At 35.4% G+C, this 144,179-nt stretch overlaps 1 protein-coding gene and 1 long non-coding RNA gene across 2 annotated transcripts; one reads left to right on the forward strand and one right to left on the reverse strand.

Annotated features, from left to right (window-relative positions):
- The first annotated feature begins 4,779 nt into the window (after positions 1-4,779).
- LOC149570668 (uncharacterized) lies at positions 4,780-15,697 on the forward strand. The gene is made up of 2 exons (XR_016362993.1): positions 4,780-4,899; positions 15,339-15,697. It is a non-coding gene; the product is annotated as an uncharacterized LOC149570668 (long non-coding RNA).
- LOC149570669 (adenine phosphoribosyltransferase 1-like) lies at positions 4,886-103,289 on the reverse strand. The gene is made up of 6 exons (XM_089823213.1): positions 102,562-103,289; positions 100,059-100,169; positions 79,508-79,600; positions 16,057-16,206; positions 6,838-6,896; positions 4,886-5,461 (listed from the first exon to the last, which is right to left on the reverse strand). The coding sequence occupies exons 1-6, from the start codon at positions 102,641-102,643 to the stop codon at positions 5,408-5,410; spliced, it is 549 nt and encodes a 182-aa protein (XP_089679339.1). The 5' UTR covers positions 102,644-103,289; the 3' UTR covers positions 4,886-5,407.
- Between the last annotated feature and the right edge of the window lie 40,890 nt (positions 103,290-144,179).

The raw sequence follows: 144,179 nt of genomic DNA on the forward strand, positions 1-144,179 counted from the left end.
ACTTCATATGGCTTCTTGTTGTTACTGGACTCTTCTTGTACATAATTGACCCTTTTTACACTCCCTTGGGAAGTAGAACCTTTCTCAGGGCACCTATATGCATGGTGACCCATCTGGTTGCAATGATAGCATTTCATAGTTTGCAAAGTAGGATCCTCTACCTTGGCTATTGCTTCTTCCTCTTCCACTATTGTTAGTGCTTCTTCCTCTTCCACTATTGTTAGTGCTTCTTCCCCTACTGAAACTCCCTCTATTTGAGTTCCCTTCTTATTGTTCAGCCACCTTGGTTTCCCCTTGGGTCCTTGAATCTGAATTTCTACCACCATAACCTATTTGATTCCTACCATCTCTGCCTCTACCTCTACCTCTAAAGTTGGTGTCTGATTTTTTTTTTATTCCTCTCTTCCACTTTTAGTGCCAATTGGAAACACTTATGGATTGTTGTAGGCGTCTATAAACTGATTTCTTCTTGTATGTTCCACTTCAACCCACCTAGATACCTAGCCACCTTAAGAGGCTCTTTTTCTTGGATCCCTGATCTCAAACACAACTTTTGAAATTCTTTAGTATAGGTTGCCACATCCATATCTTTTTATTTTAAGCTTTGCCTCCTCTTGTGCAATTGAGTTTCATATTCTTCAAGTCAGTATCGTTTCCTTACCTTGGCCACCATGGCCTTCCAATTTGTAATGAGTTTATTTCCCACCTTCTCCCTCTCTTCTTGGAGGTACTTCCACCATGTTAGTGTTGATCCTCTTAGCCTAGATTTGGCTACCTTAACCTTTTGTGCTTCAGTAACACCTTCACACTCAAAAGTGGTTCAATATCCCCTCAATTCATTCCATCACAAGTTCAGTGTCCATCTTTCCACTAAACAAAGGGATTCCTTCTAAGACTTTCCCACCCAATGCCTTCATGGCTTTTAGGAATGACTCCTCAGTAAATGGAGGATCTAGTTCATGAATGATGTCTTCCTCATCAACCTTTCCTTTACTTCTATCACTATTTTCTCCATCTTGACCTTTCTTCTTAGCTGCCTCAACAACTTTCTCCAATTTTGTTTTCATCTCCTTTAATGCTTTCTCTAGGAGCCTATTCCTCTCCTTTTGCTCCTTCATCTCCTTGGCAAGTTATGCATTTGTCACCATGTTGCCCTACCCTATTGACTCTTCAATATATAAAGACATGCTACCAACCCCCAAATCTTTGGCAGCTCTGATACCAATCTGATGTAACTGAATTGCTTCAAGCCTTTTTTTTTCACTAAGGACTCACCTAGGCTTCTCTCCTAACCTATTAAGGTTCCCCTTTGTCACCCTAGCCTCAAGAGGATTGCTATCTTATCCTCCACCCTTCACTATTCAGCTACACCAACGTTTCCAAAACTTGTATCTGTCCTACAATCATTTCATCTTGTCCTCCAAACTCTCAATTCCATCTAACAAGGTCATTCTACCTTCGACATGGAGTGAGGGATTCAACTTGAGGGATGTTGGACTTCTACTATACTTCAAGTCTCAAAATCCATAGTGTCTCTATCGATTCCTTCAAATGTGGCAAAATTGCACCAATTAGGCCCTAGTAGAATTAGGCCTCCAAACTTCGTTTTTGGACTATAGCTCCAAATTTCCCTTAATAGTATGGCAAGCTAATTACCAATATGAATACCCTTTTGGAAGTACTTCAAGATTCCATAGTTCTTTGGTTCTCAACTTGTTCATACACCACTTTTCTATAATTATTCCTATAAGTAAGGGCTTCAAGAATTTCATATCAGCACTTACTAGGGTCTAATGAAATTCTTAGCAAATCTTATCTTGGGAACTTCCCCTCACACACAACTCCCTCATACACACCTCCTCCTTTTGCAACTCTTAGATTGAACTTTCTAGCACATTAAATCTATCAAAACAACATGCTAGCATTGTGATCCACTAGCCATACATCAAAAGCTTGCCTAAGGCATCACTTGAAAATTAGGAAATAAGCTAGTTGAGACTTCTCCTTTTCTATGAACACCGTACAAGGACTCCACTTTCACATCCCTCAAGGCCATGATGATTCCATAGTGAGGGTTCATGGGGGGGTGCATATTTCACAAAACTGTCAAACCAAGAACAACAAATTGTCTATTTACCAATGATTTCTAAACCATAAACAAATGAACTCCTATCAACTTGCAATCTAAACAAAAATGTACTCTAATAACGTTAACGATAAGGATCCAACACAAACAAGACTCCTTCAATCCATTAAAGCATTCATGCAATAAAAAACACAAAAACTGTCAATTTTGGAACAACAAATCGCAACTTTCAATTTGCAAATTCCACTTATTACATCCAACCCTTGAAATGGGTCTCCTTCATGGCTTTATAGGTTTCTCCAATGGTTTCAGACAATTATTGTAACTATCAACCCCATTCTTCATGATATGCAACTTTCTTGTCAAATATTGTCATGCAACTTTTCAATGTTGCTGACAACATTTTGCATTTCCTAGCAACTTTGACATTTATCACTTGGAAACTTCCAAATAGGCCAACTATGGTCTATTTATGATGTCTAAGCATGATTTAGCCTTCAAAGCATCAACTCACATGATTTGGACCAATTTGACCTAATTGACAACTTTTGCAACAAATTGACATCTTTCCCAATATTTCATTAAATTACAACATGTGACCTCCAACCTATGCAAAAAATGTAAAAACACCATAGAAGACAAAGTAAACTCAAATCCCAACATTTCCCAAACTTCTAAGGTATAAGACCCATATCCCTACTCTTGCTTCCTAAACCCTAAACAAAAGGCAAGCAAAAACATCTAGAATGGATTAAGCCTAGCCAAATCCATCTAGGAGCAAACTCACATGACCTTCTAAGGTCCAAACACACCCAATTGACTTGGCTAATGTCAGTACAGGCCAAAAAATCAAAAATGTGGAACTAGGACTAGGAGTTAGCCTAGGTGCTCCTACACCATATGGGTATGTTTTTAGCTATGGAATGTCATTTGCACTCTAGGTTGCTCATAGTTTTGCAAAAAATTGTACATTTAGCTTGACTATAAACTTAAAATTTTCAGCTCTCTTCATTTCTAAACAATCACTTTTTTTTCTACTTTTTGAATTATTAGGTACCTATTAGAGTGGGGTTCTCATTGCACCAAAAGATCAATATGTCAATGCTCAATACAACCACTCAACTAATCACTTTTTTCCTACTTTTTTGAATTATTAGATACCTACATATATTTCTATTCTATGTGCTCTTTTTGTCATATCAAAACTATTGCAAACACAATTAAAAAACTGAAAAAAGGCAAACAAGGTTGCATACACAATCCCTAAAAGAATTTGCTTAATTGTTTTGTTTGTGTCCTCCACTTATCTAATAGATCAAAGGTAGTAAACATTATAATAGGTATTGTTAGATCCTTAATCTATCAAGCAATTTCTTCTCCTTGTGTTTGAAAAAATCATTGAATTAATAAATTTAAAATGTCTAAAATAGTGACAAATTTTAAGCAGACATCAACCTCTTTAGTGCAGTTAGCAATAGTGATAATGAAAGAAAGCTCCTTAGATTAATTGGCTGAATAGCACTAGATTAGTTGGGGAAATTTATGAGATACCATGTTATTGGCGAATGACAAACTCTTATTCAAATCATGAGAATACACTCCACAATTTGTTAATAGTAATATAGATGAAGTTCTTGACTTGAGAACACGCATTAAAATGACCAATACATGTACAAACATTGACCTCTTGTAAGGGAATGGATCTTGAGCTAAACAATGAAGTAAGATACCATTGTAGCCATGGTAATACAAAGCACTAGTAAGAACATACTTAGACACTTACTATTAATTTTTACATTTTACAAATTTAATATTAGTAACAAATTAATGCATTCATATACACATACATAAGATGAATATTTTATATTAAACTTGACTAAAAATACACTTATATTTTACTTTTTTTTAAATTTGATTTTTAAATTGATATCTGCCTTGCATTCTATCATCATTTCTTACTTACATCCAACTAATTTTATAAAACACATTTAACTAAATTTATAATACATAGTAATTTTATTTATTTGTAATATATTTGATTAGCTACACTTAAATGTTGTGGTGTCTTCATATTATTTATCCTCAGTTTATCTTTTTTACTTGAACTTTTCTCATATTTCACATTGAAAGTAGGTTGATAAATTATAGACTGTAAAAAATCACATTTAAATGTAACTTCCACCACCATAAAATCTAATGAATGAATGCATCATTCTTGAAAATTGATCCTTCATTACTTCTGCTTCTGATTCTTGCACATGTTAATATAATTTTCAAGAAGGTTTCTATCCCTGAATTTATTTATTTTATGAATAGTCCCTTCTCTTTTAAATATAAATGTTAAAGTTACATATTCGCAAAAAAGGGCTGGGAATACGTGGGGGATACAAGATGACCAAGCGAGAATTCATACAGCCCAGAGCTGAAAAGCAAATCAACTATTCAGTAAAAGAAAACATGCAATCACAGATTGGGTAATCAAAATATAAGGGCCAAAATGAACTCAACAAATCTTAAATATTCTAGAATAATTCTTGAAAGAAAAAAACCTACGCTCACTAATTAAATTTCCTACAATTCTGTTTGCTTCCGCTTACTAAATTTATTTAGAACTTGAAGCATGTAGTTTTTTATAGGTAAACATTTTGAGATTTAAATATCAACATTGTGGCAACGTACTGCTTACCAAAAGGGCTTTTCAGAAAAAGTTTGTATAGTCCAAACATGTATTTTTGAAAGATGCTGCTGGAGTAAATGCATAATATATCAGAGTTTCCCAACGAATACAGCAAAGTCAAATTGTGATCAGAAAGGTAATATGTCGGAAGCCCAACTCTTTTATTTTCTTAGCTGCTATCGATAATACCATGCAAACGTATGTCAACCATTGAAGCATATGTCTATCATCCAATTGCTTTTAATTACGCTAGAAGCCAATGCTGTGATATATCCAAACAACGTGAGGAAGAAATGATTCTTTACAGTATTCCGAGTAAGCAAACTTATTAGACTAAGACCGGACGCAAAACTTCAGTTAATTTTGCACAACTGCAAGGGTGTAAAGTTCTTTAAGAGTCTAAAAGGGCTCTTAATATGTATCTAATGTGACCTGGAAACTAAGAAATACTCAATTTAAATTTTGAAATCGATAAACAAAAGGTTTACCAAATTGTCAATTAATATTTCCAAATCACAATCTGAACTCAGCTACTAGGTCTACTTCACCATATAACTCATGCAGTACGATTAATGATGTTACCATTGTAATCCCTTAATCTGCAAATGCACACGTTCAATGGTATCCACAATTGCTCCAAGATATTAAGCAGATTCTACTAGGATGTAAAGTGGTTTTCCACCTAACCTTTCTCGGCCCTGGACAAATAAAAATTGGATCAATAAATAAAAAATCAAATTAAGCTTCCCCTGAAGAAAGCTGTTGAATTCACAACACTTGGTGCAATTATTGACAACAATTATAGAATGGAAATTGTGATAATGCGAAATATGATAAACTATTGATCAAGACAATTGAATAGCTAAAATTCAGATTCTCTATTAAGATTCGAGAAAATGAACAGCTAATGCACCTCTAACAACACAACTTCTGCTGAACAACTGTGAGCTCAAGGATGAATCGTAAAATTGTAAGGGAAAACCCATTGTATGTAAGCCCAGTTACTACATAAGATCTAGTTAATAAGATAGGTCTAATATATATCCCAAGGATTGTTGTGTACTGATAAAGTAGAATATTCATAAAGATAGTTACTCAAGTTCAAATCCCTACATCAATGATAACGGAAAAAGGAATCAGAACTCAGTAGACATGCATATGTAATAGCATGTCCAAGACTAGAGCCTGGTCTATCACTGAAAATGTTCTGAACTGATGTTCACAGCAACACAGACTTATGGGACTAGAACAGATTTACAAGTTTTCTTGCATACAAAGAAGCATGTCTCAATTTCCTAAATCCAATTATCCAATGTTGCGAATCAATCTTGCCTTCAAATTTTGGGATATCTAGATTGACTAGTACTATGCAAGGGGCTGTGTCACATAGGAACATGTTGTTTGTTGCATTGTGGCATCAAGTCAAATCGACACATAAGCTCATGGACTGACACAGAATTTCCATCATTGCACCTCAAGAGTTTCTTGAATCATCTATTGAACATTTGGTTAAATCTTGGGTGTGCACTCATTTGCTATGTTTCTCTCACTACAAGTATTATTTGGACACCCAAAAGTCAAATTGAGCATGGGTATCTAGTTTTATATGACTTGGTGATGTTTACAGCAACCCAAACTGATGGAATTGACTATAACATTCATGCAGTCTTCACTTAGCATGGGCATCTAGTTCTATATCACACAGAGACCTTCATTCAAGGCTACCCCACTTACTAGAAAGAATAGTTCATAGTTCAACATCATAGCATATAGATGGAAATTTAACGATTGCATAATATGAAGGTATGGAAACAAGAACATGATACATTTGAGAGCTGAAAGAGTGCATCAATGACAAAAAAAATCAAATCCCAGCTACAAAAAAGAGGCAGATACAAAGAATCAGAAGTGAAAAGCTATGAAGGTCAACAGACAAAAATGTGATCGATGTCTCGACTCTTTACTACTATCATCTGGAATAGTGTCTACAGATGTTAATTTCTTTCAACTGATAATAAATCTTATGTAACATGAATGTAGTACAAATTAAGTCCAAATGGATCGATCAACTAACCTTCAACTCGGGAAGCCCAATGACACATGCGCATTCAACAACATCAGCATGAACACGCTCTGTGAAGAAAGATGTGATTTAGATAGATTCACCATATGTTTAATAATTAAATAGAAGTTTGTGAGGCAGACAGAAGTCCTTTCTTTGAGGACAGTATCTAGCAAATCATTAAAAAATCATATAGGGTTTAAATTACTTTCAGAAGAAAGACTAGAAACCAACCTCGACAGATATAATATTGACGGATATATTCATGATATTAAGAATAATTCCATAAACTACAACCTGAAATTAGAAAGTAATATATGAAGACTATCGATGAAAGCCAAACAGTTGGAAGCTTTTTATAGTCCAAACTCTGCTCTTCAGGAGACAACACTAGCCATGAACTGAATATTTTACAAACAAAATTTGAAAATTACCAAAATGAAAATTGACAAACTGAAATGTCTTCAACGAGTCACTATTGCAAAAAAGAGAGTTTATGAAAAGGGCAATATTTGAGGGAAAGATGTATTTGTTGAACTCTAGGCTCTTTGTTTAGAAATACTTATTTTATAATTTACTGTTTTAATGAAAAAACAATAGTTGCTAAAATTATTAAATGTATGGTTCTCCTTGAAAACTGAAAAGCCATTCCTCACAGGAGTAACATGAGTCCTTTAAAGTTGAAATTAATTGTTTGAAGGATAATGTTCTGACAGTGACACATGTTGGGGTAGTAACTCCTTGATCATAACTCAAATTCAAACATTGGATAGCCATTGGAAAGCTTGTTAGATATATTATAAATGAAATGGAGCATATTACTCAGCATTGGTTTTATGTTTGTTACTCAAGCCTTAAATAGCATCCAAAATTAGCATGTTGATACCCATTTCTTGAGATTTCATATTTATTTGCTTGCATAGGTTGTTTCACAAATAATTAACTTGGTTTCCCTTCATAAGCTCTTTAATAAGGCACAATTACAATGAGAGTGTGCTACTTGTTTGACGCTTTGCAATACTGAGTTTTTCTCTCCTATTGCATTAATAAAGGTCATGTCCTGAACTGGTTTAGAAGCCACAAAAGGCAACTCCAATGTTATTTAGGGGCATCTAGGAAAGAATTCCAACAGCAAATTCTTCTGTAAAGGGCGTTGCAAATATAAAATAAAGTAGGACATAGAAACAACCCAGATTCAGGAGCTTTCAGAATTTTACCAGAAGTGTCAGCTTCATGACCCAAACTATTTCCCAAACAATGCTTACTTCCTTAAAAAGAAATGTGTCTCATCGCTTCCAGTTGTTTTACTCTATGGGAATTATTTTCTTAATTTAGCAAATTAGCTCCTAGATGATATTTCCCGATGAATAATTAATTGTCTTTTGCTAACCATCCACAAGGTTATAATATAGCAGTGTTTCATTTCTTTAACCTCTATATCAAAAATCAACTTAGTAGTCACCAGTGTCACACAATCAATGTTTGACTTTATGCTTCTGCAACTGCTTACCAACATCTGATCTGTGATAGAGTAATGGACAGTGGGAAAAGCAGTTCTACATTTGACACAGGGAAAAGTATATAATACTATTCTCCGACCCTTGCTGTCCCTGAATATTGGGAGCAAAATTTGCTTCACAAAAGCAGATATTCATCCTAGAAACTCATAAAAGCATATTAAATTATCAATATTGCTAGATGAATAAAAAGAATTAATGCATAAAAATCATAGATGTACATCAAGTCCCCCTTGGCAAGTAAGTGTGTGTGTGTGTGTGTGTGTGTGTGTGTGTGTGTATACATGGCAAAGAGGCAAACCCCATAATATATTAATACATAATAGAGTTATAGTAGTGACTTTACAGAAAAAGTCAACTTAGATCAGTAAGGTCAAAAGCACAATCAACTATATCTACTACATATGGACATGGCAAAAAACCACAATAAGCTGAGCATTCCTGTTCCCCCTGACAGAAGGCCAAGTGGGGGCAAAAAATACTCAAGTGTTAACCACCTCAAATGTGATTAAATATGAGTCTCATACTTCAAGAATCACCATGCATGATCCAACAAGGACAAGCAGATATCTATTTCTTGTAGCCCTGTTTCCTTACAATTCAGAGCAGCCTGCTTAAGACTGAACACCCACTTCTTCCCAAGAACTTGACCCACTCAGATGAAGCATTGGATATCTCTGATAAATGGTGCTGAAATTGTTGTGCTGTTTGCGAATTAATTGTGGTGGTGGTTCTGCAATGCATCTACAATAAGCAACCAAATAGGGCACTTCAATGGACAATGTCGAACAGCAATCCTGACCAGATGATTGTTGATCCCTTGGCATAGGTTTTTATCTTTTCAAAGATTATTGATTGGGTACTAGATGATTTTGATATTGGACTGCTAAAATCAGATCAAATCCCTTATTTTATAAGAGGATTTTTATGTAATCCAGCAGCAAGAGGTATCCCCAACAAGTGGGCAGTCATTTTCAGCAACAAGAGCCTGTCGTGAATATCACTATCCACAGTGGATTTCAGCTTTGAGGTAAATCGATGGATTCGCCACACGGTAAGCAATACATTGCTCATTACGGCAACCAAAATCAACAATGACATGTTAAATCAATTACCACTATGAAGGAAGAATATATAACATTGGTTTCCCTGGCTTCCCTGGCATACACTCCAACACTGATCATGTCTTTGGCTTTGCTGTGTCTATGGTATACATCACAACGTGGACTTGCTAAAGAAACTAGAGCAGCTGTACAAGAAACTAGGAGGCCCAGTTACAACCTTACAAAACCAAGAGGTAGGGATAATCTAATGTCATTTTGTCTCCTCAAAAATCTGATAATCTCCATGTATCCTCAAATAGGGGTAGTTTACTGTTTTATTTTAATGGATAGGTGACCTCCTCGTTGGTCTGATTACCTTTCTTTCATATCTTCCAGTGAGTACTACTGCAGTTCTGGAACATTTTGCTCTTTTTGGTCTTGCAATCAGTGACTTGCTCTCAACCACTATGCCATACTCGAACTTGATTCTTTTTAGAGCATCTTCCTAAATCATGAATGCTGCCTATTCCATCACAAGTCTTCTCAAGAAGCAAACTATCTTCCTAACTCTTCCTTGAAGCATTTACTACTTCCAAATCCTCATCTTATTTGGAAACATCTAACTCTCCCCAAGCTACTGTTTGAACGCGTTTTTGATGTAGTAACTGTATATCAGGAACTGTCTGGAAGCATTATTTTGTAGTAACTGTATATCTGTATCGGTTTGGATGAATCTCATTTTACTTGTCATTCTGAAGGACCAAGAGAGCTCCATGGGCTTCAGAAGTTTTTGTACCCCATCTGTCTCACTACCATTATGTCAATAGACAATCCCACTCTGAATAATTAATATTGTTTCTAATCGCTTGATTTGCCAAGCTATCGGTAGAGCCATTAGCTTCTCGAAAGCAATCTGCCATGTCATATTGATCAAAACATTCTATTGATATAAGGGCCTGTTCAATTGACAGTTGTTGATAGATAGCTGAGATGAGCCCTAACGGCCGCCATACGGTCTCCTTCACTGCTTAAATTGTTCACTCAGAATTTGATGGCTAGTAAAAGACCCGTGATGAGAGCTGAGAATTTTTACATGGGGGATACTCCTATAGGTTGCTTTAATGACATTACCCCTATGATCTCTGAGCTCTTGTCTTTGATATTCCTGGGTTGCCCTTAGAGTCACCATACAATTTTATCCAATTTGAATCTGTCAACTTTTGGAGAAGTGGAAAACAAGCTTTGGGCCGCAGAGGACCTAGGAAGAGGCCATGATTTGAGGATAAGATGATCCCAAGAGGAGAAGACTCTGTGAGAGTTCGAAACTTTATCAAAAGAATCATTGTTGCTTTTGAGATTGCTTGTTCAATTTTGAAAAGAAACTGAAGAATCTCTTGTTTCTTGTCCGTGAAAATTATATTATTTCTTTCCAGTCATGTTCCAAACTATGATGGATGGGGAAATCTTACAAAGAGAGGAAAAGGTGGAAGAGGAATGAAGAAAAGACCAGTTGTGAAAATGATTTAGAAGCTTATTAAGAGGGTCCCTCCCAAAATAATTTCTTTTGCAACCAATTCTAAATTTCTTGTACTTAGTTACATTGTAACAGTAGCCGATCAGATGATTCATATGCTTCACATAACACAGTTAAACAGCGGGGTAACATCTATCCTCTTCAGTCCCATACCTATTAGGATTCTGTCTCTAATTGTCAACCAAGCAAAGGTTCCTGCTTTTGGAAGGCACTCAGGGTCCCAGCATAAATGACTACACCATTTGGAAGACAACTGAGGCTGAAGTTACAATGATTTATAGCATTCCTTCACTGAGTAGGAGCCCCTCTTTGATTTATAGACCAAATTATATAGTCATAGAAAATTTACCTCTTTTGTATTTCAGATTTTAGGGATTCCTTTAATTCATTCGGAAGGGAGAGATAATAAAATAGCATCAATGAAGCTTTATAGGGGAGAGTGGGGTAATCAATAAATAATCTTTAGCTTTCCCAACCCTGACCCTCTTTTAAAAATCAATTCCAGAGGTTTCTACTCCCCTAATCAATTCAAAAGAGAGTGACCATTCCAAGTATCCTCCTAGAATTTTACTTTTTCTCCATTATTAATGACCCAAGAAAAGTTTTATAGGATGATATTTTTGCAAGAAGAGATTAAGTTCCAAAGGGCTGATCCTTTTGGCAAATCTCTCTGACTGAATATTCGTGCTTTATCCATTGAATCTAAATACTCGTATTCGAAAATTTTGCACCATTTTGAATGTGTATATTTTCCAAAACATTTTCGCCCCTGGAGTAATATTTTGTGATTTCATCTTCCTAATTCCCAAGCCCCCAGATTCTCTTGACAGGCACACCTTCTCCAAAGCAAGTAGCGGAATCCTTTTCTTATTTGACATATTGTCATTCCAAAGAAAGTTTTAGGAGAGGTATTGAATTTAGTCCAACACAACATTTGATATGTTGAGAACTGACATCATATAAATGGGTATAGCATTTATGTAAGCCTCGATCAGCTTGATTTTTCCTGGGAGAGTGATCCATTTGGTCTTCCATGATGATACCCTGTTTTTTATTGATTAATGTAGATCTTTCAATAAATATTTTCCCAAATTTACCACAAAAAAATGGGATACCCAATATTTGCAAAATAACACTTGAAGCTTGAAGTTCCAAAATATTTGCAATCTGTTCTGTGTAAAGGAGTATGGATCAGTGATAGAGAAAATAGCAGTCTTTTATTTCAGAGTATATCAGATGAGACCTTGAACTTTTATCAAAGAATTGCATACTCTTTCTTGAAGAATATTGATTATTATTATTGTTCAATGATCTCAGTTGAAAATACAATAATGATGAACGTGAATATATTCTGAACTGAGTATTATATATTCTCACTTGCTGATGAATATGACTGTAGTTGACTGATTATTGAATGCTTGTAATTTCAATATTATTGTCATGGTTATTTATATGTCACTCTAATGATTTCCAACTTCAATGTATTCACCGCTACTGCAGATAGTAATATTACCACTGTTATTGATATGCTTACTGCAGTGGATGGTGATTGTTGCCAATATATTTACAGCCACAAAGAGGCATGGTCACGTAGAGTCATGACCTCTACGTGGCTCATGCTACATAGGGTCATGACCCTACGTGATCATGTCTACTCAGTTACCACAGGTTTGTTTAACAATAATAATACCACCAATAACACTATCATGGTTTATCATGATTGTCGTGCTTTTATATATTGATAGTATACGGAAGTCTCAACCTTTCAATATTCACATACATTAAAGATATATTGTATGCTCATAAATCTGCTTTTGTTATCATAATAACCGGCACAATCCGGGAAAACTTAATGATGTCATATGATAACAGGTCGATGTACTGTGGAGGTCGTCGCCTTACTATAGAGACCATACACCCAAAAGAAATATCGTCATCTTTCATTAAACAATACACGTGCACAAGAGTAATCACAACAAATATATATATATATATAGCAAAACTAAGTTTTAATCTCAAGAGTTACATTTACATCGAAAACATACCAAATTTACCTTTGAAATATTACACTCTTAATTCACAAGAGGTTTGGTAAATAAGTTGGCAGTCTGCTCTTCAGTGTTGATATATGCCAACTTGATAACATTTATGTCTACCATATCCCTTATGTAGTGATAGGGAATCTCCATGTGCTTGGACTTGTTATGGAAGACTGGATTTATGGAGAGTTTAATGCAGCTTTGATTGTCACAATGGATAATTGTGGAATTTAGGGGTTCTCCAAATAGTCCGACCAATATCTTTCGTAACCACACTACTTCTTGAGCTCCCATAAATGCCACTATTTATTATGCTTCAGCAGAACTCTGAGCAACTGCAGATTGCTTCCTGCTAAACCAAGATACCATTGCAGATCCAAGACTAAAACATCTTGTAGTGCTCTTTCAATCTATAGAACTGTCGGCCCAGTCAGAATCTAAATATCCAAGCTGGAGCTCAACATGGTCATATTTTAGACCAAGTCCAATAGTACCTCGTATCTCAAAATGTGCTTGGCTGTCATGAGATGAATCTTCTTAAGTTCACACATAAATTGACTTAATGTATTTGTAGCATAGCAAATATCAGAGTGAGTATTCACCTAGTACATTAGAGATCCAATAATTTGTCTATAGTATGTGGAATCAGTAGCTTCAGATTCAGACACTTCACTTTTGGGTTTAAGAAGATTTGTCTCCATTGGTGTGGATAATGGTTTGCAATCCATCATGCCAAATTTGTTTAATCTATCAATAGTAGTCTTCCTTTTGCCATACTTCTAACCCCAAAAAAGTAGTATAGAGAACTTAAATCTTTCATTTCAAATTTAGATGTAAAATCTTGTTTACACTTTGCGATAAGGTTATCTTCACCTATTATTAGAAATCATCAACATAAAGAACAAGTATTATCATATCACCCTTTGATCATTTTAAGTATATATTAGGGTCAGCTTCATTTCTTGAGTATCCCACTTTAATAAGATAATTGTCAATTCTCTCATGCCATGCCCTGGGGGCCTGTTTAAGACCATAAAGAGCTTTCTTTAGTTTGCATACATGCGTGTTCTTGTCATAAATAACAAACCCTTCTAGTTGTTCCAAATATACTTCCTCTTCAATGACATTCAAATCACTTTTCAATATGATGACTTCTTCCTTTAATTTGGCATAATTTGCTTCTTTTGAATTAAACTTCCTCATCATATCATTCTAAACTCGTTTGGCTTCTTCAAGTTTCCTTCGGAGATTCGATTACTTTGCTTGATTCATTTTGGGATTCATATAATTCTAAAATTTGTGTTTTCAATTTTGCATTCTTCTTAAGCTTTCCATTTTTTGTGTAAGCATAATGAAGTTCTTCCATGATATCGACATCCTCTTCCTCGTTGTAGGCCTCTTCTTAATCTTCAGTATATATATAGTGGATTCTTCTTTGAGATTTCCATCATCTGAGACCTCTTTTGTATTTGATTCATTAATTCCATTAACTATCACCTCTTTTCCATTATTCACAGGGTCCTCCTGATTCATCACATCATCGTTTTCTGTCGCTATGTGTATTCCAAGTGTGACTTCATCATATGTTTTACCTTCCATATTATCACAAGCATTTGATTCTATAATATCAATACAATTATCACTACATATAGAGTCAGCTCCATTCTCAAACGATTTATTATCCATCACTTCATCTCTTTTACTCGATGCATTGTTATTAATATTCTTTTTTGCATTTTTTTCTCTTATTTCCTTTCCTTTTTCCCATGTGTGCTCAATAGATCTACCTTCAACCAGTTAGGCTATATAGAAGGAACCGGCTCTGATATCAATTGAAGAGCCATACCAATATTGAGAAAACTTAGTGTCAAGAATTTAATATGAGGAACTTGGCTTAGTAAGCTCATAGTTAAGAGGCACATTGTTTATAGAAGACCAGTTAGTCGATTTGTGCAAGCTTGATTATATTAAAGCAAGCACATGAGTAGTTGTTAAGGTTGGCTTGTGTAACCTTTGACATGTTGGCTGAAATTGGATTGAGCATATATTGTTGCTTATATGTCCAAGGATAGATTGGGATGTGTTGATAGATGGTTCTCATTTGCTTGTTCACATGGTAGAATGCATCTAGGGTGTTCAATATTTTAAAAGCCTTAAATGGAAACTTTGCGAGTGTATTGCAATCTCATTCTTGAGATAACAAAACTGAGTTATATGGGCACTTTTGGAAGCTTGTTTTTCACTTAAGAGGGTTTTCCCAAGGTACATATAGTGTTATCTTTTGGTATGTTTTTTACTCTTTTGCATTGTGGAATTTGAATACTTGTTTGCATGTTTTTCTCTAATAAGAGTTAAATGGAAATAATATGTGTTCCAGCAGGTTTCCTTTCACAATCTATATTTGGATTTAATTGCCCAGAATGTGGATCCCATGTATTCTACATGAGAGATTTCTAATTTTATAAAGGAAATGGAAAAATAAGTTGGGGAAGCAGAAGTGCAGATGAAAACCAAAGAGGAAATATTAGGAGAGACTTAATTGGATAATGATTATGATATTGCTCTAAGAAGCAACCATTACTGTTGAGGGTACCACCACCAAGGTACTTTCATTGGAGAAAAAAATTATAAAATACATGTATATGGATTTGTGATATCTATTCACTATGATGAACATTGTACTACTTTTCTGATCTAAACTAGTAATAGAAACTAATTATGGTTTCTCTATTTTCTTTTTTTTCTTTTTTTTTTTGCATTTATTCAATATGCTGATCTTTCAACAAGATCAAGTTTTTTAATTATGATTATTCCTATCTCTGATATTGCAGAAAACATTCATATTTATATTTTTCATTATTCTTTCATGTATCACTCAATTTTTGTTCTGAAATTTTGACTTGGACAAATTTGGATGTTCGTAATTGAAAGTTGAATGTTCAAGATGTTAATACTACTTGAATTTCAGATCTTCAAAATGTTGAATGATTTTTCACTGCTTTACTGCACAATTGAAAAGCTGTAAAATATGTTTTATTAATTTTCTTGTATTATATATTATTATTTTCAAGATCACTTCATGAATCAAAGTTTTTTACCTAGTAAACTCATGGCTGCACATAAAGTTCCCCCTGTGGCAATGACATCATCAACAATAAGAGTGCGGTCACCTGGCTGTGTAGCACCAACATGCATCTCCATAATGTCTGTTCCATACTCCAATGCATACTTAACAGAAATAACCTCACCTAAAAACAAGACATATGTGTTAAAGAGTATTTCAAAAGCAGAGATATAACTTAACACCAACAGATAATAAATTGTGAAGCAATCAGAAGAAAAGAATAAGGGCTGTCTCTCATTTTAATAAACCATACCTGAAAATAGTGTATGTATCAATGACTCTAAACAAATCAAAGGTAAGATTCTAATTTGACAATACCTACCAATTGAAAACAATAACAGGAGGGTCATCTCTCACAAGTGAATTTGTCTAAACATCCACCAATGTCAATTTGCAGCCTTCATAATAGTTAAGACACACTTGTACCTTTGTTAGAACACATGCTTGTCCCTAAAGCTCTTCAAATTTAATTGAATAATAAGATTCAAGTCAAACACTAGCTATTTACTTTACAAAGTACCTTCCCAATGCATACACATTAAAGAGAAACAAGGAGAATAGAAATACACACATAGAATGATAATTATTCAACATTGCTAGTTGTAGGTGCCTTGCGAGAATTTCTTCGTTATGAAACCTATCATAGATAGGTGACCTTTGCCATTTATTTCCAATGCTCCAAAAATTATATGGCTCAGAAAGTTACACAACAATGTGCAAAATTCAATTAGAATAAGAAATTACAATTCTTGATTAAGATAAAAGCACGTTTTGAAGGGGCCCCATAACCTGTAATGAGCCTAGCCTGAGCTGACTCAAAAACTCCTCTTTGTTCCCTTGAAATTTTGTCAAACAAATTGAATGCAACTTCCCAACTTGCTGGTCTGAGTTATCAGTCTGGTATAAATACTTGAAGATGATATCAAAGTACTCTAAACGATTAAAATTCAATACTACAATCCATAAATTCACATCCAAAGGCATGAATGAATTCTCTTAACAATCTATAATGCATATCAATGACTTCTAAGTAAAAGCACTTGCACCTACAGCCAACTGATATTTTGTCAAACAATTGTTATGCATCCTCATACAAAGATCAAATTAATATAATGATTTAGAACAACTACTTATTCCTCCTTCATTGCAAATGCACTTCCAATACAATGCTGATTTCAATTAGCCAAGACTCTTGACAAATTACAATGATATATAAATATGATATTTGCTGAGATGAATGCAACCTACAACTGAAAACTTATAACTCCTATAATGCCAAATTTTGATCTGCAATAAACACCTACAGCTGATTACAAATTATTATCTTATGCAATGCTATCAAGTCCAAAAGCAAAAGAACCTGATTGGAATGATGATGCCCTGGCTGATAGGTTTCTAGATGACTGTTATTTCCTGGTAAAACTTACATCAAACCTGCAATCTGCCCTCCAAATGATCTGATAATAGGAAGTAATTGTTGTCAATGAATGATTAATAATCCTCAATGCAAAGCACCTCTAACACCAAAAACATGCACACTAATTTTTCCAAATGAATGCTCCGAATCTGCACTAATGAATGCCTAACACTGTTCACGAGTTACTGTAGCGTCTACTGTAGCAGCAAATGTCTCATGAAATGATTGCTTCAGTTCTAATTTTAAATGGCTGCCAAATGAAACTATAGGTCTGCAAATTGATATATCTTCGAAAATCTTCAAACCCTAGATGTCTTTCCTTCTCTTTACAGCCCAAATAGAACTCCCGAATGTAGCCCTCTTGTTGCCACAATTCGGTAGATATTTCACTACCTCAAACCAGCTCCCAATGAAGAGTTTGCGTTCTTCAATGGCTAACTGAATCAGAAACCCTTGGCCTCACAAGCTATCTGGAAGAGTAGATGGCAACATATTCAATGCTCAACAATGAGGCTGCCCTCCCTATTTATTCTTTTCCTCCAATAAATGGACCTCCTTCTAGAAGTAATAAAATAATATTTAATTCCTCCTTCTAGAAGATTCTTTTAATTTATTTAATCACTTTAGTTACTTTTAATTAAATTAATTAAATATAAAGTCACCTTTTAATTTTAATTTATTTAATGACTTTATTAAAAAATAATTTAATCAATTTCTCCTTATTTCTCCACTTAGCCTTCAAAGAATGTAAAGGCTAACAACTCCACTAAAAGGCTAAAAAGATGGGGACATTACAGTCCGCCCCTCTTGAAATTGCTTGTTCCCAAGCAATCTCAACTCTGGATGCTGCAAAATTTCTTCACTCTCCCAAGTGGCATCCTCTACTGGTGGGTCCTTCCACTTCACCAAGTACTCCCTAATAGTACGTCTCCTCAAATTCCTCTCCCTGAACTCAATGATAGCCTCTGCAACTAAAACCAATTTCCCCTCATTGTCCAAGGGTGTAAGCATTGTAGAAGGAACAATCTGGTGTCCTAATGCCTTTTTGAGACGTGACAAATGAAAAACATTATGGACTCTGCTCTTTGCCGGCAAATCCAACTCATAAGCCACCTCTCCAACTCTCCTGATCACCCTAAAAGGCCTGTAATAATGTGGCTTAAGTTTTTTGGCACCACTCTTCTTGAGAGTGAACCGACAGTAGGGTTGCAGCATCAAATATATCATATCACCTACCTCAAAAGCCCACTCAGTCCTCTTCTGATCAGCATACTGCTTCTATTGATTCTGTGCCTTAGTGATATTATCCTTAAGAGCTTTCACAATGTCCTGGCTCTCTTGTAATAAGTCTCCAGCACTGGGCACTCTACTATCTGATAGCAACAAATCCATGAAATTGGGTGTCTCATATCCATATAATGCCATGAATGGTGACATCTGGATAGACATGTGATAAGTGGAATTATAACAATATTCACATAGACATATCCACTTAACCCAAGCCTTCGGTTGCCCTACTATGTAATTCCTAAGGTATCCCCCCACCCATTTCTTCACTATCTCTATCTGACCATCTATTTGGGGGTGGTAGCTAGTACTCAGAGTGAGCTCTGTCCCACACAATCTAAACGACTCCTACTAGAAGTGACTCATAAACCTAGTATCCCTATCACTAACAATGCTTCGAGGTAAACCATGCAACCTAAATACCTCTTTCAAGAATAAATCTGCCACCTATGTAGCAGTGTATGTAGTGTTGATTGGGAAGAAGTGGGCAAACTTTGTAAGCCAATCAACAACAACGCATATACAGTCTTTACCTTGGGCTCTTGGCAGTCCTATGATGAAGTCCATGGATAAACACTCCCACTTCCTGTCAGGAATCGGAAGTGGCTTAAGTAAGCCGACTAGGTAAGATTGTTCCTGTTTATTTTGCTAGCATGTAAGACACTCTCTAACATATTGCAACACCTCATCTTTGAGCCCTTTCTAAGAAAAATGCTCACAAATCTGCCGGTAGGTCTTGTAAAAACCTGGACGTCCTGCCATAGGTGAGTCATGATAAACTCTCAAAACCATCCTCTTCACCTCCGACCCTGGCACCAAATAAATGCACCCTTTGTAAATGATGATCTCATTTACAAGGGTGAAATCACTATTTTGGATCGATCCATCTATGAATCCTGATGCCCATGTATCCTTTGCATATTCTGCAAGGATCAAATGTCTCCAATCCTCTGATATATCGGTCATCAAGCTCAAGTGAGGTCTTCGTGACAAGGCATCTGCTACTACATTTTGTGTCCCCTTGAAATAGGTAATATCAAAATCATATGCCTGTAGTTTACTTACCCATTTCTGTTGCCTGTCATTAAGATCTCGCTGCCCCAATAAATGTTTTGGGCTATTGTGGTCGGTTTTAATACTGAATTTGCCACCCACTAAATATTGCCTGAATTTGGCCAAAGCATACATTATGGCCAACATTTCCTTATCATAAATGTTGAAGCTCCTCTCAAGCCCCCTGAGTTTCCTACTCTCATAAGCAAGTGGGTGCTTGTCTCGCATAAGCACCACTCCAACGCCTTCGCTAGATGCATCACAGTGCAACGCAAAAGGTTTGCTAAAATCTGGTAATGCTAGCTAGCACTAGACAAGAAGTCATCAACTCCTTGAATTTGTCAAAACACTCCTGTTCCTCAAGAGTCCATAAGAAAGCCCCCTTTTCTCATAAGTCTGTCAAGAGTGTTGCATGCTTGGAATATCCACTAACAAACCTCTTGTAGAATCCACACAACCCCAAAAATCCTCTCAACTGTGTCAGGTTCACTAGAGTAGGCCACTCAATAATAGCACAAATCTTTTCAGGATCCATGCGTACTCCCTAAGCATTGATAATGTGACCCAAATATAATAACTTTGATAATCCCAAATCACATTTGGACTCCTTTGCATACAAGGACTCCCTACTCAGAATGCTCAGCACAGTGTCTAAGTGTTGCACATGCTCATCCCATGTCCTACTATACACCAGGATGTTATCAAAGAAGACTAACACAAATTTCCTCAACTAGTGCTGAAAAACTCTGTTCATGGTGGACTAAAAAGTAGCTAGAGCATTTGTTAGCCCAAATGGCATAACTACGAACTCAAAATGGCCACAATGACACTTGATTGTCGTCTTCTCTATATCCTACTCTCTGACTCGGATCTAATGATAGCCTAATCTCAAATCAATTTTGGAAAAGAAACATGCTCCATGTAGCTCCTCTAATAATTCATCAATCTGTGGGATGGGATACCTGTTTTCGATAGTCTTCTTGTTCAAGGCCCTGTAATCTATGCACATCCTAAGAGTACCATCCTTCTTCTTCACCAAAACCACAGAAGAAGCGAAAGGAGACTTACTTGGTCTAATGTGCCCCATAGCAAGTAGTTCCTTGATGGTTTTCTCAATCTCATCCTTCAATCTCTTTGGATGCCTGCAGGGTCTGATCATGATGGGTTTAGCACCCTCCTCTAACTCAATAATATGCTCAATACCTCTATCTGGAGGTTTACCTGGTGGTATTTCACTGAAAACCTTGTAGTGTTTGATTCTCAGTTCATGTATGTCTAGGTAATATTCTGATTTTTGCTGCCCCTATGATGGCATTAAAGTGCAACGGGCTGCCCACTCAACCTGGTCATGTCTCAACAAGCTCTCCATGCATCTGCAAGACATTATCCTAAACCCACTGTCACGAATGGCCTTAAGTATATGGGCCTTCCCTTCTGACTGAAACCTCATCTCCATATCTCTCAAATTGAGAGTGAACTCCCCTATATCATGTAACCAAGTCATGCCAAGAACTAAATCTGTATCACCCATGTTAACCACATAAAAATCTGCTTTGAAATCAAAGTTGTAGGGGCATACCTATAATCTTCCTGTCACATTTGAGGATGTAGCCATCAGCTACCCTTACTCTCAAACCCTCAAACTGTTATCTCTATACCCCACGCCTCTCAATCAATCTGGAATCAATAAAATTGTGAGTAGCTCCTGTATCAAGCAAAGTAATAACCCGCTGACCAGCCAATACCCCTCTCATCCTGAACGATCCCTCCTGTTGTACACTAGTGAGACATGCCACCTTAAGTCTACCCTCAGTCTTCTCATCACCTATATCATCTGTGTCTTCCTTTTCTTCAATTGATTCCTCATTTTCAGATTACTAATCTAAATTTTCAGAATCAGAATCCTCATAATAAGCCCACATAACCCTATTTGCTTTCCCCTTTGGCCTTAAAGGACAGTCATGGCTCGTGTCATAAGGTCCTTTACAATAAAAGCAGAGTTTTTTCTTCCTTAAATCATTCAATGTCTCTCTATCCAAAGGAGCAAATGATTTATCTTTATTTTCAGCCTCGGTTTCATTCCTCTCAGGTTTCTTGAAGAATGGTTTGTCTTTGCTAGATGATGCACCCTTTGACTGAAATTTATTTACTGGGGCTGCTTGTTCCATACTTCTAGCCTTCTTAATCACTTCTTGCAAATTGAATGGATCAAAGGCTTTCACCCAACCCTTCAGTGGTTCGGATAATCCCTTCGTGAACAAAACAACCAATCCCCTATCTGATATATCTGGCACCATAACAAAAAGTCACTAATGAAATACTCCAATTCGCCTATCTATTTCAATTGTGCCAACTCCCTGAAGTAGACTTCTGGATCCTTCTTATCAAACCTCTCTACTAACCTGTCCACAAAGTCCTAATATGAAGTCACTTGGTTGTGTTGAAGGGTAACCATCCCATGGCACCAACAATCATGTGCTACTCCCTCCAAATGTAAAGTGGCGTATTTGATAGCTTCAATCTCTGTCATTGGCCTCAATGCCAAGAATGTGTCAAGCTTATGAATCCAAGCTTGAGCTGTCATCTTACCACTTCCATCAAATGTAGGTATAGTAAGCTTGCTTGTAGCCCTCTTCAGCTCACTATTTTGACCCCTAGGCCTCCTATCCTGTCAGAGTGACCTGTAATGTTCTCTCCTCTGATTTACAAAGTGTTCAAAGGTCATTCTTTCCCAAACTTGAGGAATTAATAATTCTCATTCATCATTTGCAGCCATAAGGGTATCTGCAAATGTCTCATCCTCAACTTCCTCCATTGGTTCCTGTACGGGTTCCTCTCTAACAAAGGTAGGACGTGTGGGCATGTCTGCTGTTCTGGAAAGAGTTCTATGAACTCCAAGTGATCCCACTGCACTCCTGTTATCCCCTTGCTCCTAATTTCGTTTGTCCTGTGGGTTCATGCGCTCAACCATGGTGGTGAGTGTCTGCAAGGCCTGAGCCATCCACTCTTGTCCTGTAACCATTGCTCTAAAAAGTTCCCTTGTTTCTTGATCCTCATTCCTATTGTCTCTTGGTGAGCTATGCTCTTGCCTGTCACCAATGGTGTCTGGCTGCCTGTCAAAAACTTGTTCCCTGTCAAACAAAGCTCGCCTACGAGTGTAAAATCTGTGAGAGCCAACCCTAGGTGGTTGCATGTGATTGCTAAGCCCTCAAGATGGCAGGATTTAGCTCTGATACCAATGTAATGAGCGTAGCCTAAGCTGACTCAAAAACTCCTCTTTGTTCCCTTGAAATTTTGTCAAACAAATTGAATGCAACTTCCCAACTTGCTAGTCTGAGTTATCAATCTAGTATAAATACTTGAAGATGATATCAAAGTACTCTAAACAATTAAAATTCAATACTACAATTCATAAATTCACATCCAAAGGCATGAATGAATTCTCTTAATCATCTATAATGCATATCAATGACTTCTAAGTAAAAGAACTTGCACCTACAGCCAATTGGTATTTTGTCAAACAATTGTCATGCATCCTCGTACAAAGATCAAATTAATACAATGATTTAGAACTACTACTTATTCCTCCTTCATTGCAAATGCCCTTCCAATACAATGCTGATTTGAATTAGCTAAGACTCTTGACAAATTACAATGATATATAAATATGATATTTGCTGAGATGAATGCAACCTACGGCTGAGAACTTATAACTGCTATAATGCCAAATTTTGATCTGCAATAAACACCTACAGCTGATTACAAATTATTATCTTATGCAATGCTATCAAGCCCAAAAGACAAAAGAATCTGATTGGAATGATGACACCCTAGCTGATAGGTTTCTAGATGACTGTTATTTCCTGGTAAAATTTATATCAGACCTGCAATCTACCCTCCAAATGATCTGATAATATGAAGCAATTGTTGTCAATGAATGATATAATAATCCTCAATGCAAAGCACCTCTAACTCCAAAAACATGCACACTAATTTTTCCAAACGAATGCTCCAAATCCGCACTAATGAATGCCCAGCACTGTAGCGCAGCACTGTTCACGAGTTACTGTAGCGTGGGTACTGTAGTGTCTACTGTAGCGCAAGTACTGTAGCATCTACTGTAGCACGGTTACTATAGCAGCAAATGTCTCATGAAATGATTGCTTCAGTTCTGATTTTTAATGGCTGCCAAATGAAACTGTAGGTCTGCAAATTGATATATCTTGGAAAATCTTCAAACCCTAGATGTCTTTCCTTCTCTTTAAAGCCCAAATAGAACTCCCAAATGGAGCCCTCTTGTTGCAACAATTCGGTAGATATTTCACTACCTCAAAGCAGCTCCCAATGAAGAGTTTGCGTTCTTCAATGACTAAGTGAAATCAAAAACCCTTGGCTCCACAAGCTATCTAGAAGAGTAGATGGCAACATATTCGATGCTCAACAATGAGGCTGCCCTCCCTATTTATTCTTTTCCTCCAATAGATGGACCTCCTTCTAAAAGAAATAAAATAATATTTAATTCCTCCTCCTAGAAGATTCTTTTAATATATTTAATCACTTTAGTTACTTTTAATTAAATTAATTAAATATAAAGTCACATTTTAATTTTAATTTATTTAATGACTTTATAAGAAATTAATTTAATCAATTTCTTCTTATTTCTCCACTTAGCCTTCGAAGAATGTAAAGGCTAACAACTCCACTAAAAGGCTAAAATGATGGGGACATTAGAAGAATAGTTGCAAAAGGTTTAACATACAGAGCAACAGCCCAAAACCAGAAACCAAACAATAGCTCAAAAAAAATCTCATACAAAGATTTGTTATCAGCAAAGTATAACATAGCCAATGGGATTAGTTAGTATCCGAAAGGTTGCATGACGGTTGAGTCACTCCTTCAGGGTATATATGTATATCGTCCGATTGAATTATGGATCATCATCATTGCTCTAGTGATTGTATCTTCAGCTTATATGAATAAAGTACTATCATATTCTATGTCACATTTTGGTTTTTGAATGCAATAACTATGCATTTACCCTGTATGGTAAACATTTGGCGCCATTCCCTGTCGAAACTGGTATCAAAGATGTGTTTTGAAGAGTGATGCCAAATTTACTTAATAAAGATCAAAATAAAAGAAAAGAAAATGATGATGTACACACAACACATGAAGCAGTAATTTGCACACAACAAGTAGAATGAAGGTATAGACTTCAACAACTTGCTGACGGGTACCAAGGGGGTGTCACTGAAGGTGATGAAGGTGTCACTGACCAACGGAGTGCATTCGCCTAACCGTCCACAAGAGGACTTGATAGAAGAGACAAGGGAAGAGTTTCAAAGACTCAGGTTGATCGAAGAATCAAGGGAGGAATTGTATATGTTCAGTTGTTAGAATAACTCATCACATCAAACAATGCGAGTACGTACAACAACATGAGTGCGCAAAACAATGCAAGTACACAACAAGCACAGAAGTCAAATGAAACCAAACAAAAGCTAATAATGGCAAGGCCGAAGGAGAAACTACCTAAATTTACTGGTGACGGGACGATCAACCTAGTTCGCCATTGTAAAATGCGTGAAATAATATGGATGGCGAATGGAGTAGTGAACGAAGATGACTAGATCCATCAATTTCCAACTACCTTAAGAGGCGTAGCAATCATTTGGTTTTCAGACATCAACCAAAAGAAGCTAGCCATATGGGTGGAACTCCAAAAAGAATTTACAACAGAATTTCGACAACTAAGAGATGACAATGAAATTGTAGCGGAAATCTATAGTACAAAGCAGGGGAAGAATGAGATAGCTTGCGAGTATGCAAGGAGACTGAAGGAGCTGGTGGGAAAGATGGAAAGTTCACTAGCTAACAAGTTGAAGAAACGATGGTTTGTCAAAGGGCTACAACCAAAACTGCAGAAAAGATGGAAATAGTACCTCTGGCATTGTATATTGATGAATATAACCAGGCAATAGACTTAGAGAGCAAACACAAAATCGGGGAAAAGAAGAAAGACAATTCTTTGGAGTCGGAAGACTCATCCTCCAAAAGCAGTAATGAAGAGTTAAATAAAAAGGTTCAAGCATTACAAAAAGATATGTTGCATATGATGAAAGAATTTAAAAACATGAAGAACCCTAGCCAAAATAGAGAAGGGGAACTACGGTGTACGAACTGCAAGGAGGAAGGCCACACAAACGTATCTTGCCCAAAGAACCAATTTTGCGATATCTACCAAATTGTCAGACAATCCTCCAAAGAATGCATGTTCAATATGAAAACAAAAAGTCACCAGCAAGTGCTACTAACGCAAGAAGTGTCCACCTCAGGAGCTACGAGAACAAATACAAACAATGTCACAACCACTTTAGGAGAATGCCACAACTACTTTAGGAGGGTATCAAAACAACTGACGCGAAAGAGTCAACAACAGTAACAACAACAATAATAGTAGGGGTCACAGCTGGATACAATATAATCCAACCGAACGGCCAATGCTACAATGTCGCACGTGCAACCTATGGGACTACTTCGCTAGAGATTGTACCATTAAAGGGAACACTACAACTATTGTGCAGATGGTGTAGTCCTGGAGACCACGATGACTCGAAATGCCCCAAGCTCAGGGTGAACCTATTGACTATAGAAAGATGCAAGGAAGAAATATTGGTAGTCACTCGTGCACAAGCGAAAAAGGCGACATACCTAGATCCTGAAGAGGAGAAGAAAAGGATGCAACAGGCAAGAGCAGAAATAGAAAAGGAGATGGTGGCCGAAAGAACACAAAAAAGGACATTGCAGGTACCTCAAGCAGGAACCAAACAAGACAGAACATTATACGACAAGTAATGCAAGCTGAAGTTTCTATGAAATTAAACGACCTTCTTGCAATGCCTCAGTTACAAACAACAATCTTAAACATGACACCATCCCCAAAGACAGTGGACGAGTCAAGGAAGAACACTCACAGTGAAAGCAAAGCTGCCACGACAAACCCAATGCTACTCACACTAAACACAGGGAGACACCTTGAGGTAGTGGATATTGGTATCCTCGAAGCCATCATAACGAACACCATTGTAGACAGAGGATCAAGCGTAAATGTATTACCCAAGGAAACGTGGAAGAAGTTGAGACAACCAACTCTATGGCCGCCTACATTCCAACTGCTTATCGCCGACCATCACAGAAACAAACCCCTCGAGACTTTAATGGCGCAGACTGTAACAATCGAGACACAACCCTTCTTACTCAACTTTGTGGTCATTCCACTAAAAAGGAAAGGTTACAACGACATCCTCAAAAGGCGTTGGCTAGTATAGGCAAAGGCGAAACATGATTAGAAAAGGAACACTCTTTCGCTGGAAAGAGGGGGTCGCAGGTTCATAATTGACCTACACACCCAAATGGTGGGAGAAGACATAGCGTCCTTGTTAGACTTCGAAGGCGAAGGATACGACGAAGGAAAGAAAAGGATGGAACCTAACAAAGAAGGAATTCTAAAACTAGGAGGATCCGACGATGACGACTTGGACTTATTGAATGGCGTACTCCATTGGCAAATGGAGGACTATAAACTCTTCACAAGTTGTCACATGTTAGGGGTGGAAGAAGGAAGTAAGGAAGATGAAAAGAACAAATTTCCGTCAGAATACAAAGAATTCAAGGAAGGAGGCACACGAATAGATGAAACACCTGCGCAATCATTCAACAAAGAGAAACCTATTAGATATGAAGAACCTAGAGCAAGGACTATGAACTTAGGGGACAATAACAACCCCAGAGACATTTTTCTAGGTGATGACTGGAATCTTGTACTAATAACAACAACATCCAAAATATTCATGGAGTACAAGGATGTTTTTGCATGGATGTACAAAGACCTAAAGGGAGTGCCACCAGAATTATGTGTCCACTGGATCCCACTGATACAAGGAGCAGTGCCCATATGAAAGCAATTGTACCGAATTAATAAAAACTATGTTGCACGGGTTAATGATGAGATTAACCAAATGCTCAAAGCAAGCATTTTCTTTTGAGTACAGACAAGTGAATGGGTGTCTCTAATCGCAATCTCACTAAAACAGTATACAACTCCAATAAGAATATGAAATATCCCAAATGGATATTGACCCAATTTTTATCTCAAGATAATTCTCAAAACATAAACATATGAAGACGCATTATAAATCAACAATATAAACTAGTAGATCCTCATAAAATACCTTAAAATATGTTATTGCATTATACATCAGCAATACAATAACTAGCATTCAAGAGTTTAATCTTAAACACAGTTTTACAGTCAGAGTAGATACTAAGAAAAGAACCTGTAAGCACACATGAGACACCTAATGTGACGTCTCCACGGACAATGGGTTTGCGTCCGCTATCTACTGACACGAGGGTTTACGTCCTCATGTTGGATGAAAGTTGAAGCTTTCTGCATAACTCTTGCAAGAGAGACTGAAATCTGAATCATAAACCAAGTATGATCCAAATGAATGAGTCTCTCTCCTTTTAATCCTAAAAGTTTTAACTCTGCGACTCCCTTCCTATCTTTTCATCTGATCCCTTCTTGTCACTTTCAGCCCACTTTATAATATTAAATTGACCTTTTATAATTTTAATTCATGCTCTCGTGGTCAATTTTAATATTATATGAATATGTCTTTAAATTTCCTAGTGTCCCAAAAAGGGGACAGTACAAATCTTCCCTCCTCAAGATTGCTTGTCTTCAAGCAATCAGTACTAGGATCCCATATGAATCTACAAGTAGGTCTGTAGCCCAATTTGAAAACAAATCCTGCCACACTGCGAAGCAAGGTGTCAAAATTCAACCCTTCCATCAACCAGATCCTTGGATCCCATGTTAATCTATTAAGTATCATTGCATCTGCAGGCCGTACAACTCTGATCATCACTGCATCCAATCTCAAACTATGCAGAACTCAAAACCACTAGAATAGTAGGGGCCACCCAACAACAACATCTACCTCAACTGCCCCTGGCACCCCAATTGGGCCTCTACATCGACCCCCATGGCAATCACCCTGCATAACGAATTCAAACTATAGGAAACTACCCCCTACTATTCTAATGGGCAAATAGTAGGGCTAGGGTGGGCCCCTACTATTCTATGCTATGCTAGAGGATATAGTTGCTTCATAATGTGCTCTGGCAAATAGACCATAGAATAGTAGGGGCCCTCTGCATGCATTCACCACAATATACTATCCCTCCCTGCAGGCAATCGCAATAAAATAATAGGCAATAATAGAAGAATAGTCCCTAGGGTGGAGGAATCTGGCTATAGAATAGTAGGGCTCAATTCTAGGTTATCCCAACTCCATTCTTGCGCCTTAGAATAGTAGGGACCCATGATGAGTGAACTGCCTAGAGATTTTGAAGGGCTACCTGAAATGACGAATAAATGTTCAATGAAGTTCAATCAATATCAGTCATTAGTCCCAGATCCTATTTGCTCTTAAATTAAGGTAGGGTTGGCCCAACAATAGAAGGAAGGGCTATAGTTGAAAGAAAGTTCAATGAGGTAGTTGCCCTATTATTATATTATTAGGGAATCCCTACTATTCTAAAGGCGATCAGTGGAATGAACGATGGGCCTATGATTGATTGATGGCGATCTCGACCCCTTTTGTTTCTATAGGCAACTGCCTATTCAACTTTTGGAGGCCCTACTCTATAATGGCACTACTCTTGATCGCCTACTCTATAATGGCGAAGCAAGGAATCCTCTCCCTACTATTCAATAAGGCAGGTGGGCATGTTAGTATAGGGCAATAGGATCGAGAGGTGGATAAGAGAAGGATCTAGGATCTAGGTGAGGGTAGGCCCTATCTACTAATCTCCATCCCGTTGCTCCCCTTCTCTATTGGGGGCATTCCCCCTGTCATGCTGTTTGGTCAGTTTTCCCTCCCCTAACCCCCCTTTCGACAACTATAAATAGGATCATGTTACCCTTTCTAATAGTAATCAAGCCCGACTAACAATGATGTTATTAGGTACCCATCGAAGCCAGAAGCGAAGGCATCAGTAGAACCTATGGATCAAGTGGACCAAGCATCTTAGTGAAATCTACTAGCCAGCCAGCAGAATGCCTCATATAGAAAGGCATTGGGTAGATAGTAGAGGCACAGGCGCCTACTATTCTAAAGGAGAGCCCACTGCATTAGCATAAGCTACAGAGTACAAGTCCCCAGTGGTAGAGATGCACAGTTGCATTTGATCAGCATGTAGAGTGCACCAGAATCATCAGTAGCAGATTCGGTTGAAGCGGTTGAACCACCACTAGCAACAGAGATGGAAGCGAGCACCACGCCTATTGACATCCTAGCTACTAGCGGACCTGCACTAGAATCAGTAGTTGGCGCGCATAGCTTAAGGGGGTGGGTAGTTCTATAGGTGCCTATAGAACTATAATCCGACTGAGAATCTCACTCCAATTGAGATCACAAGCACCACTGTGGTCAAATAATTGAGGGAACTCAACTGTGTGCCAACAAACTCCTGGAAATAGTATGAACCATGGGAATCTTCCTCCTAGATCCCACAAACAAAAGAGACATCCATCTTCCCAACTATATGTACTATATTGTTGCTTTGTGCTCATAGTCGATGGAGTAGTCCAGCTACTCAACTGCCACAACACAACCACTCTCACTATATGCACTCTAGCTATACTGCTCGCCACATCTCTATCCCAGGCTGATTTGTAATCAGCATTACGTCCCTCTGTCAAGGAAGCAACCTCTTGGTTGCAACAATTGTCTATCTGGAACTCCTAAACAAAATCAATGAGTGTGCCATCATCGGACTCGAATAGCAAGTTCTCCATTATCCAATCAGCATCTACTTCAAACAAAAGATTGTCTACAAGCTCAATGTGATCTGAAGTTTTGATACTTGGTCTTTTGGGACAACTATCCAAGTCATAAGTTTGTTGAATGCTATCAAGTTCATTAATTACTTCTTGGAAAAACCCCTGCCTCTCTTTACTCTTACGCTCTTGAGAATGATTTGTGATCCTAAACTAATTTTCTACTTTCTAAAAAGCAATTTGTGTATCATCCAATGCCTTATGAGCATACGTAAGCTTCCTGTTGAGCTTCATAATGTAGTGCCTACCCTCGTTCACATCTTTTTCTTGACATAATGTTGCTATTATCAGACTATGTTAGACTAGTTTTATGTTGATGGATTAGTGGTATTGTTTTGAGACTATCAGACATTATGTTATGGATTCAGTGGTTACATGATGAGATCATTTAGACTTTACATTTCATGTATGCATGATGATCATTACTTTGCTTTGTTTTCAGTTATTGTTGATGATTCGTTAGATGGTTTATTATCTCATATGTTTTATTATGCATACTTACCCCATACTTGCATGTGTATGGTGTGCGTGTTTTCATATTGTATGGCGTTTCTAATGTGGTTAAGGAAGGGAGTCGTAGTCACCTGCTTAGTCGAGATCTACACGATGCACCACTTCCTGCCATTATCTGTTTAACTTAGCATTATATATATTGTATGTACATGCATAGTTTTTCTGCAGGTTGCAAGTACTGGGTATCGACTTCCCTGAATTGCCAAGATGAGCGTACCCTATTATACTATCCCAATGATAAGAGAAGAGAGATAAATTCTCAAGTCCAAATCCCAAACCCTTAAACCATTTGTCCTAGTGAGATAGGACAAGTATCTGGTTATTTTCCCCACCGAATGTGTCAGATGACATAATTCGTGACTTTTAACCTTTTAGATTGATTTTGTGTGAATTGCTCTATGATGGGTTTTCATATTTTATCTTGGAGGTCTATGGTGAATTTTCTATTAATTAAGTCTTAATAAATAAATTTAATTAATTAATTAATTATTTGAGAAAATAAATATAAAATATCATAATCTTTGATATTTTGATTATAATTAATTAAATGTGAATTAATTGAGGAAAAAGAATTAAATAAAAGAAAATTAGAAATTAAAATTAATAATAATAATAAAATAATAATAAAGTAATAAATAAATAATAATAATAATAGTAATAAAAATTAAAATGAAAGTTATAAATATTTAAATAGAAATTATATAAAAAGTAAAATGGAGTTATAAGCTTGCATGGGAGTTAACGCACCTTTTCGTTTCGTATATGTCAACAACACGGGGGTTAGTGCATCAATTAAGCACATGGTGTCTACAACCTTATGATTCATCTAGAAGGTTGGAAAAGACCCATACTTAGTTGGTGACACCTTCTAGCTGTTTCTAGAAGCATTCTAGATGTTTCCTGAGAGCTCTTTATATTCAGGCATTCCTAAAAGCTTAGACATAGCGTTTGGAGAGCGATTGGAGCATTGGAGGACTCGAGAACTTTGAAGAAAGGAGTTTGCTCTGCGGGTTTTCTGAAGAAGAGCGAATTAGCATCAAAGTCCGGGTAGATTCTTGTGATTTTACTTATGCTATTTCCGCATCTTGCATTCCCTGTCTTCTTCGTGTCTTCCATATGTCTTCTGAGAATTTTTCCTATTTTTATTGTATGCATTCTCAATATAGGTAGTTAATTTATTTGAGAATTTTATATGCATAGATCTGAAAAAAAAACACGGGGCTAGGGTTTAGATTCATAGGCAAACCCATTAGATCAATTATTGGAAAAATTTTGAGATCAAAGGTTTATAGGAAAATTCTGAGGATTGGAATATATATATATCTTGTGTATATATATGTTTATATTTTTAATTTGCATACACATATACATATATATATATATATGCAATTATATATATGTATACATGTTTATATGCTGTGATGTTTTTAATTCTGCATGTATACACACACACACACACACATATATACATATGTATATATAATATATACCGAATATTATACCATTAATCGAAAACGTTTTGAAAAACGTTAAACTTTATTAAGAACCAAATCGCATACCTGAATGGAAATTCGCATAAGCGATTTTAAAGAAAGTAATATGCATAAGTGGGGGGGGCGAGACCCGCGCCCCCGTGCCACTGCGGTCGCAGTGTACCGGCCGTAGCAAGTACTGCGACGGCAAGGGTACACAGTATCCGCTGACGTCGCAGGCCCTGCGACCGCAGGGTCCTGCGTACCGCCGGCGGTTTATATGTTATATGTATGTTTATAACACTTGCCACATATGAAGTCGTTTTTTTTATTGTTATTAATATGTTAAATGGTATTAATCGAATTTATTAATTCGATTTTGTAAAATGTAATAATAATTTATATATTTATATATGTATGTATATATATATGTGTGTGTGTGTGTGTATATATAATATGTAAATATGTTAATAATAATTTGAATTATAATTATATAATTGATAAATGATTTATACCAAAGGTTCATTTCTTTTATAATGGTGAACTCTTGTTTAATTTTTAAGATTTAATTAATTGTTTTATAAAGTATATGAAATTTAATTGTTAGTTTGGTAGGGGACGTTTTCAAACAAAGATTATAACTGGAAGATGGAATTTAAGAAAAAACTTTTATTCATCCAAACGTACAAAATGTTCCTCCAATTCATTCTCTAAACTTGGAAACATAAACCGAGATCTCTACATGTAAATTCAAGTTTGTAAATTTAGCAAAACCAAAACATGTGTTTGCATTGTGTATTCTCTATGCTATTGTTTTGGGTTTTGGGTTGACTAGTATTGACCAGTTATAGGACGTCTACCAGAGGCTTGGGGGTTATGTGATTGTGATGCCATGATGATGTTTTAATCTCAATCTTTATAAACCCAACCATGGTTATGTGATGGAATGCTCTATGTATTGGTTGTAATTACTGATTGTTATAGTTGAGATTCTTATGTATGAGACACTTGACTTAACCATTTTTGGTCATCGATCAGTTATCCTTGGTTATTTTCTAGTCGCCATGATGGGACTGTAATGTGGATTTATTCTTGATGATGTCATGTTGTGACATGCTTGACTCAACCATTTTTGGAGTCTTCGATCAGTATGATTGAGATATATTTTGGTTATTGAGAACCACTGGATACTTTTGATTATCAGTGATACTTCAGTTGCCAATTGAGAGCTGTTGTGGTCATGATTTTCTATGGATGCTTGCTCATGGAGATTTGATGCTTTTATGCATATTTGATGATTTTATTATGGATTATCTTTTGTGATTTTGAGATTTATGATTCCATGAGCTTAGGGTAGGTTATCTGCATGTAGTGTCGGGAAGTGGCTTGCAATGGGGGCCGAGGCCCTAAGAGGCTGTCAGGGTAACTCATTGTAAGTTGGATTAATAAGTGATAACATTCACACCCAATACTAACTGAATGAACCTAAAAAGATAAGTGTTTTGGCTCTCGCCCATGCCTTGAGTGCTTGTACAGGCTAGGATGGGAGTAGTGAGAACGCATGGTTGCGATCTTGCATTCCATAGTATGCCTCATCAGTATGAGAGGATACTAGTGGCCGCATGAGATCAGTATGGACCCGTGGAGTTTAGCTAACTGCCAGGGTAACTTGTACGTGATAAATGCGATGACACTTTCCCGCTTGCAGAGTAGGTTTCCTACATGTCATTGTGTGCCTCTGGGGATTAGATGTCGATTTTGTGTTTGGAACCTTTGAGTTAGTATACTTTTAGGATTCTTGGACTTGCAGAGATTTATGTTATGTGTTTTGGATAGCCTGTTTGGGACTTGAGATTATCTCCTCAGCACGGTGGGAGTGGACCACTTAGGTACCACGCGGTCGGGTGGTAGTGTATTTTCACTCTTATCATTTGAGATTCATTGAGACATCGTGACTGATGCGTCCTTCGTGATGGTGGATATGTATCCTTTCATTGATGATTAGCATATGTTAGATGATGTTATTTTATGCTTATATTTGCATGTTAGATTACTTTTTGCATATGATATAGTATATGTTAGGAGTGACATTCCTACTATGTTAATACCAATGATCTCTTCGGTGATTTGGGAATGTTACGCACAGAGGGATGGCTAGGATCCACGATGGTCTAATGATGCTATTAACGGTTGGGAGGAACCGTGCACTTAGTTTATTATGTTTGATCTTCTATGAGGATGTGTCATGTATAACATGTGATTATCTTTACTTTGATGTATCATGGATTAAAATAGGATGATGTACCATTATTCTACATATGTATATTCTTTTGAGCTTTTTATACCCTGTGACATGTACAGTGGATGATTGAGCATTTGGAAATGTAATGTATAAACATTGGACTTATCATTATTATTTCATGTGGATGTTGTACTAGATGGATTCATTAATGTTAAGTGTTTTAGATGTAACTCAGCGTTAAGGGATCTTTAAAGAATGTAACCAGTTGTGTATGTTATGATTACTTTTAGATGGACATTGCTATAGCTTCCGTTATTGTGCATAAGTTATATGTGGTATTTACTTTCATGTTAGAAAAAAAAAAATGCTACCAAACTTAGTGAAATTCTAGGTTAATTCTTTGGATCCCTTGGTGGGGCATTACACATAATCTCATTCTTTCCTTTACTCAACTGATCAACATATATTCTAACAAACTTAAGAATATAATCCCTATCAGAAAGCAAACATAAATAATCTGATTTCATAGATTCAAGGGCTATTTTGACTACCTGCAAATCAGCAACAAGCCAATCTCCTTCCACTCCCTTTTGAGCCTTCCTATAGAGATCCTCAACCATCCTATGAGTGTTGTCATAACATACCAAAGATGCCACAACCATGTCTTCACTAACCTCCAGCTGGTTCTTTAAGGCATGCATCTCATTATTGTCATGTTGAAGCAACTCATCGTCTTGTAGTGTCATCTTGGATTGTTCCTCTAAATTTATATAATGTGTATAAGAAACATATGGTTCATCACACCTCTCAAAATCATAGGCCTTTGTTCCCTTGTTCCTTGGATTTGCATGTAAAGGCAAAAGTGTTGCTATGTTATTATTTGTACATAAAGGCTCATCATACAAAGACTCCAACATGCTATTACTTTGAGTACAACCAGTCTCATCAACATGTTTGTCAAAGCTAACCTCCAAATCACCAATGTAAAAACTCGTACCCTATGTAACATCTTCTACATGATCATGAGAAGGTTGCAAATCAATGGTAGTTGACTGCTATTCTTTTTCAAGATCATCTATTAGATGATTTTGGCTTGCAGAAAACTCCTCATACAAATTTTTGCACTTGTCTTTTGCAAGGAGATCCTGGACCAATTCAAAATACTTCATTTTTTCCATATCGATCTTGTTTTGAAGTTTTGGATGGAAATCCATGTAATCAATTAAGTGTAATTATTTTTGAATGTTTGAAAGAAGTTTGTTATACTCCTCAAACATATCAAGCACCTCTGCACTTACACCAAGTTGTAAGTCTCGAACTAAGTGTTGCTGAAATTTAATAAGATCTTTTCTGACTCCTTCGAAGCCACATGTTTTCCCAAGGTAATACACTCTTTCTTTCAAGGAATCTATTAAATAATTTTCTGATCAAAGTGTTCTTTCTGAAATCTTTGGATAATGGTATTAACTGCAACAGAAATATTAATCTCCAAACTCAGAAGCATTTTACATATAACTACTATGTCCTTAATGGTGTGATACCAATTAATAATGTTATTAAAAATAAATCTCAATTCAGTAACCCCACTATCGCCAACGTTATTTTGGTTTCAAATTGAATCTTAGATTTTAATAGTGAGGTGACTATGTTGTTACCAGTTTGAACTATAACATGTAGACGAAACAGCTCATACCGTTTACAATCCACAGTACATTATGTATGTAGAAAATTTGCTGAGGCCACTCACAAATATGAATATGAATTAGACAATCAATTAATTGGAATTCAAACAGCAACGCCCCTTCATAGTTTACTCCACCACAAGTTTGAGGCGATAGCTTTCTTCAAATAATGGTTAGTTTTCCACCCACAACTTCCACCTGAGTGTGTGATCTAGCATGTCTGTCACCATGGAGGGAAACCCGACTCGCAACTTCAGTAGATAGGAGCACATCAACTTCTCTATTTACTTTTCCCACCCCTTACTACAACGTCCTTTACTTTTTCCCGATTGAGGCCTCACTGTGTATGTTCAACTGGATATATCTTCACTAGTTTAACTCTCCAACGTATCTATCTATACTTTCGATCACTTAGCACATCATTTCCAGCATCACATCATTCCCTCAAACCTCCAATTCCTTTGAGTACATTACAAGCTTGCCACTTCACTTACGCAAAATTCTTCTATATTTTGCTAAATGACGTCTTCCAGACAATGACAACATACCGTTCCCAAGAGTAGACAGTTATAGCTCTATAACTTCCAATGTCCACCATGCTACATTCCACGCAATGACTCCATTTCCTTCCAAAACAAGACTCAACCATTCATGATCTACATAGGATGCTTTTACAACATGAGTCGATTGTTTCAATTCTCCTGACTTCTGTATGAATAGAAATGACATGTGCCACGAATTGATTCCAATTTCGCTGCAAGTGCAGGATATCAACCTCTCATGACCTGATTAAAAACAACATGAATAGACACCTACAGGAATGCTCCACAATTACAGATGTTGTCGCACAGTTCTTGAGGCTATTTCCAACACGCAAGCACAATATTGTTAGGAATATGAAAAGTGAAGATTATCTCATAGGCGTCCACGGAAGAGTCGTTAACTCCTTCCAAGTATATTCTTCTTCCTCAGGAATGGTGCACATCAATAACTATCCTTAATGTAACCGACCAATAAAGTATGTCATCTTCAACAAATACACTAATCGCTCAACTCACAGCTCACAAGGTAAGGAGTCAACAATTGTCGTTTCAAAGTCTTTCAAGTTACGGTTACAAGATAATCTCAATTTACACATGAAAACATTTTTTGTTTCCAAACCTCCAAAGATGTTGGGCAAGAAGACGTTATTGTTCCAATCACCCAACCTCTTGCACCAAAGGAACACCTGCTACAACATTCAGAAGCTTCTTCCACCAAATAAGATTGTCCCGATGCCTTTGTAGTAATATTGAATCGTTTCACCCGAATGTAATAAGCTCATTGATGTCTGAATCAAGCCAAGTGTATTATTTCTCCTTCGTGAAATTAGAATTGTCGTTGGTGACCAAGATTTCAAACAATAACATCCTTTGTGTGGTGTTGGTTCTATTATTAAAAAAAATCATTCTCGTCCCCTTCACTGGTCATCAGTTGGCCTAGTCAATGCCTGAGACTGTAGATATTCCTCCCTAGCGCTCACACTTCATTACACTCCTTCATACTCTTGCCCCCCAACCACAACTTCCTACCGTGAATTCCTACTAAGACGAGGCTCCCTATGTCATCTCTATCATTTTTTTTCATCTTGGGTGATACACTCCACAAATTCCCCTGTACACTAGGACGGCCCAATTTCACTTAACGGTGAGATGTGATGTGTCCTCCCTGCTAGCAACTATCGTGGTGTATTGGCATTCAACATTCAAAGCAATGGTATCCATAATCACATCATTTGATAACAAACAACCTTAGAACGATAACCAGTAGCCTTTATGAAATATTTTGCCCAAGTTGTATACTTCAAAGTAGTATGGTGTTTAAAGGAAGCTGCAATAATCTTTGCAAAATTGCTCAGTTACTTGCTACGGAAGCCCTAAATATAATTGCTTCCAAATTGGAAGATGCTCAAAATATAGTTGGCCCAATACTTACTTCTCATGCGCACAATGATATTTTAGTCTGGTGAGAATATATATTTCTATGGAGCTTGAACTATTCCAAAAAAATTCCTCACTTTATTTCTCACATAGAGTTACTCTTCTAAACTACCAATAAAATACAATTTTTTAATGAAATCTCTAATAAAAACTCCTGATAAACAAATTCTAGCAACCTCATAGGCTGGCAAGACACATAACTCAAAAAACACTGAAATATCCCAAATGGATATTAAGTTGATTTTTGTCTAAAGATAATTCGCAAAACATAAACATATGAAGATGCATTATAAAGCAACAATATAAACCAGTAGATCCTCATAAAATACCTTAAAATATGTTATTGCATTATACATCAGCAATACAATAACTAGCATTCAAAAGTCCAATCTTAAACACAATTTTATAGTCAAATTAGATACTAAAAAAAGAACTTGTAAGCACACACGAGACACCTAATGTGACGTCTCCACAAACAATGGGTTTGTGTCCACTATCTACCAGCACAAGGGTTTACGTCCTCACACTAGATGAAAGCTAAAGCTTTCCAAATAATTGTCGCAAGAGAGAAACTGAAATCTGAATCATAAACCAAGCATGATCTAAATGAATGAGTCTCTCTCCTTTTAATCCTCAAAGTTGTGACTCTTCGATTCCCTTCTTGCCTTTTCGTCTGATCCCTCCTTGTCATTTTAGGCCCACTTTATAATATTAAATTGACCTTTTATAATTTTAATTCACACTCTCATAGTCAATTTTAATATTATATGAATGTCTTTAAATTTCTAAATGTCCCAAAAGGGGGGCATTACAGAATATGCGTGGATTTCCGTTGTCTGAACGTAGTAACAATTAAGGATCCATTCCCGTTTTGGAGGAAGTTGTCGAGCATGAAATATAGTCATTCACAAATGGATTCTCTAGCTGCAATCAGATATCCATTGCCGAGAACACACTGAAAGCAACCTTTGTAGTGGAAGATGGAGTTTACACCTATAACTGGATGTCATTCAATCTGTGCAATGCCTTGACAACGTTTCAAAGGATCATCCTACACAGATTTGACAAGATGTTAGTAAGTAACTTCAAGGCTTTCTTGGATGATTTGTCAATTTTCAGCGCAAAGGACAAACACCGGACCGCACTCAAGCGATGTATGGAGAAATGCAAACACGTACAACTAGCAATAAATCCTAAGAAGTGCAAATTCATGGTGCCTCAAGGAAAACTGTTGGGACACATCATGTGTAAGGCAAGCTTGAAGACAAACCTGGACAAGGTCCAAGTGATAATGGAAATATCACTGTCGACGGACGTGACTGAAGTAAAATCACTCCTAGGGCACATCAAGTACTACAAGAGGTTCGTTAAAAAAATTGCCAAGGTGTCTTACCCGCTCGACAGACTAACATGCAAGGGGGAACCATACAAGTGGGAAGCGGAACAAGATGAAGCCTTCCAAGAGTTGAAATTAAGACTAGTTGCAACACCTATTTTGGCTTACCCAAACTGGGGCAAGGCGTTCCACATACATGTTGATGCATCAGATTTCATAATTGAAGCAACACTCGCACAGACAGGTGATCATGGATTAGACCACCCAGTGTACTTTGCAAGTAGACTCTCGTCGAAAACAGAAAAGAACTACAACACAACCAAGAGGGAAGCTCTCGAAATGGTGTATGTTGTACAAAAGTTTAGGCACTACTTACTAACAACCTTGTTTAGGTTCTATGTAGACCATCAAGCTTTGCTATACTTGGTGAATAAACCAATCATTTAGGGATGGATAAGTAGATGGTTACTTCTCTTACAGGAATTCACGTTTAAGATTGTAGTACGTCTCAGGAAAAGCCATGTGAGCGCAAATCGCCTCTCTAGAATCAAGTTAGGGGAACCACCTGAGGGAGTCAATGATAACTTTCTAAACGCACAATTGTTCCAGATCATCGTACTTCCATCTTGGTACGCAAGTATCGAAGAGTATCTTTCAACCGGTCAAGTTCTTAGAGAAAAAAACCAAACGTGAGAAGGAAACTCGTACAAGGAAGTTGAACATTTTAGTTGATCAACGGGCTACTATACAAGATGGGACCTGACCAAATCCTACGGTGATGTGTTCTTTAAGAAGAAATACCTAGAGTATTAAAAGAGGCACATGAAGGGCCAACAAGTGGACATATGGGGCTAGACTCAACTGTGTGCAAGATACTTCTCGTAGGGTTATGGTGACCCACAGTGCACAATGACGCCAAAGAGTGAGTCATTGAATGTGATACATGTTAAAAAGCCAAGAAGCCATTAAAGAGGGATTATATGCCCCTGAGCCCTTCACAAGCACAAGAACTTTTTGAACAGTGGGGACTAGACTTTGTCAAGCCACTGAAGGTAAGCAAAACCCGCAGATGTCAATACATCATTGTAGCAACGAAGTACCTCACAAAGTGGGTAGAGGCACGAGCCTTACCAGACAACTCTGCACTAAGTACAACAAACTGCATTTCTGAACAGATCATTATAAGGTACGACAATCCAATTCAGCTGACAAGCGACCACGGAGGGCAATTTATCAACCATGTCATCAAACTACTTACGGCAAAATTTAAAATCTACCATTTCGTTTCGAGCCCGTACTACCCGAGAGTGAATGGGCAAGCTAAATCAACAAACAAAATCTTGGTTTCAATGACTCATAAACCTTATGACATTGAAGGCGAAGATTGGGAAGAGAAGTTGTCATCAACATTATGGGTATACTGTGTAATGTCCCTATTGTTGGCAGCCCTATGCAAGTGATAGAGTTAGCTCATCATAACGACCCTCGTGAGCTAACAAGGTGTTTTGGGGATCCCAGCTGTAGATTTACTATTTTTGGTAGGTCTATTTTTGGCAATTGTTATTTTTGGCAGTGCAGTGGGTGGCTTCGACAGTTGGTCGTCACCTGCGGTAAATAAAGTTAATAATTGCTTGAGCTCTTATTTGTTCATTAATTATTAAGTTGCATTATTATAATAATGTTTATATTGTATTCTTTTTAACTTTTTTTTGGATCAATAAGAAACCGAAGCCAAGATTCATAAGCGTTATTATGTGTTGTGATTAATTATTATTATTTATTATCCTCGAGTAGATTCTAACCCAAGACCTCCCAGAAAAGAGGCTCACAATTTACCATTGTGTTGTAGGCTCTTGCCTATAATGTTTATATTATTATAATAATGACATTAAGTGATATTTCTAAAAAGTGTGTTGGAAAGTTTCTAGTGTTCGAATTCTTTTGGAAAATTTCCACAATTTCAGAAGTGGAGTTTTTAAGGAAAATTTGGCCAACGAAGGATTATAAATGAGAGCTCATTTCATTGGGAAAAGCACGCTTGAAGATATATTTGTTTTTGTCACCTTTGTGGATTTTTCCTGAGTTTTGAATTGTGAGCCCTTGCTGATGTATAAAGGTTTCTGAATTTTGTGAAGATTGTTTAAAGTCACTACTGATGTATAGTGATTTCATTAGCTAAATCTCCTATCTGTGATTTTCTATGTCTGCGAGATTGGATTTGTAATTCTGAGAATTCTGAGTTGGTCTATGCAAATTATGCGGAGGTAAATAATTTGCCCTTTCCTATTCTACTGTGATACCTGTGTCTAAGAAGAGCTTCAAATCTGGAGTTCTGAGAAATGCTTTGAACCACTGCTAAGGGAATTGGTAATTCAATCCTTTGTTTTCGTCTACAATTATCTAAGTTTTGGCATACCCAAATAAGGGAATTTATATCTCTGTGGATTATTGTCACTAAATCTGTGATCTACCATATTGACGTTGAGGGTTTATGGCATTTGTACGCCCAGTTTTGGGTCTGCTGTAGCATGAGATATTCTTTGTACTTTCTTTGCCGACTTGGACCTGATTTATGGGGCAGCGTGGCTGATAAGGGTGTCTTTTACTGCACTTCGGGCCTTATTTGACCGGAACGGTAGCCTACTTAGTGTCAGCTGTTGCACGTGGTTCTTGGACTGAGTGTGAAGGCTGGATATTGCCAGCGTCCATACTGTTTGCAGCTACAGTCAGAGTTTGTTATGAATTAAGGGCTGTGTTTGGGAATTGCAGCACTAATAACAGATTCCTATCTATTTAATTTTTGCACAATAAATTCAACTTGGTTTGTAATGTGAGCATGGACATTTAAATTCTGATTGGTGTAATTTAGTTATTAACCATTTCAGTATTTAGTGAACAGGGTATTCTTATTAAATAACAAGTCCGCTTATTTTGGATAATCTACAAAATCGTTCTTGCAGTGTGATAATTGCCTTAATCTTTTGAACACTTAAACATGGCATTTTAGTAATTGGTAAATTTGCAATTAGTAAACATCTGGGGTTTCATTTTACCTAGTATTGTTAAGGTGTGATCCAGCTGTGGTTTTTTCTTATGGTATTAGAGCGGTTTCCTCCCAGCCTGCAGGAATTGGGCTCACTTATTATTTTGTTTGTTGTTGACTTTGAAAATTTTCAGATTGATTTTGTGATTTGATTACCGGCATTATGGATTGTGATAGAAGATTCATTCCAAGTAGATATTATACTCGCAAAGGGCATACTCCTTCACCTAGGGATGCAATGGTAATGGGGGTAAGTGTGTGCGATGATATATCTACAGCTACTTCTATGATAAATGAACCATCTAGTGAGGCACTTAGCAGTAGTACCTTAGATGTTCAAGTGTGTGTTGTTGATAATACACATGTTACTGATTTGAGGTTCACGATGATCACTCACCTAAGTGGAGCTGGGCTCAATTTACACCATCTGCAGATACAATTCAATTTCCTATAGTGGCAATTGGTGGTGTTTCTATATTTGCCGATTCTGATGAGGACGTGGGCATTGTAGATACAATGGAGGTGAGTGCATTTGTTGAGAGCAACAGTGAACCACATACTGCACCCTAGTTCTCCAATGGCTTCATCTTTTACAAGGGTTACTAGAGATGATTAGGATACTAGTGAGGAATGTAGTGAGGTATATTTTATGGGGAGTCCATACTGCGTCAGATTTGTACAAGATTCATATGTTGTACAAAGATTGTCTGTACCTAAGTCTGATGATTGGCAAAATGATTGGGTTAGTGCAGAGGACATACTGGGACCTTCTATGGATCTGCCTACAGGTGACACTTTGGCACAAGTGTTCAGCATTATATTGCAGGTCATGTTATTGGTTCTATTGATGGTATTGGCATTTTGTTGGTTCAGTGAGGATAGGGACATCAGTTGCTTCTTATGGAATCCCGATGGAGGCTTTTGTATGATGTCAGATTGCTTAAGGACAAAAAATCTTGGGGAGGGAGGACTGTAATGTCCCTATTTTTGGCAGGTATGTAGTTGATGGAATAAGCTCATCATAGCAACCCTCGTGCGCTGACAGGGTGTTTTGGGGGTCCCAGCTGTAGATTTACTAGTTTTAGTAGGTCTTTTTCACAGTTGCTATTTTTGGCAATGTAGTGGGTGGCTTCGATAGTTGGTCGTCACCTATAGTAAATAAAGTTAATAATTGCTTGAGCTCTTATTTGTTCATTAATTATTAAGTTGCATTATTATAATAATGTTTATATTATTATAATAATGACATTAAGTGATATTTCTAAAAAGTGTGTTGGAAAGTTTCTAGCGTTGAGTTCTTTTGGAAAACTTCGACAATTTCTGAAATGAAGTTTTTTAGGAAGCTTTGGCCAACGAAGGATTATAAATGAGAGCTTATTTCATTGGGAAAAGCACGCTTCAAGATATATTTGCTTTCATCGCCTTTGTGGCTTTTTCCTAATTCTGAATTGTGAGCCCTTGCCAATGTATAAGGGTTTTTGAGTTTTCAAAAGATTGTTCGACTTTGAACTCACTGCTGATGTATAGTGGTTTCATTAGTTAAATCTCCTATCTGTGATTTTCTATGTCTGGGAGATTGGATTTGTAATTCTAAGAATTTTGAGTTGGTGTATGCAACTTATGCTGAGGTAAATAATTTGCCCTTTCCTCTTCTACTATGATACCTGTGTCTAAGAAGAGCTGCAAATCTGGAGTTCTAAGAAGTGCTTTGAACCACTGCTGAGGGAATTGGTAATTCAATCCTTTGTTTTCCTCCACAATTATCTAAGTTTTGGCATAACCGGATAAGGGAATTATATCCCTGTGGATTATTGTCATTGAATCTGCGATCTACCATATTGGCATTGAGGGTTTATGGTATTTGTATGCCCAATTTTGGGTCTGCTGTAGCATGAGGTATTCTCTACACTTTCTTTGCCAACTTGGACCTGATTTTAGGGGCAACGTGGCTGATGATTGTCTTTTACTGAACAGAAGCCTACATAGTGTCAGTTGTTGCATGTGGTTCTTGGACTGAGTGTGAAGGTTGGATATTGACAGCACCCATATTGTTTGCAGCTACAGTCGGAGTTTGTTATGAATTAAGGGCTGCATTTGGGAATTGCAGCACTAATAACAGGTTCCTATCTATTTAATTTATGCACAATAAATTCCACTCGATTTTTAATCTGAGCATGGACTTCTAAATTCTGATTGGTGTAATTAGTTATTCACCATTTCAGTATTGAGTGAACAGGGTATTCTGATTAAATAACAAGTCCGCTTATTTTGTATAATCTACAAAAACTTTCTTACAATTTGATAATTGCCTCGATCTTTTGAACACTTAAGCGTGGCATTTCAGTAATTCATAAATTTGCAATTAGTAAACATCTGGGGTTTCATTTTACCTAGTATTGTTAAAGTGTGAGCCAGTTGTGGTTTTTCACATACCATACCTCCTACAAGGTCACCACGGGAGACACCCCATTCCAGTTAATGTATGGTCAGGAGGCCATAGTATCAACAGAATTTATGGTACCAAGCTTATAAATGGCAATCGAGACCAAGTTGGGAGATATGGAAAGTCTCGGGGAGAGATTATACAATATGAATAAGCTCGATGAACAGAAACTACAAGCACAATGGGCTACATAGATTTCACAGCTTAGGCACAAGGTGTGGCACGACAAACATCTAAAATGAAACAAACTCACACTAGGTCGAAATATAATTGGTGTAATGAGATTAAACAAAGCAAATTCAATGTGAAGTGGGTCAGGCCCTATAAGATCCATGAAGTTGGTGATAACGGAGTGATCAAGCTTTGGATGCTCGATGGGAAGGAAGTGGCCGACCCAATAAATGGTCCAAAGTTAAAAATTTACCATCACAAGAATGACGCTCGAGGATATGATGACACCCAGATGAAAATGTGAATATTAATGAAAATAAAAATTACAGAAAAAAAAGAGAGAATTATAGGTAGCCAGCATATGAATAGAAGAGAATGAGGAAAAGATGGAAGGACAAAGGAGAGTAATAAAGATTCAAATTATTTTTATTTTAGGAATAAAATTAAGTAGGCGACGTACGACTCATACAAAAGACAACCCTTGCAACTCTAAGCACAAGTTGTACGCTACCAAGAGGACTTAAGAGTGTACCATACGATCAAGACAAGAGAGAAAATTGAGAAGCATCTTGCACCACACCGTACGGTTGAAGGGTATGCTAAATGATACACCGTGCGACATGTTATAAGGCACATTACGCGAATAGAAGATAACCATACAGGCAGAGGAATCAAGAAACCGAACAGTGGCAACAAAATAGATACTGTACGGTTTTGGGGGTGATACCATGCAGCTAGAGAGACATATACTGTACAGTCATACGACCATAAACTGTTAATTTCTTCAATCTCTGCAAATGTAATAATATTGTTGTTATAATTGATATATTTCAAATGCAAATCACAAACTCTTATAAATATAAGAGTAGGAGACATGTCTCATGAAGAGACATGTCTTTATGATTAATCATTATTAGTTAATATATATCACACTATAACATATGACTTATATATATGTATATGTAAAATATATATATGTATAATATAATATAAAATATGTATAATATAATATAATATATTTATAATATATATATATGTATGTATGTATCAACATTGCATCTTAAGATTAAATCAATCTAATTGTAGCTATAATCTTAACACTCCCTCTTAGCTAGGGAGGATTTGTTATAGAACACAATATGCTCTCAAGCATATGGAGATATATCATCTCATTGTGATATTTACGGATATCAACAAAAATCCATCAACTCACACATATATTAACATATATTACATATGGAATTTGCTTTAGTTCACTATAAGGCTAAATTTGTCAACACTCCCTCTTTAACAAAGAGAGAATTAGAGCAATTTGATTACAAGATTTGAACACCACCTTAAATGTGATCTATGATAGTTTAAGCTATGGTATTTGGCAAGATCCAGCCAGAAGAACCATAACATTTTTCATGATGTTCAGCAAAATCCAACCCGAAGAACCATGATAAGTTGGTAATCAAGGTGTCCAGAAAAATCCGGCTATGATAACACTTGCTCTAACACATTTTGGTGTTAGGATATAGGTCTACTATTGATAAGATCGTCACCTTTCAATAGCTCCCCTCTAAATATATACATTAATGAAAATCATCACCTTTCATGACATAATCACAATAGCATCATGTAGTAACTCACATGATGTCAGAGGGTGGACCCACCATAGCTGCTACTAGAGGGTGGAACAAGGGTTTTTACCTCAGACTTCTCTCTCATAGAGGAGAGCGCATTACAAAGAATTTTTCTTAGAACTTCTCCTCATAACAAAGATATCATCCACAAAGGATTGCATCTCAAAATTTCTCCCTCTGAACATCGATCCTGAGAAGTCAGGTCCTCTAGTTACTTCCTCAGAAACTCTCTTCACTCAAGGATGCCTATCGAACTCACTCTGAATCGGATATCTAATTTTTTGGTGATAAGTCATCGCTTCCTCATGATATACATAGCAGTGGGCCTATAAAAATCATCCAATTACACACATGTATTTCTAGACTCCCTCTAAGTATCAATCTTTTACGCTCTTGCGTTGCCTTAGAAGAAGTGTCATACTGTCTCTTAATGTAGAAGAATCTCATAATTTCAATCATCAAAGATGTTTGCTTCAAGAGCCTCACTTTATCCATCTTGATCATCGGGGTCTTTGGAGCTACTATCATTGAATTGAGTCTGCACAATATTTGGTAGCATATGTAAAGTACCAACCTTCTTTTCCTATAAGAATATCCTCAAACATAAAGGAAAAGATCAAGGCAAATAAGCCTTATAGTATGTATAGAAAAATAAGAGAGACAACAAAGAGTAGATAAATGTAAAAGATAAAAATACTTATCTGCACATGAAGATTCAAAAATTGTCTTTTTTAGATTATTTCAAAATGGAACATCTCCCCTCTAAATAAGGTTCATGTGGGAATGGAACATTGACTATTATCCCCCCCACAATGTAAAATTTTCCCTCATTCTTATATTTTTGAACAATTTTGTATCAAATATGACAACTCCTTTCTAAGTTCCAACTTACTCTTTTCATCCACTAAAGGCCCAAACATTCATTTTAGCTTAACAGTAGAATCGAACATGTCCTTCCATTTTCACAAACTTGTCCACAATATACTAATATCTTGATTGAGTATGATTGTGCTACATGAATGAATCTATAACTCATACATTGAGTTTCATTCATCAAAGAGAGACTCATAGATGGTTCAAATAAATTCTTAAAGGCTTCATCAATGTCTCACAACAACTCAATTTTTCTTTGTTCATGCAAAGGTATTTGTTTGATATTTAACCAACTTTGACTATTAAATCATTTCATACTTTATCATGGATATTGCATTTCTTTCTAATTCTCCATAGCCCATACTCCTTATCAACATAGCTTCATATATCTTGGCTATTATGTATATTTCTTATTGTATCTCATTTTATCACGTCTTATATATATATATCATTGTTGTTCAATGGCCTAAATTTGTGATCTTTCCTCAAGTGTTGTGGATACTTAAAACTGATGTTCTTGTCTATAGATGTTGACGCAATGTTGTATTATAGAGAATGTTGAGGGTATTCTAATTCCTTGGATGCTTCACCATACTACATATTGTTGTGCCAATCTGTATCATTATTGTCAATTCCTTCTAGTATCAACGACTCGTCCTATCCTAGTAAGTATGGGTAGACAATAAATAAGACGTCTTTCAATACTTATTCGTCTTTCCTGAACTACACAGCTTAAGGATATCACTCGTATGATATCATTGGCTATCTTAGACTGCAACAGATAGTATTTATTTACTATGTAGCTGGCTGTGTATGTTGTGCATCCCTCCATAAGAACGTTTTGCAGCTTATTATGCTGCTATTGAACTCATTTCTTCTTGCCCCCAAGCAGTTTGAATATCCTCTAGTATGTTCATCTCTCAATTGATGGTTCTGACCAACCATATTTATTCAGCCCGTTATGTATTTGGGATCTTATTCTTATTTCTTGTTCAATGATTGTAGATTGATAGCCAAGGATATCATTGTATCTTGCCGATATCAACATATGGGTTTCCAGTCCTTATTGCCATAGAGTCGTACTCCTTCATGGCTGTTAGATATACTTCCTTATTCGATGCCTCTTTCACACTATGCTGAGTTGGCATAATAATATGTCTTCTCCCAAATATGCTATAGTGTTCTGGATTACCTATGTATATTGAAATCGTTGCTATGATTGATTCTCCTGTTACTGGTTTAATCCATGTCCATGTTACTCCGCTATCACTGGTTATATTTCTGCCTGTAATATATATTCTGATATGAGTCTACCAATGCCAGTCTTTGCTGGATCTTCCCTTTCATATGGTGCTCTTTGTTCAAGTACCTATTGTATTAGCTCTTCAACACTAACTGAAATTCTCTCATTTCCTCTGACCTTCACTGAATTGGATTTTCCTTAAATATTTGTTTTCGTTTTTCCCCTACATCGCTTGCTGACTGTATTAATTTATTACTTTCCTGAATGGTATTCTCTCAGAGTTCTTGTAGGTGCTATCCTTATGTATTCACTATCACATGCAGATGTCTCCCGGTAACATTTTTTCTGCTTACTATCTGTGCTGAATGTGTAAAATAATCCTCCTTAATACATATGCGCATCATTCTCCACGAATATCCTCCGCTATTCTTTCCTAGTTTGCTGACTGCAAAGGATTGAGTTTGTCTCTATTATTATTCTTCTGATCCTTTCATAGTTTTCCCAGTTATAATTTCTCATATTATTATTTTTCGTGGTATCCATGTGTCGCAGAGATGTTTGCCCAACCTTTTTATATATTAATCTCATCTTTATCTCTAATAGATCTATTGACGATCAATATACATCTCCCTGACAAATTTTGTTGTGATGTATATATAAGATTTGATTCCATCAAAATTACAATCCTTGTTATCCTCTAGGTGTATATATATGTTGTTTGATTCGTCCTCTACGCATCTTTGTGGAAGGTAATATATTAATTTGCATCTTACTTCACTATCTTTCTTTACATCTGCAGCTTGGCTCTGATACCATGTTAATTTCTTGCATCCCTACAAATGTAATAATATTGCCATTATAATTGATATATTTCAAATGCAGATCCCAAACTCTTATAAATATAGGAGTAGGAGACATGTCTCATGGAGAGACATGTCTTTATGATTAACCATTTTTAGTTAATATATATCACACTATAACATGTGATATATATATATATATAGTATATTTTATATGTGTATGTGTGTGTGTGTGTGTATCAACATTGCATCTTATGATTAAATCAATCTGACTGTAGCTATGATCTTAACAATCCCTCTTAACTGGGGAGGATTTGTTATGGAAAACAATATGCTCTCAAGCATATGGAGAGAAAACAATATGCTCTCAAGCATATGGAGATATATCATCTCAATGTGATATTTACGAATATCAACAAAAATCCATCAACTCACACATATATTAACATATATTACATATGGAATTTGCTTCAATTCACTATGAGGCTAAATTTCTCAACATAAACAAGTAGCAAGGGATTGTCATACAGTATAAGCACATGCCAACGCATGTCACAAGGGAATACACCATACAGATGACATGAAGGCATGAATACAGACGATACAGAAGACACCTATGGCCAAGGAAGTCATGTGTAGCAAGAGGATCAGTCCATATGGCCGTACGAAACACAATGCCATAAAGGTTAAGAAGCTAATACAAATGCCAAAATAGTACTTATAAGAAGCTATTACGCCTTTGAATTGTACCATACCAACTTGCTGGGAAGGACTACATAATAAAGGAGTTGTACGGAAGAGCTATTATGAAGCAAAAGGCCTAACTGTTTTCTTGCAAATAAAAAGAGAAAAGCAAAGACAATTATGGAATCGGCTAGGAAGAGAGCCTGGAAAAAGTTGGAAAAAAATTTGGCTACCAGTAAGAGGATGTGTAAGAATGTGAAGACATTGTCCTCAGGTGTCCACGTTGAAGGAGGCACAAGCACGAGCAAAAAGAAGGGCAAATCGCAAGCACATGTGGCTGCAACAATGCATCTCACGCTTCAAAACATACCTTTTGAAGGTCTAGATGGGTTGGATTGTAGGAAATGGTGGCAAGATACCCCCAATAATCACGTAGTAAAGAACAACATAAGAAAAGAACAGGTGGAATGTGCAATCCGAATGTCAATCTTCTACATTTGAGAGTATGAGGGCTTTCTATGCACGATGATAGACACTTATGATAGGTTCTCCAAAACCAACTCATTCTCCTACCTAGGGTGAGACAATGTGATTTCTTTCAAGGCAGTAGACTTCACTAAGGTATTTGGCATACCCGGCCATGCTCAGGGAGGCAAAAAGATTTATGGAAAACCTAAGAAATTGAGTCAGGAGGCAAAGGCATACCTGATAGAGCTAGTGTGCAACAAGCTATCTCAGTCAAAAAAAAGTAGCGTTGATGGACAATTCTAAAGGCAAAGGATTAAAAAAACCCAACATTCAAGAGGGAGACTGGCGTTGCCCAATGGACTTGGTTAAGAGCAGGACGGGTTCAAGTTGTACGTCTAATATTTCCTTTCCGCAGGTAGTGATGATGAATGGAATCATGAATGGGAAGATGTATGATTGGGCAACAATACTTGCAGAACACATGTATGAATTCATGATGTTGTAGCACAAGACATTTTATATGCCCCATTATGCCATTGGATTGTTCCTCGATGCTACGGCATGGATGATCCCCATTGACAGGTTGGAGGTCAAGCCTAGCCCACTCGCTTTAGGTGAGCGCCCCATTATGCAGTGTAAGCATTTAGACACAACAGGCAGGCAAAAGGCCATGGTCGGGCAGAAGAGACTCAGGAAAGAGTTAGACACAAGCTCGGAACACAGGAATACATATAGTAGCCGACAGGAGACATCATCCAACAATACCAGTGAGACAAACGAAGAGGATATAGAGGATGACGAGGAGGTTGGAGCCTACAGCCATTCTGGACGCAGTGATTACATTTCAAACAAAGTCTCACCCATCACCACCTAGAGCCTTAGTAGACAAAGTGATGGAGATACCAATGTAGGAGGTACCTAAAAGTTTGAGGGCACCTCAAGTTCGATTAGACAGTTGAGATATTGCTATCAAGATTTCACTGTGATTTTGAGTCAAACTCATTGACCCATGCTTCACAAGTAATGATTCAACATGAATCCATCTCTCGTGAGAATAAATGGAACACTCAACACTCATTCAATCTAGTTGATGCTAACAAAGGTGAAGCATCGGGACTTACCGGGAGGTCACCCATCCCAGTACTACTCCAACTTGAGCGCGCTTAACTACGGAGTTTCCTCCATGGCTAAACCCACTTTGTTGGCAACCCCACTTGCAAAACCTTCACCAAGTGTTGTGCCTTATGAACCATTCATTAGAGAGCCCTTAAGCTCATCAATTGATAAGTAGGAGATAATTTCCATAGCAAGTCAAATTGTGATATTGCTATCTGGATTTAACTGTGATTTTGAGTCAAACTCATTGACCCATGCTTCATGTTGAATCACTGCTCATGAAGCATGGGTCAATGAGTTTGAGTCAAAATCATAGTTAAATCCTGATGGCAATATCACAATTTGACTTCTTGTGAAAATTATCTCCTACTTATCAATAGACATAGTTGGTTCGATATTGTGGTCACTATAGATGTTGCATTATTGGCCACCACTGAGGGCACTAGTAGGGCGAGTACAGCACAGGACTTGAGTGCATATCTGAATCGGAGGTTTAACATCAGACCAATAGCATGGGCATCCAGTATTCTCTCGCCTATGAGAGAAGTGCCCCAGGAGGTGGATCCTATAGCTTCCCAGGAGGAGAGTCACCCCGTTGGTACAGCTGAGCTACAACCTCCACCCCTGACGGATAGCACTAGAAGTAGTTTAGATAGCGATGGGCACACAGGAGCAGCCCACATCAGGCCCATCGATAGCCATGGGGGAGGATGTAGAGGCATACTTGGCTAACATGGTGACTTGAGGTCGCCAAATGGTGATCTATGTGTAGGCACGTGCACTAGAGATAGTGATGTAGGAGTTGGACCAGGTTTTATCCTTTATGTGAGTCAATTGCCCGACTACCTTTACAGTATACTTTGAGGCACGAGGGTGGCCTAACACAAATACTCCAAACATGAGGTAGGAGTGGACCACTAGAGAGCTGAGTGGAGAACTTTACTTGGGAGATAGTACAAGTGTATCAAGATGCCTACTATGCTCTATGGAAGAGTCAGGCAAATCAGGTAGCAGCAAAGAGGGCAAAGCCTTACATCACATAACAAGTCCCACAAACAAAGAGATCCATAGGGTTCTCCCCAAACCCTAACATTTGGTTTTGACATGGCTCCCAACATCAACATTACCTACCACATCACTAGATTGATCATAAAAAAGCCAGTTGAAAGAAAGGAGTTTTGAAAGGCTACTGAAACCTTCATAGTTGTATAGGACATGAAAACATCCATTCTTTCAGCTCTCAAATAGCTTTCATTGGATTCCACACCAACATCTATAGCCAACTCAATAGAAGATAGCTCCACCTCAATAGTAGTAGTTATCAAAAATCCAAGAAGCAAAATCTTCACCTACAGAGGACAAGGAATTCTAAATTGAGAGAGGAAATGAAAGGGATTGAAATCATCAATGTATCCTTGAGAAAATCAGCACCCTCAAACTTCCCTACCTCAAGCAAGAAAGGACCCCATAGGAGACAAGGAAAAGAAAAGAACTTGAAATCATCAAGGCACTCCCATTTTTAGAAAGCACAAATCAGCCAACTTCCCCATCTCAGTTTATAAAAATCCAAATACCCACAAAAGAGATCAACCCAAATTGTTGCACCAAGCACCATCACCATGAGAAGACACCTCCAGTAAAAGAGAAACCATGAAAAAAAGAAGTCAGAAGGACTAGGATCATCAAAGCCCCCTCCCTTAAGAAAATCAACACCTGTCGATTTCCAAGCTTCCATTGCCATGACACCAACTTCCCAAAACGAGAAGCCTATCAAAGAACAAACCCCAACACACACAGAGAACAAATCCAATGGAGAAGAGGCCCTGAAACAAAACATGAAATTTAAAGGGCTGAAAAGATCAAATCTCCCCACCTCAAGAAAACCAGCACCAACAAGCTTCCTCACCTCAACGAGTAGGATACCATCTTCCCACGAGGAGAAGCCTCCCAAAAACCAAGTAGCATGGGGATCCACCTCTAGCAGAAAGAGACACCTAAAGAGATAGAGAACCAAAAGGCCTAAAATCATCAAGGCTTATAAAAATAGAGCCAAGACAACTTCCCCATCTCAACTAATAGGAACCCAAAAGTCCACAGGGAGGGTTTACCCCAACTATTGTATCAACCATCACTATGAGAAAGAACAACCAGAAAAAGAGTAGCTTATAAAAATAGAGCCAAGACAACTTCCCCATCTCAACTAACTTAGAGCAAGGCTAAGAAAAGGGACGCAAAACCTTAAAGACCACATCGTTGTGCTCAGACTAAAGCAAGCCCAAAACCTATGAATCCTCCAAAAAATCCAAACGAAGCCTCCAAAAAAAAAATAGAGACAAAAGTTAGTGCAATACACAAATCCAAAGCTAAACCCAGCAAACAACAAGCCAACAGTCCACCTTGATGCCCCAACCCCCACAACCAATGGCAATACCACCCAAATGCCAATGCAAGAAAACAAAATAAAGACCGAGATCTCCAATGCAAGAGAGGAAGGGAGGCCCCATAAACCTTACCAAGGAAAGACAGAACATCCTGCAAAAATACCTCTGAAGAATCAACAGATCTCAAGGATGTCGCATATCAATCGCCATCATCAGAAAGAGCAAGAAAGTACATTTTGGAACAAGAATTTGGAACAAGGTGAGTCAAATTGAATCCTTCGGATCAATCCCTCTCAATGTAGGAAGGCAATCTTAGAACATAAACAAAAAGGAACAAGTTAAGAGCTATATAATGGATCCTCCATCACATGCAAAAATGAAATCCTCAATGGGTATATAAGACACTACTAGATTAGGCAATAAAAAATCTCTTCTATATCAGTTATATAGATATTTCCAATCAATGTATACATTAGAAATCCATATCCAAACACAGAGAATAAGGACATTTCAAAATAGACCTTCTTAGATTGAGTAAAACTGAAGTGCCTACCCGTAGTTTACTTTTGATGTTATATTGTTGAATTCTTTTAGGTCAACTTTATGGTTATGTTTTATGATTAGTGGTACTTGGTTACCTAATTTGATTGGATGTTATTTCGTACTCAGTTATATATTTGATGAGCTACTTGATACTCAGCTATTTCATGTGGTTATATTTATTCCTTCGATGATGATGATTCATTTGTTCATATGGTGATTTCAGTGGTTTCATGATGATAGTTAGATGTATGATTTATATATAGTTCTCTATGGTTACTTACCCCATAGTTGCATGTGTATGGTGTACATGTATGTTTTACTTTATGTTTTTGATATGGTTGGAGGGAGTCATAGTCACCTGCTAGTCGGGATGTACACGAGGCACCACTCCCAACCATTGCCTGTTTAGTTTAGATTTATATGTATATGTACATGCTCTTTTTTATGCAAATTGCAGGTACTAGGCATCGACTTCCCTAAATTGCCAAAATGAGAGTGCCCTATCACAATATCTCAATGGTAAAAGAGGGGAGATAGTCTTGAGTCCAGATCCTAACCCTAAGCCAATTGCTCTAGAAAGTAGGACAAGTATCTGAGCTATTTACCCTTCCAAATTCATCAAGTGACATGAATTCAAGAATTTGACCCTTGAGTTTGATTTAGTACTTTCTCTTTAAAATGAGTTTTCTAATTTAAATTTGTGAGTCTGTTGTGATTTTCAGTTATAATTAAATCAATTTAAGAGAATAATAGAATATTAAATGATTTAATTTAACAAAGATTTTATAAAGAAAAATCAATTTTTAATTATATTTAATTAATTGAGAAATTAATTACATAGAAGAACTAAATTTAAAAGATTTAATTAAAGTTCTAATTTTGGCGTAATTATATTTATTTAATTTAATAAAAATTAATTTAGGAGTTCCATTTTCATAAAAAACTCTAATTATTAATTATTAGTTAAATTAATAAATATACTATTAAAGACATCTTATGATTCAATAAAAGAGAGAATAAATTTAATAAGTTTATTTTAATTAAAAATCAAAAAGTTTGCACATGAAATTAAAATAATAAAGAAAAGGGTTTGCGTGATTGTAAAACTGAAACCCTAAAGGGAGAAAGCTCCTTAAGAAATTAAAACTCATTTCTCCACACAAAGGTTTGGAGGAGCAAATTTTGAGAAATAGGGTTTTCGAGAAGACGGCAATTCTTGCAAGTTTCGAGCATTCGTCTGGTTAGCATTAGATCAAGGTAGGGTCTTGTTGAGATTCGCACAGTAATTTCTCTTCTAATTTCCTCTATCTTCTCCTTGTTTGTTATGGATCTGTTTTCAAAAATAATTCTAGGTGAAACCCTTGTTAAAATTTATTGTTCTTCATTTTTTTGAAAACGTCTATGAATAAAATCAAATTGGAAACCCTTGTTTGAGGAATCTTGTTATTCGTAACTAAATTGGTTTAGAAAAATTATGAAATAGGGATTGGGGTTTGGAAAAGAAATCCAACTATAAATTATTATTTTTGATTGTTTAATTTTGGTTGCTATATCAGATCTATCATAGATATATTTAAATTTAAAAAAATACATTTACCACAGCAATTGAAAATTATTGTGGTAACTGCAATTTTTCAATAATTTCGTTTTTGATATGGGGAGGGCCTATTTTCCATTTCTTTTTTGTGTTAGAAAAACAAAATATTGAAAAAAAAAATTAATTTAAAAAAATTAGGAATCCTGGTCATCACCTCCCCATCCTCGGGCTGCATTGCAGCTTGGCTGAGATGGTAGCCAAGTCTATCGATGGCAGTCATAACTGCTACGACAGCCGAGGCTGCCTAAGTAGCCAAGGCTAGTAATCGCAATGCCCTACGAGCCTTAAAAGAGTATGCGAATGGTATTTTTTAATAAAAAAATTTATTATTAAATAAAATTTTAATATAGTTATATATAATAATTATATATTATTATTAATATTAATTATTTAATTATTTAATTTTATATTTTTTATTATTTAAAATTTAATATATATTATTTTATTATTAAATAATTAAAATATTAATATTATTAATTATTTTATTATTTTATTTTATATTTATTATTATTAATAATTATATATATATATATATATATATATATATATATATATATATATAAGTTAATAGATATTATCTTCTTTTTTTTAAATCGGTAAGAGGCTAAAGCCAAGATTAATTATTGGGTTGTAATTAATTATTATTATTATTTACTTAAGTGTGAGTACAAGTAGATTTGAACCCAAGACCTCTTCGATAAGAGGCTCACAATTTACCATTGTGTTGTAGGCTCTCGCCTTGAGTTAACAGATATTATCATTAATAAGTATTATTAAATTATGATAATAATATTTAATTACCTAAATTGTTTAATAACATGTTATTTATTTATTTATTTTAAATAAATAAATAAATAGATGAACTACAATATAACTAAGAATTAAAAAAAATTATGTAGAATGTTATTCTAGAAATGGTTCAATTCTTATGAAATATTTGTATACTAAGAAATCTTATTATATTTGTGAACTCGAAAAAACTTTGTCACATAGGACACTTGAAGAAACGAAAACTTGAACCCTGTTTGTAAATCGAACTTTTGTGATTTCAAAACCAAATGAACTATAAATCTACATGTAGTGTGATGTATGGTTTACTTTGAGTTGGGGTTGGGTTTGACTTAGTATGTTAAGCAGTTTTGGATGTTTACCAAAGGCCTGGGAGTTATTGTTTTATGATGTTATATGAGATGTCATGACTGTACGTTTTGATTCATGAGTTATGGATCAGTGATCATATTGTGATTTTCTTGGTGACATGTATGAGTTTTTTATCAGTTATCGTTTGGTGCTTTCTAGTTGCTTGTTTAGAACTGATGTGGTTAGTATGACCTTATGAGATTTCTGCTATGATTGAGCTTAGGGTAGGTTGGCTTTATGTATGTTCAGAAGTGGCGTGCTAGGGAGCTTGGAGCCCTAAAGAGGTTGCCCGAGTAACCCATTGAGGTTGTTTTTATAAGTAATAACATTTCATTAAATGGGTTTTAAAATGAATTGCCCATGCCTCGAGTGCTAGTACAGGCTAGGATGGGAGTAGAGAGGATACTTGGTTGCGACCTTGCCTCGTTAGTATGCCTTATCCATACAAAAGGACACTAATGCCGCATAGATTCACTAGGGGGCAAAAGTCTAGAGAGGTTGCTAAGGTAACCTAAGAGTTGACTCATGAGATGACACTTGCCCACTTACATAGTAGATTTCCCATGTGTATTTGTTGCCTCTGGGTTTAGATGTCATTTGTGTCTTGGTACCCTTTGAGATAGATTGCTCTCAGGGGTTTCCTTGACCTTGATGTTGGTTATGACTTTTGGGATTGACATTCGTAAGGGACTTGAGATTATCTCCTTAGGAGGATGGGAGTGAGCCATTTAGGTTCCACGAGGTCGGGTGGTAGTGTTTCTTATACCATTGAGCTCCAATAGCTGAATGTCAATTCTGGATGTACTTGTGCAATTGTTCCTTTCATTCTAATCTTGTATTTTCTGTCGGATGGTTATATTTTGTTGTACTCTACTTGATTATCTAGAGATCTTATGAGATGATATATTTATTCATGATGTATATCCTTTGAGCTTTTCATACCCTGTGACTTGTACAGTGGATGATTATGTCATGTGCCATCTTATGTAATTGTATAATATTTGATCAGATTCGTACTTCTAGTTATTCTATGATGTGTATTTTTTATGTATCAAATTTAGTATTAATAAAATTTATGAATGTGATTCAACGTCATGGAACCCTTAATAGATATAATCTATTTATGGATTGTTTGTATGTATGTGAGTTATTGCTTCCGCTATTTTATCTCTTGTTGTTATAATCTTACAAGAAAAAATGTTTGGCAAACTTAGTGAAGCTTTAGGTTAATTTCTTTTGGGTTACCTGGCAAAGCGTTACAAAAACAATTAATCTCTCGAGGGGGTGAGGAACATCTTCCTATGCCGCATAGGAGCTTCTAACCCATTCCCCATGATCTTTTACATTATTAGTTGATCCACATTTAGACTTGCTAAAGAAGCCACCATCTTTCTTGCATGTTTTCTCCCTTGTGTACCAAAGTTGGGTGAACTAATACAACTACTACATTCCAATGCTTTCTCTGCGCTCTCATCCGCATGCACACCCTCTACACATCCACCTCCAACATACCTAACACCTCAGGTACTTCAAGCCTATGATTCATTCTTGTACTCCCCCAATTTGGGGGTCTTCAATTTGAACCCTCCAATTCTAGGTCACCTTGAGATAGATAGATTCTCAATGCAATGGAATAGATCTGTCAATTCAATGTCTTTTGTACACCTCATCTAACGTTAACTGTAGGGATAGGGATCTCTTTCTCTTTAATCCATAAATGGTATGTGTTTGGTATTATCCTCCACTCACTCCACATGCAATTTGTACCTTCCTTGTCAAGCAATTTCCTTTTCTCCCAGCTACGAGTTTGGCTCGGGCTTTGGCTTTTACTTCATTCTCTTGAAGATCTCCGACTTCATCCAATTAGATTTTCCGAACTGTTTATTGTAATCTTTTTCATTGGCCCCTTTGTCTTGATCACCTTGTGGTCTCTTCTTGCCTATATTGGGATGCAAGGGCATGAATCACGCAATGCTAACTTAATTTCTTTTAAGGCGACGACATCGAATATTTATTTCTATACTAGTAAATTACATACATGAAATAGTAATAAAGACGATAGTACAGACCATATACAAGATTAAAATATATCTATATTTGCTCATACATTTATTACAAAGGAAAAGACTAGAGATGGTCAGCCAAGGATTACAATTCATCCAACAATGCCATACTACCTTCCTTGGTGGTACACAAAGTATTTTAAGGACTGGATTATTGCCAAGAGGGACACAAATGTCAATTGACACTAGCAACTACCTAAGAGTGACAAAATACTTAATACAAACAATTAATACATTGACAGATAACCAATATTATCAAGCATAACATTATGCATTCTATGCTGACTCCACACACCAATGAAAAACACATTGTGTTTTCTTTTAAAAATATATATTAAATGAAGAGCACACAATTATGTTGAGAGGGGGGTGAATCAGTATAATAAAACTTTGCCAATTTGAAACTTTTTATCCCAACAATTGCCTTAAAAACTTTAAATGTTGAAATCAATAATTATGCATATGAACACAATAACACAAGATTTACGTGGAAACCCGATGCGGAAGAAAACCACAAAAAGTAAATGCTTTTATATAAACTTGATATTTTACAATATTTTGTAGGCTCCAACCTACTAGAGGATCCAACCCCTATGTTTATGAGCATTGGCTCACTAGAAGCTCCAACTTCCACACTTCACAAGCATCGACCAACTGGAAGCTCCAACCCCCATTGCTGTCTTCATGAGCACCAACCCACTACACTCAAATTGTTCTTCCACCTTAATTATGGTGCTTACTCAACTAACAATGGACATTTTTGTCGTACAATTATCTCTTTTTATATATGTATAAATTTGTAATCAGCCTTTACTAAAAGATCCTTATCTTTATTTATTTACAACACATACTCTAATACATATGTATATATTTAAATCGTATTTTCATTCTGATAATATATTTTCTTTCTATCCCTTTTATACTCTTCTATTTCTGAATTCTAATCCTTTATTTATTTTTCTCACAGTCTCCTACATATCTCACTGCTGAAATCTGCTTACTTTCTTATTCTTTACTTATTCATTTTACAATACAATCTGCTCTATACTGGATCCTTCCTCACTTTCATTTTTTGAGCTTCTATTTAATTCTTTTCATTTCATTCCTTCTATTATTATCGATGCTGTTTATATCCTGATTTTTTTATCACAGCAAACACTATTTGTCTTTATCTGATTTTTGTCTTGATTTGTGTTTGTCTTCATCTGATTTTTGTCTCATTATATCTAATATTTTTTATCTTGTGACCTTCAATGACATGGAATGGTTCTTTAGTTGGTCTGATTTTTCTGTTACTTCTTTCTTAAGATATAATCACTTCACTTTCCACGTGTAACCCCTTTATTATCCTCCTATTTTCACACTGAATTGGCAGGCTTATGATGTTTGATCTCAGTATAATTATTTTATTGCATAACATATATGTTGGGTTATCAAATTACACAATACTTCAGTCATGGCTTCCACATCCAGTCACAACACAGTCTGGCATTAGGCTCATATGAATTTCCTTATTCATATTATGAAATGCTCTTAATATATCTGCATAATACACTTGCTGATGCCGAGTCTCTGTCACTTTAGAGCTTGTTTGGTACTTGCTAGATGACTTTCTATAGTCCATTAAGTAGTCAATCATACACTCTGACACATTGTACAATATGCTTTGACATCAATGAAAAGGTTCAATAATCTCTTCGGTGCCTTGGACATCAATGACAATATTTCCATCAATCTCCCCCTTGTCATTGATGGCAATACTTCCTCATTTCTTTTGAATCTCCTCTTTCTATATCTCTCCCCCTTTGACATCAATGGAAAAGGGACGGCCATCAAGCCTCTATTTGTAAGCAAGTCATCAAATGCTCCCCCTATAAAAGTTCTTTCGTACTCCCCCTAAGAAGAATTATTTTCATGTGTGCTTTATTGCTGCCATTACTGCATCTTCCTCTTTGACAATTCTTCTTTCAAGCTTTGACATCAATGCAATCAATCTCCTTAATGTAATTAAAACATCAATTTATCTTGACCATCTCACTCTTTTCTTCAAGGGACCCAATGAAAACTCTCATATGTACCCCCCCCTGAGTTCACGCATCTCCTCTCAAACTAGGAGGTATATGAATTGCAAGTTGCACTTGCAACATTTTTTATTTGTCCTTTAGTTATCTTCTTTCTCCGTGCTTTTGTAGTTCTTCCCTTGTGATTGTTTTGCCTCAATGTCCATAAGGATTCATTCTCTTCTTTGTCTTTGTCCAATTTCTTCCCCCTTTGACATCAATGAGAAAGGGACGGCCATCAAGCCTCTATTTGTAAACTAGTCATCAAATGCTTCCCCTGTAAATGTTCTTTCGTACTCCACCTAAGAAGAGTTTTTTCATGTGTGCTTTATTGCTGCCATTACCGCATCTTCCTGTTTGACAATTCTTCTTTCAAGCTTTGACATCAATGCAATCAATCTCCTGAATGTAATATGTAAAACATCAATTTATCTTGACCATCTCACTCTTTTCTCCAAGGGACCCAATGAATACTTTCATATGTATCCCCCCCTGAGTTCGTGCATCTCCTCTCAAACTAGGAGGTATATGAATTGCAAGTTGCACTTGCAACAATTTTTTCTTGTCCTTTAGTTATCTTCTTTCTCCATGCTTTTGTAGTTCTTCCCTTATTATTAATTTGCCTCAACGTCCATAAGGATTCATTCTCTTCTTTGTCTTTGTCAAGTTTCTTTCTCCATACAAACATATGTCCTTTTTGTTTGATATCGAACCCATATCTGCAATGCTTCTCTAAGAATCCATAATGATTTTTATTTCTCCATCCATTCTGTGTTCTGCAGTCTCTAGCTCTATGACCAAAAAAATTGCACAGGAGACATTATCCATAGAATTTATGTTGCAGTTCACATATATGCCTTTGTCTTGGATGAAATGATTTTCTGATTCTATCCTTTGAAGATGTGCTTGGCTTTTGTTGAACTTGGTCCTTTCTCTCTTCACCTGTAGTAGGATATATCAACACTTAAAGGTATCTTTCAAGTTCTTCCTCGTTATTAGATGAATCTGCCATACTACTGCCTTCTTTGATAATGCCTTTGAATGTACAATCATTATTCTTAGAACCTCTTTCATATCCTATCCGTCTTGATGGAAGATGGCCCTTGGCTGTCAATGATATTAGTTAGAATTTCAGAGCTCTTTTCAAACTTGAGACTAGTATTCAGTTTGACAGTGGTTTTCTCTAAATCAATTTTCAAGGCGGTGACTTCTTCCTCTAATTTGGCATAATTTGCTTCTTTTGCATTTAATTTTCTCATCATCTCATCCCAAACTTTTTTGGCTTCTTCTAGTTTTTCTTTCAAACTTTCAATTACTTTGCTTGATCTTTTTTGGGCTTCATATAATTCTTGTATTTGTGATTTTTGTTTTGTATTCTTCTTCTTAAGCTTTCCATTTTGATTGTAAGCATAATGAAGTTCTTCCATGATATCAATGACAATAATTCCATCATTAAATACGATAAACCTAAATTCCATTGCCTGGTAATAGAAAGGAGGGCAATTTCTATTAATTTTTAAACTAATGTATAAGCACAAGCTTGAAAAAAGGTACACATCACTACAAAGTAGATGCACTCAAATGATCTAGTGGTCAAGCACACCTAAAACTTGAGACATGCTTCAACAAGGTAAGTTTCGCAAATGTGTTGATTTCAATGTAAGCTACTCAAATGTATAAACAAATCTAGAAACGTACACCTACAAAAGGATTCAAATTTTTTTAGAAGGTGAGCCATGATGAAGTGAAAAGTTATCAAAATTATCAGTCATGTAGAACCACTTATTTATAAGTCTATTTTGAACTATCGCAATTTTCAAAGAGAAGAACAAATTCTAGAATTTTCAGAGAATGCTATTTTTAGTCATCTCTAGTTTTAGTTGAGGAGCCCAAGCAATTTTTAGCACTCTTCATAACTTAGAGTCAGCTATTTTTTGAATCATCCATCCGATCATGAGAGATGTGAGCCCTTAAGGAATAATTGTGATATGTTTAATCATCAATTTAACTAGCATTCACATGATTTAGTATTGGTATCAATGGATGAGATAATTTATAAAAACATTTTCGGGTCAAGCAAGCGATTGCAATTAGGGCATAGGTTCAACTAATCAATTGTATTTATTTTCAGGAATTGTATGTAAACAGTATAAACAAGCATATGTTTGCCTTAGTTGGAATAAAAAGGTTACTAATTCTCATGCCTCTGTAATGCTGAAATTGTTAATTTGAGTATTGAATGTTATTGTAATTCTATTACTCTTCAATAGAATGTATTATGCCTATTTCATCTCTATGTATCTATTAAAATGTTTTGTTGTGTGTAGAGGTATATTAAATAGCTTCTACTAAACTTGCAAGATTTGTATTTTAGGTCTTTTTGAAGTTGGATATTGTGGCTTTGTACCTTGTCTTTTATACCTTGTCTTTAATTTACACAACAAAAGCCATCATGTTTTTATGTATTCACCATAGTAACACATAGATGCGCCCACCCTCCCTTGCCCCACGTCTCGGAGTTAGGGACACACCGAAGACTTAAGGACTTTGTCCCCTTGTCCCCACCAATGCCACTAGATTCCGTCACTCCATTGAGGATGGGGAGACGTCTCGATGTTGACTATTTGCTGATTCAACGATTAATATTTGATATTCCAATTCAATGCAATGTTCAAGTATTTACTCTTTTACATCTTTATATATTATATTGTAATACATCTTTTCATAACTAGCATTTTAAGTACCATATGTATAGTATATACAACCTCCCTGTCCCCCACCACTATCCTTCTGCCATCCCCAAATTGAGGCCCCTCTATCCCCCCATCCCGAAAACTCATCCCCTCATTCCGTCGTCCCCTTGTCCCCTAGGGCAGTGTAACTATGTATTAACCTATTCAATCCATGTGCCCTCACCTTGCTCAATCTTTGTTAACCTAAACAGTGCAAGCATAAAGTCCTTTGCTTTGTGTTGAACGAGTATTTCAGCCTTTAACACAAGGCAAACATTTAAATATTATTCAATTCAAACATGAAACTCCTTTCAAAACACTGTAAGGTTTATAAATTGAAGGTATAAATTGTTCATAGTGGGTTATGTTTTACTGCATCTTTGTTCTGTTTTTTGTCCAATCAAAAGGTGTAAATTTAGAAACTAACAAGAAAGAATTGGAGAGGATTCCAAATTTATTCTCTCAAGTTCATCAACAAAGAGATCTTCCAATACTAATGAAGGAGAAAGTAAGACACCCTTTCCACAATGAAAGTCATCATCTGATGCTTCAAGGCACTGACTTGGGATAATAAAAAATGTACGGTATTGAAGCTCTTCATGAATTTCATTTTACATATCACTGGTTATTTGCTGATTTTTTGAAGCTTCTAAATCTTCAGAATTCCTCTACATAGCTTCTACAAGAAAGACAAACTCAGTATTTACTTAGAGTTGCTAGTCCATTGACTATGATTTGCAGCTTAAGCATATATTCTGAGCATAGGACAGGTTCCTGTTCATCCTCATAAGTTAAGAATGTTTTATTTAATAGAAAAAGACAAGCCAAAATTTTAGGTTTTTCATTAATGAAGTGACATGCAAATTCCTATGTGCATTCCTTGATCTCCAAAATGTATATATGATGTTCAATATAATCTTTTACTTTTTGTTCGACTATTGGTCCCTCTAATTCTTCATCTTCTTGATAGAATATTGTCATTGATGTCAAAGATGGACAATATACTTAACATTATCAATGTCAAAAGGATGAAAAACAATAAGGCAACAAAGTGTGCTTCTCAAAGAATGATGGAATTCATACAACAGTAATAAATGGTGCAGATAATTTGGCTATATGACGATCTAGCATATCAGATACAGTACTAATATAGGTGCAAGTTAATATTATTCTAAAGAAGAGAAATGGTATACAATGATATATATATATATATATATATATAGAGAGAGAGAGAGAGAGGAATCTCTAGCAAGGGACGATATGTAAGCTGCAAATATCTTTTTAAAGATAAAAGTTTTCCAGCATATGAACACTAGGTTGAGCGAAACAAGTAAGATAGAACATACGGACAATATCTCAAATGAATATTCAAAACATTTCTATGACTATAGTTGGCCAATGACAAGGAATGATAAATGAAGATCAAATGTCAAGTAGACATCCTTCAAATACGATGCCACCAGGACCGTGAACCAATAAAAATAATAGAAGAACCAACTTGCTGTCAAAGGAATCAAAGTCTGAGCACTCTCGCATTTTATAAAGGTTGTAAATACCACAAAATATATAGGTTGAAATCATGTAACATGCAGGAATTCGGATCTGGAGTCAAAAGAAAGAGAAGACAAAAGTAAGACATGAGTAATTCAAAGAAGGTAACATAAAGTAGAATCACATAAAACGAAGGCACAATATTTCCTTACCATGTGCTGCTTGAAACAAACCAAGTCAGGATTGCGATTGATGTTGAAGATAAAACTGCAGACGGTAAGTAATGCAATAACATTGACCAGAAATGATGAAAGTGATACCTCCAAATGATAGCAGCAGAAGAGGGAATAAAGAACAATGACCAGTTGGTATAAAAGATTCAAGATAAAGAAACAGGACACGATATATTCAAAATACATTGACACCCAACAGAGTATGCAATGAAAATGAAAATATGTACATTCAAGAGTGATATAAATTATCTCTACAGAGGTGTAAAGACAAATGTTTGACCAGGTATGAAGAAAGTAAATGTATCCACACCAGCATATTCAACAGCAGCATGCTTTCAATCAGGGAAAGCAGACACAAATTTATAAGCAGCAACTATTGGCAAGATTAATAACTGATACGAAGGCTGAGACAATGAGGATAAAGACAAAAATCAGAAAAAGACAAAATGAGCAGCGATGTGTTTGAGGAAACTATGAAATAAGACATCGGAAGCAGCTTGGAACTGTGGTATATGGAAATGATAAAAGATGGAAGAAACAGACAAATTACTGCTGGCATAAAATGCCACATAATCAGAGACAGGTCTGCACTTAAAATAAATATCATATTGTGGTTATAAATGAACATCTCCAGCACACAAATATTCCAACTCAGTATAGAATTATACATCTGAAAAAGGACAAGGAAGTCACGACATCTGTCAACAACAATAACTAGCAATCGCACTTTACTGTGCAATGGGTACACCTTAGAGTTATGGAAGGCCATTTAAGTATTTTTGGTCATTTAAGTATTTTCATTTGCGCTCTCTCTCTCTCTCTCTCTCTCTCTCTCTCTCGATCCCTATGTATGTCCCTCCTCTCCATCCTCGGGCCCCACTCTCTAACCCCCAAGAAGATAATTTAACTCCCATCGCCAATAAGCTCATGTTATATGTGTGAGAGAGAATTTTTTTTTTGTCAAATTACATATCTAAATTTTCATATTTTAAAATAAATTATAATAGAAAACCTTTACTTAAAGATAACAAAAAAAATTTAATGAAAAAGAATTTTTTTAGATAATAGCAACTTACTTAAATATTTAATTTTTTATATAAATTTTTAAAAATAAGCTTCCCTATCACAACAAACTCATTCCCAAGAAATAAATTTATAAATCAAATTAAACATCTTTCCGAACACAAAAGAACTCTATTGATGAAAATTACTTTTTAAATATAAATTTTATATTTTTTCAATACTAAATTATCTAAATATCCATTAATATCTCTTGCATCAAGAAAACTGCTACTTTGACATTGTAAATGCATAAATTCATTATTAAAGAAAATTCTAAAAGAAAAAGATATTATTCAAGAAAATTTAATTTAGATGAATGTTTATATATTTTTAAATGTTTTATCTTTGATGCATATCTATATCAAAGCTCTTTGGTGTACGAAAAGAGGATATTGGTGATGGTTGGAGAGACTAGCTTCACACCTGCCAATTGTCATTGCTTTAACATTTGTACGGCCTAGTCAACAACATTTTGTGCATAAATTGCATTTCCCCAATCAAACAAAACCAATAAAAAATTGAAGTTTTATTTATTTATTTATTCTAAACCTACCTGTTAAATGAGTGTGTAAGGAATGAAGATTAAATACACGCTGTAGGAAGATGGAGAGAAAATCGCAATCAACAACAGCATATGAAGAAACTGCAAGCTTATTGCTGCCCTTGATATCAATTTTGTGAGTTTTTGATTAGATAAACAGGTTTTACAGGGAACCTGAAACCCAAAAGTTAGTACATAAGAAGGCTAATAATAAGCGTGACAGCCCAGCCAAAAAAGTAAAAGTTCAAAGGCTGATAATAAACATTAAGCCCAGCCAAAAGAAAGAGTACTGAGAAAAGACCAGGAAAAGGAAACAAACAAAGCCACGGCCAAAAGCCAGAACAAAAAGCCAAAAGACAGCGATAAACAAAAGAACAGGGAAGAGTTATTCCTCATTCTTTCGCTCCATATCATGCATCACTTGAGCAGCCTCTAAGGCCTGTTGATTCTCCTCCGCTTCCATCTATTGCGCCCTTTGATTCACCTAGTCCTGAGCAGGAGTGGAGTTGTCCTTTTCAGGGTCATCCTCCTTTCTGGTCTCGTCCCTGTCATTTTCGTCCTTATCATCGTGCATTTCTCTGTCTTTGATCCAGCCCATGAGAGAGATGATGTTGTTATTGATGGAACTTAATAAGAAAAACATCTAGTTCGCAAGGTTGTGATTGTAGTTTTCCACATTGTGTATCCTCTGTTCCGCCAGAGTGACCCTCTCAGCCGCATCCGTCTTCCTGTTGGCATCCATTCCTTTCCTTGTCGCCTCAATGTGTTTCACCTGGTCTTTAACCTCCTCAGGCTCGTGGAAAAGCCATTTGATTGATCTAAAATTATCAATCACGCTGTTGCGAGCATTATTTAAAAGGTTCATCCTTGTCTCCCTGGCTCTGTCCGAAATAGCCACAATCACCGAATCAATTAATTCTTCCAGCCACTGCTCTTCTTGATTATCCACGAGGATTTGGGGATTCATAGCCTCCCTAAAGATTCCCATTTTGGCTGTTTTGACATTGAAGTTGATCAACGCTTTCCTCCTGTTATTGGTCTACACTTCCCCTTCCGCATACCCATCTTTCTCCTCTTTCTGCTCCTCAGGGTGGAGATGGACAGGAGAAAGAGGCAACACAGACGCCTCCTCATATTGAGTGCGCACATCCTCCAAACTCTCCCTCTTGCGCTTCTTCCTTCTAGTGTCCTCCTTTGTTCCCTCCTGCGTCTCCTTCACGACCTCCTCAGACTCTGGATCCTCCTCTTCTTTGTTGCTTCCCTCCTCAGCCTTCTCAACCTGCTTCTGCCCTAGATCCCTAGGGCTTTTTCTACTTGCGGTAATGGGGGGGGGGGGGGGATTTTTTGACATGATAAGTCTCTGCTTTCCCTGAAGAGGAAATCCCTCCTTTCTCAGAACTGAGGCTCTGAATATCATTCGAGTCAGAGGAGTAACTAGAACTTCCAGACTCCACTATCTCTATCTGAGGGGGGGCATTGCTAATAGTCTGAGCTTTGAAGTGCTCATGGATAAGTAGCAGTAGTCCCTCATGCAGAGCCGAGTTAGCAATGGGCTTCTTTTTGAAGCTATCCATTGCCTTACTCATAGAGGTTAGCAGATAAAAAGGGAAAGAAATTCTAGCTTTCTTCCGGAAATGATTTAAAATAACAAAGTGGTGGGTTCGAGCTCTATCAAACCTTGGGTCCAGAGTGATATACTCAATAACAGCTTTCAGAACATACCTCCACCGCTTCTTCATGGAGTGGGGGACATAGTAGGTGTCAATTTTTTTCAACGCCTTCAATTCCTTCTCACTCTCCACAAAATCCTTAACCGCATTGGCTGAGAGCTTCTTGTCCCTAAAGAATTTGAAACCCTTGATAGGGATCTCGGTGACAGCCACAATCACCTCCTCCGTAATCCAGAAATTGATGCCATTCACCTTAACCCTACCATCTTTCCAAGACCCCACCATATTGTTGGTCACCTCCTGATCAAAACCGTGCAGCTTCATGAGATACTTGGTAACCCCACCCTCATCCAACTTTTCCCAAACTTTTGGCCTGCTTCTCCATTTCTCAAAGTCCCCCACCGGCTCCTTTCTGCATCTCTCGCCCACCATCTCCGCACACTACACACCCGCTTTACTCAAGCTCTTCACTGTGAGACTGGAATGGACCACCGAGATTAAGCAAAGAGCAGAGAAAATTAACTCTGTTGTTGCCCCTGAAACGAATGCAATAAACAACCCACATAGCACGGCAAATAATCAATGAAGGATATCTGCATTTACGAATTCCCACTCTTCTATTATGAAAAGTACCCATATATCTTAACCCTTTCATATTCATAATTACAACTTGATATCCTCTGTACTTCCTTGGATTTTATCCAAGTCGATCTGACACTTGACATTCGCCAGCAAAGAAGTTCCGGGAAGCCAAGTCAATTTTTGGTCTGTGCCGACCCCTATATTAGCCAACCTGTCAACAACCGGGTTTGCTTCCCGGAAAGTATGGGTGAAGTGGAATTTTTTGAATTTGGCAAGGGTCTCTCTAGTCTCATTGATAAGATTTGCAATCGTCCAAGATGGAAGCGAATTGCCATTGATGTACTTAATAATGTTATTCGAGTCCCCTTCCAACCATAAATTGGTGACCCCAATTTCAAAAGCCATTTTAACAACATTGCACGCGGCATTGGCTTCCGCAAAATGATTTGTTTGGAAACCTAACGGGAGAGCAAAAGCTGCAATACTATCTCCATTTTCATTTCTAACCACACCTCCACTACCCGAGGCTCCGGGGTTGCCCTTGGAGGCTCTGTCGAAGTTGGCTTTGTGCCAGCCTTCAGGGGGGAGGAGCCACTTGGCTTCCTGTCTTTTTCTCATTTTGTCTTTTACCTTCTCCTTATTCCTACCTCCTGTCTCAAAAGCTCCCCCCTTCCTCACGGAAAAATTTTCCTTTATGTTACTGAAGATCTTCCTTCCAACAACCAAAGTCGGCTCCTCTCTGTCTCTGAAAATCCGGTTGTTTCTCTCCTTCCATATGCTCCAACAAAAATGGGGCAAGAGCCAAGAGCTGATTTCCTTCAAGGCCGACCCATTGAACATACCATGCCATTGGCAGTAAAAGTCTAGGAGGTTGGAAGGAAAGCACCAGCTGTGGTCAAGGTCCTAGGTGAGGAAGTCCCAGACTGTCCTGGAGTAAGAGCAATGAACGAACAAGTGATTACCAATCTCTGACTCATCTTTGCATAAAACACATCTACTAGGCATGATATGACCTCTTTTAATGAGATTTTCCTAGGTGAGATTTTTGTCCTGAAGTGCCAACCAAAAAAACATGTTGACTTTTGGCGTTAGGCCTGGGAGCCAGGCCCTCGACCAAGGGGGGGACTCATCTGTGCTCCATAAAGCAGAGTACCCAGAGGCGACCGAATAGAACCCATTGGCATTATCCCTCCAAACCAGTTCATCCTTGTTGGTACTGAGGGATAAGGAATTGAGCATAATCATAATTGGTTTAAGGTCCTCTGAGATAATAGAGAGGTCCTTCCATCCCTGTTCAGTCATGTAGTTACTGACTTTGTGCCCAAAAAGGTTGATGCAATCATTAGCCCAAACGCCATAGCTAGGGTTATTAATGAGGGGACCCTGAGGAAGCCAACAGTCCGTCCAGAAAAGAATGTTCTCCCCATTTCCCAACTTCCAGGAGACCTTAGAATTGGCCAAATTCGTGGCTTTTAAGAAGTCGTTCCAAACAACTAAGCCCTTGGGGATATCCTCACTGAAAAGAGTGAACTGAAAAGAGGGCCTTTTTATATACTTGTTTACCACAGTGTCTCTCCATTCCCCCGCGCTACTAAAGATGCGCCATATTTGCTTTGCTAGGAGGGCCTTGTTGATATGAGTGAGTTTCCTGATTCCTAGACCACCATTCTTTTTAGGGAGACAAACTTTGTCCCAAGCAACAAGGGGGTACCTTTTAATCCTTTTAGTTCCCGTCCATAAAAAATCCCTTTGGACTTTCTCCATCCTCTCGGCGTATTTACCGGGTATGGTAAAAAGGCTCAAGGCATATATTGGTAGGTTTTGAAGGATGGATTTAACTAGTTGACATTTTCCAGCTTGGCTGAGAGAGGCTCCTTTCCAACCAGCCAACTTCTTACTGAACCTATCCAAGATGCCGTTACAGAAGGATTCAGAGGGGGACCTGCCCAAGGGGAGACCCAGGTAGGTAGAAGGAAGCTTCCCCACCTGACATCCCAGGATTCTGGAGATTCTCTGTTGTCTTCCCTCCGGAGTGTTGATAAAGAAAACAGAGCTTTTGTCCCAATTGATGCGCTGCCCTGACCCTCTCGAATAAGTGTTCAAAGTGTCTTTCAAAGCCTTGGCCTCCCTGACCGAAGCCTCTCCTCCCATAATGGTATCATCAACGAATTGCTGATGTGTGAAGGGGGTGCATTTGGAAGAAGGTTTAAAGCCTTTGATCCTTCCTTCTTTCTTTTTCTTCTCCATGAGTCTGCCAATACATTCCGCCATGATGATGAAGAGAATCGGTGATAGAGGATCCCCCTGACGAAGGCCTCTAGAAGGTTTGAAGAAATCAGAGGGGGATCCATTCACTAAGACAGCTAGCGAGGGGTGGTGACCAGCTGGGAAATTAGCTTGCAGGATTTAACATCAAAGCCAAAAGCCTTCAACACCAACTCCAAAAAGGACCAATCCACCTGATCGTAAGCTTTAGACATGTCAAGTTTGAGTAACATCCCTTCTCTTTTACCAGCTTCCATAGAGTGAATCACTTCATGCACCATGATAATCGAATCTAAAATCTGTCTACCCGAGACAAAGCCTGATTGTTGTTGAGAGATAATCTGGGGGAGAAGCTTAAGTAGCCTCAAAGTGAGCACCTTCGAGATGATCTTATAAAACGAGTTGCATAAGCTGATGGGTCTGAACTTATCCAGAGTGTCAGCCCTTGGCACTTTGGGAATAAGAACTAAGAATGTGGAGTTGATTTCCTTCATAATGCTTTTGGCTCCAAAGAACTCCTGAACCGCCTTAACAACATCCTTCATAATGACAGGCCAGTACATTTGGAAAAAGAAGGTAGGAAAACCATCAAGTCCGGGCGACTTGTCCGCCGAAAGAGAAAAAAGAGCTTCTCTCACTTCAAAATCCGAAGGAATGGCCCGAATCAAATTATTATGGTGCGGTTGGAGGATCTGAGGGATATAAGAGACAATGTCTTCCTAGTCCACTTTAGAGAGAAAAGGGTCCCAAGAAAGAAGGGAGGAGAAGAAAGAGACTGCTTCAAGTGAAATATCATCTTCCTTAGTCAGCACACCCTGATCTTTCTTCAAGCCAAAAATCCTGTTGTTAGCTCTATTGTTTAAGAGTGGATAAATGGAAGAACTTTGTGTTCTGATCTCCTTCCTTGAGCCAATTGATTCTAGATCTTTGCCTCCAGAACTTTTCCTCCTTACTAATGATGTCATGTAAATCAGACAGGATGGACAGTTCTTCATCTCTTCTCGAGGCACCATACCCATTTTGCCTGAATGGAGTCTTGGATGGAAGCGAGATTAGAAGAAAGATCCTCTTTCATTGAGAATAAATGACCAAAATCCGACTTATTCCAAGCTTTTATCATCCTTTTAACATTACTGAGTTTTCTAGCTACCCTGAACATAGCAATGCCTTCCACATCTATACTCCACCAACCCTTAATTCTGTCAAGAAGGTCGGGGTGGGAGGTCCACATTTTCTCGAAACGGAAGGAAGGAGGTCTACAGGGGTCAAAAGGAACAATCAAGAAGGAGATAGGGGAGTGGTCGAGCCCAATTCTAGGCAAAAGAGCTAATTTGCAAGAAGAGGACTGCAGCCAATCAGGAGAAATGAGGGCTCTATCCAGTCTAACCTGAATACACTCCTTGCCTAAGCATTTATTGGACCGAGTAAAATCACCACCCATAAGGTCCAGATCCAGAAAAGCCAAATCATTGATGAAGTTAGAAAGATCATGCTTGCTATCCCAGTCCTGAGGCAAACAACCCTTCTTTTCCTTATCCAGAAGAGGGGTATTGAAGTCTCCCATAATGATGCCTTTTTTCAGGTTACTATTCTGAACCAGCCCTTCAGTTCTCGACCAATAGGATTTTCTTTCTCTCTTGTTATTGGGGGCATAAATGTTGAGCAAGAACCAAAATTCATTGGAATGAATATTGAACACTTTACAAAACAGAAAGTTACCTGCACTGGAAATCGATTCCACCCTGAAAAGATTTGACTTGTATAAAGTTAGTAGGCCCCCCGAGGCTCCGTCAGAGTCCAAAGCCTCACCGCTCATCATGTTACTGAACTCTATGTTTCTCAAAGAATCCTTTTTCATTTTAGTTTCTTGGATCATCAAAATATCTGGTCTCTGGTCTCTAATCAAATTCCTAATGATTTCCTGTTTATGGGCGCCATTTAGGCCCCTAATATTCCATGAGATGATCTTCATTTTTTACACTTGGAAAAGTCCTTCAGGGTGCTTTGGCACCCGTTCACCAAACACCTTCTGGTCTCCTCTTCTTTGGACTCCCTTTCTGATTTCCTACCTGCTTTGGTTGTAGAGCCCACATCTGGTTTGCAACTGCTCTTGGTCGCCGTCAGAGAAGCCTTGGACGGATCTTTGATTTGGTTCTTCCTAAGTATCTCTCCCTTCTTTTCGAACTTCAAGGATCTAGAAGCCTTATTAGCATTCCTTGGGGTGCTGTGAAGATCAACCCTTTGGTCCTGATCTTTCACCAAGTCCTCCTTATTTCCAGTTCTAGTCGCTACATCTCTGGTGGAGACCAAGTTTTCCTTTGGGTTCTGAAAGACGATAATTTCCTTATTTTCTCTTTCCTTGATCTCTTCCGTGGAGCCCAGAACCGTTTGTTCCTCAGTGGGGAGATGGTCCAAACCAGCCTCCTGAAGACCTTTCTACAAGAAATCCTTAACTCCCTCTTCTCCAGGCTTGAGGGTCCTTTCCTTGACCTGATCATCCCCTAACAGCTGGGGTTCGGTTGAAGGTAGAGAGGAATTGGGTCCAAACTTGAGTAGTTCTCCTTCTTTACTTGTCTTTCCCTGAAGTTCTAGGTTTGTCCTCTTTGGGGATTCTACTGCATGCTCGGTCTCCGAAGATAGGTCCTTCTGGCCTAGTGCAGAGGTCTTCTTTTTCCAAACCTTCTTCATCCTCAGTTGAGAAGAAGGGGGATTCTTCTTTCTAGTCAACTTAGATTTTGAGCATTGAAATGCCTTGTGACCGGTTTTTAGACAGTGAAAGCACCCAAAAGGAACACTTTCAAAGTCCAGCTGCTAGATATGGGTGCCAAGTTTGGACTGAAAACAAACCACTTCGGGCATATCCTCCGCTGGCCACTCCCTTGAAGACATCCTCATTCCTGAACTCCAAAGGTAGCTCTAGGAGTTTGACCCAAACCGGAACTTGCTGGAGGAAAGATTCGTTTAAGTCCAATTGGGACGACCATCTCTGAAGCATGAGGGTGGCCCTACCAAAGCTCCAAGGACTTTCACACAAGATGTCAACCATGTCCTCTTGACAGGTGAACTCAAAAGAGAGAAAACCTTTAGCCATTGCTGTGACACTGACCTGACCTTTCAAGCTCCATTTTTTTTTAGTGTAGGCCCGGATCACATCAATGTTTGGTCTTGGGCCAATAAACTTTCCGACGAGCGTTGAGGACATGGAGGCAATGCTATGATCAACAATCTCGTCTAGAATAGCGATAGTGCAAGATCCGATCCCTTTTCTAGACCTGACACAACCTTAACCAGAGGGAAAGAGGATTTACCTGATGGCTTGAATCCAAAGAGTGAGGCCCAACGCTTTGGGAGATTCCCTGGTATGTCCTCACGTGGGTGGGTCCCCATCTCTTGACTCCTCCCCGATGCCTGATATCAATTTTGTGAGTTGTTCAGTCATAATTGGGTGTAAAACTATAAGATTTAAATGAGAATCGTAGAAAGTGACTTCAGAAGAGCACAACCGATTCTATGCAATTTCTTTCTCTCATTTAAATATTACTTAGTATACACAAATATATCTGCAACTTTTTTTTTATTCCTAGTGTGGGCGTACTTCTTCGGGTGCTCATTTCTGCAATCAAATCACTTTTTTGGAAATAAATTGAGGATTAAAATTATTTAGGTTGCAAGTGACAAAAGACATGGTTATCCTATCCTAATTTGGTATCCACTTCTTTTAAAAAGTTTGGGAGATGCATCGATACTTTGGTTCATGCAATTAATCTGACCGGTGATCAATTGTAAAATCTACCTGCAAGCATAGATGTAGAACACTAACAAAAATGAATATAAACATATTTGCTAAATTTAAATACTCGTCCAACCGGTTCTCCTGTAAATTCAGGCTTCCTGGGACCAAGAGGACCCTCATCTGTCAGCAACTCCCTCGCAGCCTCTTCTTATGCCATCAAGCTTCTAATAAATGGGGAAGTCCATCCAGCTATTGGTTAGTGGCAGTTACCCTGGTGTTAAAGAGGCAATGTGAGCTGTTTGAGAATCAATAATTTTCACGTTTGTTGTATAGTTATCTTCTCCAGTTTAGTTTCTTTCAAAGTTCCCAAAAGCATATCATATTCCCAGTTAGTATTTGAATCGTCATTACACTTGCTGACCTCAGCAATGACAAACCACATCCCATCCTGGACGGTCGAATTCACCAAGTTAGAGATTAATCGCATCACCAAAACAATACTTTATTGTAATGATTCTAAATTCATATTTGGTACGAGTGAGTTTATTAATTGGTCAACAGAGATGGCAAAGCTGATCTCCCCCCTTTTCAACAGTGACGCCTTCAATGCAGAGTGCATTTATTTCTCTCAGCTGTGTAAACAAGTTGGTTGCAATGAACGGTAATGATTTTTCTGATGGTAGTCATTTTCATTTCTGGCTCTTACAACCGTAGTTCGACATATTTAGCCTGGCTTCTTCCATATGGAGAATGCCTACAGCGTAAATATCATGGCACACTTAGGGAGAACTTATATGGAGATTTGTTCCTATGATTATCACGACAAATAGTGATGAAGAAACAAATGATTTTAATAATATTTTATTTAATATAAAATAAAGGCCGTAAATATCGATTCTTGAAGATAGATAGTTATCAACGAAAAGATGAAAAGGTGTGATCTAAATAAAATCCGATATAAGGACTGAAGATCTACTTAAGTTGGCTAATGAAATAACAAATCATTATAAAAAGCGTCTTCCTTATGTTTGTGCAAATACAAAAAGGAAAAGTATAATTCTGAAGGGGCATGACTGTTTGTATTTGAAAAGGAAAGCCTTATAGTGGTAAGATATAAATAAGAAGAACCTTCATAAGAAAATATTTGAGATTAAAAAAGGGGAATGAAGAAGTAAAGTGTGCGGTGTAAGACAAGAATATGTAAGTGAAGAGTAATATAAAGGAATATATAATCAGACTTTTTATCTGATTTATATATTTATTTGAGAGAAAGAAAGTGTGAGTTATAAGAGCAGAGTATATACATTTAGCAGAGTATTTAAGTAGACAAGAGAATATATATTCAGGTTTTTATCTGATATACATTTTTGTAAAGAAAGAGTGAAAAGAAAAGTTGAGTATTATTGGCTAATTTCAAGAAGAGAGAAAAGTGTATAAACTTATATGAAGATAACAGGAGAATAGAGTGCAATAAAAATATCCATCGTCAGTTGATTAAGCGACATTGACAAGATGGAAAAGCAGTTTGTGTGTAGTGAGTTGGTGTTCACGATGACAGCAGTGGGAGTTGGAGCTTCCTGTAGGTCAGAGCCTACAAAGTGTGGGAGTTGGAGCTTCCAGTGAGTAGGTGCTCACAAACTTAGGGGTTGGAGCATCTAGTAGGTCGTAGCCTACAAATCGTTATAAGAGAACAAGTTCATATATATAAAGAAATTATTTGTCATGGTTTTCTCCCACATTGGGTTTCCACGTAAAATCTGTGTTATTGTGTTCATGTGCAAAATTGTTCATTTTAGCATTTGAAGTTAATTATTTGGATAAAAGTTTAAATTGGCAAATTTGTTAATATACTGATTCACCCCCACCCCCTTCTCAGTATATTCATGTGCTCTTCACTTTTCTTTCCATAATGTGCATTTCATTTAACAAACGAGCACATACTGAAGCTTGGATAAAGGTATTTTAAAAGAACAGAAAAAAATAGGTTCATTTCTAATTTCTTCTCGTAGAGCTTTGCATTCATCATCCTTTTTGAGCACCCTCAAACATTTCATATTAAAGATGTATGTTTGTCAGTGGAAGATTTTTTTGTTGAAATTTGATTTATCTATATATGCTTCAGCTAACAAAGGATATGTCTGCAAATTCTAACAATCAGCTCTAACATAATCTTCAATCTTTATTTCATCACATCGCTTACTAAGTGTACTTCAAAAAACCCAAAAGTAAATATTTCAACTTTGGGGAAAAGAAGAATACAAATGGCGAATCAATCCTACTTTCTTCCTTGCAAGTTATGATGTTATAATCTCCAGATGTTGCGACTACAGAAGGAAACGTGTTGGATTCTGTAATTGGATTTAGTAATGATAACTATTTGCACAGGGATTTGAAGAAATGTTATCCTCATCATCACTGAGGAAGGTTTATGATGAACCATTGCTGTCTAAACAATGCACACGATATACTTAAAGAGCGTTTTTTGATCAAGAAGCTAACCAACAGTTCTAAAAACTAAGAAATTTGAAATAGCTGTCAAGAGTGGGCAGATGTCTTCTTTCTCTTACAACATAATTCCCATCAAATAAGTCCACAGAGAGGTGAAAACACAAATATGGGACAATTGTTTATTGATCTGAGAATATTTCTTTGGAACTTAGAGAAGATGTAATTTTTTGTAAGTTCTAAATTCAATCCAAAGCAATTAAACCAAGTGATCCACCAAACAGAATAGATAAACAAAATACTTGATGAAATATTAATTTCCAAAAGTGGATTTTGAGATACATAGATCCTACGGCGACAACTTCCTAAAGCATTGGTTGGTGAACATATCCTAATGCATTTTATAAATTCAAGTATTACTTTTATGATGATAAATCTTGCATAGAAGTGAAGTAATCAAATCATATAAATGCAATAGCAATGACAACAGCTCCCTGCTTTGGTATTTTAAGAAAAAAGAACTAGAATTACCTGGCAACCTATTTGATTTTCTCATAGGCACAAATTTGGCTCCAATACCCAATGCAATAGGTGGGCCAAATATAAATCCTCTAGCTTCTATTCCTGCAATGTTTTACAAAAGCATTCTGTTTATACCACCACTGATGTCAAAAGTGGCCAAGAAAATTAAAACAAGACTGACAAGAGAAAACACCAATATTTTTTCCATATAATTATTCTTTGAAGACATTGAAAATTAGGCTTTCAAGAAGACAAATTGGGTCATCAATAAACATTAGTTATAGACGACAACAAACAATTATTTTTTATTCATCAGATTTCATCAGCATCCAAATTAATAGATTACAATTATTCTCTGTTCCACAGGACATGTACCCCAGGAATTTCCATTTATTCCTACACCAAAGACATTTTGAGGATGTGAGGGCAAGTAGCAAATATCCTGGGGTTCATCCCCAACAAAAAATGAAAATAAGCATTTCAAGTGCAGTGAAAAAAATGATGGCAAGAAACAGCAGGGAGCAGCTAGCCATCCCTAGGATGCCAAGGGAGGCATAGACGTCTCACAAAGAATGGCTAACTGTCCCCTTTGGCTAGGACTAATAAAGTTGGTCCTTCTAACACGGTTCTTGTAAAAAAGAGGGACAGCAGCCCACAAGGTCCCCCACACCCCTTTATGAAAAACCTGAACCTAATACAAAGACACCAACAATTAAAAACAACACACTCCCTCATTTCATATTTTGTGGTACGTAAACAAATAAAAAGAGTAATAGTTAGAAGAAAACAAAACAGCATCAAAAGTGTACCATTTGAGGTAAGTTTGCTATCAATAGTTTTCAGTTAAAATCAACAGCCAAGCAAGGGGGCTTTTAGTTTTTAGTTGTTGGTGGCTTTTGGTGCTATATTTTTTATAATGATGTCTTCTGTGGATTTCAGTTCTGAGTAATTATTTCTTTTTGCCTTTTTGTTTGGACCACTTTTGCCTCTATGGATAGTGATGTTGTGTTTTTTGGTGGCCAGTTGTCTACTGATAGTTTTTAAGGGTGCATCCTGTTGTTTTTGGTTAAGGATTGGTGCTGACTTTGGGGCTACACACATTTTGATTGCTTTCTCCTCCTTCACTGTTCCTATGGGGGTGAAAGAACCCCCTATTGAGGTGGATACCTTGTGAAAGAGGTTGCTTGTAACTTTATGTGGTCTTCTCTTAGTGGCTACTTGAACAAGGGTTGGAATTGTGTTAGGCACTTCCTTCGTTTGGTCTCTCCCTTTTTTGTTCCTATTGAGGTGGGCTTCTTTTTTAACTGAGGTGGAAAGGAGTATCATATAGGGGGAGTAGATTTTCTGTGTGCATGATTCTGTTTTTTATTGGATGGATTTGGGTGCCATTCTTTTATCCAATGTGAATGCTTTGTGAGCCTTTCAAAATTCAAGGTGTTGGTTGTTGCATGTCAAGGCCACAAAGGGCAAACAATCAATAGAAATACTAGACTTCCTTGAGAAGGCCGCTTAGAGAGCAAGAGGCCATGGAATCAACAACACAAAAACAAAGGTGTTGGTTGTTGCATGTCAAGGCCACAAAGGGTAAACAATCAATAGAAATACTAGACTTCCTTGAGAAGGCAGCTTAGAGAGCAAGAGGCCATGATTGGCCACTTTTAGTACAGAGGCCAAAGGGCCATTGGCAGCAGCACATAGCCAACAGCCCATAATGTAGGGCATACGAACGAGGGAACTTCGAAAGGCTCACCAATCATTCACATTGGATAAAAGAATGGTACCCAAATCCATCCAATAAGAACAGAATCACGCACACAGCAAATCTACTCCCCCTCTATGATACTCCTTTCCACCTCAGTTAAAAAAGAAGCCCACCTCAATATGAACAAAAAAGGAAGAGACCAAACGAAGGAAGTGCCTAACACAATTCCAGCCCTTGTTCAAGAAGCCACTAAGAGAAGACCACACAAAGTTACAAGCAACCTCTTTCACAAAGTCTCCACCTCAATGGGGTTTCTTTCACCCCCATAGGAACCATGAAAGAGGAGAAAGCAACCAAAATGTGTGTAGCCCACTAAAGCCATCAAAACACACACCAACTCAAGAGAGATGAGAATGGCCCAAATCCAGCACTAATCCTTAACTAAAAACAACAGGATGCACCCTTAAAAACTATCAGTAGATAACTGGCCACCAAAAAAATCAACATCACTATCCATAGAGGCAAAAGAGGTCCAAACAAAAAGGCAAAAAGAAATAAATACTCAGAACTGAAATCCACAGAAGACATCATTATAAAAATTCATAGCACCAAAAGCCACTAACAAGACCCAATAGATCCTATGTAGAGCACACCACCCCTGCTGTAATGTCCCCAATTTAGCAGGGCCCAGAAGCATGGTATGTCAGTTCATCATTGTGACCATCGTGAGATAACACTTAGATTTGAGGGTCTCAATTTGTGTGACTTTCCATTTATAGGAAGTCGGGTGATAGGGTTTCCATTTTTGGCAGTGCAGTTGTGTCACCCTGAATCCAAACTCTGTCAATATTTTATTGGACTTTAATAATGAGTTGCATATTGAAAGTTATTCATTAAGTCCAACTTAATAAATGACTTTATAAGCTTAATGTTCTAATTTGATGGTGTGTTGAAGAAGCCTCTTTAGTGAAAAGTGTGCACAAGAAGACTCTAGCCATTGAATTATAAAGGACTTGTTGTATTTAAAAGTTGAATATGCTTCCAAATGCAAAATCATAATTTAAGTGAAAAGTGTGAGCATGAATCCTTTCGATTGAAAGGTGTGAAGGAGAAGCTTTTTGGATTGAAATGTTATAAAAGCAATGATTTGTTAGAAAGCAATTCATTCCTTGATTGCTTTTTATTTTGTTTGAGTTTCTCTCCAACGGTTTGGATGCGGGGTTTGAGGAAATCTGAATTCCTCCTTTGCACTTTGCGCTAGTAAATGATCCAATGAATTGTAATTACCGCTGAAAGGTGTATTCGATCGATTGGTGCTAGGTATACCAATCTATTAATTCTGGTCTGCAATTTACATTCTGAATTTGAAGGTACTTACTAAGTTTACTTATTCGAGATTGTTGCAATTAGAAGCTGTCTGTGATGGCTCTTGTATGGGAGTATTATTTGCAAATTCTGACTGAAAATGTCACTAAGAAATGTCTATGTACGCCGCGGTTCCCTGTGTTGAAGCAGCATTTGATTTGGTACAGCTGCATTTGAAAATACAAGGGCATTTTATGACTTATCTGCTAGCTGCATCATACTACTAGCAGCATTTGCTGAAAGGGAGAAGTACTTGCTATTCAGTGGCATGGATTCATATAAATTGCTACAATAAATTCCAACGCCAACTATATCCAAGTTCATTTAGATTCTAAATTGCTCATCTAGAGTGTTTGTAATAATTGCAAAACTTATAATTGCAATTCATTATTATTGTGCTGGCATTCATAGTGATTTAATTTTCATGCCAATTGTATAAGCATTTCTTAAATTTAAAAAAGAAAGGCATATATACATTCAAAACCAAAAAAAATTGCAAAATCTTCTAAAACAAAATTCTTCAGCACTATTCTTGAGCGAGCCACTAGGGTTCTTACACCCACGGCCCACCAGGCCTTTTAGCACAAACCCATTTGGCCTTCCAAAAAAATAGATCCATTGAGAGCTCCAACAACCAAAAAAAAAGAGTTACCAATGACCACAAAGAAACCATAGTCAACCCTCCCAAAAAGAGCAGATCACAAGGTCTATCAAGATCATGTTGAGCATCATCCACCAAGAAGAAACCAAAAGCACTAAGGGCCTTCCTCCACAATCCTTCTTGCCTCTTCATCATGCATAGATACCAAACCAAAAGCATTTCCACAAGGAAGCAAAAAGAAAACAAGAGGGTCCACATAAAGAAGCTAAGAGCGCCGACATTAACAACTAAAGGCTCCACAAAGAAGTCCAAGCTAGGGTTGAATATCAAGAAAAGCCACAACCCCCACTCCCAACTTTTGCAGGAAAGGGGAACTCCACACACAAAACTACTAGAAACACTCTCCTAACTGCCTAATAACAACCAAGGGGGCAAAAGGCCAAGACAGAGGAATTGCCAAAAAAGGTCAACTATAAGAAAACGAATAAAGAGTAGAAAAAGACAACAACACTCCTTCCCACCATGACATTTCCAAGAATAGAGGCCACTCCAAAGATCCTCCAAAAGGATGCCAATACTGCAGAAAACACTACAAAAAACCCACGACCACCAGGCCACACCCAAAAGCAGCAACTCCAACTACCATAACTTTGAAAGCATCAAAAACACCTCTTCCACAAACATTGAAAACGTGTAAAATAGGGAACCAAATGTCATGTAGCCACCAATGGCTCTCGACCAAAGCCTTAGTCAAAGGAGATCAGAAAGATACAACTCCTCCCAATCCACCCACTAAGATCAGAAGGCATCATTGATATAAATGAGTGGCCAACGCAAAGCTTTAAACAAGGTCAAGGTCTCAAAGAAACCCACCAAAATAAATGTCACCACAAACCAAACACCAAATCAGGTTGCAACAAGGCTAGAAGTGCATAATGCATCAACTGCACAAAAATTGTGACAACCTTCTCCAAAGAACACAACTAGAGAAACTTTGGTAAAAATGCCCAACACAAGCCCACGGTGAGGGCATGAATGCACACAAAACAAGGAGGGGCAACAAAAATGCATTTGGTCCAACCTCAGCATCCATCACAACACAAGAAAGACTCTCCAAATAGCACAAGGAAAAATTGGAGCATAAACCTCCAAACACATGGTTGGGAGTAGCACCTGCGTCAACTGCTTTCACAACAATAATCATAATAGGAAAATCCAATGGGGTCATAGAAACCACATCAACATGACAAAGACACACAACCAAACCACATCAACATGATAAAGACACACAACCAAATCTAGAAGAAATTGAAACATAAGCAAAGACTAGAAGCACCCACAAACTATCAATGGTTATATACACAAATGATTTTGACTTTTTTTAATTTCTTTCAAGCTTTAATCACTTATGAGTATTTTTTGGTTGTTTTCTTCATGTTTATGCTTTCACCCATGTTTTTTAAACAATATGAACAACAATGAGGGCTGTGAAGATGAAAGATTGAGACTCGTCAAAAAACAAAAAGCCATAAAGGTATTACAGTTTTACAGTTTTATTAACGTGTGAGAGTGACGTAGGTACTTTGGGTTCACATACTCCATTTGAATATCCTTCTAATCTTCTAAAACGTTATGCAAAGGACTCATTCTATTAACACCTAACTTAGTTTAACCTAAATACACTTTATTCCACCATATTCAAGCCATTAATCAATAGTCATTATTTGTTTAGTTAATTTATCCCTTACCTTATTTCCCCACCTTAATTAAATAAATTTATATTTATTTAATTACGTCAACCTTAACCCCATAATTTTCCAATTAAATCAATAAATTAATTAGTACATAATCAATTAATTGATTTAGGTTAATTAATCCCTAATATTGTGTACATTTGACAAAACTGCGTTTTTTCAAATTTTGAAGCATAGACCTTGAATTTTGATCATGATGTAGATTTTGATTCATTTTTGACAAGAAATGATATCATGATACTATTTATACATCTTGTATTTGGAATATTCTTTTAGTGTATAAAATTGCAGAGATCATCGAGGACAATGAAACACAAAGGTAAATAGTATGTTACATCCCAAATTTTGGTCCAATTTTAAATGCTCCTTTATATAATGTTCATTAAAATTTCAAGTTCATCGAGGACGATGAAACACAAGCGGAATGGTATGTTACATTCCAATTTTTTACCCAATTTAAAATGTTTATATAGCCATTGAGGTTCCACGTGAAGTCAGTTGATAGTTAAAGTTTGTCACAATCATGTGAAATGGTAACATGGTTAATCATTATAATTTCATATGAAGATAAAATGCTAGTTAATCATTATGATGATATTTTAAAGCTATTTTGGGAAGTTGATTATTTATCATGAATTCATGGAAATTGAAAAGGCGGTTACCTGTTATGATCTTTTATTACTACTAACTTGTTATGGTAATATGATTTAATTGTAAAGAATTTCCTTGTAGGGAGCACGTCAAAGGGGTGGAAGCATTATCAGATAGTGGAAGCATTGTCAGGAAAAAATTAGGCACAAGGGCACCACCATCACTAAGCAAATAGGTGTGATTCTTGAATCATCATGGCTAAGGGTAAATGACTAGGCAAGCAAGAGTGTACATTGAACAATACCATGAGCTACTTGGATAACATATAAAACATTTAAATATTTAAACATAATCGAAATTCATACCTTTGATGATTTATGTTGGTATCCTCTTCTTTTCATTATATACATATATACATACACATATGTATAAAGGTATGATGCCACCATGGTATTAAATTACCCAAGCTCGTATCTATTGAAATAGGTATACATATATATATTTGCATAAACTTTCGAAGGATATGAAGATAAAATAAATTCTCCAAATTATGCACGTATATAGATGTGTTTCCTAATAGGTATAACCTTGGACACAATAATAGTATGATGACATCATTCGAAAATAATATATATATACATAATTATAGGTTATTCTTTTAATAAAGAGTCCTTCGAATTCTTTCTTTTAAAATTAGAACTCTCTATGAGAGACGATGAGTATACTTGGCGATTTTCCTTCTTTTGAATCTGTGAACCAAGAAGCCGATAATCCTCCTTGTAATTGCCATCAAGAGCCGTGGTTTCAATAGAAGTCTTCTATATTGTTTACATTTAAAAAGCTCGATAGTGGTCTTGCAGCGATCATTAATATTGTTTCCCTTCACCATTCCTCCTCATTTTCTTTCCCTTTCTGAATATGGCTGATATTGGAGTGAAACCGAGCTGTTGTTTCTGCTATTAAAGGGACTCGGCATACTAAAATCCGTGTTGGCAATCCAAACTTTTGAGAGCTGGCCATTCAAAATTAACCAAGATCCGATCCTTCATTGATCAAGTTATGTGAATAGTTTTTATTCTTTATTTTGGTATATTTATTGCATCTAAAAAATCTAGATGCAAGATAGTTTCAAGCATTTTCAATGATCAATGCTCGACTGTGAAATAAAATAAGACTATCGAATAGTTCATTCGATCAAGCTTAACAAGTTATCTAACCATGTTGAGTCTGAAACTGAATGCATATGTCATGTTATGATTCCATTTTTGAATCAACTTGTCTTTTATATCTAAATTATAATCCTCTAAATTTTCTTAAGGGAAGTCCTTGAGTCTTAAGGACAGCTCCATGCCAGTATTAAAATATTATTTTCCATCAGCTGAGTTTCAGCAAATGAATTGATATCCTCTACGAACAGACACCCAGGACTCACCCCAACTGGTTGGGCCAAGAGAGAGGGTGAAGAGGTGGAAAGGAAGTTCTGCAAAATCAAAGAACAAGAATCAAAATTGATATGATAACTTTATTTTTAAAGAACTAATCAATAAGCTCAAGTTTGTCCAATTTGTACCCTATTGCCAAGTCGAGTGGCGGAATTAAGAACCAAAATGCTCAATGGCTGGAAAAGGTGTTCCATGTCTATTCTGGGTAGGGAGGGTCTTTCTCGAATGAGATTTGTGGAGATATTTTGAAGGTCCGCGGTTGGGAGGTTAAGCCCCTAACAATGTTTCCCCTCTCCACAAGATGCCAAGACATGCACCAAACAAAGATGAGTTATGCATTCAAACATTTGTTGGTAACAAGTATTTTACTTTGATGATGTGTATACAAATAGAAGATATGATGAATTGATTTTTATCATCGATTCAGTTATTTCCTTTAATGAAAGTAACTGTTCTCGTCAATGTAATTGGTAACCAGTTAGATCAGTTGATCTTCCAACTAAACATGGAATATATCTATATGCAAAAGATAGGTTTATCTAATGGATTGTTATTTCAGTCTTCTATTTATGTGAATAATGAATATGAGCATATTTTCTAACTGAATGTTATTGCCATAGTTAGCAATGGAAGGAGAAGGGATAATACAATGGTATTTGATGCTCTAAATGATACAGTGGTATTTGATGCCCTAAATGATACATTGGTATTTGATGCCCTAAATAATACAATGGTATTTGATGCCCTAAATGATATAATGGTATTTGATGGTAATGGTGTTTTGATAAAGTGGTATAGCTATTTGTTACTAAGCGGCATATATGTATTAACTTGGGTTTTGCAAAAGCATCCTAGACAAATTTCGGTTTTGAATTCTACAGTATGTAGATTTTTCCCTTTGATAAAATCATTGATGGTGTTTTCAAATTGTTAGTTATGAAATTTTATGTTTAACTATTTTGTAACCATTAAACTCATTCACATAAACACAACTATTATAACTATCTTCCTATGAATATGAAGTATTAACTGTATTTCTTTGATATGATATGATATTAGTTAAGACTTTGGAAACGAGGATGTTACAGTAACTTAATTGTATTTGAATGATTTAAAAATATGCTCTGACCATGTTATTCTTCCTTGCAGGAGCGCAAAGAAGGGGGAAAGCATTAACAAAGAGGGAATAGGGCACGAGCACCAACCTACCACTAAGTTATCAAGTATTCCTCTAAACTGCTTGGATCAGGGAAAAAGCAGACTAGGGCAGACTAGATAATGCCAATTGTCCACCATGAGTTGACTACATCACCAAATGAAAAGATAAATATATATTTATATTTCACATGAACAAATAAGAGAAATAAAATTAATATCTTCAAATTTAACTTGGGAGATTTGCTCCATCTAATGTTGGATATGTTATGTTATAAATAATACCCATGGTACCTAGGTATATTTGTATGTATTTCACTATACATATATATGTATACATGTACCTTGAAGTAACACATATGTGCATACGTATACATTATGTGTATGTAGATACATGTGAATGTATATCTTAACGTAGTGCATATGTACGTGTATAAGAAACATGTGCAAGTACACTTAGATAATATGACTATGATCTATAATAGTGTGAGAGATGACCAAATACCAAAACAAATGAATTTATCTCATTAAGTCTAGCGGTCTCTTATGGTCCATTTAATATTTCGGCCACCTTATTATTCATATTTTTACCAAGATTTTGAACGCATGGCTTACCACCTTGTTATTCCACATGCAAATGTATCTCTCTTTGTCCACTCGATCACTAAGCTTGCATCTATATTTCTAGTGGATGCAGTCAAGAAAAGGTCGAACACAATGCTTGATTTAGTGACATATCCCTACAAGCATTCTACCAATTTTCCCTATCCATAATGATATTGTTTGTGCTCAATCAATATACACAAAACGGTGTCTTTGTAAGAAGACTTATTGGAAACCATTGATCATTGACAATCCAATTATTGCTCTACTAGCGTCTGCTGGTTTGTGCCTTCCATTTGAGTATCATTGGAGCTCGTGACTCAATCAGCAGAACAAACACAAGTGATATATAAATATTTTGCAGCCTTCTTGTCAAGTCAATTTTTCTGAAAAAATCATGTCATGCTTATGTTGGTAAACAGATTGTTCCTTTTACTCAACTCTTTAAATACCCAATATTTATGAACAATGGCTGATTACAATAGTTGGGAAACCGTAGCTGAATGACTAATTTTCCTCTATATTTACAGGTACAACTCCCTTGAGTTTATGATTTGCAGTGAATTTGTTTGTTCCTAATTCTAAAACGGGGTTTGTTCTTGACTAGAGAATAGGAGAGGAAAACCAAGATAGGCCTAGATAAGAACTAACTCAGGCTAGGATTTGGGTCTTTACACTAATCAAATTGTGAACTCATACATCTTATGAACCCACAGAATTTGATGATGCAGTAATGAAGTCTATTTATGGATTAGATACTTATCATAATGCTTTTAACTCTAGCATGCAAAGAAAAAGTTTAAGAAATAATGCAGGAAAGAATCTCTTTTAGCCTCTAATAATACTATGATTATCTTCGATTCGCTGTATTGAACAAGGGAACAAAACTCTGTTTGCTCATTATCTCAATTCAACTCAAAGAGATATCTTAAACTATGATAAACAATGGTACAATAAATAATTGATAGAAAACACATTCAATTTTTCTCTGCAACATGAAGTATTTCACACCAAAAATCAGCCGACCTTTCATTAATCTTTCAATTGGGTACATATAGGATTTTGAGATGACCGTTACAAAATGGAACTAAACCAGTCTAGTTCCATTTAGTTCCATGAAGCCTTTGAAGTTGAGGAGAAAGGATTCTTTGGAGCCAGGGAAATGAGCTTTGGAGCTTCAAATACCTTCTCCCCTTCAGATGTTTTCTTTGTTGCTTCATCTGAGTCCATAGATTCATTTTCACTACTCCCACCATATCCAAGATCAACCACGTGTATTTGGGGGCTACTTGGAAGGAGTAATGTGGCACTTATACATGGGATTGGACTGCTGTGGGGTGAGAGAGCCACCGTGAATGCACTATCCTTTAATTCTTTCGTTGCCTTCTTCTCAGCATCTATCTCCATCCCGATCACTTGCACTGAACCATCCTGACAAGTTTTATCAAGTGGGATGTTCTTGTCAGGAGGTTGATCACCTCCACCAGCTGGTTGAGCAAGTCCTTGAGTGAGAGGTAGGATTGTGTCTGAAGTACTTTTGTGAGAAGATGAAGTTGTTGCTACCTTCGAGGAGGACTAGGCAAATACGCCTTTGCTCCTACTTCGTCGTGTTGTGGTCCACTCAACCCACTTTTCGGTCCTCTTGTAGGATTAAGTGCCACATTACTCCTACCAAGTAGCCCCCAAATACAAGTGGTTGATCTTGGAGATGGTGGGAGTAGTGAAAGTGAATCTATGGAGTTAGATGAAGCAACAAAGAAAACATCTGAAGTGGAGAAGGTATCTAACGCTCCAAAGCTCATTTCCCTGGCTCCAAAGAATCCTTTCTCCTCAACTTCAAAGGCTTCATGGAACTAAATGGAACTAGACCGATACTCTTCAAGATGAAGAAAATGGATCTAAGGAAGGAGATCATGCGAACATGGTTCAAGCCACAAAGTGAAAAGAGCAAAGACCCCAAAACTTTGTTCAAGACCATTCTCAAACCAGAGATAATTTATATTATGGTTCTTCTGCATAGATTGAAAGGTGAAGTAAAAGCCTTGAATTTTATTGAGCAATACTTCTTTTTGGTTCAAGTCATATGCTCAGACACCCAATATATTGATTGGGCAGAAGAGGTAAGTGAGATTCTGTCCAATGCCCTCCAGGCAACCAAGTTTTACAATTCATTCTACATGTCTTCATTCTTGATTTACATGTTAGCTTCTTTGCAATTTTGGCCTAACCTTCCAAGATTAGAAAATTTTCCTAATGATGTTAAGTCCTATGAGTTGTACCCATGTCTCCAACTGTAGAATAGTTATCCAGATTATGTAAAAAGGTGAATGATGAATTTATTGTGAGAATTTGCAAGGAACTACAAGGATGCCCAAAAAGGAGATTCTCCCCCGAAGCCATGGCTATCATCAGCCAATTTGGTTGTTATTTCATTCAATTCTCATCTTTTTCTTATCTACGTCTTGCAGCTTTTGATGGATTTCCCCTGAAGTTGCCAAGATATCTGAGCGATATGATAGTGCTAATCGAGATTATCCGACAAGCTTTGCAAGTGAACGTCCTAAGCAGAAGCTTGAAGAAGAAGGCATATGAATTCCCTATGAAGGTTGAAGCTTTTAGTTGCGACACCCATTTAGATGCCAAGAACATGATCAAAGTTTTTGAGAAAATGCACAAGCTAGATATATATGAGGTCTTGAGGCCTATGTTCGACCCCAACACATATGGTAGAGATGTTCTGCAAAGTGGGAGTGTGATAAAGCATATCACCACAATTGAAGATTATTGGGCTGATTGCAAAGATGAATTCGAAAGCTGTAATCGAGCCTTTGCAAGATTGGTAGTTGATCAAGTTAAGATGTATAAGGTAAACATAGATGTCGATAGAGTTGAGGATGATGGCCAAAATATGAATAGCAATACTTATTTGACCAAGTTAAGGAATACTCCCATAAGCTCTCAACCTTTCGAAGTTGTTATAGAAGATCTAGACATAATGATGGCCAAAATCTACAAGAGGACCGGAAAGTGGGTCGAGTGGACCACAACATGGCGAAGTAGGAGCAAAGGCGTATCCGCCCAGTCCTCCCCAAAGGTAATAGCAACTTCATCTTCTCAAAGTAGTGCTTCATGCACAATCCTACCTCTCACTCAAGGACCCGCTCAACCAGCTGGTGGAGGTGATCAACCCCCTAACAAGAACATCCCACTTGATAAAACTTTTCAAGATGGTTTAGTGCCAATGATTGGGACGGAGACAATTGCCGAAAAGAAGAAGGCGGAAGAAGTAAAGGAAAATGCAGTCACGATGGCTCTGTCACCCCATAGCAATCCAATCCCATCTATAAGTGCCACATTACTCCTACCAAGTAGCCCACAAATACAAGTGGTTGATCTTGGAGATGGTGGGAGTAATGAAAGTGAAGCTACGAAGTCAGATGAAGCAACAAAGAAAACATCTGAAATGGAGAAGGTATCTAAAGCTCCAAAGCTCATTTCCCTGGCTCCAAAGAATCCTTTATCCTCAACTTCAAAGGCTTCATTGGAACGAAATGGAACTAGATCGAGATGATTCGAGGTCTTGATGATTCAAATAGCTCACATCTAAGCTTATGTGTATGCTTGCATGAGTTTATCAAGTTTGTGTGCAATGTCTGAAGTTACTATTGGTGTTGGATTTTGCATTTATGCATTAATAATTTGTACAAGTTTTAGTTTCCTTGAGTTGGTATCTGTGGATGTGTCGTGTTCTCGGCTGGGAATTTGGATGCTTGGAGGCATCGATAAGGCTTTCAAAACAGTGGCTTATTAGAGATCAATTCTTGTGCTTTAATATAAGAATTCTATGAGTATAATTTTTGTATAGTTCACATAACTGGAAATAGTATGCTCTTAGCATTAATACTTATAATGTATTGATGTTATTAATCTCCCTTGGTTGCAAGTTGCATCCTAAATGATGAGAGATTAATGAATTTCAAAATGTTGATTGCAATCATGGGGAGATATTTTGCATTTAGAGGGAGCTTGTGATTCAAAAGGAGATGTTCAATCTTAGAGGGACGTTTCATCATCTATCTTATTGTGTCGATCAAAGCCATCCCTATTGTGAGGGAATCTTTGTTGAGAGGGTATTTCAATCATTGTATGCATGATGGTAATAAGTTCCCTTATCTATGATAAGTTATTGATTTTGTAGGATTTTGAGACTCTTGATGCAAATGAGTCTCAGCTGTGATTTTCCTTCTTGATAATTATGGATTCTTATTTATGTGAAATAAATTAGAGTTACAAGGTCAACCTGATAACTCTTTCACTTATGAAAGATACATAGTGACAATCATGTAGAGAGAGTCCATAATGTCATCACGTTGAGAGATTCTGTGATATAGATGCCATGTAATTTATCCGTGAACATATCTATAACATGGCAATTTATTGATCACTGGAGAATCCATCTTAACATGGTTTACTCCCTCTTGATCAATATGATTGAGATCACTAAAGGTTGACTGAATCATATCCTCTATCTACTCCCTCTCTTTCAAGGTTGCCTCTAACGAAATGATAGATTCCCTCTAAATCTCAATCTCCTTCTTCCTACAATAACATTTTCAAAGGAAAAGATCAAGGCACATAATTCTTATAGTATGTATTGAATCAATATAAGATCTTTTCCAATAGAATATATTATAAAATTTGTTATAATGTATTGAATTTATAACTTATATATATATATATATATATATATATATATATATATATATATATATATATATATATTCCATCATTTACCCAAAAAAATTATTTACTTAGAGCAATGTTAAGAATTATCCCTATATATATAAAATAATAATCTCAACATAAAATTATAGTGATGTACCTTAGAGGCGGGGCCCTCATGTACCCGTCACCTGTACTTACCTCTTTGTAACGCCTTTCTTATTTATTTCTCTTTCTTCCTTTCGATGGCCATGTTTAAAAGGATCATGTTCAATATTTCATTTTTGTGTTGAATCCATCATGTAAACTCCCATGTATGCTCATTCAAGTTGTCTTTGTAATCATCTTGCAGACTGATTGAACTTACAGGGGTTATTGAAATCGTATAGCTTGGCACGATCACTCAACATACTTGGTGGTACCAAAAAATGCTCCTCCAAGCTACATATTGATCGTGCATACTAGGGAGTCCCCTTACTAAATGCAAGTTAAGAATCCACGAAGGGGAATTTACCTTGTTATTTAATTAACTATTTCCTATTCCATCGTCCCTTAAACCGTTTGGCTTACTTTCTTCCATGCAACGATTTAAGGGTTTTTTGACTTTCTCCAGTCGTGGACCTTTTTTTACCCTATGTCAAAGAAACATGTCACAATATTCCTTTCATGTCATGTACAATAGTTGTCGTGCCAAATACTATTGGATTTCAAAATGTTGTCTTCGAACAATATGAATTATATGTATGTTTTTCCTTGAATTTACATGTCTTCCCCACTACGTGTCATCCACCTGTCATTGGTACTCCTTCCTTTTCTATTAATATATCTTCTTAGCACATTAAATGAAATATAGAGCAAAATCGACATGTCAATTATCAAAATCGCTATTAAGAAAGAAAAACGAAACCCAAATAGTTGAGACTTTGAACCTCCCAAAACAGTCTATAAGAAGAACTCTATCCACACATCCACATAGAATCGAGCACAAAGTAATCACCGCCTTTGATATACATTTTACCATAATAAAAGCTCACAAAAGAATGTCATGGGCCTACGTACTGTAATTGCTTCAATGATTCAACAAACATATTTATGCTTTGTATTTCCTCCACCTTGTCATCCTTATAATTTCGATACGTGCTGCATAATTTTCATCCTTGCCAGAGACTAGGATGTACGAGATGTTGGAGGAATAATTTTTCAGTTTGCATGGAACTCCATTTCCTACGTCGACTTTATAATACAATGTTATTGAATTAGGATATCTCCATAAATTGATTCATATTCTTTTCCTCCATTGTATGAATTCTTTTCCATATCATTTCTATTATTTCTCACATTTGCAGCCTTGCTCTAATACCATGTTGAATAACACGAATTGTTTTTGCAAATGTAATTATATTGACATGTTATATATATGTTCCAAATGCAGATTTGGATCTCATATAAATATGAGAGGAGCATACATGTCTCCAAGGTTTAATCATCATTTAATTAATACATATATTTCATAATAATAATTAGTATAATATATATATATATATGTATGTATGTATGTATATATATTATATACTATACATAATAATATATATTATTATTACTTGAATATGCATATATATAGAAAATGATGATTTACCAATAATAACGATGTATCTCAAATCGAATTTATTCAATCGAAGCTACAACTTTAACATGTATCACGTTGAGAGTTTGTCATAAATTGTTGGGTGTAAACCTTACTAGCTTGTCATGTTGAGAGATTCCATGATAGCGTCATGTTGAGTGAGTTTGTGATGAAAGGGAATTGTGATTTTTGCAAGTTTGCATGTTGAGAGATCCCATGACAGCATCACATCGAGTGAGTCCATAATGAAAGGTGATTGTGATTTTTGTAGTTTCGTCATGTTAAGAGATTCCATGATAGCATCACATTGAGAGAATCTGTGATGAAAGTTGGTTGTGTTTCTTGCAGGGTTTTCATGTTGAGTGATTCCATGAGTTTTATAGGATCTATATGATAAGATTTTATCATTGACATTTTGGCTGCAGCCTTGTGTGACTGTTTAGCTAAAGATCTCTCTATCTCACTAGGAGGGAATGTTGGAGATTGTAGTTGTGATAGAGATCTTTATCTCTGGGCATTAATATTGTCATGGTCACCTTCAGCTGAAAAGGGCATTTATGATAAACTGTAATATCGAGACATGTGCCTTATGACATGCATTGAGGCATTCATATGGAAATACGAAGAGTCGTATTTTGGGAAATTAAAGAGACCTCCAATTGTAATGTGAAGAGTCTATCTTTATGTTATATATCGCATTAAGCGAAAGGCATCGTACACTTGAATTCTTATGATCTTTTGTTGTGTGGCTAGGTTTTTCCCTTCATTTTAGAAGGGTTTTCCTAGGGTAACTTATGGTGTTTGTTTTAGTTGTTACGTTTCCCTTATTGCTGTTTATCATTTATTTTTGGGCTAATTCCATCAAGATCATGATGCAATAATTTCTCATGTTGGTCCAATTGCACTCTGTCAAGCATTTGCAAGACAGTTCAACTAGGATCAAACTGTTATATCAGTCATACAAGGAGCTCATAGGGCTTACATTAGATCTCTGATTTTGCCTTATATATATTCACTTCTAGTACTTATGCAATATAATGAGAAGAACCTTGGGTATATGCCCTACAATACAGAGGCATTGGCCTCATATGTTTCTAAGATTGGGAAGCCTAGCTATTGCTGAACAGGTTTAGCTACATTGAAACCATTGCATGTTATCTTTCTGTCATTTTTCAATTTCTTTAAGGCAAAAGATGTTACCTTACATCATTTATCAAACATAATGAAAGCTGGAAAGTACACCAAAATTCATTAGCAATAGTCAAGAATGGCAAAGATGAATGGTGTAAACCATAAAAAATGGACATCATGAATAGCCTACAAAGAACAAAGAAATATATCAAAACTTAAGATGAATTATGAACTGAAAATGATAATCTAGCCAGCTCATATTGGGGAAAAGGGTATTGTTTGATTTGTCAAGTCAAGCAGTGGATGATTGGGCACATAGTGTCCTTGAAATCCCTGGCCCGGGTACACTTAGTGATGAATGATGCTGCTATGATCACTAGAGGTCATGATAACTCATAGTCAGATGTATAGTGTTTTGAGGGTTTCGCAGTCTAGCCGGCTATGCAATTGACAACTCTAACACCAATATGCTCAGGAGGCAGGACGAGATGGTGTACACATGCCTTATGTCATGCAAGGTAGGGTCATTCTCAAATGAGAATGAGTGGAGATTACACTAGGTCCATGGTTGGGAGGTTAAGCCTCTGACAATGCTTCTCCTCTCCTCCAATGCCAAGACTTGTACGAAACTGATCAGATTCTACTTCGCTTGACATGGTGTGATCTAAACCTTGCTAGAGTTTCAATATTTTCTTTCATTTGCATCTTACTTCAGTTTCAGCTATATAGCTTTTGTAGTTACTTTTCTGTTGATATGAAATGGTAGTTATAAATTACAATTATATATTGTTTCACTTTCACATGTAATATATTTGGCTAATCTAACTTGATCATTCTTCTAAGGATTATTAATCTTTCAATTGGTAGTTAAGAGAATATAGTTAATCAGTTATTTTCATTAATTCTTTTCAAGTAAATGGGTAGCTAGTTTATTTTATTCGATAAAATAAAAAATATTAAGGTGGAAAAATAGATTTCGTTGGGGCGAAGTGTCTTGCCTTGGGCAAGCCCTAGTTTAGAAATTAACCTTGAAATGAGAAAGCATGTAAAAGTAAGACATGTAAATATTCACCTAACATGCCAAATCTCTATGGAAAACAGCATCATAACATGAGATAAACTTATTTCCCCTCAAGTTGTAATGAATGCTACAAGTTTGAGGTGAGATCAAGATGGTTGGACAAGATTGAAATCGTTGGTGTCTGTTGCCCCTAATTTCTACCATCACCTTGAAGGCCATTAAAGGCAAAGATGAAGGCATGATGAAGGAGAACTTACTAAGGATACAAGCTAGGAGTTTGGAGAGATTGTAAACTACAAGATGGTTTCCAAGATGAACAAAAGAGATGAGTGAAGAGACGAGAGGAAATTTCTCAAGGCAGGGCATAATTTGCCTGCCCTAGAGGAATCTTAATTCCTCTCAACACCTCAATTTCTGCCTTGTTCCTTAGAATGATAAAACCATAAATACGACCTCCTAATTTCATGGAATGATGAACAAGAAACTTGAAACTGCAAGGAAGATCAAAACATTGGCATGATCTTATGAGGAAGTTGTAAATTTGAAAAGGTTTGAAGTGAAAGGAATCAAAATTCTTCTCCTTTCCACCATTTCTGCCCTATGTGAAACAAGATGAAACTCGATCAAAGTTCCCAATCTACTTTATAAAGAGGAAACAATGGATTGATGGAGAATTTAAGACGAGAAATTTTAAGAAGCGAAATGAAACAAAGGGAAAGAACCAAAGAGTCCCCACCTCCCCTGGCCCTCTGATGGACCCCATGTTGATTGCAGAGGGAAATCCTCTAGGCATGGTAGAATCCACCGACCTTAAAGGAATCCAAAATTCCTCTCCATGCCTTAGATTTTGGCCCCTACATGAAGTAGGGAAGATGTAAAGCAAAGCCCCTAAGCCTACGAAAAACAAAATTTCATGTGAAACTAATTCTAGGAAGGGGAAATTAAGGTCAATTGGACCCAATTCAAGGAGGTGGAGATTCACTTAAAGTGAGGAATTTTGAATTCCTCTTGGCTTCTTGAATTCCGCCTTTCTTCCATTGCATTAAAACATGAATTAAGTCCTTCAAAATTGGGTGACGATGAACAAAAAATGAAAGATTAAAGGATTGCTCAAGACAAATGAGATGTAATGAGTTTGAGGGAAAATGAAGGGAGAAGAGGAAGATTCCTTCCTCTTGGAATGGCGGGTTCTGCCACCGCAAGCGAAACCCAAATGCCTCTCACATGTTCAAATTCCGCCCAAAAAGAAGAGGGCTCAATCAAAGACAAGAAGTGGTGATTTAAACAATAAATAAAAGATGAAACATCCATTTGATCCCTTCATCATGTTGGCCATAAGGAGATAATATAATGATTAAACTAAATGTTTTTATTAGCTAAAAAAAGGCAACTTGGCCTCCTCAAAGACATGCCTCTTCATGATGCCCAGTGCCTACATAAAGGAAGAGAGGCAACTTCATTTCAACATTAACAATAAAACCAAGGTATACATTTGATTTCAAGATTCTAATAAAATTTCATTTTAAAATTTGCAAGAGAAAAGAGATTTGGTCTTGAACTAAAGAAGATCCATGATAGTATTGCATTTTGCCCCCTTCTCTTGATATAGATGAGAGGGTTGATCTAGATGTAATCTCATAAAAAAATTTAAGATTTACTTCATTTCGTTTGTTTCTTATCAATTTTCTGATCTTAATGAAATCTTCCCTTTGTTTTGCAAGGTAAATAGTTCAAGAAGAACCTAGGAGAGCAAGGAGGTGATGGCAAGGCCAAATTCAAGACTTCAAGGAGAGAACAAGTGAATGCTTCAAGATCAAGCTCGAGGACTTCAAATGAGAAGGAAATCTAAAATCAGATCATCAAGTGCAAATTCAAGGTAAGATCAAGATGGAGTTCGAGAAACCAAAGAACAAGGACAAGGAAAAATCAGAATTTTGAAGTGAAAGAAAATTTTCATCAACTTGCATTTCGTATGTAAATCCAAGTTCATTTTGAAGAATCCAAGTTGCATGAAGGACGTCATCACTTCAAGAAAGTTCCTTGAAATTGCATTTGTATAATCTTTATACTTAAGTCACCCGGCAAATGACTGTAAAAGTCAAACCACAAATTCAACCATACTGATCAAAAGTTGTCATTTACATCCGAACTGAGGAAGCGTATGCATCAAGTCAAACTCAGGGCTTCTATAGAACTTATGCAGCCAAGGCTTCACTCCTTTCCAATAATAGAGAAATCAGTTAACCGTCCTAGATGTTGGAGTACATATATATGTGGTTCGAAGCTTTTCCTCCTATTCTGAGAATATTCCCATTTTCTACATTGAGTGAGGCTTTATACCTTTCATCACATTTTGATGTTTGCTCACAAAATCGTTTTAGCTCCTGTGGTCTCTCTTAAATAAAGAGAATTTTAGCGGAAGCCATTAAATACGGTATACAATATTCATTCATGTTATAGGATTCGCAGTAAAATTAAAATAACTGTTGATCTTAAAAACAACAATATGAAATTTGCGTCCAACGCTTTGATTTAGAAAGCCAACATGGCATTCAGCATACTAATATGCCTATATAGAAACAACAAAGATATTAAATTGTTAATTAAGTAAAGTTCTCTTCAAATGCTTCCAAATATATAATAAATCTCAAACTTCTGATTTATTGTTTCAGGCTTGGCAATAAGTATCAATTTTATGAAGCATTTCTGTGAGATTTTAAATCGATGCATTAGGCCCATCCTGAGAAACAAATGATGAATTTCCAAAGAAAATTATACAATTTATAGCTTGGTCTTCTTAATTTTTATATAAACTTTTGATGAAGCACAATATCAAATGTTGAATATACCTGCAACCACTGTGATATTCTTATCCTTGTACCTTTCAACAAATATATCAATACTGTCCTGAAATGCCCTTTGATCCAGAAGCAGGGTTGTTATGTCTTGAAACATAATTCCTGAACATCAGAATACCAGATTTTTTAATGAAATTTTGCAGGGATAAGCTCATAAACAGCCATTTCGAATAATACAAGATATGGTCTTTTAGACAAAAGAAAAGATGATTCCTTCTTTGAGTGTTAGGTATTTTTTTAATCAAAACTATATATCACAAATTAAAAAGAAAATGTAAGTGCAAAGCAATAGAGAGAGTGAAGAAATAAAAATTCATTATACTTTTTTAATTAAATATATTTTTATACTACGTATATTATATGTTATATAATTATATAATTTGCTAAATTTTATTATATAATTCAACCTTTAGAACTAAAAAAAATAAAAATTGAGTCTATTTTGTAATAGTTATGTTTAAAAATATAAAATATTTTAAAATAAATTTTCTAAAAAAGTATAATTTTGAAAAAAATTAATTTATTCTAAAGAATTATAATCTTATAAGAAATAACTTTTGATATTAATTGTGTAATTTTAATTAAAATTTTTAATTACATTGCATAATCTATTATAGAAATACATTAATAAAAAATATTATAACATATTAAAATATTAATGATAAATTATAAATAAATTAAACCAAATATTAAATAAATAACCTTTAAAAACATATTTAAAAGAGGAAGCTTCCCGTTTTTTTTATTGCTCATTATTAAAAAGTTCTGAAACATTATCAGAGTGACAAAGTATACAAATATATTAATAAAAAACAAAATAATATGACTCAATTGTTACTCCTATGCACATTCATTTGTCATTAGTGTCAAAAGTTATTTGATGAGAGCAAGAGTTATTGGTCGGCGAATACTGTTACTGAACCATAATATATTGCCCGAGCTAAAGACAAAAGTGTAAGTATGAAGCAGTTATACCAGACAAGCACAGTATACACCAAGCAGTTCTATATATACGGAGCACAAACTCTATCGACCAAGCCAAGTTTAACCGACACCATTCGCATTGAGCATGAACAGAGTATTCACCGAGTTGCACAGAGAACACATAAATGAATGGAATGGCACATAATCTTATGCGTAACAGTTCCACCGGGCGGGAAACTACATTTGCACAGATCAAGGAAAGTATTTGGTGAGATTTATTAGGAAGGGAGACATGATTGTTTATGATTCCAAGGCAGAATATAGACCAGTGAAATATAAGAAGGCCAATGATTGGAAAATGGATGATTCTAAATCATTGATTTAGATCGAGAGCGAATTCCAGAGGATTCCTAAACCCTAATTAGGTCAAGGATCAAAAGAGGTAAAAAGAATCCTATTCAAGGACCTACAAGGAACAATTCAAAGGTTGTTGATGAAATTGATTGCTGCTGTTGTTAAAGTTGATTGCTGTTGTTGTTAAAGTTATGAGAGTGATGCACTAGAGGTTTGAGAAGGTAGTTCTACTGTAGATCAGAGTTTTCAAGCAGCATAAGAAAGGATTTGATACATTAGTCACTGGAGGTGATATATCATTGAACTGAAGAGAGATCTTAACAGCAAAGTAAGTTGCAGTTACACAAATTAATTTACTATTATTTTCTAATCATTGTAGCAGTCAAATCCTTTAACATGGTAGACTTAACAGTCTGGTTGTAAATCTCTTAACAAAAGTACACATTGTATTGTGTTGTAAAATCCTTAAAAAAGATAGAGCCTTGAAAATCTTCCATATTACTCCTGACAGAGTTAAACTAAGCATTTATACAAGCATTTATACAAAATCTTCAGTAAATTAAGCTGAAGCTCTACATTTCCCACAACAGGTCATTAGCCAGTCATAAAATTTTAGGCAAGATTCACCTAAAATGGAATACAAGTTGCACGAAAATATATTGAAATCATATATGCCTGTAAATGGAAAGATTAAAGAGGAGCCAGATATGGCAAGGTGCACAGAAAATTTAGAGAGGAGTGGCTTGTACTGCCTTATTATTTGTAATAAAACTTTATAAAATAAATAAATGTATAAAATAATATTTATATTTAATTTAATAAAAAATTGAATAACTATTTATATAATAATATCACAGTTATTAAACCAAAAGTATATTGTTGAAGTGAAATTTATTAAAAATTATTTATAAGAACTTATTGGAAAAAAGTTGTAAATTTCAAAAGTTATGAAAAACTTATTCAGCGTAGACAGGTGGTTTATTAACAGAAAATAAATAGAAAATGAATAAATAGAGCATTCAATGGCAATATTGATGTCTCAGAAGTACTTTAAAATGGAATGTGATTTCAGAAGAATTTTAAAGAAGAATGGAATGTGATTTTAGAAGAATTTTAAAGAAGAATGAAAATAAAAGAAAAATAGCAAAAATATTTGCCAGTTCTAAAATTTCAGAGATACCAGAAGCTGATATTGAGAAAGAGAAATATTGTTTACCAGGCTTCGGAAAATTCGGCACTACACGTATAGCCGCAGCAATCCGTCGGACTCTTTCATCTTCATCCCAATAAGTCGACATTTTATGAGCTTCACTGGAATTCTCAGAAGCAAAGTCACTGGTGTGCTGAGCAGAAAGGAACCCTTGACGATTTAGCCGCAGGAACCCCAAATTAGGCAAATATTTTCGAGAATGAGGAAATGCGGGAAGATGCAAGGAGATTTTGGATGATGGAGAGGAGGGAAGACGCAAGGGGATTTTGGATGATGGAGAGGATTAATATTAATTGAAGAAAGAGGTGTGTGTACGAAGACAGCGACTGTGCGCATGCGCGTAGACATGTTGATATGGAGGAGGAGCATTGCAGCTGCAGTGCGATTTTGTAAGGATGAATGAACAGGTCTCCCTTAAGCCAATAACTGTTTCGTCCTGAAGAATCCCCGCCCAGATTTGGTGGGTCCCGCCCCGATAAACACGCAACAAGATTACAAGATTTCAATGCCAAGCACCTTCTATAGGTTTTGTCTAATTTCTCAGTGGAGAATCACCTCAATTCTCATATCTTCCATTTATATGGCCAACTACCACAATTCTCAAGTCGTACTTGTCAATGGCAAGGAACTCGCCTCCTCCCGGTACAACCCTCAGACCGCTATTTGTAGAGAGACTCCCACTGGGGGAGGATTCCATTTAATGACTCTGGTGGACAGAAAAGGACTGGTTGAGCGACTCATTCTCCAAATGCAGGGCGAGTTTCTTAAATACTATTATTATGTGAGATATCAAAATATAGATGAAGTGAATTAAGGGCTCTTTTGATGATAGCAACAAGAGTAATGTGTTCAATGATGAAACGAACACTAGTGGGATGTAAAGGTACGTCTTGCTCGCTCACTTTTTCTATATATTTGTGTGGTGGGAAGTAAGGTTAAGAATGGAACACCTTCGGTTGTCTTCATTTTGTCTTAGAAATCGATAGAGTCAAGGTCTGTTTGGTTTTTGGAATATGATTTAAGAATTGGAATCTAAAATCTTTGATTTGGGATTGTGGAATTTGAAATCTGTATTTCGGTTTCTGAAATTTATTTAGGCACTATTTGGTTCAACACAAAAAATATTTGATATTTGGAATTTCTTATTCCAAGCTTATTTGGTTCAAAATATGAATATAAAAGCTACAGTGAGAAAGGCAATTCATATCTTCAATTTGTTGAAGGACCTGTTCATGGTGGTTCCAACTCCACACATGTCGGAAATGTCAATGTTCATTACAAAATAAAAATTCAAGAAAAAGTTAAAAGAAAGACGAAGGAAATTAGATGTGTGTGGTACTAGTTGTTTTATTTAATCCAAACATATGAGCAAGTGCAGCAATAGCCAAAAAAATTTCCCCCAATTTAAAAAAAATTGTATTCTTACAAAATCTACAGTAATCTTTCTGAACTCTTCAAGCGACACCTACTAATTTTTACAAAATGGCATTCAAAGGGTGCCCAAAATAGATGCAAAGGGTATCATTTCTTGAAATGCCTCACTCTCTCAGTTACAACTCAATTAAATTTCAAAAATATGTGTGAAAATAGGTGCTCCCAAATGGGCATCTGGATGTCAAACCTAATTAAATTTCAGTTTAGTTGAAATCCTCATTCTCAAAAAATGGGATTTAAAATGGGAATTAAAACAAGAATTCCAAATAACAAGTATTTTGAGGAGAGACAAAATTCTTGTTTTGGGGGTCAAATGGGGATACTGAATCCACATTTCCCCAAATTTCAATTCTCATTTTGTAGACCCAAACAGTGGATTGGGAATTTTTGAGAATTTTGAATTTCAATTCTCGCTCAAATCTGTGATCCAAACGGACCCTTAGAGGAGATGGAGTAACTTACATAAGTCTGGCCACTCACCACCACTAGTGACCAATGGAAAACCAATGCTACCATCAAAAACCAATCAAGTCACACCCAAGGGACACTCATAGGGAAAGCCTCCAAGACGAGGTGAGGTAGAGCAATGTCAAGTCAAATTAAAGTATTCATTATAGTTATATTTATGTACTATATAGTTGTGAGTCTCAACAGTAGAGTGGTGATGAGGTGCCTAAAATCTAGGGGACTAAGAGTTTTGAGGAAAAAAAGATTTCACCATGGTTATAGGAAGTTGAACTGCTTAAAGAAACCATGGCTATAGGGCATGAGGTGCTACCTCAATGATCCAACAACTCACGTTGGTAGGCCACCTCTAGCACCATCTTGTTTGCTTGAACTTGAATTAAAATCATAACATTATTAAAAATAAAGTCTTTAGTGAGATGTAAGCAATATAATATAGACATGAGAAAAAAATAACAACATTTCTATCTTTTCATAAAGAAAAGATAATTTCCACCCTAAAAGCATGTCATATTTGGGTAAATAATTGAATGGGATATGAGGCCAATCCTCCAAAATAGTCATGTGCTAAGAAAAAGATTTTGGCTAGAAGGGGTTAAAAGGTCATAAATGCAACTCCAACATTTTTTAGCATGTTGAATAGGTTGAATAACCGAGGAGGGTTGAATTAGTTATCATAAAATAATTTTCTTTGATTTAATTAATTTGAAGCACTTAAACCATTAGATAATTAGAATAGATATGAACTTGAGAGCACATAAACACCATACATAATGAGCATTAGAGTTTATGTGGAAACCTAAGATGGGAAAAAAATAGAGAAGTTAATTCTCATGAATAAAAATACTAATTAAGGTGATTTTACAAAGGCTTCTTGTCAGTTTTCTCATTGGAGGTAAGGTTCACTATCGGTAGGGCTTAGTACCCAAAAGTAATAGGGCTCATTGCCCATACAAAAAGGTTCACTACTAGATAAGAATAATGAAAGGGAATCCACCGCTAAAATCACTATCACCACCAACAATAACAACAACAACAACAGAAGAATATTTATGTTTGTTACATGTTGCACTATTTTGTATAATTCACCAAATCACAAATCTTTCCTTGTTAGATTTGCATTCTTTTTTCACATTAATTCACACTTGCATCAAACAAAATCATCGCTTTCTTATACCATGTCATACCACCATAAATATTCAAGTCAGCCTAACGCAATTTGAAATAGGTCACCATAAAAACATTTTTGTGGTGACAAGAAATGGAACATGGACCACACAGAACCTTCTCCCTCAATACAACACACTAAACATTCACCACCAGCATTTGGGAATAACAAAATAGGATATACATGTTACAATGCAAGCACTTGTCCTAGACCATGCTAACCACTTTCTAGATGGATTTGAACTCAAAGAAGTGAACTCCAATATGTTGCAACATGAATGGAACAAGGACAAACACAAATGAAGATAAACCTTCCCACTGCATTATCTAGAGCACATTGTGTCAAATCACCAAAGCATCAAACCCACATCCAAACATATCATATGTTAATATCAATGACAACCATTATTGATGACAATAACAATGATATTAGCATCACATTCTAACAATTTCTCTCCTCACATCAATGACAACATTAATCAATTAAAAAAAACTCAAGAAAATAATAATATTAGCATTAAAATCTTTGGTCTTCTCCCCATTCGACAATAATGACAAACAGAAAAACTCTCAGGCAACAAACTCACTCTACTTCCCTTAAGAGAAAGTCATCAAACATTGATATAGAAAAGAATAAGGATATAATATCCTAGGCCATGCACATACCGATGCATTTATTATACACTAGGAAGGGACATTATATCCCCAACTTCTTCTCGAGATACTCAAAAGTATCCTTGCATGATGGTTTTCTAAAGATATCTACATTTTGTTCTTTTTGTAAGTATGTATTCAAGTCTAGCATCATTATCCAAACCTTCTTTCTCAAGAAATGATATCTGATGGATATGTGTTTTTTTCTAGAGTGATGAATTGGATTCTTGGAAATTTTTATAGCACTAGCATTATCACACATAATTGAGATTGGTCCATCAAGTGTTATGCTAATATCCTTTAGAGCATGTTTCATACACGGTGTCTCAATGCAACTGATGATGACAAGCTTAAAGGAATTATTTTAAGGACTTCGATTGGCTACAAAATGAACAACAAGGATTTGGGATACCCACATGCCAAAGATGAGATCCTATAGGAAAGCCTTGAAAAATGATACACTAGGAAAAGTGGGAGAGATTACAACTAATAATGCATGATTTCATCCAACACTCTCTAATTTCTTTATCGAGAATCACCTCAATTCTCATGTCTACTATTTATATGTCCAACCACCTCAATCCTTAAGTCATACTTGGCAATGGCAAGGACCTCACACCCTCCTTGTACACCACTCTAACTGTTGTTTATAGAGAGACTCCCACCAACGAAGGATTACATTTTGTGATTTTAATTGATTTCTCACGAGAATAAGGACTTTGTTTGAGAAACTCATTCTCCAAGTGGAGGGAGATAAAATTGGATGAAATTCATAGTTTTAGATGTATTCAAAGTTTACACTGATAAGTTAACTATTATTATTTATGTAAGATATAAATTAAATGTGTTAAAACATAGATGAAGGGAATTAGGGGCTCTTTTGAGTCATTTAATCAGTGTTCTAAAAATTAGATCATAAAAAATAATAAACTATATGTGTGAAAATATAGATGAAGGGAATTGAAGGCTCTTTTGAGTCATATAAGCAGTGTTTGAAAAATTAGATTATAGAAACAATAGTTAATGTGTTAAATGATGAAAGTATCACTAGTGGGAAATAGAGGAGGATCCTAATCACCTAAAATTTTCCATACATCTATGTGGTTTAAAGTAACATCAAGAATGGGAAAACCCTTGTATGTTTTAATTTATGTCATGCTTATCTTTGTCTTCACCTTGTCGATGAAATTGATAGAGCCATTTAGAGGAGATGGGGCCACTAATAGGAATTTGCCCAACCACCACCCTATTGACCAATGGCCAACTAACGTCACCATCAAAATCCAATCACACCCCACCCAAGGGCCTCTCAAAGGCAAATCCACTAAGAGAAGATGAGGTATAAAAATGTCACTTGTTGAGCTACTTTCACCAGTATAGTGGTGATGAGGTACCTAAGATATAGAACACTATGAGTTTTGAGCCAAAAAAGCTTTAACCATGTCTATGTAGTCCGGAGGTGAAGACTAGTCACGAGAAGTTGAACTGTCCATGGGAACCATGGCTATAGTTCACAAGGTACTACCTCAATGATCTAGTAACTTATGGAAGTGGGTCGTCGTTAGGGCCATCTCATTTGCTTGAACTTGAATTAAAATCATAGCATTATAAAAAATAGAGGCTTTAGGGAAAAGTAAGATAACAATATAATAGATATGTGAGAAAAATTAACAACATTTCTATCTTTCTATAAAAAAAAATGTTTTGCACCCTAAATGAATACCATATTTGGGTAATACTTGAAAGAGATACGAAGTCGATCCTCCACATGGCCATATGACAAGAAAAAGGTTTTGGCTGGAAGATGTAAAAATGGTTGTGAATGTAACTCCAAAGTTATTGAGCATGTTGAATAGGTTGAATAACTCAGAGGAGTGGGGGGGTATGTGAGGTAGGGTGAAATAATTAGCATAAAAAATATTCTTAGAATTAATTAATCTAAAGAAAACTTAACCCATTCAAATAATTATAACATATATGACCTTAAGAGTACATAATTACCATACATAATGAACATCAAAATTTGCATCAAGACCCAAGATGGGAAAAATCATAGAGAAGCTAATTATCATAAATAAAAATACATACTAAGGTGATTTTTATGAGGTGTCGCTATCAATTCTCATTGCGAGTAAGGCTTGTGCAGTACTCTCTACCTAAAAGTAACAAGACTTACTGCTAATACAAGGTGGTGTTAGCATGAATGTTGATGGTATTTTTTTGGGGGAGTGTGTTAACATTGATGGATACATGATTCAGTTCTTATGTGTTGCATGCATGACAATGTTAAGTGGGTACTAGTAAATTTATTATATCTTTTAGTAGAGATGGAATTTGGTTAAGTGAGCTTAAAGGATGGTCAAAGACATCTTTAGGATGTCATGTTTTAGATGTTGAAAATAAATGTTCATTTTGTGAGGTTTGGCAGAGATTGTTTAGGGCATGATTCCTTGGAGTTTGACTATTGATGAAATTCTCATGGGAACAGTTTTAATTGTAATGTAATGATATTATCATTAGGAATTGAGAAAGCCTCAAGGCTAACTCAACACTTGTTTTAGGACTTCATATAAAGGAAAGATTGTTTCTTTGGTTGTAATCACCAATGACATCAATCAATTGGTTATGTGAACTTGGATACAGATGTGTATTTGATCAAAGAAGAGATTGATGTTGAGGATGTATTGTGAGCTTCAAAGGAACTGTATTAGCAAAGGAGTTAATGTTTAGTCAGTTTAGATCTTGGATATGCTTATCAAAAAGATTGTCTAGTGAAGGTTGTTTTGAGGCTATTTGGACAGTGATTTAGTTGTCCTCCATTCAACTCCTAACAGGGTTGCAACTCCTAACAGAGTTGGAATCATCTAACAAGGATTCACAGTCTCCTAATAGGGACTCAATGTATTGATTGTATTTCATTGACTCCTAATAGGGTCTATCCTTTTACAAGAAACTTCTATATTAGTAAATCATCTTGTGGGCATCATTCCCACCGAGGTTTTCCGTTTGATCAAGGGTTTCGCTAGTTAACATATATGGTGTTATTGTGCATGGTTATCCTTCTATGGTTTTTGCATATATTGTTTAAATGTTTTAGAATTAATATGAATATTGAGAATTATTTTAAGTGCATAACCGATTCACCCCCCTCCCCCATAGTTATCTTGGTGGACTTTATTGTCTAACACTTGGTATTAGAGAATTAGGTCCTTGAAGGAGACATTTAACATCTTAAGAAGATCCATGGCTTATTTTAGGAAAGAGAGTCTTTGATGGAATTAACCATGACAATTGAAAGAAAAAGATGAAGACATGTCTGCCATGCATGGGTTCATAATTTGATCGGTTATAATGTATAAGAAAGATGTGATTGGAGAAGAAAAGCTTGACTCTTGTGAACAAAATGAGAAAGACTCCTTTGTGCATGATATGCTTGCTAGAGAAGAACTATTGATAGTTCTTCCCAAAACAAAAAATGGAGAGGTAAAATCTTTGAAACTTGCTAATGAAAATTGGAACACTTTACAAAGAATATTTGAAGGTGATGAACATGCTAAGAAGGATAGATTGCAAAGTTGGATATGTTTAATTTAAAATGCTAAGATGTTGGAAGATGAGATTGTAAGAGCTTATGTTGGTAGAATATCATAAATTATTGTTGGAATCAAAGGTTGTGGAGGTGATAAGATAGAAGATAAGATTGTGTGGAAATCTTAAAGACCTTGACACCTACTTTTCATTAGAGAGAACAAATGATTGAACAAGATATTTTGTGTACACCTAACTTTAAAAGAGAGACTCTTCTTGCAAGATTGCAGACACCTGAAATGTGGATGAAATAGAATGGAGAATTTCCTAGAGTGGAAACTACTTTCAATGTACAAAGAAACATACCTATATTGACAAGAAGTGTGAGTACAAGTGGAGATTATGCTAGTGGTAGCTAAGCATCTAAAGAGGAACAAGAAAATAATATTGATAAAGGACTTACCCTAATTACGAAGAGAGAACCCAAAGGTAACAAGATTCTTGTTTGTTGGACATGTAAAGAGCTTTGTCATTATTCTTCTGAATGTCCTAAGAGAGTGAAGAAATTTAAGCCTAGAAAGCCTTTAAAATAAAAATTACCTAAAGATTTCTTCTATGCTAACAAGGATGATGAATTTAATTTTATAATGGTGAATTTTCTAGAAGATAGTGATGATGAGGATGAAGGGATAGGATTTGTTCCTATTTAAGAACAAACCCTAAAAAGGAAACAAATGAAGAAGTAAAAGAAGAACATTAGCATCATAGATTGAAAAGAAAAAACCTGATTGGATTATACACAGTCATTGTTCCCATCATACGACTAGAGATATGAACAGATTTGTTGAATTCAGTAGTTATAATGGTAGAATAGTTAGAGTTGGAAATAATGCAACATGTCACATAAAAGGAAAAGGATCTATTACTCCTGATGGAAATACTAATACTGAAGATTTTTACTTTTTGGATGATTTGAAACATAATCTTTTGAGTGTTGGAAAACTTGTTGAGAAGAGATATCAACCGTAGTTTACAAAAAAGACTTGCATTATTGAAGTTAAGAATGATACATTGATTGGTGTAGTACAAGAACAAGAGGTAACATATTTCAGTTGAACCCTACTGAAATGACATGTTTGATTGCTAAAGTAGATGATAATTGGTTATGGCATGAGATATTTTGTCATATCAACTTTGATAACATTGTGAAGGTCAATACTACATTTGTAGTTAGATATTTGCTTAAGATTGTGAAACCTACTAACATGATGTGCAAAGAATATATGTTGGAAAAATAGAAGAAAAGTTCATTTCCAAGAAAGATATTTACTACTTCAATGAATTTCAAGATTATACATACAAATATGAGTGGTCCTATAAAAACAAGATATCTTTACGGTGAAAGGTATTTCATGCTTCTTATTGATGATTTCACTAGAATGATGTGGGTTGCATTTCTTAGAGAGAAATCTAAAGTTTTTGATAAATTTGAGATATTTAGGAGTAGAGCTGAGAATGAATCTATTTTGAAGATTAAATGCTTGAGATTTGATAGAGGAGGAGAATTTATTTCAAATGAATTTAACAACTTTTGTGAGGATAATGGTATAAAGAGACAACTTTCAACCCCAAAAACTTTGTAGCACAATGGGATCACAAAAAGAAGAAACATATTAGTAACATAGGAAATTAGAGAAATGGTGTTTGAGAATAATGTAGTACAAATATTTTGGAGAGAAGCAATTGAAACAATAGTGTACACTATGAACAAAGTACAAATTAGACAAGGTACTAGTAAGACACCATAGGAACTTTGATTTGGACATACACCTACTATAAAATACTTTAGAATCTTTGGAAGTAAATACCATATTAAGAGGGATGATGATATTGAAAAGTTTAATTCTAGAAGTGATGAAGGAATGTTTCTTGGTTATTCATTGATAAGAAAAGCATATAGATTTTTAAATCAAAGATTGGAGACTATTGTTGAAAGTGCTAATGTGAGAATTGACGAAAGGTTTAAAATTTAAGAAAGGACACTTGATTATAATTCTAATGAAGAGACTAATCAGAGGACTAACAATTAGAATGTTGAGAAGGAATTATTTTATGAAACTAATGCTGATTTATAGACTAATTTACAAGGAGAAGTATAGAGAGAAAAACCTAGATCTAAATATTGCAAAGAATCACCTTGTTTAACAGATTTTTGGAAGTGTGAACAAAGGAGTTATGACAAGAAATAAGGTTAGTGAAGAATTGTGTATAATTTCTTAGGTTGAGCCTGAGAATGTTGATGAATAATGTAAAGATGACTATTGGATAAAATCCATGAAAGAGGAATCAGAGTAGATTGAAAAGAATGAGACTTGGGCATTGGTTCCTAGACCTAAAGATAAGAATGTTATTGGAACCAAATGGGTATTTAGAAATGAGATGAATGAAAAAGGTGAATTCATAAGAAGCAAAGAAAGACTAGTTTGTAAAGGATATTCACAAGAAGAAGAAGGAATTGATTTTGAGGAAACTTTTGCACCTGTTACTAGATTAGATGTAGTGAGAATGTTTTTGGCATATGTAGCTAAAAGGAACTTCAAAGTTTATCAAATGGATGTTAAGACATTTTTTTTTAAATGGAGAACTTGAAGAAAAGGTATGTATTTGTTGGTGTAAATAAGTATTTACTATTTACAATTTACTTAGGATAATGCATATTCATATAAGTTGTCATGTAGACACCTAGGAGTTTGCATATTCATATGAGTTGTCATGTAGACAATACAATAGTTTGCACTCTAATTGAACACATGTTGTCTACTACATCTCTTTATGAGATACACCTTTGCATTCTTATCCTCTCATTGTTGCATGTACATTCATGCACAATCCACTCTTGGTGGACATGTGCTTAGTTGTCATGCTTATCTCTTTGCTAACTCCTAGTCATATCAGTTGCCTTTATATACAAAGCACTTCTATAATGTATTCATCCAATCATCTAATATCCAACTATCTTTCATGGTATTAGAGCTATACCGAATTCTTACATGGTATTAGAGCCATAGGAGTTTCATTGCATAGCCATTGGAGAGATTTTTTCTACAGGTCAAGGTTGGAGCTTGGTGGTGCAAATTAGATGTTGGCATTACATTCAAAAGGTCAAAAAACCTCCAAATCGACTCTTGTTTCATCAAAATTGGACATTTGAGGTGAAATCTAGAGTCATTTGATTTTTGGAGGTGTGACGACGATGATTCAGGAAAAATAATTGTAGAGGTGATTTTCAAACAATGATATCTCCCTCATGCAAACTCCTTTTTTAAAGCAATTTTTTTGTTTTGGGGTAGAATTTCATGATCTGCACATTGGTGTAGGTTTTTTGTGATCTTTGTTCGTATATTTTTTGGAAAATTGCCAATCTCAATTTTCACAACTTCAGAGGCTTTGTTCGAGCTCATATGGACACATATTCAGGTGTTATTTTTTTGAAAGTGCATAATTTTTTGTCTACTTTCTAGATCTGATATTAGTTTGGAGTGATTTTGAGTAGACATATTACTTTTATAATTTGGTCATTTTTGGCCAATTTTGGCACTTGTAATTAAGTAGATCCTTGAGAGGTCTTGTGTCTTATCTTGTTGAGTCATATATAGCTTCATATTTGTTGTTGTGACCATCAAATCAAAATTCCACTTTGGTTCATTTTGACAAGTGGCAATTGTAGATGCGCTTAGTATAAAGTGCCAAGCATCTATTTTGGGGGGTTGCATTGATTAGTACATCATGGAGGAGGAAGATTTAATTATCTTGACAACACAAAACTATAAGCAATGGAGTGAACTAGTTCTCACTTATCTTAGTGAGAATAATGCATTGCCATATGTGAAAGGACTTTCATACAATGGTGACACTATTACAATCATTTGTCATGTGCTCTTTCTACATATGGATATGGAGGTTATGGATTCATTTGATGACATGAAGTCAACTAATTTTTATGATATTTGGATCTATCTTTGGGAGATGTATGGAGATCCACATGTTCCTCCATTCCCAAAAGATCTTTACTTCCAATTGCAACTACTAATTCTCCTATTGATATTGCATCTGTTGTTGCTCTTGATGATGTTTGTCTTCACATAGTCATGGATTCACATGATTCAGTGCAACAAGATATTCATTGTCTTCTGGACTCAGTTCCTTGGGATGACTTGACAGACATTGTAGGTTTGTTTATGGAGTTCTACATTGAGGATATGGGAGACACTATTAATGATATACATCTTCTCTTTATTGAGGATGATCCTTCTTCAATTGTTGCAAGGGAACAGTCTAACCCTCATGATTCTCCACTTGATCTTTCTTTCGAGTTTGACATGATTGTGGATACTTTCTTATAACATGTTTAGGAGGTCCCTTTCACTTCAAAGAAGACATTTGAGTCTTTGGACATTGCTTCACATGAATCTCAAACTTCACCCGAGATGTTAGATTGCATGGTTGATCATACTCATGTGTTGCATATTCCTATGTAGTTTCCTGAGACAAATTACATTCTGAAAGTTCTTCCTATTGATTGGGAAGGAATCTTTTGTACACCCATGACACCATTTCTTCCTCAAGGGAGAAATATCATTCGATTTTCATGGTACATCTTCTACAATGATATAGGAGCATATTTCATAGTTGCACATTCTACATTGAGGGGGGGCTTCTTTATTTCTCTTCCTACTTCTTTTGAGGAGGCATCTTGGTCTTTGGAGTTTGATCCACATTCCTAACAAAGCAGTTACCATTGGTTCCTCATCTGTCACCATCTTCTATTGGACTTGATCTTGATTGGTTTGTGACATCTTCATTATTCAAGGACATGGTGACACATCTTTAGACTTCAGAGACAACATACTTCATATGGATTCCCCTTCTGTCTTCCTATCCACAATGAGAAGCCTTCTTGCATTTGTATTTGGTGTATCTTCTTCCTAAAGGGAGAAATGTTGTTTGTAGGCATTGGATTCTCTTTTGTCTTCAATCACTCGTCATTCTTGTAGGAGATCATTCACTATGGGAGGAATTTCATTTCTCCTTATTTCTTTCTTAAGGAGGGATTCTCTATTGTATATGTATGATGTATGTCATAGTAGGGGTGTCTTGATTACTCCATCCATACATGCATATTTATTTGTCTTCTCCCTTTTTGGGGGAGGATTTTTCCCATGTGGTTTTCCCTCTTTCTCCACTTTATGAGAGATTGCATTGCATATTATTTGCACTTGTATATTGTACAAGGGTACCTAACATGGCCTAGAAGTCGACACCCATTTTGCATTATTATCTAGATTTTGTGAGCTTAAGTACATTTCCCTAAGTTGCACTTAAGGGAGGGTGTTGGTGTAAATAAGTATTTACTATTTAAACTTTACTTAAGTTTTCTTAGGATAATGCATATTCATATGAGTTGTCATGTAGAAACCTAGGAGTTTGCATATTCATGTGAGTTTTCATGTAGACAACACAGTAGTTTGCACTCCAATTGAGCACATGTTGTCTACTGCATCTCTTTATGAGATACACTTTTGCATTCTTATCCTCTCATTATTGCATATACATTCATGCACAATGGAGGATAATCCACTCTTGGTGGACATGTGCTTTGTTGTTATGCTTATCTCTTTGCTGACTCCTAGTCATATCAACTACCTTTATATATAAGGCACTTCTACAATGTATTATTCCAATCATTTGATATTTAATTATCTTACAATATTTAACAACCTAATGGTTTCCCCTTGACAGATGAAGAAGACATGGTTTACAGATTAAAGAAATCATTTTATCAACTAAAACAAGCACCTAAAGCCTAGTGTACAAGATTGGATAAGTACTTAACAATTTTAGGATTTGTGAAAGTTAATGTTGATAGTAATTTGTACTTAGGAAATAATGAAGATGGTTTATTGATTATTGTAGTATTTGTGGATGACATTATTTTTGGGGGTAGTGATGAAGCTAGCAAGATATTTTCAAAAAAAATGAAGAAAGAATTTGAGATGAGTATGATTGGAGAGATGAAATACTTCTTGGGATTGCAGATTGTGCAGAAAAAAGATGGAATTTTCATATCACAAATTAAGTATCTTAGAGACTTAGTTGAAGAGATTTGGATTGGAGAATTGCAAACATGTTGGAACACCTATGGTAAATGGATGTAAGTTATCTAGCAAAGATGAATCCCCTGGTGCAGAAAAAACAAAGTACAGATCTATGATTGATGGAGTGCAGTATTTGACTTGTACTAGACCAAATATAGAAATGCAATTTGAATTCTAGAAAGATTTCAAGCAGATCCTAAAGAAACACACAGTGTAGTAGTAAAGAGAATTTTCAAAAATTTGAAAGGAATGCCTGATTATGGTTTATTATATGATAGATCACATGATTTCACATTGTGTGCATACACTAGTGCTAATTGGGCAAGAAGTATGGATAAGAGAAAGAGCACCAATGGTGAAGCATTCTTCTTGGGAGGAAGATTGGTTTCTTAGTTGAGCAAGAAACATGATTGCATTTCACAAAGTACAATAAAAGTAGAGGATGTAGCAACAACAAATAATTGTAATCAAATTATTTGGGTGAAGTAGATGCCGTAAGATATTGGAATTGAGTTTACTAAGCCTATTATCATACATTGTAATAACATAAGTACATTGAGTATGTCAAAGAATCTAGTTTTGCATTCAAAGACAAAACATATATCTATTAAATATCAGAGAAGGTCGCAGATAAAGAGATTGGATTGGAATATGTTAGCACATGGAAGTAGATAGAAGATATATTTACAAAATCTTTGGCTAAGGGTACATTTGAGCACCTAAGAGGTATGCTTGGAGTTATGCTCCAACCTACTTTATAGTAGTTGATGCAGAGATTGCATCAGTCTAGTATGTATCAAAGCACTATTCCTTTTATCTAGATTAGACACTTAGTGCTTCTCCTATGGGGGAGTATATGTATCTTGAGATGAGTCATTAAGGACTCTTCGCATTGGTATTTGAACTATGTCTTTGGACACTTGATCTTGAACATATTCTTTTCGAAATGATTGAACTTCAAGAACTATACCTTTTTCATTAACATTAATGGGAGAGAGAGTAATACATTAAAAACACTCTTTATAAAGGAAAGATAAACATTTCATTGATAAAAGGTTTGGAGAGAGTATTGGCAAAAAAAAATGCAATAATAATAGAGTTATGTGATGGTTTATGGGGGTAGCTTTCAGAGAGAGTTTCTAGAAAGAAGGTACTAGTAAATTGATTATATCTTTTAGAAGGGATAGAATTTGGTTAAGTGATATTAGAGGATGGTCAGAGACATGTTTAGGATGCCATGTTTTAGATGGAAAAATAGATGTTCATTCTGTAAGGTTTGGTGAAGACTGTTTAGTGTATGATTCCCTAGAGGCTGACTATTGATAAGATCCTTATGGGAAAAGTTTTAATTGTAGCATAATGTGTAATGTAATATTTTAATGATGTCCTATATTATCATTTTGAATTGGGAAATCCCCAAGGCTGATGTACTTGGCATAAAGGAAATATTATTTCCTTACTTGTAATCATCGGTGAGATCATTTTGTTGGTTATGCGAACTTGGATGCAAATTTGTACTCGATCAAAGTAGAAATTGATGTGGAGGATGTACTATGAGAAAGGAACTATATTGGAAAAGGAATTATTGTTTAGTTAGTTTAAATTTTGATATGCTTATCCAAAATATTGTCTAGTAAAGACTACTTTGAGGCTATTTAGACAGTGAGTTCAACTGTCCTCCTTTCAACTGCTAACAGGGTTAGTAAAACCCCTAAAAGAGTTATAATCTTCTAACAAGGATTAACAATCTTCTAACAAGGACTCTATGAACTGATTGTATTTCATTGACTCCTAATAGGGTCTATCCTTTCATAAGGAACTTCTAGATTAGTACATTACCTCGTGGGCATCATTCCCACTAGGGTGTTCCCTCTGATCAAGGGTTTCCCTTGTTAATATATATGGTGTTATTGTGCATGGTTATCTTTCTATAATTGTTGCATCTATTTTTTTACATGTTTAAGAATTAATAATGATATTGAGAATTGTTTTAAGTGTTTAACTGATTCCCCTCCCCTGCTCTCACAATTATCTCGGTGGACTTTACTTTCTAACAAAAGGCCCACTACCCAAAAGCAATAAGGCTCATTGCCAATACAAAAAGGGTAATTGCTAGATAAGAACAATGAAAGGAAATCTATCACCAAAATCACTATATAAAAAACAACAACAACAGAAGAATATTTATGCTCATTATATATTGCACTATTTTGTATACTTCCCCAAATCACATGATTATTCATAATGTTTACCCCACATATAGACACCTAGAATAAGATAGCTAGTGACTTTAAATTTTGACAAATGATTGACCTTTAAGCTTCTCCAAGTGACATCTTAGAAGAGGCATCATGTGTTTCTTGGTATTCCTTCATTTATTATGTATAAATGTAATGTTTATCTTGTAAGATTGAGCACCTAAGTTGGAGGGAAAGTTTTGGAGAAAAAATGGTGTCATTTCAACTTTGGAGGTAATCCAAGGGTGTGGTTTTTTGGAATAAAGATAATTTTTGAAACTCTTATTAGTGGTTTTAGAGTTCTTTCCATTGTATGAATTCAATTTTTTGGATGTAGAATGTATGAAATGAGATATACCTGAATATAGAGTTAACTTGCTAGAACAAGGACATGTAAGAGATATGAAGAGGTTGTTAATAAGTACACAAGAGCTCTATAGTGGAGGAAAAGAGAAAACTAACATTGTATGTATTGTAGTCTCATTTATTGTTGATCATGCATATTTAGCCTCTTTTTAAGTGATGGATTTTTTTTCGCACAAGGATTTCTCCAGATAAATCTTGTGTTATGTAGTATTCTACTATTATTGAATTATATCTCATTGTTGTTATCTTATGATGATGTTATTTATTATTATAAATTCACATGATGTAGGATTATTAAGCATGATATTTAGATCCTTTTATTTGCATAAATAAGAAGAAGTAAGCACAGTTTTCCACATTAAGATAACTTAATTTTTTAGAGTTCCATATGAGTTTTAGATTTTCATGTTTTAGCTATCCAAGCCTTGTATCTCATCCTTTGATTGATTTACTGGATAGAGATTGATCTTCACAATCTTCAATGTTGAAAATATTTATTTCCTAATAGTAACCTTGAGCTCTTTCTTAGCTTTGTAAAATGTAACATTTTTATTTTTCATTCATCTTAATGCTTTAATATTTAATTTGTTTTGGGTGTCTCATAATTATTCTTTTATCAAAAACCAACTCTATGGTAATTTGGGTTTCAATATTTACATATTTAACAATATTTGAAATAAATAACATTTTTAGAAACCAGGCTCTAGATATTCCAATTCGACATAATATTTTTTGATGTAGGAGCATCCTGGGGTAGTTGGCAATCCTCAATGTTTGAGTTCTTTGACCTTGGAGTGGGTAGACTTAGTTGAATAAGAGGTGATGCTCTATCACTATGGGGTTGTTCTTGGGGTGTTGAGTTGCTTGAGGAACTTAGTGACTAAAGGAGCTCGCAAGTAAAGCTCGTGGTGCTCGATTAATATTCTACTTGATGAAACCCATGCTTAGTGATGCTTGTGGGAGCTCAATGAGTGTGCTTTCTCGACAATGTTGGGCTTCCTCGGTATTTTTTTGATGCTCAATGGTTTGGCTCATCGGATGGTGTTCTTGCAGATTTGATCAATCAACTTGGTGCATTTAATGTGTGTAGCATGTGATCGTGATGTGGAGCAATTGTAGGAATGTGTGTGGACCTATTTGAATCTTGGTTATTTATCCTATGTGTATTTAATATTTTTTGTAAGTTGACTATGACATATTATATTTATTTGGGTTTCTAGACAATTCTATTGCAACAAGTCAACTTGTGGCAATGCAAGTATACAAGGAGGGGCTTGGTTAGTATTTAGGTGTGTAGTCCAGTGAGTGGGTGCATGGGATAACATAGATTCAAGAAGGAATCTGGAGTTGCAAATTTGTGAGCAGAGCTAGTAGCTGAGTGAAGGCTTAGGAAATAAGGAGATTTCTTGGTAGCTTGTGACAACAAGTTTAGATCTTGCTTGGGGTTTCTACTAGTCTATTGTGTTGTTACATATCTGGGCTAGCTAGGGTTTATTGGATCTTATGAGGTCTTGCAAGACTATTACTTAGTTTGTAATTGGTCATAACCAAGAAGACCTCACAGCTTGTCACATTGCTTGTAATTAGATAATTGATGAATAAAGAAGTTGAGTTTGGTATCAGATCTTGTATCTTGTGTTGTGTTTCCACTGTGTGGTTATTGTTGGAGGCTTGGACATCTTCTCCAGGGATTCTCCAGGTCTTGCACTCCATCATTTTTAAATTAGTTTTCATAAGAATTAAGGGTTTGCATACCTTATATTTTTCAAGATGTGTCCATCGTGGGTATAATTAAAAAATAATACATGGCATCAACTAATTTTTTATTGGAGTGATTTTTGAAATGTTAAAAAATGTTTATATTTTATGGTGACCATAATAGACATTGTGATATGTTTTCTCTAATGAAAACAATAGATTTTTCATGAACCCTTTAAGAAGCAACATTATTTTAAAGAAAAATAGTTGTTAAATTTATGTAGATTGAAAGAACTACAAATCTTGTTCTTATTGTATCTTCAATTTTAAGGGTAACTATCTTTAATTTATCATCCAAGATCAATCTTTCTCATTTTTAAAAAAGTGGTCACTCAAGACCCCATTTTGTGTTAGTTTTGTGTTGTTTAGCTCGGAAGGTGGAGTGAAGAACTTATTTTAAAGCAGCTTGGGTTGGATTTTTAGCAACAACTTTTCTTTTATTCTTTAAAAGAATATTTCTAAGTTTGTGAGTTTGAGAAAAATAAGAAGTGATTTTATATATAATTTAAAGCCTAAGAAAGCAAGAAAGCATTCTTTTCTTGCAAGCTAAGTAAAGCAACTGGGCTCTATATATGTAAGATTGCAATAGAAAACTTGTAATTGGATTCTATTAGAGTTCAAGAGAAAGTTTGTTGTTAGGTTGAATAGAGGATCCAAAAGTTGCAAGTTTTTCCCCAAAATTGGGTTTCCTAGGTATATCTATGTTATTATCTCTTTGTGTTTGGCTATGGTATTATTTTTCTTCTGCTATTTAGTTTTAGTTAATTAAGCCGAAGTATTAATTGTAATAGATCAAATGAGTTTCCTTCTATGAATTTATTGTCCAATTAATTTGTAACTAGGTTATGAGAAAATTAACATGGTATCAGAGTTATGAAATCCAAATACAATGATGAGATCTATGACGCATATTTTGGAAGAAGAAAATGATTTGTCTCTAGTTTCTTTTGTGGCCATGAAAACTAGTGTTTGAGTAAGGATAGGTAGCAGGGTGGTTATGGTGATCATCCTTTGGCATAGGGTTTGCATGGTGCAAATCCAAGGAGAAAGGATGGATTATATAGAAACATTAAGGAAGATATTTCCTTGATATACTAAGAGGAAGAGATTTCCTCAAAATTTTGAGAGGAAGAGATTTTCTTGATATATTGAGTGGAAGGGATTTCCTGGATATGCCAAGAGGAAGATTTTTTTGAAGATAGAAAGAGAAAGAAAGAGATTTACTAGATAAATTGCGAGGAAGAGATTTCTAAGAGAAATTGAGGAGGAAGGAGTCATAAAATTTCATCAAGAGAAGCAAAGAGAACAAGTCTTGTAAATAGAAATTGCTATACTTTATGTTGTGATTTTTTTAGACTCTTTCAAGGACAATTTTTAGAACAAGTTTTTGTCTACACATTTAGCGAGAGTTATTTTCTTAGTAGAGAGGATCGCGAGACTAAAGTTATTTTTTGTATAACAATTGTGGCAATCTTGTAGTTTTGTATTGCTCTTGAAGCTAGATAGAAGGCGTAGTTGTGGTTTTCTTCATTAGAGATTGAGTCGAGAATTGGACAATGAAACTCTAGTAATTTCCTATTGGCAAACTGCATATAATAGATATATTGACACATGCTTTGGTGAAGAAGAAGTTTGTATTTTTCAGGGATAAGATGTGTGTTGTGTAAAACACATTCCTCAGTAAGAGGTAGTGTTAGTTTTGTTTTTGTTTATCTCAGAAGGTGGAGTGGAGTTGTTTTAAAGCAACTTGAGTTGGATTTTTAGCAACAACTTAATTTTTATTCTTGAAACTTGAATATTTCTAATTTTTTGAGTTTGAGAAAAACAAGAAGTGGTTTTATATATTATTTAAAGCCTAATAAACTAAGAAAACATTCTTTTCTTGCAAGCTAAGTAAAGTAGTTGGGCTCTATGTATCTAAGATTCCAGTAGCAAACTTGTAATTGGATTCTATTAGACTTTTGAGAGAAAGTATGCTGAACTAGATTGAATAAGAGATTCCATAGTTGCAGGTTTCTCCACAAACTTGGGTTTCCTAGGTATATCTATGTTATTATCTATTTGTGTTTGGCTTCTATTATTTTTCTTTCACTTATTAGTTTTTGTTAATTAACCCAGAGTATTGATTTTTATAAACCAAATAAAATTTATATTTGTGAGTTTATGATGTAGTGCAAGGCAGGAGAATCCCCAAAGGAGATGTCCTAGCCCCCAACAAATAACCACACAATGAAAACACAATAACAATGCACGATCTGATATCAAATCACAACTCTTTATTCATAAAATAATTATTACGTGCAATGTGTCAAGTTGTAAAGCCTTCTCGGTTATGGCCAAATACAATAGCAATTATAATAATAGTTCTGTAAGATCTCTCAAGATCCAACTCAAACAATAGCTAGTCTAGATCCACACTATGGTAGAAACCTCCAAGATCTCAACTTGTTCTTGTAAGCCACCAAGCAATCTCCTTGTTTCTAAACCATAGCCACTAGCTCTTCTCACAAACTCACAACTCCAACACAATCATGTTGTAAACTGCCTCACATTCAGCGCTCTGTCCACAGACTTAGGAAAACTCACTCCATGCTTCCTCCTTCTCTCCAAGTTTCTACTAAGAAGAGATCACATCTTCAAGCTTTCACACCTTGAAGCTTTCACCCCTTAAAGCTTGATTAGAAATGCTCACATGCCTTGCTTAAATAGGCACTCACCACCCAAGATGTTACCAACACAACCAATGTGGGATAAAAGATAAATGCAGCTAACCTTCAACAAATATTTAATTCCCACCAAAATACAACTAAGCACCCAACAAATATTAAATGCATGATTTAATAAAATGTCCACAACCTTCTAGAATTCCACCTACACACCTCGATAAATGGAATAGCAACCATTTTAATTTATTTTTCTATTTATGCCACATTTGCACATTGAAAATAGAAATTCCTATTTTCTTTTCTCATTTTTCCCTTATTTTTAAAAATTTTTTTTCCTCTAATTTTCGTCACTTTCTCTCTCCTCCATTTAATTTTTTTATAAAAAAAAATTCCCATGCAAGATGCTCTTGCATCAGTTTATTGTGCAAGCAATCTATAGCTGGCTTATATGATAAAATTGACATTTTTATCCCTCATTTTGTGCACTTAGCCAAAAGCTATGCTAATTGTAAAAATACAATTTTTTAAATTTAAAGTGACAAAGATGAGTTAATTAATTAAATATTTTTAAATTAACTAACCTATGATGGAAAATTAGCCTGATTAATTAATTGAGTATTTTTTAAATTGGTAAGTGATAAATTGACACAAGGAAGTGAATAGAAAAATGGAGTGTTTATACCATTTTAACTTGGGTCAATCTTGCATTTTCTCCTTGACTTGTCATCTATTATTTGACCTAAATGGCATGGAAGTCAACTTTGTGTGCAACCCTAATCTTTGCTCCTTCAAAACTTTAGTACTTGTGATAATGATGACTTGTCTCAACACTAACAAGGGGAAGATTTTGTGGTGCTCAAAATCATCATTAGAGATTGCTAAAATAAAGCATAGAATTGTATGAACTCCTCCCCAGTGCTTTTGTAAAGTCATGTGTCCATCGTATGCACAAATAGATAAAAAATTATTTAGTTATGAGAATGAAATCTTGATACTTGGATAAAGTGTAATGAGTAACGAGTAACAACTTAATGAAAGCACTAGGGTTTTAAATTAAGTGCTATTGCAAAAGTGAGTTTCATAAAAATGTTTGATTCAAAATAAGCATATGACATTCATATATGAATGCTTAAAGTATGAAACAATATTTGATGGATAATGATTAGTGACCTTCTAAATGACATAAAGGTGATAATCCTTATTCTTGTTTTAAAGGTGCTTGATTTTTATTTTGGTATGGAGTTGACAAATCAAGGTTAATTGAGATTTAGTCCACCTTGTCACATAATTAATTTTGAGTTATGCAATAGTGTTACAATTGAAATTGGTCAAAATCAGAGTTCACAAATTTTAATTTGAGAAAGAGAATATTATCTTCAGATTTTTTTTTGTAATAAGGGGTAATCAATAAGAACACCACATTGGCCGAAATTATGTACTAGATAAATGTACTTAGGACACCCATAAAAGGAGTGTAAAACAAAGAGGAAAAACCACACATTAGTGTGTGTGTACACACACAATGTCTTTTTAATTTAAAAGGAAATACATTTGGCTCAATTGCATATGTTATTGTATTTAACTAAAGATAAATAAAAAATATTTATGATAGTGACATTATAAATGTTGGTAAATTAATTATTATAAAGGATGAAGTTGTAACCATCTTGTAGTTTAAGTTGTAAATTTGGTAGAAAAGTTCATATGCTCTTCATACTAATGATTTGGAAGATCCATCCTTTAACACCTAGAAACTAATAGCATGGATATCCCTAAATCTTTCATGCTTAATCTAAACGAATCTTATGATTCAGACAATAACACTCCTAAATAATCTATCAATAAAAAAACTGGATAATCCATCTTCTCTTAAAATTATATGAAAACAGATCTAATATCATACTTCAAACTTAATAAGAGCTTACTTATTCATACTACCCTAGAACGACAACAAATAACTTACCTACTTCTAATAAGAAATCCCCTTAAAAATAAGGCAGCCCCAAATTTTGTCATTGGCTCGAACCTACAACATCGGCATCTAATGAGGAGGATAACTCTTTTTAAAAGATCGTGTAATGACCTTAGAAAACTCATATTTGACAAAGCAGCCCACCAACATTTTTAAAATAGATTTGAAACATGATACCTTTCATCATGGGTAAAGGACGGATGTGGTCTTTGCAACCACACTTTATTCATCCATTTGATAGGGTTATTGGAATTTGAATGGAACTGAACTACTTTTTCCAGGACAATAACTAAAGCATTGGAAATTTACAAAATCAAGCCTAAAGTCAAAGGTCCAGATTGGTCGCTCTCTTTATCGTTGAAACTATCAAATGTGGGTCTGTCATAATTGAAAAAAGGCTCCGAAGTACTAAAACAATCAGCTGGTAAATCAATTACTAATGATGAAAAGTTGAAGGAAGAATCCTGATTTGAGCTACGGAATGGATTAACGACAACTGCTAAAATCTCTCGATGATCCGAGTTTGTCAAAGTTGTGCAATAATATGATGGTTTGACCGTAGGAGCAAGCGTACGACAAATTTTATTGTTTTGGGATGAAAGATTGTATTCAGGACAACTTTACATTTCAATTTACACGATAAGATGTGATAAGATTTGTAATCTCAAGCTAGACGTCATAAGATCTATGGATCTAAACGATATATATTTGTTTTTTATTGAGGAAATCTACGGTTACTGTAAGCATTATGCATCCCAACGTCCACCTGTGATCAACAATTAAATATCTCAACGTTATCGTGGGAGACTATGGGTCTTCCAGAAGGAATGGAAATATAACTTTGTCATAATTCATGATATCAAGCGATCTTTTTTTGGATTACATCCCTGATATCATTTATGAAATTGTCTCATGCTTTGATTTGTTGTATCTTATTCATATTCATACCTTGACCTCTCTTCCCTTATCCCTCCCTACATCTCCCTATCTCTCTAACGATCATTTCTTATACGAAATGGACAACCTAGACTTTTTCAATTCTCACAATATATCATCTTACAGTAATTTTTTTAAAACTAAACACTTCCAAATATTTTGATTAATATAAGCCAGGAAAGTTTACAAATGTATTAAATATTTTATTTGTTAAATTCTTGCATGCAACTACCCTTTGGATATAATAGTGTATCTACGGAATTATTACCTACTTCTATCCTTTTAGTTTTGAGGCGTTTACATTTGCAAACAACTTCTCTCAAGATTTGTAGCTGGCCTCATGTATACCCACTCTAATAGATTCAAATTCTATATATCTTTATCTCTTCCTCTTCATCTCTCTTTTTTGAACTACATATCTCTCCATCTTTAACTCTCTATCTCTCTTCCTAGACGTGTATGCATACATCTATTTGCATCTCTTCCTCTATTTATTTATATTTTTTCTTCTATATATCCCCTTGTCTAGAAACAAATATATGGGAATCAAATCATTTATAATGAAAGAGATGATTATAAACAACTGATACATATAAATCGATAAATCCAAGTATTTTTTAAAACTGTAAAGATATTTAGAATTTTAAGAACTATTACAAATTAATGAAATTCACAAATATAGAGTGCCTTATACAGAGGAAGTAGGACTGAATTTCTGTATACCCATACACACAAACCAATTACAATACTTTTCCAAAGAGAGAATCCTGATACAAAATCTACAATCTAATTAGTAATGTAAACTAATTATTATGACTATCATAAGCCAACTAGATACAAATTCTTAAGATCTAACACTTTTTTTGTTATTATGATGTATCAATTTAACCATATTAATTTATATGAATAGTTATATATATATATTAACTAATGACACTATGTTTAATTTAATATTAAGAATATTTCTTTATTTAGATATATAGACACTCCTTTGTCCACTCCTATCTCTATCGTATTACACACGACTTTCTTCATTCCTATCTCTTTAGTACACACTCTCTCTCTCCTTCTCTCTTTAACCTTCTTTGTCAATACATCTCTCTCTCTCTCTCTCTCTCTCTCTCAAACCTTCTTTGTCAATACATATCTACTAATATATATTTTTTGATTGGTAAAACGTTGAAGCCATAAATTATATATATAGCAAAAAAATACTATCAACTAATATTATTGAAAATTAAAAATATTTATTAATTATGTTTATAAACAAATTAATAGTTCATAAATAATATTATAAACTGCAACACACTTTTTCATTTATAAGCAATATTTTTTTAATCAAAATCTCCACCTTCACAATATATTAATTAAGTTTCATTCAAATTAAAACACAAATATTTATTACATCTAGTGACTATATTTAATGAATAATATATGTTATCACTACATAGAACATTCAACCAACTACATTTTTTTTAACTTTTAAAACATTTGAAATACATTATTTGTTAGTACAAAAAATAAAAATAAAATTTAGATGTAGTTTCTTTAATGATGTAATAACATGAATCTTTACCCATTCATGTTTTATTGCTAATACACAATGTCAAAATTAATTTTTTACTTCATTAAAAAATTTAATTGAACACTTCTATTGCTAGTAGAGAAAATACTATGATTTATATTTTTAAATTTTGATTTATCTAAATTGACTTGTAAAATCATAAAGTTGAAATTCAACTTAGAATAATTTATAAATGATATATGTAGTCTACATAGTTGTACTTTCATAAATAGATCAAGAGCAAGAAAAATAGTTTTAAATAGAGAAAATAAAGATATTGAAGAACATGATTACATATTAAATTTATTTCATTTCATTAGGAAAGATGCTACATTCTAATTGTGTCAATCTCATTTAATCATTTGTTTGAAGGGGTTGATACTTAACATTAAACTTTTTTTTGACATTAAATTCTGATCAGCGATCAATTTTTTAATTACTTGTATTCTTCAATCAATAAATTCTTTAAAATGATCCCAAAGATAAAGAATTTTGGTTTGAATCCATATTAAATAAAAAAAATTAGTAGAAGGATGATTAAATATTGATTGTTCATGTTAACACTCAAAGATGATCATTTTGCATAAGTTCATTACCATTTTTTCAAATGAAAGATATTTAATGATTGGCATTCTTTTATTTTTTAATCTGGTGTCACACTTCTACTCACACTTGGGCGTCCCATGTCATCAAACAGATACCAAGCTAAAATTTTGAACCATGCTTCTTGCCCACACAGATTCACATGGTAAATAATGTGAGACCACTTTTGAATACGCCCAAACCACCTTTCATACGAAAAGACAGCCTTCAATGATGCCAAAATCTCCCTCTCAAAACCACCTGCATAGTGGCAACAAATCATGCCAAAAAAACCCAGAAAGTGCCAAATCCGCATTCTTGAAGAACACTTGGATTAGTGGAAATTAATTGAAAACACTATGTCGTGGGATTAACTGTACCATGCGGTGGCCGAAGTTTGATTGTTGGGGGAGAAAATCATGGAAATAAAGGTCTCGTGAAGAACAAGTGGTGCGCGGTTCCCCAATTTTTGAGGCAATTTAGAAGCCAAGTGGCCTGCGAATTGGTGTAAAAAGAGGCTCTTCTGAAAAATTCATCCCGAGGTTACTGATTATTGAATTTTCGAAAACTAATTTTGCATCGTGCGATGTCCGACAACGTCAGAATGTCATAACAATTTGATGGGATGCCAACTTAATTATTTAATTATCTTCCCTGTGTTCCTCTCTTTCTCTTTATTCAAAAGATTAATTCTCTCCATATCTATCAAGTTATCTATTGACAAATTATGAACTATTTGCCTTGTTTGTGAGGTCTCCCCCCTTCTCTCTCACTATTATTATTCTCTATATTTGAAAACTATTATACACTTATTATACTTCTTGTAGGTTGTACTATTGCATTCAGTTTTTATAGTTTGTCAACTAGCTATATATACCTCTATATATATTACGCCGAGAGTAATCGTTCTCGAGGCGCCTATTTTTATTTAATCCCAAAGTTATTTTAATCGAAGTTGGGATTAATGAAAATAAAAATAGGCGCCTCGAGAATGATTACTCTCGGCGTAATATATATAGAGGTATATATAGCTAGTGGCAGTCGCGGCGCAATAGGAAAAATATTTACTTTTTATTTTTTATTTTGATAAGGTTACTATAAAATTGTTAATTAATTTTTAATTAGAGTTGTATGAAGTTAGTATAAAATTATGCTTCAAAATATTTTTAAAAATTTAATATAAGGAGTTTAATATAGATTAAAAAAATATTTTTTATTTTTGGGATATTGTAATGTAAAATGTTATAGTCATACATAGATATATGGTTAGGGACAAAGTTACCATTATAGTTAATGTTAACCTTAGGGATAGAATTAGGGTTAAGGTTAGCATTAGAGTTAGGGTTGGAGTTAGGGTTAGGGTTTGAGCTATGGTTAAGGTTAGGGATAGAGTTATGGTTATGGTTATTGTTAGAGTTATGGTTATGGTTTAGATTAGAGTTATGTTTATGGTTAAGGTTAGGGTTAATGTTATGGTCATGGTTAAGGTTAGGGTTAGAGTTATGGTTATGGTTATGATTAGGGTTAGTGTTAGGGTTATAGTAAGGCTAACGTTAGAGTTATGCTCATGGTTAAGGCTAGGGTTAGAGTTATGCTTATAGTTAGGGTTAGGGATAGGATTAGAGTCCAATTATGGTAGAGTTAGAATTAGGGTTAGAGTTAGGTGTAGAGTTATGTTTATGGTTAAGGTTAGGGTTAGGGGTAGGGTTAGAGATAGGGGTAGACAAAGGGTTAGGCTTAGGCTTAGGGTTAGGGTTAGGGTCAAGGTTAGGGTTAGGTTTAGGGTTAGAATATGAGTTACAGTTAGAGTTTGAGGTATAGTTAGGGCTATAGTTTGAGTTAGGGGTAGACAGAGTATTAGAATCCTAGCTACGATTAGGGTTAGGTTTTGGGTTACGGTTATGGTTATGGTTAAGGTTAGAGTTAGGTTTAGGGTTATAGTTATAGTTAGGGTTAAAGTCCAATTATGGTAGAGTTAGATTCAGGGTTACAGTTAGTGGTAGGGATAGGGTTACAATTATAGTTAGGGTTAGGGTTAGGGTTAGAGTTAGAGGAAGGGTTATATTTAGAAGTCTTCTTATGGTCACAGTTATAGTTAGGAGGGGAGTAAGGGTTGGGATTTTAGATTATATTTATTATTATATAAGGTGCCCTATATAATAATATGTATATTCCCACGCTCATGGATAAGGTTAGGGAAAGAAGTAGGACTGTGGTTATTAGTGTTACATTTAGAATTTCATTTAGGAGGGCATTGTGTGCTATTTTTTCCCCCTATTCAACCCATCACTGATGTCTGATCTGAGAGACCTTAAATGGGATAGGTTCTTTGCAGAGGGTTAACATCGCTAAAGTTGGCGGCTAACATTTTGTGTTGGCTCGGTTTCTTCATTGACCACGCTGGATCATTTTTTCTTGGTCAGGTTGATTCATGCTGCAAGATTCGATAACTCTTATTTCTTCGCGAGCTATCTTCCCATCTTCCCAAAAGTGCAAGATGTTGCCATGCATTCCCATTCTAACGTTTCTTTATATGCTAGTGTCTTTGAAACACTCTAAAGCCTAGAATTGCACAAGATGCTGCCATGCATCTCCATTCTGATGCATCGTCATGCTACATTGTTTCTTCAATTCTCTGAAGCCCAAAATTGCATCATGCTACCACGCATTGCCTTTCCAACATTTCCTCACTCCACAATACTTTCACGAGTCTTTAAGACCCAAAATTGTGCCACATGGAGGGGGTTCACACCTTTTGTGCTATCTGCTTCGTTTATTGGGAGGAATCTCTTCACTACATCTTAGTCATCCATTGGAAATAAACCCAATCTTGATCGACGAATGTGACTTAATCCTTCATTGGGAGGAGTTTCCTCGTTGCATCTCAGTCATCCTTTTTGAGGGGAGAATCTACATTGACGGTTGCGACTTAATCCTTCATTGGTGAGGATTCACGATGCATCTATGTCGTCTATTTCGAGAGGAAGACCTTCATCGATGACCATCATTCATTTTTGGGGAAACCAAATTCCCCCTTGGGATCAACCTTGCATTTTTTGTGGGAGGTTAAGACATCATGTTATCTCTTTTCATAGTTTTTTGCCAGCGACATGAATGTCTTTCCTCTTCTTTCCATGAGTCTCCATTCTAGCGCCTGCTTAAGCTGCATTGTTTCTGCAATGCTCTAAAGCCCAAAATTGCATCATGCTACTACATGTCACCTTTATGACATTTCCTCACTCTGTATTGCTTTCGCAAGGCTCCAAGACCCAGAATTGTGCCATGTAGCGGGGGTCCCCACCTTTCGTGCTATGGTTACAATTTAGATTTTAGGGTTATGGTTAGAATCAAGGTCAATTCTAGAGTTTATAGAATATTTAGAGTTAAGATTAGGGATTAAATATACATGAGGGTTAGCATTGGGTTGTATGATAATTACAGTTAGGATTATAGTTAGATATATCATTTAGATTAGGTTTTAGTCAAGGTTTAATTAGACTTAAGATTAGGGTGAGGATCAAGGTGAAGTCTATATTAGGGTTCATATCATGGTAGGATTGAAACTAATGTTAGGGTTAACATTGAAATTATGATTAGGGGTAAGGTGAAGATTTATATTTGGTCATGATTGTGGTTTGTGCTAGGATTAGGGTCTAAGCTATGATTAATTTTATGATTGTACCTTTCAGGTTAGGGTTTTGTTTAAGTTTATGATTATGGTTACAACTATGGTTTATGGTTCAAGTTTAAAGTTGGGAATGTGATTAGGATCAGGGATTAGTAAATTTTTTAAGAGTTTGGTTATAGGTTTACACCATGGTTAGGACCTTGGGACTGGATTTAGAGTTTAATATCATGGTTATCCATATAGGTAGGTTTAGGATTTTGATCAATATTTTGGAGTTTTTTTTTACATTATGGTTAAGGGTTAGATTTTAGGGTTAGGACTATAAGCAATATTAGTGTGTAGGTTTTTGGTTTAGATTATGGTTTGGACTGAGATTTTCGTTATATCAATAGGTATATGTTTTAGTGCTATAATTATAGTTTAATGTTGGATTATAGTTATATTGTACATCATTGTTGGGGCTAGGGCTAAGGTAGGGGTTGTTGTTAGGGTTAACTAAGGATGACAATTAGGATGGTTTATCTTTTCAAGTAGAAAAAAGAACTCATATTGATTCAAAAACAAAGAAATTATACTTCAAAAATATTTTTCTATGTCATAATAGATTCATTTATTTTAATTATTGTATTAGTTAATTAGTTGTTTGATGTTTCAAAGTAAACATGGCTTATTTTATTTAAATTTAAATAATATTATTGTTTTGAATTGAATTTAGCTTAATTGTTAATGATCATATTTATATTTCTAATATTAACTCCAATTTGATCAAAGACCAAATATATTTTTGGTATTTTTGTAAACGAACTTGCTTAACACTTCCCTATTTCAAAGTTAATAAAATATCATTTCTATTGTCTTAGATTTGAGAGTAAGTATATTAAATAAGTAATAATAAATGAACATTATGATTAATATATTTCTAAAATAAAAATATATTACTGAAAAACTTGTTTACTTTAAATGAATAAAGTACTCATTTACTTGTAAATTTTAAAAATAGAAATTAATCTACATATATATAAAATATTTATTCTTTTTCCTATTTGCATACAAATTAATTAAAATCTAAACTTTAAACTACATAAATATTTTAAAAATATATATCCATCAATAAATAGTTTAGAATAAAGTAAAATCTAAAAATTAGACACATATAGAATCTTTTTAATTTCTATATACATGTTTTTCTAATTTATTTCTACAAACATGCAATTGATATTTCTATTATCCATTTTTTTCCATTCTAAAAAAATCTAGATGTAAATAGAATTTTTTTAGATGCATGCAATCTTTCTAATTTTTTCTACATACATATATTAACAATTCTATTTTATATTTTGTTTTTACATTATGGTTATTTCAATCAAAATATGTAGATGTAAATAGAATTCTTTTCAAAAAAAATTATTTAAATTTAAATAACATTATTGTTTTGAACTGAATTTAGCTTAATTGTTAATGATCATATTTATATTTCTAATATTAACTCCAATTTGATCAAAGACCAAATATATTTTTGGTATTTTTGTAAACGAACTTGCTTAACACTTCCCTATTTCAAAGTTAATAAAATATCATTTCTATTGTCTTAGATTTGAGAGTAAGTATATTAAATAAGTAATAATAAATGAACATTATGATTAATATATTTCTAAAATAAAAATATATTACTTAAAAACTTGTTTAATTTAAATGAATAAAGTACTCATTTACTTGTAAATTTTAAAAATAGAAATTAATCTACATATATATAAAATATTTATTCTTTTTCCTATTTGCATACAAATTAATTAAAATCTAAACTTTAAACTACATAAATATTTTTAAAATATATATCCATCAATAATTAGTTTAGAATAAAGTAAAATCTAAAAATTAGACACATATAGAATCTTTTTAATTTCTAGATACATGTTTTTCTAATTTATTTCTACAAAAAATCTAGATGTAAATAGAATTTTTTTAGATGCATGCAATCTTTCTAATTTTTTCTACATACATATATTAACATTTCTATTTTATATTTTGTTTTTACATTATGGTTATTTCAATCAAAATATCTAGATGTAAATAGAATTCTTTTCAATAAATCTAGATGTATATAGAATTCTTTTAATTTTTTAAATACATAAAATCTTTCTAATTTTTTTCTACATACATAAAAGAATAATTTCTATTTTCTATTTAAAAAAAAAAGCTATCATAAAGATTGATAAAAAAATTGATTTCATATGCATTCTTTAGTTTGTGCACTAAATGCACAAAATAAATTGTATAGATTAAAACTTCCCGTGCCGGGAATATACAATAGAAATATCAGTTACCAAGAATAGTCGGCCATAAGCAATCAAATCTTAAACTCTGCAAAATTTCTTGCAAGGAATCTTTGTTCTGTCTTCGGCTGTAAAGGAAAAAAAGAATTTCAGATATGAGATTGTTTAGATTGCCCTATTCGATTCAAAAAGCCATGGAAGTCACCGCAATTACATCTCCAAGAGGCCTAATGTGCCTTGATTCAGTACCCACATGCTTATCTCCACGAAAAACTCTGCACAGGTCCTCCAGAGGCCTCAATTTCGGTCATATGAACAGAATTCTAAATCTAAATGAAATTAATTAAAATTGAAATATAAATCAAAGTAGAATATTATAACTAATTTTGAATTTCAATTTACTTCTACATCTAAATCTAAATGAAAATGTAAATAAAAAATAGAAATCTCACCTGCAAAAATGTTACTCCAAAACTTCAATTTACTCCTATTCAAAAACTCCAATCTAATCCTCCAATAACCTCCACCTCTTCCTTCCTGCAAAAACATAAATTGAAAATGAAATGAGGAGCCTTGGTTTTATAACTTCTGAGAGGCTCCTCATATCCCCCAACAAACGTCTCTTCACATTCCACGAATTTGTTTCAAATTCCCCCACTCCCCGCAAAAAAAAAGCATGAATGTGCATGCAAAATTATATTTAACAAAAAAAAAAATTATATTGAAATTATTTCGCCCCTATTTTTTCGGGCCCTATTTTTTCGGGTCCTACTTTTTCGGGCCCTACTTTTTCGAGCCTATTATTTCGGCCTCCATTTGGCTTCCTATTATTTCGGCCAGCTATTATTTCGGGAATTCTTTTTTAATATTTAATTTGGAAGTTTGTAACTGCTCCCAATTCTTTTTTATTGACAGGAATCTTGGCATATTCCCGTGCTGGGCATTTGTGCTGCCATTGTATAGAACGCCTCTCAGCATAATTACTATATTCGTTCACAACCAATCAACAATAACTATTTTTTTATAAATTGAATATTTCTAAAGCTTTGATACTTATTTATTTCTTTTTATTATTATATATTTTATTTTTTGAGATATTGGTTGGATTGATTTTGTGTTATAGGAGCCCTTTTTTCGGAAGCTTCTCCATATTACATATTTTTCGACCAAATTTTAAGGAACCATTTATATCAATCCTTAATAACAATTAATTATATTCATAAATCTAGTATAATATAATAATTATAGTGATATAATATAGTTATATTCAATAAAGCTATCAATTATATAAATAAATATATTGATAATTCATATGTATAGATTTGAATTATATACTATTATTATATTTTTTGAACAATATTATAACATCTTACAATTGCATGTTAAAATACTTATTATAAACTATATTATTATAGAAGTAAATGTATGGACAATTCATATACTAATTTTATCATATGTATATATGAATTTGAATTATATATTATTATTATATTTTGAAGATATTATAAGATCTAAAATTACATATGCTAAAATATGTATTATATCTAAATTATAATATATACATTTATTACAATTTTAAATATACTATGGTATAATAATTATAATGTAATAGTATTAAATTTATGTAATATATTTTAATAGAATTAAATATATATTACATTTTCTAATATAATCTTATAATTTGCAATACAATTTATTTATAATATAATTTAAAAGTTTTCATTGCTAAAATATTTATTATATCAAAATTATAATACATACATGTTATAAATAAGTACTACAATTTAATTATAATATAATAGTACTATATTATATATAATAGTTTAAAATAAAACTAAATATATATTGCAATATATCTACATTTTCTAACATATCTTATCATTTATAATACATTTTAATACAAAACTATTCACATGGCAAGTACATGCCAGTACATGGCACTTGTTACATTTGGCGATGTGGTAGTAAGCTCTATGCTTTAGTTCTGAAGGTAATATTGCTCTTGTGTGTTTGTTCCAATCTTTTCTATTCATCTCATTTATTTCTTTATTTTATTGTGTGTGTTGGTAACCTTTTGGCATACAAAATTATTGATATTATTATTATATTTTCTAAAATTTTGTTTAGCTTTATATTTGACATATCTATTTTCAAATATCAAATTATTCTAGGGCCATAAATACTTATATGGATTTGATCAAAAGATACATCCCAAAACAACTATTGATTTATTTTTCTTATTTTGTGTTACAACATTCATTGACCAAAAGAACATTCCAACTTTTCATTTTGTGATATCACGTTTTAAAAATAAAATTCATCACCATTTTATAAACATTATTCTCACAAATTGCATTATTTTGGTTATTAGCAAATTTTGTTATATTCCCTAGTTTTAGTTTTGATGCTTATGAGAAATTTGGGTCATGTAGATCCTACTCCTAGTTTTAGGTTTGATGCTTATGAGAAATTTGGGTCATGTAGATCCTAAACAAGCACTCTTTAGGAAATTTTTATGAGGTAAAGTTGACAAGAAAACTTAACATTTGATGTAGTGCAAGGTAGGAGAATCCCCAAAGGAGATGTCCTAGCCCCCACACCCCCACCCCCCCCCCCAAAAAAAAAAAAAAATCACATAACAGAATATAAACAATAGCACATATATTTAGATATATACAATGCCAATTCTCATAATAATATTTTCATCTAACATGCCTGGTTGTAAGGCCTTCTAGGTTACAACCAATACAACAAAAATTACAATAAAAGTTTAGCAAGATCTCGCAAGATCCAAACCTAGCTAGCCCAAATCCACAATCTATTCAAAAACCCCAAGAAGAATTTAAACTCATGCTCACAAGCCACCAAGCAACCCTCTTGTTTCCCAAGTCACACTCAACTTCTAGCTCTGTTCAAACTTCGCTCTTCTTAGCTACTCATCTTCTCCATGTTGGATGATAATGACTCTAGACTCCACAAGACCCTCTACTTATAATAAACCAAGCCACAAGTTGGCCTAGCCAATTACACCAATTAAATACACTCACATTAAATATACCCATCAAGCCACAAGTCGGCTTGCAACAGACATAACATAAAATAAATGCTTAGGGTAGGCTCCAAGTTTACAAGGCATAACTAACTCATATGACAACATAAGAGTATGTGTACTTAGACATAGGTCTATGTACCAACCATCTATCCAAATCCAAGAGCCCACACACCAACTCCCTCATATCAAAGCTCATAAATACAATCTCCAAAGCTATGCTAGTAAATAGGAACACATTACCAACAACCACTAAAAATGGCTCTAACTCCAAGATGATGACTCCAAAAATCACGCACACTTAAGGAAAGGTTCCCTAATATCCCTTGAACAGATCCCCAAACCACGCAAATCATAACTTCACAAACTCGAGCACGAATTCCCTACATACAGGATTGCTGACTTTCCTAGGATGCTCCTGCATTAGACACCCTAGGTGAGAAGAAAAGATGTTCGTAGTAGCTAGAAGAACATTTTTTAGGGTTCAACACATAAACCTTGAACTATTTCTTCACATACATTTACTCCACCACATCAGCTTGTACACTCTTTCCCTTGTTCCACTTTTGCTTCTTTACATCCATCCTCGATGTCCCACAGGTTTTCTTTCCATGCTAATTTCTAACCCTTTCAGAATCCTTCAATTCAACTTGACAACCAATGCTCATGTTCCTTCTACCAAGTTCTTAATTTTACAAAGGAATTAAGAAATGCTTCTTGCCTCCCTTCTCAACAATAACCACATTTTTGACACAATCATGCACAACCTTGCAATCATATTGCCAAGGTCTACCAAGTAATATGTGACAAATATTCATGTCCACAATATCACATAATACTTGATCAACATACTATCCAATCTAGAAATCAACAAGACATTTCCCCCTCACTTCCAAAGAATGTTCATCTTGTAACCAACCAATCCTATAAGGACGAGGATGTCTCATCCTCTTCAAACCAACTTTCTGAACCATCTCCTCAACAACTAGGTTATTAGTACTACCACCATCCACAATCACATTACAGATTTTACCTCTAGATCTGCAAAGAGTCTTGAACAAGTTCTTTCTTTTCCCCAACATCTTTCCAAGCAACATCCTTCAAATCAACAAATTCTCCCTATCTTGCTCAGGTTCATTCACCAAGTCTTCGACCTTTTGCACCACGACAATTCTTATGTCACTAAACTTAGGACATTCAAAAAAAATGTGAACTTCTTCACCATATCTATAACAAGTATACTTAAATTCACCTTTATCTATCCTCTTCCTTTGTTCAACAGGTTTCGGTTCATCTTCAACAATTTGTTTGTTCTTCACCAAGTGATCATGTTTCTCCTTCCCTCGAGGATTACCTTGATGTCTCCTCTTTAGATTCTCTTATTCTCTTAAAGCATACTGATAAGCATCCTCAAACCAAGAAATATTTAGCATACCAACCTCATCCTGAATATTAAATCTCAAACCATTAGTATATCTAACCACCTTCTCCTTAGACAATTCTCGATGCCCAAACTAAATAGTCAACTTGTAAAACTCCTCTGTATAATCTTTTATAGTTAGAGCTTTCCATTTCAGATTCTACAACTTCTTAAACAAATCAAGTTCATAATCTACATGAATGAACTTAGCCTTCAGTTTAGTCACCATCAATCTCCATCTAGTGATCTTCATTTCACCTTCCTCTTCTCCATCTCTTTGCAATTCTTTCCACCATAAAGAAACATGTCCTTTCAACTTAGTTATTGATAACCTCACTCTAATCGAATCTTTAATATCCTCTAACTCAAAGTAGTCTTCCAATTTTAAAATCCAATCAATCAGGTCTTCAGGATTCAAAGTACTTGAAAAAATAAGAAACCTCCATCTTGTGCTTTAGCTTCAACTGAGATCTAGGTCTATCAAACTAACCAATCCTATTTCCCATAGGTATCTCAACACGGTTAGTTCTACCTTCACCACTTGATCTAGCAACCTCAAAATCTTCAACAACTTCCTCATAACCATCTTTGATACCCATATGTTGAGGTACACCATCTATAACACTTATGATCTCAACAATCGTATCACTCTTCATCAATACCATCTTAGATCTGAATTCTGCTTTAATCTTCTCTGAGATTCTCGCTTTCACAAGATCACAAAGATCTTTAATTTCCCTAGGTTCCAACTATCTTGGAGGCATCTTCCAAGATTTTTGCAAACCCTCTACAACAAATTCACAAATCAACCAGATCCAACCTTCTTTTTTATACCACTTTATGCAATGCAAGGTAGGAGAATCCCCAAAGGAGATGCCTTAGCCCCCAGAAAACAACCACACAATGGAATATAAAAAATAACATAGAGATTTAGATCCACACAATGCCAATTCTCATAATATGATTTTCATCCAATATGCATAGCTATAGGGCCTTTTGAGTCACGACCAAATACATCAACAATTATAATAAATTTTAGCAAGATCTCACAAGATCCAAACCTAGCTAGCTCAGATCTACAATCTGGTAGAAAACCCCTAGAATAATCTAAACTCATGCTTACAAGCCACCAAGCAACCTTCTTTTTTCCCAAGCCACACTTAGCTTCTAGCTTTGCTCAAACTTCGCGATTCTCAACTACTTATGTTCTTCACGTTGGATGATAATGATTCTAGACTCCACAAGACTCTCTACTTATACTAAAGCAAGCCAAAATTCAGCCTAGCTAATTACATTAATTAAATACACCCACATTGAATATACCCATCAAGCCACAAGTCTGCTTTCAATAGACATAACACAAATTAAATGCTTAGGACATGCCCCAAGTTTACAATGCATAACTAACTCATATAACAACACAAGAGTATGCACACTTAGACATAGGTCCACTTTCCAACTACCTATCCAAATCCAAAAGTGCACACACCAACTCCCTCTGATTGAAGCTCATGAATACAATCTCCAAAGCTTTTCCAGTAAATAGGAACACATTACCAGCAACCACTAAAATGGCTCTAAGTCTAAGATGATGACTCCAAACATCACATAGACTTAAGGAAAGGTTCCCCAATATGCCTTGAATAGATCCTCAACTGTGTGAATCATAACTCCACAAAATCGAGCATGAAGCCCATGCATACAAGATTGCCAAATTTCCTAGGGTGCTCTTGCATCAAAATTTCACTTATACATTTAATCTTTTAGATGTAATGGACCAACATGAGGGAGATATTAAAGATGACTCAAAAAAAGCACAATGGAATATCCAAGAAACCACTTCCAAAAAGGAGAAGATAAAAAACATCTTGGATACCCATGTGGGTAGAAGCACAAAAAAAGATAGTATCTAGAGTATTTTTTCAAGAGGGAATATATTCCTATTGAAGATTCATCATGGTTGTTTAAGGATGTCATTGACCACTTGGGCTTTCCTTAAACAACTAAGATGTAACAAGGTCACTTCTCAAATTACCCTTGATGTCTAATGTGAATCATCTAGTGGAGTAAGTGTATTCTCATATCACTCAAACATTTTGGATTTTCTTTTTATTTTATAGTTTTTTTGTAGTTCATTTAGAATCCATGATGACACTTATGAGGTGTAGGTCAATCAGAAACTTGAAGCATCCAAATATATTCACATATTATTTTTTAGTTAGTTTACTTGAACTTGTATAGACATGGAAATTGACCTCAAGGAGAAAAGTTAAAACTAAAATGGTTGGTGAAAGAATCATCTTAATATCCTACATAATTAAGAAGATGTCCAAGTTTTCATCCAAAGAAATTTCTCTAATGAAATGAGAACTTTATAAGCCCTAAAAGAGTTTGGAAATTGGATATATACACCTTTTTCTATCTTTACATTGCATAACTCTTCATGAGATTCCAAATGTTAGGTAACAATAAAAAAATAGATTCTTGAGTCAAAAGTGATGGTTCTTAGAAGTTGTGTCACTAGAACTCAAGTGTCAATGAAAAATTGACTTGAGCAAGAAAATGAACTACTTGATTAGTAAGCAAAAAAGAAGAAGCTATAGTTCCTAGAACATAATAAGGCAGATATTGGGGCTAAGTAAAGAGGTTGGTCAAGGTTTAATCTAGGACTAGGACAACTCCATCATTAATATTGCGGTGGTACAGTAGAGCCTAGGGTTTGGATATGGAACCATCCATTTTTGGTTTGAAGACCTTTTTATAGGTCATGGATTTAATAAGGATAAGTGTGAAGCCCATTAGGTTGTGTGAGTTTAGGTTGATGTCATTTGACTCTAGTTTGATGAGTCGTGGTGAAAATGTTATCAAGATGTCAATATTGTAAAAGTTGTAAATTAGATGTGAATATGAAAATGAGTATAACAAGGGCTATAGAGTCAAAGTTTGAGTTGGTATGAGTCTAAGGAGGCATAATATCTCATTCTACACCAAAAAGTTGTGAACATTGATAGTTATTCTCAAAGTTGCAAATAATGTGCATAAATTACATTACAACTTTGTAACATTGAAAATGTTGCCCATGCACCTTTTTGATAGATTTTGAACATGTTAAGAAAAATTGGTTATAAACACCTATAATAAGTCAAAATTTGACGAGGAGGCCTTAAATGGCTCCTAGATCAATTGGAACAAGGTTGGAAGATAATTTTCATGTTTGGCAACAATAAATAGTTACAACTTTATTGCAATTTCCTATACGATTAGTTTGCAACTCAAGTAACTTAAAGAATTTGGAATATTTTGATGCTCTTTCTTATGAATTTAGTTAGATTAGGACTAGTTCTCTCTTCTTGTAGATTTATTTGGTGGGTTTTGAAATTTTGAAGTAGTAAGATTCAATCTTGCATTTCCCTATCACAAGCAATGTGATCAACATTCATGCTAATAATCTTTGCTTTTGGCATTAATGGCAACATAGATGAAAAATCTACCGAATATCTCTCTACTACATCTACTCCCCAATTCATGTTGTTCATGAATGTCATCTACAATATAACTAGCATGCATAAGGAAGGTATCAATATCCCCCATACATCAACATCTTTTCAAATCCTCTTCATCAATAAAATCTTCAAATCCTCTTCATCAATCAATATGAATCTCTCAAGAACATCACTCCTCCATTGACATCAACAAATATTCAAGAATAGTTTATTCTCTCCCAAACATACACATCAAAGGATAATTTAGGTGCTACTCTCCCCCATTGACATCAATGAAAAAGGTATCATTATGTCAATTTTCTAGATAAGATCTATAATAAGATCAAGTGTTCAGAGACACTGTTAAATACTAGTTAACAAGAGTCCTTCATGATTGAGAGAGGAAGCATCAAGCATCTTGAATCTAGGGAAAAGAAATAGTGCTCGGTTGCCAATGGACTGCTACAATCTATGCATCGATTAATCAAAAGTAGGTTGGGGTATAACCCCAAGCATACCTCTCAAGTACTCAAATGTGTCCTTCTCCAAAGGTTTTGTAAATATGTTTTCCATCTTCTCCTTTGTGATAACATACTCTAATTGGATCTCTTTCTCTACAACGTTCTCTCTCAAAAAAATGCCTTTCTTAGCCAAGAAACCAATCAAGAAAAATGCTCCACCACTAGTACTTTTTCTGTGATCTACACTTCCTACCCAATCTGCATTAGTATATGCACAAAAAGTAAAATCATTTGATCTATCATACCATAATCTATAATCAAGTGTACCCTTTAAATATCTAAAAATTCTCTTTACTGTCGTATAATGTGAATCTTTAGGATATGGTTGAAATCTTGCCATAATTCCAGCTTCATTAGCTATATTTGGTCTAGTGTGTATCAAGTATTATAGTCCACCAATAATAGATCTATACTTTTTCTTCTTAGTAGTAGGGGATTCATCTTTGCTAGACAATTTATGTCTCGTTACCATAAGTGTTCCAATAGGCTTACAAGTCTCCAAACCAAATCTCTTCAACAAATCTTTAAGATACTTAGCTTGTGAAATAAAAATGTCATCTTTGTTATGAACAATCTGCAATCCAAAGAAAATATTCAGCTCACAAATCATACTCATCCCAAACTCTTTCTTTATTTCTTCTGCAAATGCCTTGCTTCTGTTGGAATATTCAAATATGGAAAGAGTACTTATGAGAGAGGCCGGGGGGGGGGGGGGGGTGAATTATAAGTATCACACTTTAACCAATAAAACTTTTAACTGCAAGTAAATTGCATGCATGTAAATACATCAAACAAATATGAAACTAAACACATGCATCAACAACACATAACACTGGAATTTGGTAACCCAGAAACCCTCTAGGAATAAGAAGGTAAAACTGGGGTGGGGATGATACCCACAAAAATTACTGCAGCAATATTGTTCAACCACTTCTGATGGTCTGCCCTGTTAAAGGCTTTACACTGTATCAATAGTGACCTGGTTAAAGGCTTTACAAACACTTAACATGAAGTGTCACCCTGTTAAAGGATTTTAATCACCTAATTAAAGGATCTACAAAATAGCTGTTAAGCTAACCTATCACCATAGGATTTTAATTCTAATACAATTGCTAGAAAGTATTAGGTATAATGAACCTGATAGATTACAATCCTTGATTGCTGAATGCAGGCACCTTTTTCGCTTTCTCTGATCTTGATCCTTTTGTGATCTGATAACCCTCGCTTCTGAAAATAGATTTCCTTGTGCACCCTTGTATGTCCACTCATATATCTTTACAATGAAATTTCGTCTTCCTTATAAAGACTTCAAAGACTCAGGGTTAGATATGGATCTACGATCCACATTGAATCTCAATTTCTCGCTCAATACTTGTCTTTTACTGATTGGTTGCATGCCTTTATCATTTTTCTTATTGGCTGCATGTAGATTGCATAGGAAAGATAAAAGATTCGATCTCATCATTAAATCCTTCGAGATTTTCCTTACGTCGGCTGCAAAAAACTATTTGCATCATAGTTTGTGCAATTAAAAACTCTTATGCTGATATTCTGAGTTACTTGGCTCCTGAAGCATTGTTGATGCTCGGTACATGTTATTTCTTGGATAGCTCGGCACCTAAACAAAACTGTATCACTCAGCACCTACTATTACTCGGCACTTGCTAACACTCGACACTTGTTAACACTCGGCACTTGTTAACACTCGACACTTGTTAATACTCGACACTTGTTAACACTCGGCACTTGTTGACACTCGGCACTTGT

Source organism: Cupressus sempervirens, chromosome 3 (assembly GCF_028749045.1).
Source record: "Cupressus sempervirens isolate cs-2001-9-10 chromosome 3, ASM2874904v1, whole genome shotgun sequence".
Lineage (NCBI taxonomy): Eukaryota > Viridiplantae > Streptophyta > Pinopsida > Cupressales > Cupressaceae > Cupressus > Cupressus sempervirens.

What these genes read in the sequence shown, in the direction of transcription:
- LOC149570669 (XM_089823213.1), bottom strand. Translation starts at nt 102,643, where the DNA reads ATGTCGACTTATTGGGATGAAGATGAAAGAGTCCGACGGATTGCTGCG. An exon ending in GCCGAATTTTCCGAAGCCTG is followed by an intron (nt 100,170 to 102,561) that starts GTAAACAATATT and finishes TCTGATGTTCAG; the next exon opens with GAATTATGTTTCAAGACATA. An exon ending in TGCAGCCATGAGTTTACTAG is followed by an intron (nt 6,897 to 16,056) that starts GTAAAAAACTTT and finishes CTTTCTTCACAG; the next exon opens with AGCGTGTTCATGCTGATGTT.